A 144,179-nucleotide genomic window follows, 5' to 3' on the forward strand; every position below is an offset into this window, starting at 1 on the left:
GGTCAGACCGGTTAAGGTCATACAATGTTCTTTACCAGAACAGATCCTGTTAGGAATCTCAATCTTTGTTAGGAGATAAGTCCGATTAAAGACTACCTTGCTAGATGATTTTAGATCCATAGATATGAACCACCTTGTTATAGGATTTACAAAAGGCTTTTGGGCCTACCCGGTTAAGGGCTACAGACTTGTTGAAGATGTGAGTAATCAAGAAGTGAGTGATCTAGCAAATAGCACAGATTGCTTGGTTAGATCCTTGATAGCTCGTTCCTAATGCATTCCAGCATTACTTTAGTCTTCTACACATTCATACTCTCTAACTCCTCAACCACCTTAAACCCTAACAACAACATCAACAACAACAACAACAACCTAAAACTCTAGAATGATGTCCTTATAAAGGAATCTGATTTCATGTCAGTCCAATAGGATTACATTACAATTTCCTAGGTTCAATGCATCTAGACATATTTTGTAACATGACACAAAAAGCACCGTTAAAGTGTTGACACCATCAAACAATCGGTAGATGGTAACTCATCACAAATGTCAGTTGGTAACTCATCATAGAGTATTACCAGTTAAAGAAAAATACCGATTGCCAGTTTGACAAAATGAAGACTGGGAAATATGTGTTCTACCGCTTTGATCCTTCATACCGCTTGAGATCCTCGAACCGCTTGGGGTCTACATACCACTTCTGATCAGTAATCACTTTCTGAAAAACACCAATAGTCTAAGGACTATAATGCATCATACCAGTTGGAACAATTGCTGGTTGAGCATAACTCATACATATAAAAGTAATCTCAATGCAAGTGTGTGTTCATTAATGACAATCACAACATATTCATCAAAAATGCCAACACCATGTTCCAGTTACTAGTCTTTGTTTGTAAACCGGTAATCGATAATATTGTGTTTTGTTAACCGGCAATCTTGTAAAGTGTGATGAGTTATCATCCACCGATACCGATGCGGTGATTCTGTGTCGTGTTACAAATTGTGTCTAGATGCACTGTACCTAGGAAATTGTAGTCTAATCTCATTGGATTGACATGAAATCAGATTCCTATATGAGGACATCATGTTTAGGGTTTTATGTGTGTGTAGAAGGGTTGCGTAAAAGAGATTAGGTCTTTGCGGAAAAAGTATCTTGCGACGGATATTGAACAGAAGACTTGAGTAATGCATTAACGGAGAGTGTTCAAGGATCTAACTAAGCATTTTGTGCTACTTCCTAGATCACTTATTGTTTACTAATCTCTTCGACAAGTCTGAAACCTTTAACCGGGTAGGCTTAGTTAAGCATGTTCAAAATCCTCTAACAAGGTGGTTCACAGTTGTGGATCTGAAATGCTTTAACAGGGTAGTCTTTAACAGGACTTATCTCCTAATAGAGATCCGGATTCCTAACAAGATCTGTTCTAGTGAAGAACATTGTAAGGCCTTAACCAGTCTGACCTTAACCAGTCTGGTTGCTATTTTGCAAATAGTAGACTTGTGAGTTTTACTCATCGTATTTTTTCCCATTTGGTTTTCCACATCAAAATATCTTGTGTTATGGTGATTGTGTTATTGTGGGTGAATTATTTGTTTTCTATTTGGCTTTTCTGTGTATTAACTGGTTTACTGTTTAAAAGGCTATACTGGTTTGCAGTAAATTTGCTTAAGTGTTTGGTAAAGTTTTTGTGAGATTTTGTCAAGATCAAGAGGCAATGGAAAGCACAAATAAGAGAGACAAAATATATGATAGAAATAAACTGTATTCTATCAAGATGAAAATACTGATCAACTGGATCATCAATCGTTACATACAATGAATATGAGCCTTCTTATATAGGCAAGGCTATATGGATATGTGAGCACACAAATATGACATGTGGCTCAATAAGAAACAAGGGTAGGTAGGAAATAGGTGTGGGTAGGTAGGAGAAACAATATAATATTCCACATGAGGTGGATCACCCACTGAATGTGGAGTATAACAACAAGATCACACCATAAAAGGTGGAAATTCTCCTACACACACTATTCCAATTTGGCACAAACACCCAAGTGTCTCATACCCAAACTACTATGAAATGCATGTACCTAAATAAACTTAAGTAAGGTGTAATAATATCCAAGATGAATAATTATTTACACCAACACCCCCCCTTAAGTGCAACTTAGGAGAATTCACTAAAGTATACAATGCAACTAAGAAATGCAAAATGGGTCCCACCTACAAGGCCATGTTAGGTACCCATGTACAAATGCAAATGCATGCAAACCAATGCAATGAAATCTCTCACAAAGCAGGGAAAGAGAGAAAAACCCAATGGGAAAAAACCATCCCTCAAAAGAGAGATGAAAACTAGATACAAAGAACTCTCATAGAAGTATGTGAAGTATAAAACCCCATGTGAGGAAAAAGTCCCCCCCATATGAGAGAAGAAGAAGAGAGACTAGGAAGTCCCCCCTCAATGTGGAATCTTCACCAATGATAGAAGCTCGATGATGAATGAAGAAACTTCTCCACGAATGTCGAACCACATTCCTCCCCTTACGAAGAAACAAAACCAAAGGTGTATCCAAAAAGTCTCCCCAACTATGAAGGGAAGATGAAGCAAAAATACTCATGATGAAAGGAATCTTTGAAAACTGCTCAAGTGTCCCCATGTCGATGCTGAAGGTTACCCCCTCCAAAGGTTGTAAATTGTGCCACACTGCTGAAAAAGGCACTCCAAGATCTAGTGGAGATGAATGTAGAACAATGTCCAAAGACTCATATGTCTCCTCAAAAGATAAAGAGACCTCCTCCAAGTGTTGTACAAAAGTATCCACAATCATGTCAACCTCTAAAGATTGATCATGTAGAGAATGCACAAGAGGGTCAGAGTGATCCCTCGCAACAATCAAAGAAGGATCATCCTCATCAAAGAGAAGATGAATGTCATCAATGGTGTCTCCCAAATCTGTAATGTAGGACTCCACAAAAAAGATTGTCCTTATATGATTTCCTCTTAGGTGAGAATAGTGTATCACCTTGTTGTGGAGAGGAAGATTATGATCCATCTTGTTGTGGTTTAGACTTAGGTTGCTTTTGATTCTTGCCTTTTCCTTGATTACTTTGATTCCCTTTGTTAGCCACCAAAGCTTGTGACTTTGAAGATTTGAGAATCCCCATCGTGGTCAACTTAGATTTCTCAAGTATCAACATCTCTGTGATTGAATCAAATGAGGGAGAAGTGTATGAGGAACCTTGAGCTAACCTATGGGTGTGAAAGCTAGATACAAAGGCAACATACTCTGAAGGAAGCTTGTCCAACAAGTTATAAACCAATTGAGCATCTTTTTTGTCAATTCTACAATCCTTTAGCTTTGCTCTTAGCTTAGTTGCTTTTGTGACATAATCTTGGATTGTATCAAAATCCTTGGGATCCAAAGTTGTGAGTTCACTAGCAAGCTTGTAGCCCTTAATCTCATCAACTTGACAATACAAGTTCTTAAAAATATCCCAAGCCTCTTTAATTGTTGTACACTTATCAATGTGAAAAATGAGGTCATTTGATAGATACTTTCTAAGAGTTCCAAGTGTCATAGCATTCTTAGTAATCCATTCAATTTGAGCATTAGGATCAGCCTTAGGATCAAGTGGTGTTGTAATAGTTTCATTTATATAATGAATGAGTCCTTTTTCCATTAGTTTACTCCATGCCTTAATTTTCCATGATGCATAATTATGAAGAGTTAAAAGTGGAAATTTAGGAGAACCCATAGCACCAAAATGAAAAAACACAAGATAGAGAGAGGCACAATCACACAAGACACCCCCCCAAAATACTCAATCAAGAATCCCCCCCCAAAAAAAAAGGTGATTTGGCACTTTATAATTAGTGCGTATACAATGAGCCACTTGCAAAACAAGGCAAAGTGGACTTCTAATTTCAATTTACAACTTCTCACAATGAGATCTAAGAGACTTCAACAAATACTGCTAGTGATCTAAACTGAGATCCAAGCAAAATGCAAGTACCAAATATGTCAAAAATGGCCAAATATTGAAAGTACAATTTCTACTTAAAATCACTACAAATAAATGGAAGATTATGAAAGTAGATGAAAAAATATGCACCTTCAAAAAAAAACAGCACCTGAAAAGGAGTTCATATGAGCCCAAATGAAGCCTCAAAAGTTGTAAAAATCGGGGTTTCACGATTTTAAAAAAATCTGTATCTGAAAATCAGAAACCTCCTACACCACTATACAGATCACGAAATTCTACCCCAAAACAAAAAAAGTTTCTCAAAAAAACGAGTTCGGATGAGTGAGATATCGCTATTTGAAAATTGCCTGCAAAATTATAATTTCTAGAAAATTTCTGCCGCAGCGTCAAACATCAAATGCCTCTAGATTTGGCCTCTGAAGTCTGATTTGGATTAAACAAAAGACAAAACTAACTTTCTTGGACCTCCTTAATCCAATGGCGTCCTCAAATTTTGCCCATCAAGCTTCAATAAAAACTTGCAATATAAAACTCCAAAATACACAACCCCAAATAGCATCAAATTTCTCTCAATTAGCAAACCAATGACACTCTAATGGATCTAATACCATGTGATATTTTGCCAAGATCAAGAGGCAATGGAAAGAACAAATTAGAGAGACAAAATATATGATAGAAATAAACTATATTCTATCAAGATGAAAATACTGATCAATTGGATCATCAATCGTTACATACAATGAATATGAGTTTGCTTATATAGGCAAGGCTATATGGATATGTGAGCACACAAATATGACATGTGGCTCAATAAGAAACAAGGGTAGGTAGAAAATAGGTGTGGGTAGGTAGGAGAAACAATATAATATTCCACATGAGGTGGATCACCTACTAAATGTGGAGTGTAACAACAAGATCACACCATAAAAGGTGGAAATTCTCCTACACACACTATCCCAATGTGGCACAAACACCCAAGTGTCTCATACCCAAACTACTATGAAATGCATGTACCTAAATAAACTTAAGTAAGGTGTAATAATATCCAAGATAAATAATTATTTACACCAACAGTTTTTGGGTATACTAATTCACCCCCCCCACTCTTAGTATTCATCAATTGGTATCAGAGCCAACCTTTCTTTAAGTCAACTACTTGAAAGGAGATATGGGGGAATACAAAATGAGGGAACTCACTCACTATCCAGCTAAATATGAGAAAGCCTATGATGAACTTAAGGTCAAGTATAAAGCCTCTTTATCCAAAAGAAGAGAACTTGCCGAGAAAATGCTGGAAATTACTGAAAATGGCTCTTCTCATGAAGCAGACATGGATGCCCTAGTTGAAGAAGTGGAGAAACTAAATGAATCCAAAATTAACCTGAGGAGGGAGCTGATCAAGAGAATCCTTAACAATTTTAGTTCATCTATTTCATTCATTGTTGATTGCTACTAAGTCCTTCAGTAGCAATTTGTATCTTGTCCTCAAGAAGTGTTCTTCAGCTGTGCAATTCCTCTTTAAATCTTGGCTAAGGTTATGTGCCTTATTTCAGAAATTACTTCAGGTGTTGGTGCTCCTTGGTTGCATTCCTAAAATGTTGTAAACATTGTTATTCATATTATGAGTTATATTCTTACTCTGGTTTTTTTTCCTATTTCAGTTCTCCATGTAAATTTGGTGTTCATGTGTTTGTGTTTATTCTTGATGGTTAATGTGCTATTATTAAATAAGTTGATTAATAATTATTTTTGAAGTTCCAAATTAGTTCACCCCCCTCTTAGTCATGTTGGGTGTTCAACAATTGGTATCAGAGCAAGGTTCCTCTTTACAAAGCTTAACCACTTGAGGTAGATCTAGAGATGGTGCATGACCTTCATGTTAAAGTTTTGATGTTTGATGGAACAAACTTTAATTATTGGAAGAAAATAATGGATTCTTACTTGGAAGCATTATAGAATAGAATCTATGAGATTATTCAGACGAGGTATCAACACCCTCGAAATGGACTACCAACTCTAGATAAGATTAAGGCTCGGGAGACAAATGTAAAGACTAGAAGAATTCTTATCAGATGGCTTAGTGATGAAGTATTTGGAAATATTAAAGAAATGAAAGAAGCTAAGGGAATTTGGAAAAAGTTGCGTTGTGCATATGAAGGTGATCCAAAGACTTAGCAAGCAAGACTTTTAAATAGGAAGCAAAAATTTGAAGGTTTCAAAATGGTTGATGATGAAAGTGTTGAGAGCTACATACATAGAGTGAATGATATAGCAAAAGATATCTGAGATGTTGGTGGACTGCTTGAAGAAAGTGAGGTTATTAGAAAGATCTTATTCACATTGTCAAAACCCTACAAACCAAAGAAGTGTGTTATTGAAGAATGTTGTAATTTGAATAACTACACAATTGATCATCTTATTGGTACATTGTCTGCCTATGAAATTGGAGAGATGGAAGATATAAATTCCTATCGGGGAGAAGTTGCTTTCAACATTTTGAGGATATCAAGAGATGAACAAGAAATGAGTGAGAACCTAGATGGGATTGAAGCAAACTTTTTAAAAAGACTAGAGAGAGGAACATGAAAACACAAGGGCAAGTTACCCTTGAAATGCTTTAATTGTGGAAGGATTGGTCATTACGCTTCTAAATGTATATACAAACAAGATTAGAGAAAGTCTAATAATGATAAAAAGAAAATTAAATATATAAGAAATTATTTTAGGAAAAGAACAGATGATAGAGATAAAGGGAAAATATATTTTTTCTCTATGGAGACACATTCATCGGAAGAAGAAGATGTTGAAGACTTGAATGAAGAATCTTTATTTTTGGCTATAGAAGAGAAGTATCAAGAAAGATTTGGAAGACCAGAGGAGAACACAACATTTCATGCTAAATTTTAACCAAGATCATGGAGTATTGATTCCAAATGCTCAAATCACATGATTGGAGACAAAGATAAATTTATCACTCTGAAAAAGTATGATGGTGGATTTGTGTTAGGAGAAGAAGGTGCATCGATTTGTGGAATAGAAAGAATTTTGATTCGTGGTAATTATTAAACTGATGGTGTTTATTATATAGAAGGTTTGAGACATAGTCTATTCAGTGTTAGTCAGATGTTCAATAGAGGTTTTGAGGTTGTGTTTACAAAAACTTGATGTATGATCAGAAAAAGTAGAACCAAAAATTTGGTAGTAGAAAGAATCTGGACAAGTGGAAATGTTTATTACATAAAGGACATAAGTGGAAACAAATGTTATCTAAGTTAAAGTAATGAATTCTAGTTATGGTATAAGAGGATGAGTCATGTTAACTTTGATAACATGATAAAGATCAATAACTTTAAAGTCATAAGAGATTTACCAAAGATTATCAAGCCTATTGACACTGTGTGCAGGGAATGTCAGTTAGGAAAGCAAAAAAGGAGAAGTTTCAAGAACAAGGATTATTATAGGTCATATCCATTGGAGCTAATTCATACAAATCTATGTGACCCTACAAGGTCAAGTAGACTTGTTGGTGAAAGGAATTTATGTTACTCATTGATGATTATCCTAGAATGACATGGGTTACATTTTTTAGAGAAAAATATGAAGCTTTAGAAAGATTTAAAGTTTTCACATCAATGGTAGAGAATTAAGTTGATGCTAGGATCAAGTATTTGAGATCTGATAGAGGGGGAGAATTTACTTCAAATGAATTTGATAATTTCTATAAAAAATATGGAATTTGGAGACATCTTTCGGCTCCAAGAACTCCTCAACATAATGGTTTGGTAGAAAGAAAGAATAGAACTATTATTGAAATGGATAGAATTATAATGAAAGATGCTAACTTGGATTATTTTTATTGGGAAGAATTTGTGCATACTATTGTAACATTCTTAATAGGGTTCAAATAAGAATAAATTATACAAAGACACTTTATGAGTTATGGTATGGAAGACCACCTACTGTGAATATTTATTTTAGAATATTTGGGAGTAAGTATTATATTAGAAAAGATGAGAATGACCTTGAAAAGTTCAATATCGGATCTGATGAAGGAATATTCTTGGGATGTACTGTGAACAACAAGGCTTACAAGTGTTACAATAAAAGGTCAAACAAGATAGTGGAGGGTAAAAAAGTGAAAGCACGTGCAATGAATGGGATCAAACTACCCGTGAACCTGTTCAAGAGACTAAATTTGAGATCATTCTTCCTATTGTACAAGAAAAGAAAACTCTAAAAGGAAGCAATGAAGAGAAACCAGATGAAGAAAAAGAAGACAAAGAAGAACCAAAGCAAACAATCAAAACCCTGAAGTATGTGCAAAGCAATCATTTAGAAGATCAGATAATCGGAGAAAAGAATGAAGGAGTTCACACAAGAAGAAGTGTTATAGAGGTAAATGAGAAAACTAATTGTTGTATTATTTCACTCATTGAACCTAAATCATATGAATAAGAAAGAAAAGAAGATAGTCGGGTAAAAGCAATGGAAGAAGAACTGAATCAAATAAAAAAGAAATGAAATTGAGAGCTAGTACCTAGACTGGTGGATAAAAAAGTGATAGGAACAAAGTGGGTGTTCCAGAACAAACATAACAAACAAAGACAAGTCACAAGAAACAAGGAAAGATTGGTATGTAAAGGCTACTCTAAGGTAGAATTTATTGATTTTGAAGAAACTTTTGCCCCAGTCGCTAGGATGGAAGCTTTAGAATATTTCTTGCATTTTCTTCCTACAACAACTTTAGAGTATATCAAAATGAATGTTAAGTCAGCATTTTTGAATGGATCATTAGAAGAAGAAATGAACATTGAAAACCGGATGGATTCAGACTGTTAGATGATCCTTACATGGATTGCAGGTTAAAGAAGACATTATATGGACTCAAACAACCACCTAGAGTGTGGTATGCAAGTTTGCATAGATATTTGTTACAACAAAACTTCAGGAAAGGTACTGCAGACAACAATCTCTATTTCAAGGTTGAAGGCATTAAGTTGTTGATTATTGTTGTTTATGAACTGATGATATTATCTTTGGAGGAAGCGATGGCTTGTGTAAAGAATTTGCAGAAGAGATGTAGAAAAAATTTGAGATGTTTATGTTTGGATAAATGTCATTTTTTCTTGATCTTCAAGTTACTCAATTGGATGATGGAATCTTTATCTCTTAAGCTAAGTATGTTAAAGAGATGTTAAATAAGTTTGATATGGAGAATTGTAAACCTATTACTACCCCTTTCGCTATTGAATGCAAGTTAGGAAAATATGATGCATCTTCGAATATTGATCAGAAGAAGTACCAATCTATGATTGAAGGATTATTCTATCTTACTACTTCTAGACTAGATATTATAGAAGATATGTGTATGGTTGCAAGATTTCAAGGTAGTCTAAAGCAAACTCATGATCAAGCAATGAAGAGTATTTTTAGATATTTGAAAGGAACTCAGGATTTTTGGTAATGGCATGTTGAAGGCATATATACGGATGTTGATTGGGCCAAAAGTGTTCATGACAAGAAAAGTATCAGTGGTGGTGCATTATTTTGGGGAGACAGATTGAGTTCATGGATGAGTAAGAAACGATAATTCGTATCATTATCCACTGTAGAAGTTGAATATATTTCCACAATATCTTGTTGTACTCAAGTTTTGTGGATGAAGAAGAATCTTAAGGATATCAGAGTAGTGTGTGATGAAGTGATTCCTATCATGTGTGGCAATACCTGTGCTATAAACATTTTAAGGAATTCAGTTATATGCATTGAAGAACTAAACATATTTCACTCCGCTATCATTTCTTGAGAGAGAAGGTTGAAGAAAAAAAGTCAGACTAGAATACATTTCTATATCAAAGCAGATAGGAGAAATTTTGAATACTAAAGCATTGGAAAAGGATGGGTAAGTGCACCAAGATGGTGAACAAAAAAGTAGACACCATAAAAAAACACCAAAAATAAACCTAACGTGTATGGGTTATTTGAAAAATAAAATAACGTGCAAGGGTTACGGCCAGGAAAATATGGATCATAACCCGTTTTCATTATTAATCTTATTAGTAACCCATACATGTTACTAATAAGATTATTAACACATTCACGGTGTTTTTTAGTTTTATTAAACCCATACATGTTTTTCTTATTATAAATGTTTTCTTAGAAATCCCACTGAGACCATTCTATAGGTGGCCTCCACCAAAAACGGATGGCGACCAAGTTATAGTGCCTGAACCACAATTGTGATTTTATCCTTATAAGAAAAAAAAAATTCCACCGTCGAAGAGGTTAGTTTACGATTTATTTATGCATTTTTATTTTTCTTTATCTTGAATTTCACTATAGTTTTCTAGTTTTTGATTAATTTTATAATTATTTTATAAATTTGATATAGATGCTAAAAAAAATACCCCCCCTCAAGGAAACATTCCTCCTCAGCAAAATATGCTCTATAATCCTCCAATAAACCCTTCCCAAACCACACAAGAGAATTTACTAGGTCGATTAGCACAAAATAGAGTAACCATTTCCAACCTAGTGGCTAGATTGAAAGCATCAAAACATCAACACCATGTAGACCTTGGCTAAGCCCTAAAAACAATGATAGATAATGTTGACAAAGTTTCAAACCAAGTCACTAAATGGGAAGCATATAGAAAGTCATGAGGCAAATTTTATGCACAGGGTCTCTCATATGATGCTATAAAAAATAAAGAAATAAGAAAAGCACAAATATGTGCTCTTGTTATTGATCCTTGAACCTAGGAGATCCTACCTCTTAATATAAAGACGTTTCCTATGCATTGGTGCAATCACGTGGTCATGAAAACATAATTTTGGGATAGGGGGTGGATGGTCTTTGACCAACCACCTTGTAATAACTTTGAGGTGCTTTTATATTTTTTGAGAAAACTATACTGCGAGTTTATCCTAAATGAGATCCCTAATTATTTTTATATGAGGGAGTTCTAGGGTAGAGGTGGAGGCTCTACCAAGATAAACCAAGGGTTTGACTAGTACAGAATGCCTAGAGTCGGGTTCCACTAGTTGTGAAACCCTTGGTGCATGTGACAGTCCCTGTATCCCTAAAGGAGTCTATGGAGATGGATACTCTTCAAGCAGCTGCCACACTGACTGGAACCATAATCCAGCATAGGACATAGTTAGTACATCATCCTGGCCCAGACGATGGTGTAGGAGCACACAATGGTGTAGCAGCATATGATGGTGTTGTAGATATACCATCTACTTCTAGCATGCCTATCGATCACTAGTGCATCACTTGCTATGAGGTATGCTACAGGGTAGATATTATTCCATGTGTAGATGGTTTGAGCTACCATGAGTGTACCTTTTGTGGAGCTAGTTATGAGGTTGGTGTACCTGATGATGTGGCCCTCACATATGACCTAATCTAGCAAGTCTTTGCTACTCAAGTATGTTGACTTGAATTTATAATTTTTTATTTATTAAATACTTTAAATTTCCAAATGTAAATAAATTTTTAATTATAATTCAAATTAAAGTGATGCAAATATTATGCATTTCAAGATGTAGCAAATTTTGGTACATCATCCACCACACTTACAACAACACTTGCACCTGTATCTTCATCAGAGGTAAAAAAATTACAATTCATATCAAAATAGAATAAGACCTTGAACTCAAATTAATTTTTTATGTTGTATATTAACTTTCTAATGTATCTTTGTGTGGGGTTTGACAAGTGTTCACCTTGGACCAAGTTTCAGAGGTTCATGATGCCACCACTACAGTCATTTCATTTGGCCTAGAGAGCTATATGGTATTCTTCTTTGTACACATCTTATTTATAGTTTGTATTGAATATGCATCTCATTCAAATTTTTATTAGTTAACTTTATGCTAACATTATATGTTTTTGTATATTAATTATGTTACTCTTTTAGGTTATGTCACATGTGGATGAGATTTCTCCTTTGCAAAGGTCATTCTTGAGGCTACCTAATCAGGAAAAGGTAATTGAGCATAATTTTAATCAAGATATAATAGTTTTAAGATCTTGCATGAGTTATTGTAGCATGATTTAGATTTTATTTTCAAATTTTTATGATTATACACGTTCATCTAGATTGATCAATTCTAAAATCTTTTTTCTTGTACATGTACAATGACAACTAGGATCATTTACAACAATGATGAATGCACCTAATCATGCATTGGAAGAAGAGATGTGAGAGGTATATGTTTCTTAATTTTTCTCAATTTCATGATTATATGCACATGTACATTCGTTGTATTACAATCTTATCATTGTACACATAGGGAACATCGATGCTTGTTTCATCAATGATGACCCCTCCCAAGACAACCAAAGAACCATCAAAGCTTCTAGTACACATTTATTCTATATTATAAATATTCATTTAAATATAAGTAGATATATTTATAGTTTATATTTCTTTGTTAGTATGTGTGTGTGTGTGTGTTGACTTGTATCAATTATATTTTAACAAGTGTAGCCCCTTCAGGATATGAGCATAACACGGGTCCTCTACCTCACTGATTTGGTAGGACTCATAATCATCAAAGGAGACCATGATTTGCAAAACGAATTTCAACAAAAAACCCACAACATGAGGTAAATAACAATTCAATTGTAGATATTCATGAGCACTTTGCTAACATTTTGGCTCCATCTAATCCCATTTTGGCCCCAACCTCAGAAGGGTACGATACTAAAACTAGTTTGTCTGAGAGCAATGATGAATGGGATTTTGATTGAGAAGAGGAAAATACTCCCCCCTCTAAGAAGTTTCTTAAGAAAACCCCTTTGAGTAAGCCTTCGGGTAAAAAAGATCTCCCTGTGAAAACCCTTTCTAAAGCTAAAAACAAGGTGAAGGTCCCTCCTAAGAAGAAGTTGGTTTCTTACTCTGAGGGCACGTCGGAAGACTCCTTTGATGCCACTAATCTCTCTAAAAGATCCTACTCTTGTCACACTACCACTGACAGAGAGAATAGGCCTAGATTCCCTAAAGAACTCCAACCTGAAGATCATTACTTTAAACCGAACATGGAATTTCCAGATGATATTCTGCCAATTGCTAGAAATGGTGTTGTGGATTTCTTTAGGGTTTTTAAATAGTTTTTCATGAAATAAAAGACATTAACTTAAAGAATGGGGTTGTGTCTAGCAAACTGTATGAAATGATAGAAAAAGGGAAACCTCATAATACTGCAGCGGTAGTGTGGAATGAAGAAGAGAAGTTGTCGATGGCAAAATGTCTCCAAAGAACCATAGAACTAATGGATAAAATGAAAAAGGAAAATGAGAAAAAGATTATGCAGCTTGAAGGGGAAATTGGTAAAATCAGGGAAACAATGAACACCGTTATGAAGCAAAGCCATAAAATTATGAAGAATTTTGTTGCCTCTATGAGTACACTAGTGGAGAAGTTGGATAGAACCTAGCATGGTACCCTAATCATGGACCTGGATGCTAACAAAGAAAAAAACCAGAAAGAGGATTCGTGTCCCTCTAAGAGAACCGGACCCAACCTCAAGAGAAAGGAGAAGTCTTCCACTCAGGAGTTCCAGGACCTAAAGAAGGCGACTCAAAAGATGAACATCCTCAAAGTTGAGATTGCAGAGACTTTAAAGTCCTTAGGTTAGTGTATGTCTGGTTTTAGCTTTTTGTTGTCTTTTGGTTCGGTCTGTTATCCTTTTTGTCTGCATGACAGCTTCTCTGTTTTTGTGGACTTTGGATGTTTATTTTCATACAGCCTGTAACTCTGTGGTTTCGAGTCCCTATAAAACCCACTTTTTCCTTGATCAAAAAAATTTTAATTGTAGATAAATTATAGTACAATATAGTTATTTTGATGTTAATTTGACAATTGTAAATTATTATTAACATAAGTAATCTAACTTGTCTAAATTGTCATTCTGCAGGCATCTACAGAGCCACGTAGTACTTCAAAGAGGCTCGATTTTGATGATCCACAACAACTATAAGATTTGTTAGAGTTATATACTATTAGTTGTGACCATTTTGTATCAATCTTGAGATGGCATGTGTCATAGTTTTGTAAAACTTGTATTGATTTGACAAATGTCATTTTTGTACATTTTATTGAGTTGTCACATGTGCCATTTTTGTACATTTTGTTGAGTTCACACATGTGCCATATTTTTGTAAAACTTGTATTCTACATTTATTCGATCTAATTTGCTTGTTGTGTGCATATCTTCATACTTTGAACAATTTATTAATATCTTAAGAATTGTTAAGTTATAAACAATGTATATTCATTTGAATAAGAATGGTTATGTTTTTAACAACTTATTAACAATGTATATTCAATTATGAATGCTTGAGCTATGAACAATTTAGCATGTTATGGATTAACAATATTGAAATTCAATGGAACTTATGAATGATAATTGGTATTATCTAAATTCCAAGTATTGAATTTAGTTGCCTTGGGAAACATCACCAAATTTAATGATCATTGAGATCAAAAGTTGTCAATAGCTATCAAAAGTTGTCAATAGTTGTCAAAAGTTGTTAAAAGTTGTCAATAGTTGTCAAAAGTTGTCAATAGTTGTCAAAAGTTATCAATAGTTGTCAATAGTTGTCAAAAGTTTTCAATAGTTGCAATGCAAAGTTGCAAGATAGGGTAAATCTCATTTTGTTTGTTGTATCCATGAACCGTCAACATGAGAATGTTCAAGTGGACATTTTTATGCTAGGTATGGTCCTGGTTGGGTCCCCAAGTTTCTTGAACATTCAACGCTCTATCGTCACGGTGCCATCTCTTGATTGCCCTAAGTTCAAAAAATTATCACACTTTGACAGGTTGTTCCTTAGAATCCAAGACACATACAAATGATCCATTTAAACACACAAGGTCACATGAGGCCAATTACAATAAACTATCTCATAATTTGAAGAAACAAAGCCATTTACTTAGGGCAACAATTTTTCTGTTGATGCAAATATCGACAATCGCATGTAATGCAAAGTTGCAAGCCAAGGTAAATCTTGTTTTGTTTGTTGTATCCACAAATTGTCAGTGCAAGCATGTTCAGGTGGACATTTCTATGCTAAGCATGGTCCTGGTTGGGTTGCTAGGTCACATCAACATTCTGCACCCTACCGTCATGACGCCATCTCTTGAGTGCCTTAAGTTCAAAAAATTATCAAACTTTGATGGGTTGTTTCTCAGAATCCGAGGAATGTATGAGTGATCCATTTGAACATTCAGGGTCACATGATGCCCTTGTACAATAACCTATCTTAGATTGTGAAGAAACAAAGTTATATTCTCAGGGCAATGATTTTTGTGTTGATGCAAATATCGTCTGCTGTGTGCAATGCAAAGTTGCAAGATAGGGTAAATCTCGTTCAATTTGTTGTATCCCTAAACCATCAATAGAAGAATATATAGGTGGGAATTTTTATGCTAGACATGGTCCTAGTTGGGTCTGCAGGTCACCTAAATGTTCAGCACCCTACCGTTGCGGCGCCATCTCTTGAGTGCCCTAAGTTCAAAAAGTTGTCAAACTTTGATGGGTTGTTTCTCAGAATTTGGGGAACATACGAATGACTTGTTTAAAAAAATAGGGTCACATGAGCGCCCTCTACAATAACCTGTCTCAAATTGTGAAGGAACAAAGCCATTTTCTTAAGGCGATGATTTTTTTGTTGATGAAAATATCATCAATCATGTGCAATGCAAAGTTGCAAGATAGGATAAATCTTGTTATATTTTTTATATCCACAAACTATTAGGGAAAGAATATCCAGGTGGGCATTTTTATGCTAGACATGGTCCTAGTTGGGTTCCCAGGTTTCCCAAATGTTCAACGCCCTACCATCACGACACCATCTCTTGAGTGCCTTAAGTTCAAAAAATTGTCAAAATTTTACAGGTTATTTCTCATAATCTGGTGTGCATATGAATGATTTGTTTGAACACGCAGGGTCATGTAAGGCCCCTTTACAATGATCTATCTCATATTGTGAAAAAATAAATCCATTTTCTCAAGGAAGCAATTTTTTTGTTGATGCAAATATCGTTAGTCGCGTGCAATGCAAAGTTGCAAGACAGGGTAAATCTTGTTATGTTTGTTGTATCTATGAACCATCAATGTGATTATGTCTAGATAGGCATTTTTATGCTCGAAATGGTCTTGGTTGGGTCCTCAAGTCGCACGAACATTCAACGCCTTACAGTTGTGGCGCCATCTCTTTGCACATTGATAGAAGAATAATACATTAATTACACATTTGTAAAATAACAATGCATTAATTACACATCGAGAAAATAATAATGCCTGAATTACACATTAACAAAAGTATAGTGCATGAATTTAAAGTAGAACCATAGATACAAAATTTATCAGAAAATTTCATTTATGCATTTATAATTATTTGGTCATTTATATATACAAAATTTGGCCCCTAAATAGGTACAAATCAGCTCATGACCATCATATATATACAAAATTTTGCCTCTCAATCCATACAAATCATCTCATGGCCATCATCTATATACAAAAAATTTCATCTCAATACATAAAAATCAACTCATGGTCATCTTTACACAAAATTTGGCCTCTAAAATATATACAAATCAGCTCATGGTCATCTATATACAAAATATGGCCTCTAAATAGGTACAAATCAACTCATGGCTATCTATATACAAAAATTTTCCAAGGGTATATACAATATTTTCAAAATCACTCTACCCTTTTGTAGAATCAAACTAATGAACCTTGTGGATCAGCTCTAACCCATATTGTGTCAAGTATTTACTCGTGGTCAGATTCACAAAATTTCTATAAATTATGAGTGGTCTGCCATGTATTTAATCAACTAAATATTCACTACAACAACAAGGTTAGAGTAATAAAGAATATGCATGTGTGTGTCGAAGTCCTCGAACAACCAAACATCAGATTTATTCATAGGGTACCTTCCAAGCCATGTTGTTCTTACAACAATAGACCCTATTGGGTACTCAATACCCTCTCCATCGATGCAAGATAGTGTCAATTTTCTTTTGCCTCAATACAACGACACAAAAAATAATTTGTGTCTTCTTCATTGTTTTCATCAGCAATAATCGCATACATATGACCTGCATTTTATTGAATGATAAATTAGTACCAAAAATAGTGTAAAATGAAATAAAATGAGTTAAAATTTACCAATAACTAAGTAACAAGTCACAATACCTGGTTGCACTACATCAGATACATGGTCAAAATCCATGAAAACTTCCATCTGGTTCAAATGTAATGGTTTGGGAAGTGGATATGTATCAATGGGAACTAAAGGTCTACATGACCATCAATCAACCCACTCATATGATTCACACTTGTCCCACAAAAAATCCATACACAATGAGAAAAAGCATACAATCTCTCTAGTATAAATAATTCATGAGATTGCATCTGATCTTTTAAATTAGTGCAAGTCACTGGATCCTATAACTATATAACAATCTACATAGCCTGCAACATCAAATTCACATATCAACCAAAAATATCTAGAAATAGAAGAATTACCTTGATTACATATTCCCATTGTTGAGTTACAACATTACACAAAGGTTGTTGCATTAGTTTACTTAGCACCACCTTCATACTTTAGTTCTTCTCTAGCAAGGGCTCTTTTTACACATGCACCCGCACCATCGTGCTCTCCCTCTCCATGTTCAGCCTCACTAAAATTTGAAAAAAATTGTACACCATTCCTCATATGCATCCTACTCAACCAATGGAACATCCTTGCATTATTGAATTATGATGTGTAGTTATCTGACCATATGATGTGCTGGTTGTATCTGATAATTATTCCCCTTAAATTCACATAGTAGAGTTGAAAGCATCCTTGCACAAACTCTATCAAACAACTACAATCATTGCTTATGTAGAAGTGATATTCTCTTACTATATTTCTATCTTTCTCTATGCTATCATGTACATGCATAAATTTTGTGTACAAAAATAGTTACTTGTTGATGTTGGTCATTTGGTGGAATTGATTATGTGTTGCATTGATGTTTTGTCATTGATGTCAACACTAGTTGTTTGGATGCTTACCGGCCCCCTTCTGGTCTCGGTAGGTTGAGTGGTTTCTGGTTGATCTGGATCTAGCATGATCTGGTAGGCTCTGGTATAGTTTGGTGATGGAATTGGCTTGTTCATGATACTTATGCTCATATTTGGTCAATTGATTTTGGTCTAGTGATCGGATGCTATCCTGTTTGCTTGGAAGCTTGGCTTCTGGTTCCATCAAGGGTTTCACCAGCAAAGCTTTTCATGAATATCTTTGATGATTTGCATAAGTGGTATTGGTGTAGCTTCTGGTGGAGTTCCAGGATGTTGTTGGTGATCATGTTTGAGACTTGGAGGATGGAGATCATTGCAGGAAAAGGTGGAAGCAAATGAAGTTAGACTGGTTTATGTGAACACTAAAGAGAAGATTGCAGATATTTTCACTAAACCTTTGGCCAAGGAATCATTTGAGTACCTGAGAGATAGATTGGGAGTTTCTACCCCTCTGGTAGAGACTTGATTGATCTGGGTTGGCATCAGTCCGGCATGCATTATCAGAGATACTATTCATTCTGGCACTGATGTGGGATGATATTGCTCAGGGGGAGTAGTTAGCTTTGTGATTCAGTGGTTTATGTTCTTGCTTTGATATTTTTGTCAGATTTCTGGCATTGATGTCAAAGGGGGAGAGATATTGATGTGAAAAAGATAGAAAGAAAACGAAAAAGTCATAGGGGGAGAGATATGAATAAAAAAAGTAAAGGGAGAGATATTGTCATTCAGAGCTGTATGTGGGAGATTGTTGGTTGTCTTCCATTGGGGGGACTTGTTTGGCATTTCTTGGTGTATATGGTGAAAATGGATAAAAATAATAACGATATTGAAAGGCTAAATGTAATGTGTGGATTGGACCTCTCGATGTATTTTCAGGATGTCTTATATGTTGGATATTATTTGTTTGGTCTAAGGCCGACATGGTTTGTAAATATGTAATTAGTTTATTATCTGGTAGTCGACCTGATTGTTTATGGTCGAGGGTTTGTATATATAGATGTAAGATCTCATTGTAGATCATCATGGTTATGGTTAGAGGTCATGGTCAAGGAATGTAATGTGCAAATAATGTAATATCATTCAGGCAGAGGATTTGGTAGATCATTGGAGATCGAATTGGGTTTATGTAAGAGGATTTAGTCCTCTGGTATTGAACTTAGCCGGAACTGTACTCAGGCATAGGAGATGCTATCTTTTGCAGTTCAACACTTCTCTAAATTGTAGTCTGGATTTATATGTAGTCAATGAGGCTCCTTTTGTGATGAGTAGTGTGCTCTAGGTTGTTGGCCTTCCTGCAAGTGCAGGCCCCTCAATTGTAATTAACATACTTACTGCAAAAGTATTATCTAACTGTGGGTAGGCTTTCCACCATGGTTTTTCCCTTTATCGGGTTTTCCACGTACAAATCTTGGTGTAATGTGGATGGTATTTATTATGTGATTATTGTTTATGCTTAATTGGTTTAACTTCTATTCCAGTATTAATGTTTTGGGTTTTGGTATTAAAGTTTAAATTACTAATAGTTCCTAGAGAAATTTTGTATGGGAGATTTTAAACTGAGTGATCCTAGAGAAAATCATGAGATGGCAGTGAAAAGGATTTTTAGATACTTGAAAGGTACATCAAAATATAGTTTATGGTACCCTAAGGATGATAAATTTACTTTATGTGCATATACAGATGTTGATTGGGCTGGAGATGTTGATGATCGGAGAAGCGCTTCCGGTGGAGCTTTTTTTTTTGGAAAGAAGTTGGTTTCATGGATCAGCAAGAAACAATCGCGTACTTCTTTATCTACAACTGAAGCTAAGTATATTGTTGTTGCTACTAACTGTACACAAGTTTTATGGATGAAGCAAATGTTGAAGGATGTAAAGGTGGATTGTGATGCACCGGTAGTTATTCACTGTGATAACTCTGTTGCTATTGATATATAAAATAATTCGGTATTTCATTCTAAAACAAAGCACATATCTATCAAGTATAACTTTTTGAAGGAAAAGGTGGAAGCAAATGAAGTTAGACTGGTTTATGTGAACACTAAAGAGAAGATTGTAGATATTTTCACTAAACCTTTGGCCAAGGAATCATTTGAGTACCTGAGAGATAGATTGGGAGTTTCTACCCCTCTGGTAGAGACTTGATTGATCTGGGTTGGCATCAATCTGGCATGCATTATTAGAGATACTATTCATTCTGGCACTGATGTGGAATGATATTGCTCAGGGGGAGTAGTTAGCTTTGTGATTCAGTGGTTTATGTTCTTGCTTTGATATTTTTGTCAGATTTCTGGCATTGATGTCAAAGGGGGAGAGATATTGATGTGAAAAAGATAGAAAGAAAAAGAAAAAGTCATAGGGAGAGAGATATGAATAAAAAAAGTAAAGGGAGAGATATTGTCATTCAGAGCTGTATGTGGGAGATTGTTGGTTGTCTTCCATTGGGGGGACTTGTTTGGCATTTCTTGGTGTATATGGTGAAAATGGATAAAAATAATAACGATATTGAAAGGCTAAATGAATTCAACCACAAAAACCCTAGCCTAACAACAACAAAGATCCACCATAACATATGAAGATTACCTAAGACAATGCAAATCAAATGAAATCACAAAGATTATACCATCACATGTCCAATAGGGTTTTGATCTCCATTCTTCTTATCTCCATTGATCTTGCTTGAATATATTTTCTCTCAGATTTTATGTGCACAAGAGCTCAACAAAGAACGGAATGTGGTTGCAAGTAGGATCGTAGTGTAGTCAATCAATCAAGTAGTTAGCTAAATAGGTCATTAGGATTTGATAATGAAGTAAGCATCTCCTTATATAGAAGACACAATATGAAATGGAGGGATAAGATTGAGAGGTGTAAAAAGGAGGTCGGCTAGGATTAGAGGGTAGGTAGAAGGAATAATAAAATAATGAGAGAGGTAGGTAGTGTATGAATTAAGAGATGAATGACATGTGTCATGGGTAGAAAAAAGCTAATGAATTAATTAAATAAATAAAGATTTATTTAATTAATAGAAGAAATGAGATCAATTAAATAAATAAATATTTATTTAATTTAGGAAAAGGATAATTTAAATAAATAAATGTATTTATTCAAATGAGAAATAAGGCTAGAAGAGGATAAATGAATTAATTAAATAAATAAATATTTATTTAATTAATAGAAGAATTAGGCTTAGATAATTAAATAAATAAAATATTTAGTTAATTAGATATGACAATTTTAGGTGTCTACATTTTGCCCCTCTTTGAGACAATGCATCTTGTCGCATTGTTTCAAAGAAGATAAGATGAACTAATACAGAGTTACCCCAAGATGGGAATTATATGCCCCCTCGAGAGATTGGATGAAAATGTCTGAAAAGATGGCAGACAATCTCTTGATAAGAAAGAGAGGCTAGAATGGACTGACCAGATAAAGTGACAAAGTCCCGAGATAATGAAGACTGACTCAGGAAACGAGGGCTAGGGTAGTCTATAAGATAGACCACAGGGGAAAATACATCCTCATTCGCATCCACACATCCACGAGAGCAGAGTGTAGAGTGAGAAAAGAGGAGTAGCAATCAGCAGTGATGGCTTTCATTCACAGATTCAACCGTGTTCACCGATTCCAGAGGCCAGTAGAGGCAGGAGAGCCGGTAAGTACCACCAAACCTCCTCGTACTTCGATGCATTCATTTTTGTCATTAATGCATGGTGGATAGAGCAATAAATGCGCATTAGGTGAGGGGTCAAAAATGTCAAAAATCATTTAGGCGCGTCTGCGTTGGTGCCAGGTGCGTCTGTGTCCACCAGGCGCGTCTGCGTTTGTGCCAGGCACGTCTGCGTTTAGAACCACGTCTACGTTGAATACGGCCGCGTCTGCGTCATGTAGGGGCATCTGTGCCAAAAAGGCACATCTATGTCGCTCAAGTGCGTTTGTGTAAAGCATAGGCACGTCTGTCTTTTAGGCACGTCTGTATTTTTCAAGCGCGTTTGTGTAGTCATTAAGCGCGTTTGTGTCAGAAAAGCGCGTTTATGTCCAAAAATGTGAATTTTCATCTTCTAGGTCAAATCGGCAGTTCTGTGATGAACATACGTTGTCGATTGGATAAGCTGCTGAGAGGATACACTCAAGAAGGTCCTCTAGAGAAGACTAGGATAGATCAAGGCACTTTGTGATGAACAGTGAGTACCAAGATAGAGTAATTTGTGATGAGCAGGGAGTACCCAAAATATGAGCAACACTTTGTGATGAACAGTAAGTGCAAATGTGAGGAGCACTTTGTGATGAACAGGGAGTGCAAAACCCGTAGTACTTTGTGATGAACAGTGAGTACCACTAGGATAAAAGCAACACTTTGTGATGAATAGTGAGTGTCATTTGGATAGATAGCAACACTTTGTGATGAACAGGGAGTGTCACTAGGATAGAATGCCATATGCATTTAGATAAAAAGTAGCATTTTGTGATAAACAGTAAATGCCACTATGACTGACACGATTGATTTGCTTGACTGCAGGAGTATTTGCCTATGTTGGAGTCACGAGAGAGATTCCCATCGACTTAGAGGTTGCAACCTGAGTTGACATTTGAGGACCGAGTAGCTATTAAGGCCATGGGATTGAGACATATTCTGTATGTGCCTGAGTTTCGGGCAAACATGGGACTACTGACTGCACTAGCGGAGAGGTGGCACTCTGAGACATATACTTTTCATTTGCCAATGGGGGAGATGACAGTCACCTTGGAGGATGTATACAGGATTCTATGGATACCAATCAATGGGGAGCTGATTCTGTACGATCGAGACGGAGACAGGGATGCCCTGAGATGAGTGTTCCAGGACCCAGGACTGGAGATGAGGGTGGGACATGTGGCATGGGATACCATGACATGGACAGGATTAGCACTACCAACAGTGTTGGCAGGAGTTATCAGTGGGTTCCTCTATCCGGATAGGGTGACACGAGGGGTGGCTGCAGGGGACACAGGGGCCAGGAGAGATGATCTTGGGGCAGGTCCTTCTAGGCCTCAGACTCTGTCGAGGCCAGCCGGCTCTAAGGGAGGGAATTCATCATAGCCGTAGAGGGCTCCCTATGTATCAGTATTGTACCATTTTGTATGATGATGTAGACACCTTCGGGTGATTGTAGCCATATGATTTTGACATCATTGTATCATGACACTTTTTATATATATATATATATGAGATTATTCATCTTTGCAACAGCTATATGCATGTGTACCTATGTGATGGGATGTTTTTATGTGATGCTTATGATATGGATGCAAGTATGTATATGATGCAATGCAATATATATTTTTGTTCTTTTATGTTTTATATGTGTGTGCATGATGCAAATGTGAATGTATGTAATGCAGATGAATATGATAATGCAAATGTAAATTGTGCTAACAGGTGTTGTGTGCAGGATGTGATGCAATTGTGATATCTATATGTATGTATGAAATGCTTATATGTGGTAATGTAGGTGCAAACTACATGAAATGCAAATGTTTTTGGTGTGTCATTATACTCAGCCATGTGATAGCAGGCTACGCGGACTCAAGAAGGACGATGGAAGTCAATCAAGAAAGGGGGATGAAAGATAGAAGATATGAACGTGAAAGAGCTTCTTGTGCGTTATCATCATTGAGCTTTATTATGGCAAGTAGGTTATGACAATCGAGGCATATGTTCGACCCAGAAAGTCATTGTACCTGTTTGCATGGAGATAAGACAGTCACAAACAAGGAATGCCCCAGTTCACACTAGACTTATAGTGTCCTCATATCCTTGGACAAGTCATAGCATTACTAAAAGACAATCCACAGACAACAAATACAAATAGGTGACGATACCTCATCCTCGCCTTTCTAGTCAAAGACATCTTGGAGATAGAATCTCTAGTCAAAGACATCCCGGAAAAGCTAAAAGACATGTCACCAAAAAAGATGAAATCAAAAGAAAACCAAGACTCAACACCAACATCCACTGTAGTCCTCAAGTTTAGTGTCCCTTGTCACTTGTATAAGTCTTATTTGATTGTGGTCACAATGTTTACTTTCACAGAAAGGATGGATAGCATGGAACCATATGTTGTCTGAGTCTGTTGAAAGATTTGATTTTGTTGAAGCTCATTGTTGTTGTTGTGTCTCATCTGAAACTGACTGAATCCATGAAATTGATACTTTATTGCAGAGAAGATGGAACTTTATTGCGGACTGGCGATGCAGATGTTGCTTTTTTGTGGATTGTGCGCGAATAGACTAAAGGAAGCTGGAAGAAACTGTACTCCTCGAAACATGTGATGTTCTTAGTTTCACACCCATCACTAGACATAGGATTTGTCTTAGCCACAGATAGGATCTGATTTATTATGGATGGAAAGGGAGGTATATTATGAATGGCTAACCAATCTTGGGTAGATCAATAACAAGCCATGATGGGAATGGGTAAGTTTATTATGAACGAATAGGTTGTGTGTGTGCAAAGTGAAAGGATGAAAGTGGATCCTGAAGGAGGGAGGAGCAATGTTTCTATGCATGGTGCTAGTGACCCAGTTTTCACCATGGTACTTGCCCAGGGCGCCACCGAAGTGGTTTTCACCATTGGATGAAATTATTTCTCTTTACTTTTTTCAATTTTTCCATGTTTTTTGTGTCACAAGGCGCCTGTTTGTCAGGTTTTCACCAAGTAACGATTTTTTTTGTTTTTATAATTTTTTTTTGTATTTTTGAAATTTTTTGATTTTTTTGTATTTTTGAATTAGGATATTCCGAAGAGCTATGTGTAGAACCTGCGAAGGTGCATGTTGTTGATAGGATCCTCCAAAGGTTCACCTTTTGTAGTTGAGAGCTGATATGCCCTAGATCCATATACTGCTGTAATGATGTAAGGACCAAGCCACTTTGGTTCGAACTTGCCCTTCTTCTCTCTGTCTTGCTGATTCTTAGGGTTTTCTCTGAGAACCAAGCCACCTACCTCAAATGTGTGAGGCTTGACTTTATAATTGTAACTGTGATGTTCCTTGACTGAATGATGTGTAGCTTGAGTGATTGTCTTCCTTGATGAAGGAACTTAGATAGAATTACTAGTGTGTGGACTACGTTTGCCCATATGCATGTCACCTAAAGAAGTTTGGGCATCCCTGATAGCAAAGTCCTTTGAGGAAGCTCCATTAAAGGTCCATGATGTATCGCCAGAAGGGAATGGATGTGTGGAACAAGTGGATGAGCTATGAAGGCTTATGATTGCGAAAAGAAGTGAAAGTAGGATAGCATGATGGAGACTTAGGATCAACAAGTATGCTTTTTTACTTGAAATTGTATGCTTTTTTACTTGAAATTGTAGAACTTTTGCCCCCAGTTATTTTGGTATTAGGGGAGATCAACTCTTGTTCTTTTTCTTTCATAGGAGTTTTATCCTTGACTTTGATTTTTTCAGAGTCCAATAGCTTTTGATTTTGATTTGGACTAAAGTACTTTTCTTTATTTTTGAGTTTTAGATTTTTCTTTTCAAAGCTTAATTTTTGATCCCCAATGAGTAAGGGCTTTTGTAATTCTTGTTGATCCAAGTTTGGAAGTGGAGTGGAAATGGAATGAGTGGATGAAATGGTAAAGCTATGAGAGTTCTCAAGAGGGCTGGCAATACGCTCAATAGATTCTTTGTTGGAACCATTCTTAGGACTATTAATATCAAGAGTTGCTTGCACCACTAAAAGAGATTTGCATTCAAACTTAGTAGCCATAACACTAGGTGGTTCACACCCAATTCCTTGCAAATTGTTTATAGACTGTTCCTGTCGATTGAATACCTTAGGAGATAATGGGATCTGATCAACATGAAAGATATACTCACCACATCCCATGTCTTTAATCTTGATATTTTCTTTGATCTCTGCTTGTTTGGATGTAGAAGCTTTCAAGGATTCTGGATCCACATACGCTGAAGATGGAACAGCTTCTCGATTGGCTGGAATTGTTATTTATGATCTAGGTTGCAGATTGTTGCAATATATGAATGGATTTGGATCCACTTTGACAGTCACTTCAACTCCATTGTGTGGAAACTTGATACATCGATGATATGTAGATGGTACTACGTTCATCTCATGAATCCATGGACGTCCTAGCAATATGTTGTATGTGAGATCAAGGTCAAGTACTTGACAAACCACATCCTTTGTAACTGGCCCAACTCTGAGAGGTAAGGTGAATGTGCCTTTGGATGAACGTTCTTCATCATCATATGCTTTGATGGTAATTTTGTTTGTAGAATTCACAGCTTTATCAGAATATCCCAATTGTTTAATTGTGCTCAATGTACAAATGTTTAGACCTGCTCCTCCATCTATCAGGACTCGTTTGATTCTATGTTTGTGTATGAAGGCTTCAATGTGTAATGGTGCATTATGTGGCTGACTTACGAAGGCATCATCGGCTTCTGTGAATGTAAGGGAATGTGGAACGGAAAGGTATCCCACCATGGCTTGAAACTGGTCCACGTTCAGATCAGTAGGAACGGCAGTGTCTCTCAAGATTTTGTCAAGAATAGCTTTATGAGCCGGGGATATGCGTAAGAGTTCAAGTATGGAGATGAGTGCGGGTGTCTTCCCTAACTGTTCTACAAGGTCATACTTAGGTTTGGTTGATGAAGAAGCGGTGTTTTTAGCGGAGGCACCTTGCAAAGTGATTTTACCTCGACGGGTTGTAACATGACATTCAGAAGTAGGTTCGGAAGAAGATCCAACACCTTTTAGGACAATCTTGGGTCTCTGAGTAGGATTCTCAAGGTTTTTGTCCTTGATGATAATAGTAGAGACATAATTGTCCATCAAGATGTGATTGATGGTTGAATCATAGTTGTAAGATGCTCTGGTATAGTTGGTTTGATCATCTATGGCTTTAGCTTTTCCCTTGTCATGCTTTGGGAATGGTTCCTTAAACATCTCGTGCTCTTAATTGGATGAGTGTCCCTCAATCTCAATGTCACCTCTATCAATGAGATCTTGTACGATGTTCTTCAGTCGATGACAATTTCCTATCTTATGACCCTTGCTCTTATGAAATTCACAATACTCATCATCATTCCACCAATTTGGTTTAACCTTTGGTTCATATGGAGGAAAATCTGGAACTGTGATTACCTTGTTTGCCACTAGCTTTTTGAAGACTGATTCAAGTGGTTCTCCCAATGGGGTGTACTTCCTTCGTGATCTAGAAGTTGTTTGAGTATTCACTTGATTGTTTGTAGAACTTGATCCTGAAAAGATGAATTTGGGTCGCACTGTATTGACATCAACAACACCATCATTGACTGTGTTCTTGTTTTTATTCCAAAATCTTGGCTTGTCTTTTCCCTTAAAATCATCTTTGTTCTCCTTAAATATCTTAATGACTCCTTGCTCAATTAGGACCTTTTCTGTTGCTAAGCCTTTTTCAATAACGTCCCTGAAGGTGGACAAACAAGCTTTCCTTAGATCATAGCCAATGTCTTTGTTAACGTTTTGTGTGAACATCTCTACCATTTGTTTTTGTGGAATTTCACAAGAGCATCTGCTAGCTAGATTCTGCCATCTTTGTAAAAATGATGCAAAAGACTCTCCCTCTTTTTGCTTGGTGTTGCATAAAGTAGTGACTGATATGTCTGTCTCTATATTGTAGGAGAAATGTTGAATAAATGCCTTTGCTAAGTCACCCCATGACTTAATACCAGGTGGGAGTTGGGAGAACCATTCCATAACTTGATCACCTAAGCTTTGTGGGAATAATCTCATCAAATATGTCTCTTCTGCTGCTACTTCGATGCAAGTTGTGAAAAACTGTCTTATGTGTACCTTAGGATCCCCTTTTCCTCTATACTTATCAAATTTAGGCGTCACAAAGTGTGTAGGAAATGGAGGCATTGGAATGCTCTTATCGAATGGATAAGGACATATGTCTCTCATTGTGTATGTTGGCTTTGGTGTATTTATGTTCTCCATTTTCTTTTGTAAGTCCCTGATTTGTTGCTCCAAATTGTTCTTAGGTGGAGATCGACTTCTTGAAGCATACCCCACGTTTGAGGCACCAATTGGAGGAGGAGCATGTTGCATATATGGATGATATTGATCATACACATGTTCATATGGAGGAGGTCTATAGTGATGTTGCGTATATGGACCACTTGGTATAGATTCATGTTGAGGAACACCATATCTATTTTGTGCATGTATACCATACTCTACGGGCATGTCATGTTCTAATGTGTTGCCCCCAAATTTGACACGGGGTTTCCTTGTGTCCAAATTTTGAGAATGCCTTTGAATATCCAATTGCTTTGGTGGTGGATCCTTAGCATTGGTATGTGATTAAGCATATCTTTCTGCAAAAGACTTCCATAATGGTCTGCAAAGGTGAGTATCATATGCTTGACCATGTGTATGTGGGACCTCTAGTTTTTGAAACAAAGATGGTGGTGATTCAAGCACCATATGTGGTCCTCTATTTCCTCCACTATTAGGCCTCCTTTGATCCATGTTGGAGTGAGGTTGTTGCAAAGGTCTACTTTCCATTATTTGAGACATGTCAAAATCATGAGGTATCTTGGCTCCACTTTGTGCCATCATTTGTAAGAAGTATTGTCTATCTCTCCTCATTATTTCCTCAATCAGTTGATTGAAGCGGGGGTCCATAATGGATTCTTCCACATCTATTGAATGTACTGAAAAGTTGTCCATATTGTCATTGTGTGTATCATTGTTGTTTTTAGTGTTCATATTCTCAACATTTGGAATGTTTCTATAGGCGTCCATGTTAGGTAATGTGTTATGATCAGTATTGAAAAAGACATCATTGTCATACTCATAGACACTCATGTTTGCGGACTCTTGAGCTTCTTTAGTTTCTCTCCTAGATTTTTGAAGATGGGTTTCAACCATGAACTAGGTATTGATTAAGATGTGTGAGACTAGATGAAAAATAAAAAAAGGTATGGAAGACTAAGAGTTGGATGGAATGTAAAGGAATCTGAGGTGTACTTGCAATGTTCAAAGTGTAAGACCAAGTATGTATGTAGTAGAGTAGGTGTGACTTCCAAAGAGAGGATAGTTTCTCTTGATGAGGTAAGTTGACCTTAACTCTAAGTAAGACCAAATGAGACCCAAAGGTAAGAAACCTTGATGAGGGACCACCTAGCAAAGTGTTTTTGTATGTAGTGTGTTGACAAAGTATAATGAGGACAAGCAAGTGACCTTTTGACTCAAGTTTAGACAATTGTGAATGTAAAATGAGATGTGAAGCAATTATGGACTGTGTGAGACCCAAAGACAAGTTGAATGCTAAATGAAACCCTAGAGAAATGACCTAGGAAGCTCAAGAATTCCAAAACTGATTGTGTTTGTTTGTTGGATTGTAAAATTTCTGCAATTCTGAACACAGACGCGCCTGTATACTGCACAAACGCGGTTCCCTGACATAGACATGTCTCTATTCAACACAGATGCGGTTATACAGCACAGATGCAATTATGACAGACACAGATGCGTTTCTATAAAATTTGTACAATTTTTCCAATTTGTGAAGTCGTTTTGTTGTGACCAAATCTGACTGTTTGACTATTTTTTCGTGACAAGAGGACACAATGTTGATGAAGACCCAATGTTTGTAAGTGTCTAGACTCCAAAATGACTCCAATAAAAAGTGTGTTGTTTGATGTAAAATTGTTTTGCATACACTTGAAGACACAAAAGACACAAAAGACACAATGTTTTGTTTGTTTGGTCTTGGTGTTTGAATGTTTAAAATAAGTCAAGCACAATTCTTATGGCTGGCCAAGACAATAGTTGTTGATCTCACATAGGGTTTTACCCCCGAGGCTACGTTATTCAAAGCGGATACTTAGATGCTTGACCTCACTGGCTCCACCCTCGGCACTCACTTCTCGGGTCAGCCAAGCATCAGTCCCCGCGAAAAATCCCTGTGGCGAACTTTGTATCTCTACTAAGAACCGTATGTGTGTGGGCCGCTACCAGAGGTCCGACCTCCTGCCCCAACAACTAGAAGGATTTGGGCTTCTAAAACAAAAAGGTGCTAGTAAGGGTATCTGCTCGTGTGGCCATACATGCGGCACTTTCAGCTCTGTAAATACAGAAGGCTCCCAGCCGGTAGGGGTTACGCCCTACAAATGATCAAATAAATTTGATCAAACAGGTTTATGGGGAGACATAATGTCGGTATGAACTAATCAGCACACATTATCTATAGTTTTCACCATGAATACATTTGTTTATAGTGGTTCGGAAGAGGTGGGTTTTCCTCGCTACCACTTGGGTCGTTCTCTTCTCACTAGTAGTCCTAATGACCACACGGGAAGACAGGCCCTCTAAAGATTAAACAAAAAGAGTCTATTGCTCAAGACACAAAAGACAATGATTCAATTTTAGTGCACCAATGGAAGTGTTTGCTAATCTATGAAAACAAGGCACACAATAAAAATCCAAAAAAAAAAAACCCTTGCCAAGGACCTGCAACAAAAAGTTGTTAGTAGTTTGGGTTGTTTCAAATAATCACCCCTTCCTACAAGCACACAAGTTAGGTAAATTTTAAACCCAAAAGACTTTGTGAAAATAGGGGCTTTCAACCAAATGATTTTGCTTTCAAGACAAGCTGCACCAATTTTGTTAGCTAGATCTGAAAATGTTAGCACAAAATAAACCAGATCTGAAATCCTAAATGCAAAACTCAAAACCGAATCAATAAACTTCAAAATTTTTGAAATTGGTCGACACAGACGCAGTTACCCTTTGCACAGACGCGCTTTGAAAACACAGACATGGATCTATGACACAGACGTGGTTCTGGGATGCACAGACGCGTTTAGAAAACACAGACGCGGATCTGTGACGCAGACACGGTTCTGAGATGCACAGACGTGTTTAGAAAACACAGACGCGGATCTATGACGCAGATGCGGTTCAAAATGTCACAGACGCGGTTAGGAAACCCAGATGCGATCCAAAAGTTCACAGACGCATCAAAAAGCCAAAAACGCGATCCGAAAGTATGCCGACGCGAAAATATCAAAATGCTGTCGAAAATGTCAAATCTGCAACTTCAAACACAAAATCTGCAACAAAATGTTAAATACAAAAGGGACAAGAGTCCCGCCGGGCGTGCCAAAATGTATATGGTGAAAATGGATAAAAATAATAATGATATTGAAAGGCTAAATGAATTCAACCACAAAAACCCTAGCCTAACAACAACAAAGATCCACCATAACATACGAAGATTACCTAAGACAATGCAAATCAAATGAAACCACAAAGATTATACCATCACATGTCCAATAGGGTTTTGATCTCCATTCTTCCTATCTCCATTAATCTTGCTTGAATATATTTGCTCTCAGATTTTATGTGCACAAGAGCTCAACAAAGAACGGAATGTGGTTGCAAGTAGGATCGTAGTGTAGTGAATCGATCAAGTAGTTAGCTAAATAGGTCATTAGGATTTGATAATGAAGGAAGCATCTCCTTATATAGAAGACACAATATGAAATGGAGGGATAAGATTGAGAGGTGTAAAAAGGAGGTTGGCTAGGATTAGAGGGTAGCTAGAAGAAATAATAAAATAATGAGAGAGCTAGGTAGTGTATGAATTAAGAGATGAATGACATGTGTCATGGATAGAAAAAGGCTAATGAATTAATTAAATAAATAAAGATTTATTTAATTAATAGAAGAAATGAGATCAATTAAATAAATAAATATTTATTTAATTTAGGAAAAGGATAATTTAAATAAATAAATGTATTTATTCAAATGAGAAATAAGCTTAGAAGAGGATAAATGAATTAATTAAATAAATAAAGATTTATTTAATTAATAGAAGAACTAGGCTTAGATAATTAAATAAATAAAATATTTAGTTAATTAGACATGACAATTTTAGGTGTCTACACTTGGTACTTAGATGTTTTTCACATCTAGTGTTGCCATCAATGCCAAAGGGGGAGATTGTTGGCGATTTGGTGGAATTGATTATGCATTGCATTGATGTTTTTTCATTGATGTCAACACTAGATATTTGGATGCTTTACCGACACCCTTCTGATCCCGGTAGGTTGAGTGGTTTTTGGTTGATCTAGATCTGACGTGATCCGGTAGGCTCCGGTATAGTTTGGTGATGGAATTGACTTGTTCATGATACTCGTGCTCATATTTGGTTAGTTCATGTTGGTCTGGTGATTGGATGCTATCCTATTTGCTTGGAAGCTTGGCTTCTAGTTTCGGCAAAGGTTTCACCGGTAGAGCTTTTGATGAAGATCTTTGAAGAATTGCATAAGTGGGTTTGGTGCAACTTCTGGTGGAGTTCCAGGATGTTGTTGGTGATCATGTTCGAGACTTGGCAGATGGAGATCATTGTTGAAGCATGTGGACCAATATTGGGTCCCGGATGATCTAGGTTATGGACCAGCTTTAATGTAAGGTGTGGATCGGACCTCTTGATGTATTTCTAGAATGTCTTATGTGTTGGATATTATTTGTTTGGTTTAAGGCCAACATGGTTTGTAATTATGTAATTAGTTTATTATTTGGTGGCTGACCTGATTGTTTATGGTCGAGGATTTGTATATATAGATGTAAGATCTCATTGTAAATCATCATGGTTATGGTTAGAGGTCATGGTCATGGAATGTAATATGTGAATAATGTAATATCATTCAAGCAGAGGATTTGGTATCAAATTGGGTTTATGTAAGAGGATTTAGTCCTCTGGTATTGAGCTTAACCAGAACTGTACTCAGACCTAGGAGATGCTATCTTTTGCAGTTCAATACTTCTCTAGATTGTAGTTTGGATTTATATGTAGTTAGTGAGGCTCCTTTTGTGATGAGCAGTGTTCTCTAGGATATTGGCCTTGCTACAAGTACAAACCCCTCAATTGTAATTCACATACTTACTACAGAAGTATTATATGTCTGTGGGTAGGCTTCCCACCGTGGTTTTTCTCTTTACTAGGTTTTCCACGTACAAATCTGGGTGTCATGTGGATGGTATTTATTATGTGATTATTGTTTATGTTTAATTGGTTTAATTGTTATTCCGGTATTAAATTTTAAATTGCTAATAGTTTCAGTAATCTATGACAACTTATTCACCCCCCCCCCCCCCCTCATAGTTGTCTTTCGGTTATTTGAATTGTCTAACAATTGAGACTAGTAATATTGGGATTAAACTTCATTTTTGAGGTTGTAGCATATAATTCTCTACAATATAGATGATGGTACCAAGAGAAAATGTATCCTTACATATCTTGAATTTCTCATCCAACCACCGCGCTCTATGTGTATGCATTATGTAGTCATAAACTAGTTTCTCCTTAAAAATACTCATAAACTATGCTACAAGTATATCTTGACACATCAACTCACATCTCTTCAACTCTTTTCCATCTTTAATGCCATATGTGATTGACCTATATTTTCCATAAGAGACTAGTGTCTTTCCAATTTCATGTCTACTCTCTAAATGTATACATCTTTGCAACTTTTGCAAACCACCATATGTAGCACATAAACCTTTCAAACACAATCTTATAAAATTTACAACCATCATCTCTTTGACACACTTGAAATAAAATCTTTGGATGACTTTGGAGACGCTTGTATACCAAATTCCTACAAAATGTTGTTAGTGTGCGAAGTACAACATACATGACGATATATATTACAATGTTTGGAGATTTCAATATGCATTCTACAATAACATGTAGTGTGTGCATGATTTATCTTAACATAAAAGGGTTTTGTCATTTCAAAAAATATTTGGTTGATTCTTATTTGAGGATATGTTTAAATGAATTTCTCATAAAATTGTGTTTGAGTCGTATCCAAAAAGTGTTTCGGATGTGGCTCACGATTTCTTGATCCAATTCACCTTCTAACAACATCTATTTGATTTGGTGAAAGTCTTGTGTTGTCATGCCAAAATATTTTAATTAATTGTCTTAATACATCAACAACAACCTTGTCTTGTCATGGAAGTATACCCGAAATTTCCCAAAGAGAATTGGGTATGTGCACAAAGATGGTGGTTAGAAAAGTGGACACCACCCAAAAAAAACATGAAAAAACAAACAGTGCGTATGCGGTTCTAAAATTTGTAATCACCCGTACGCACTTAGGTCCATTGTTCCCGAGCCTAAAAAGAGCGTGTACGTGCTATCTTTAGGAAAGTGAGCGCGTACGAGTTGCATTTAGGAAAGTGAGAGCGTATGCACTGCTTTTAGGAAAGTGAGCGCGTACGCCCTCATAAGCCCTAAAGAACCTTGTACACAATACTTGTCAAAAAAGTTTTGTTTTTTTAAACTAGGTCTTATTTACCTGTGACCATGGCATTTTTTCCTCCACGAAACCACGAACGGTTTGCCTCATTTCTCCTCCAGACGCTATGGATCAAGGTTATTTTTTCTTAATTTTTGTCTTTATTTCTCGTTTATTCAATTTGTTTTACGTTTTGAATTTAATTTCGTTTATTTTGATTAGGTTTTTTTATTTTTTGTTTCAAAAACCAAATTATGATAATCCACAATAAGAACAAGAAAATGCACCTCCTGAAAACCCCAAAGAAAATCCACAAGATACACCTCTAGTTCCTCATTTTGATTGCACACCTGAAACACGAGCAATTGATTAATCAGTTAGGGAAAAACGCGTCTAAAATAAATAGACTAATTAATAAATTGAAAACATCTGAGCTTGAGCATCATAAATCTCTCGCCACTAGCCTAGAAACATTAGCTAGTGGTGCCACAAACGTTTCCACACAAATTACAAAATGGGCAAACTTTAGGGATAAGTGTCGTCAATACTATGCTGATGGGTCATCATATGAGGGAGTGAAAAACAAAAATATTAGTAAACAACAAATATGTGCCCTTTTTGTTGATCCTAAAACTGGTGAGTCATTACCTCTTAATGCAAAGAGGTTTCTCATACATTGGTGTACCAATGTGCAGATGAAAAATCTTTTTTGGTAGAGGTGGTGGATGGTCTTTGATGATCCACCTTGTAATAATTATGAGGTGCCATTGTATTTTTTGAGAGAAGTATACTGTGAGTTTGTCCTCAATGCGCAGCCAAACTATTTTGACATGAGAGAGTTCCATGGTAGAGGTGGCAGCTCTGCCCAATATAGACCTGGAGCTCGTAGGTGAGTAGCCCCAGAGAGTCGTCACCCCCTAGCACCCAAACCCAAGGTGCATCAGGTTGTCCCAGTAGAGCTGAAAGAGTCGATGGAGCTACAGACTCTTTAGGTGGCCACAAAATTGACTAGTGCCATCATCCAGCATGGGACATCGGTAGCACACCCTCTTGTACTAGATGATGAGCTATTAGTTGCTCCAGGTGGCGACAGAGAGCTCATTCAGCATCTGTGTGTCAGTTGCTCGAGGATATGTTCAAGGACGGATGATGAGGCTACTGCAGATGGATCCACATCTCATTTGTGCACAATTTGCGGGAGTAGATGTCAGGCCCGCATGGCTGAGGATGTGGCGCTAACAAAGGAGTTGATGGACATGTTGTTTGCCCATCAACCGCAGACATAGGTGTGTTGATTTGAATTCATAGCATTTTATTTATCATTCACTTTAAATTTGTAATTACATAAATGAATTTTCATTTATACATCGATTTAAATTGAGACAAATAATATGCATTTTAGGTTGCAGTAGTGGTATCTCATACTCCTCTCGTAGTTACTACAGCTACAACTTCGATGCCTGAGGTATAAATTTTGTAACATGTTAAAATAGAATAGTACACTTTGAATTCAAAAAAATTACAATATATACTAACTATCTTTAATGTTTGGTTCAATTTTTGGTTTGTAGGTGTTGATAGGGGACCAAATGTCCCAGATTCATGACATCACGCTCTCAGCAATCGATTTTGGCCTACAAGGCTATACGGTATCATATTTCGTAAAACTTTTTTTTATGTATTGTTTTGATGGAATATGCAAGTCAATTCATTTTACATTTTTAAAATTATGTTTAATATATTATCTGTACTAATATCTCATGTTAATTTTTTTTTTAGGGTACCCCTCCATGTCTAGGCCTCGTCCTGAGCAAAAGAACTACTCGAAAATGCCAAAATGTGGGAAGAAGGTAATTGAACACATTTTTAGTTGTACAATTGTTTGAAAATGTTGAAATCAAGTCTTAGTTGGGGTTTGTAGATTGATTAGTATTTTTGTCTATTTTACATGTACAGTGGCCATTGAGCTATGTGGATTTGTTGAATGCACTTGATTCGCCCGTGGATCGAGAGAGGGCAGAGGTATGTATCTCTACTTTATTTTCTTGATTTCATGATTATATGCACATGTACATGTGAACTTGTGATAAATTATAATCTTATAATTTTTTCATACAAGAAAAATCCATAGTCGCTTCATCAATGGTGAACCCTCCTCCGTGCATTGGAGAAACATCTCAGGATCTGATACACTTTTGTTTGATATATTACATTAATTGTTTTTAACCTACAATACTTATCATTATATTAATTGTATTTAATCTTTGATCATTTTTTTGTATAGGTAATAGCGACAGTTTCTCCATTGACGGTGAGTCATCCTCAGTCCATTGGAGAAGGATCTCAAGCACTGGTATGTCATTGTTCTCTATATTATAGATTTTAAGTGTTTTTGATGTATTTATGTTAATGCATTGTATTAATTGTACATTTAATCTACAATAGCCCCCTTTGTAGTTCGGCCATAACGTGGATCCTTTTAAGTTTGTCTTCAAGAAAACTCCTACGAGTGACAAGGAGAGGAGAGCGAAGACATTAGCTCTAAGATCGGTCGATGAGGTAATCTACATTTCAATTGCAAAGGAATTATAGTTAAATGCATAGTTATGTCGTTAATTGTGAACTATTTTCTACAAAAGAATTGTAACTTGGCTTTTAAATTGTTGTTTTGCAGCCATCTACAGAGTCGCATACTGCATCGAAGAGACTCGATTTTGATGATCCACCACAAGTTTAGGATCATATAGTGTTAGTTGTCACGAACGCATCCGGGTGAGCAGGTTTATACTAGGCCTGCTCCTCTCATGCATCCCAGAGCGTCGAAACGTCGAGAGTCATACCCTACCGACGTGATCTCTCAAGTGTCCTGAGTCCAAAAAATTGTCAAACTTTGACGGACTATTTCTTCCAATCCATGACCATATGATCGATATGTTTGAACCTATAGAGTCGCATGAGGCTCCTCTATAATAGCCTATCTCAGTTTTTGACGACTCGGAGCCATTTTCAATTGATAGCATTTTTTCGCCTACTGCAAAAACTGTCAATTGCATGCAATGCAAAGTTGCAAGATAGGTTAGAATTGATTCGGTTCGTCGTGTCAACAAACCGACGTCATGAGCGCATACGGGTGGGTAGTTTTATGCTAGGTATTTTTCTCTCGTGCATCCCAAAGAATCGGAATGTCAAGAGTCATACCCTACAGGAGTGATCTCTCGAGTGCCTTGAGTCCAAAAAATTTGGAACTATTTTATATGCATGGATATATAAATGTATGGTTTCTTAACACCTCATATTAGTCATTATTAAATTTCACCACTATGTTTAGCCTTCAATTTGATGTAAATTTAAATTCTTAAATGATCATGAATGATAAAATATGTAGCATTTACAAATATGTACGTAAAGTAAATGTTACGACATAAAGTTTTACTATAAGAGTCTACATACATTGATGAAGCTAAAATGTTATCATTTTTATTAATCCTTTGAAGTGTACCTTTTATAAAATAAAGAGATAATATGTCATGAAATATTCTATGACGCACTCTAGAAATACAAAAACTTATTGTCCAATACTAATATCAAGAATCATAAGTGGTAACTTTTTATGAGGATGCTTCAACTAACTACATATCATCTCTCTTACACATCTTTAATACATTTTATTCTTTAAATTGAGATGCACATTTTAATTGATTGTGCCAGCGAATTTGCCTTGGAATTTAAAAACAGTTAGTGATTTCTGCTAATTCTGTGGACGTCAGGAATTTTGGTGTCTTCTAGGCGCCGTTTATGTTGTATATCCGACCTAGGGTTTCTGCCCCTTTTTTTTTTTGCATTTTTTTGGGGAAAAAAATCGTCAATATTTTTCCCGTTTTTTAACAAAAAAATCGGAGGTATTTTTTTATTTTCTGCAAATTATTATTTTTTTATTTTAGGCTCCTAAGGATTAATTTGGATAATGAGTTCAATATGAATTATGCTCTTGATTGATCGTAATACTTATAATAAATCTCTATAAAATAAAGATAAAACAAAGATCTAGATCTATTTTTAGAGAGACAGGTCTAGTATCTATTTGAATAGAAATAGGTATACAAACTCCTCATATGGAAGGAGATCTCTGTTACCATTTTGACAATATGAATATAAACAACAATATGTGTGTGGTGCAAGAGCACCTTCACGCTCGTAATGGTCAAATTTGGGTTCTCGTGTGAACAACCCGATGTCACGAACGCATCCGGGTGAGCAGGTTTATACTAGGCCTGCTCCTCTCATGCATCCCAGAGCGTCGAAACGTCGAGAGTCATACCCTACCAACGTGATCTCTCAAGTGTCCTGAGTCCAAAAAATTGTCAAACTTTGATGAACTATTTCTTCCAATCCATGACCATATGATCGATATGTTTGAACCTGTGGGGTCGCATGAGGCTCCTCTATAATAGCCTATCTCAGTTTTTGACGACTCGGAGCCATTTTCAATTGATAGCATTTTTTCGCCTACTACAAAAACTGTCAATTGCATGCAATGCAAAGTTGCAAGATAGGTTAGAATTGATTCGGTTCGTCGTGTCAACAAACCGACGTCATGAGCACATACGGGTGGGTAGTTTTATGCTAGGTATTTTTCTCTCGTGCATCCCAAAGCATCGGAATGTCAAGAGTCATACCCTACAGGAGTGATCTCTCGAGTGCCTTGAGTCCAAAAAATTTGGAACTATTTTATATGCATGGATATATAAATGTATGGTTTCTTAACACCTCATATTAGTCATTATTAAATTTCACCACTATGTTTAGCCTTCAATTTGATGTAAATTTAAATTCTTAAATGATCATGAATGATAAAATATGTAGCATTTACAAATATGTACGTAAAGTAAATGTTACGACATAAAGTTTTACTATAAGAGTCTACATACATTGATGAAGCTTAAATGTTATCATTTTTATTAATCCTTTGAAGTGTACCTTTTATAAAATAAAGAGATAATATGTCATAAAATATTCTATGACGCACTCTAGAAATACAAAAACTTATTGTCCAATACTAATATCAAGAATCATAAGTGGTAATTTTTTATGAGGATGCTTCAACTAACTACATATCATCTCTCATACACATCTTTAATACATTTTATTCTTTAAATTGAGATGCACATTTTAATTGATTGTGCCAGCGAATTTGCCTTGGAATTTAAAAATAGTTAGTGATTTCTGCTAATTCTGTGGACGTCAAGAATTTTGGTGTCTTCTAGGCGTCGTTTATGTTGTATATCCGACCTAGGGTTTCTGCCCCTATTTTTTTTTGCGTTCTTTTGGGGAAAAAAATCGTAAATATTTTTCCCTTTTTTTAACAAAAAAATCGGAGGTATTTTTTTATTTTTTGCAAATTATTATTTTTTAATTTTAGGCTCCTAAGGATTAATTTGGATAATGAGTTCAATATGAATTATGCTCTTGATTGATCGTAATACTTATAATAAATCTCTATAAAATAAAGATAAAACAGAGATCTAGATCTATTTTTAGAGAGACCATTTTGACAATATGAATATAAACAACAATATGTGTGTGGTGCAAGAGCACCTTCACGCTCGTAATGGTCAAATTTGGGTTCTCGTGTGAACAACCCGATGTCACGAGTGCATCCGGGTGAGCAGGTTTATACTAGGCCTGCTCCTCTCATGCATCCCAGAGCGTCGAAACGTCGAGAGTCATACCCTACCGACATGATCTCTCAAGTGTCCTGAGTCCAAAAAATTGTCAAACTTTGACGGACTATTTCTTCCAATCCATGACCATATGATCGATATGTTTGAACCTGTGGGGTCGCATGAGGCTCCTCTATAATAGCCTATCTCAGTTTTTGACGACTCAGAGCCATTTTCAATTGATAGCATTTTTTCGCCTACTGCAAAAACTGTCAATTGCATGCAATGCAAAGTTGCAAGATAGGCTAGAATTGATTCGGTTCGTCGTGTCAACAAACCGATGTCACGAGCGCATACAGGTGGGTAGTTTTATGCTAGGTATTTTTCTCTCGTGCATCCCAAAGCGTCGGAATGTCAAGAGTCATACCCTACAGGAGTGATCTCTCGAGTGCCTTGAGTCCAAAAAATTTGGAACTATTTTATATGCATGGATATATAAATTTATGGTTTCTTAACACCTCATATTAGTCATTATTAAATTTCACCACTATGTTTAGCCTTCAATTTGATGTAAATTTAAATTCTTAAATGATCATGAATGATAAAATATGTAGCATTTACAAATATGTACGTAAAGTAAATGTTACGACATAAAGTTTTACTATAAGAGTCTACATACATTGATGAAGCTTAAATGTTATCATTTTTATTAATCCTTTGAAGTGTACCTTTTATAAAATAAAGAGATAATATGTCATGAAATATTCTATGACGCACTCTAGAAATACAAAAACTTATTGTCCAATACTAATATCAAGAATCATAAGTGGTAATTTTTTATGAGGATGCTTCAACTAACTACATATCATCTCTTATACACATCTTTAATACATTTTATTCTTTAAATTGAGATGCATGTAGAATAACTAATGTCCAAAATACAAATATGATAAATAGAACTATTAACACCATGAAGCTACATGAAATGAATATTTAAAATAAAACCATTAATTTTACCTTCATGATTTAAGTCTCATTGTGTCCTAACTCTATTGTTCCTAGTTGCAGATGATGTGCTCTTAGACAAGCACTGATGGCTTCCAAGATGACATATGAAGAATGGACTGATAACTGATACTATGATATGCAATGCTAAATGATTATGCTATTTGAGAAATAACCTAGTCAAGAAGAAAAGATTAAACAAGAAAGTTTACCTAAAGAGGTTCAGCAGTTGTTAGAACAGTTTAAGGACATTGTGAGTGATGGAACACCCACAATGCTACCTCCTCCTAGAACAGTAAGTCACCAGATAGACTTTATACCCGGAGCATCACTACCTAATAAGGCTGCATATAAGATGACTCTTGAACAAAACAAGGAAGTGGCGAGACAAGTACAAGAGCTGCTTGACCAAGGTCTAATCAGGAAAAGTATAAGTCCATGTGTTGTACCAGTGGTGTTAGCAACCAAGAAAGGAGGTAAATGGAGATTATGTACAGACTCTAGGGCAATAGGATTAATATTGACTTGTACTTGTACTTGGCACATTCAGGGTCTATTTGATGAAGAAAATGATGATTCCCAGGAAATAATACATCAGGGGATTACATACGCAATGAGGAGTATTTCAAACTTTGACGGACTATTTCTTCCAATCCATTACTTTCTTCATCAAATAGACCCTGAATGTGCCCTAATCCATTACTTTGTTTATTCTAAAAAAAATTGGATCATTCTTCTGAACATATCTTTCATATTCTTTATCTAACAAATATAAAATTTCTTCTGGACCGAGGAATGTTTCCTCTATATTTCTGATTGGAAGAAACAGTCCGTCAAAGTTTGATAATTTTTTGGACTCGAGGCACTTGAGAGATCACTCCTGTAGGGTATGACTCTTGACATTCCGATGCTTTGGGATGCACTGTTTCTTCCAATCAAATTGTACGTACACTAAATTATCAAAATAAATAAAACATTTATTAGCCACTTATCTCCAACCTCCAAAATAAATGAAATATTGTGTACGTACACATATTTCTTAACCTTCTTCTATATTCTCTCCAACATCCCTATATCTTAGGAAGGACTTGAGTCCACTTGTCCTCTCATGCCTAAATCTTCTCCAACCATCCCTAGATTCCCTCAGTCAAAAACTTAATCAATGTGAGATGAGTGACACTTGTCTTCTCCTTCCTTCTTTCTCTCAACCTTCACCTTTTGCTCACAACCATCCAAATCTGCAGATCTGACCATGACCGTTGATCCATGCCACATCATCTTATCCTCTCAAAGTAAATAAAATCAGGAGTTTGAGTTGAGAAAGAGTTAGTCTTCAAGTGAGTTTTCAAGTTAAGCATTTGTGAAAACTTATGTATCCATGAGTTTTAATATTGAAGCAAATAGCATAATTATTTAACATTTCTCAAATAGCATAATCATTTAACATTGCATATCATAGTATCAGTTATCAGTCCATTCTTCATATGTCATCTTGGAAGCCATCAGTGCTTGTCTGAGAGCACATCATCTGCAACTAGGAACAATAGAGTTAGGACACAATGAGACTTAAATCATGAAAGTAAAATTAATGGTTTTATTTTAAATATTCATTTCATGTAGCTTCATTGGTTATTTTAAGGCAAATTCGCTGGCACAATAACGTCTAACAATGTTATTTTGTGACAATCAAAGTTCAACTCAATTGTAAAGGAATATAATCCATCATGCTCCAAAGTATATTCACCGAATTCTATCTCGACCAAAATTTTAAAAACATGTTGTTTCTCACAAATGTACCTCAACATTAAGAAAATGTCAAAATAATGTTATTCGACATAGACCATTTGACAACTATAATCGCTAAGAACAACTCACAATCCATCATCCATAAATTTTTTCAACCAACTAATATGATTATCATTAAACTACCATGTAGAAAACTTTGTGAATGTAGTGAACTACAAATATGAGTCAGTGGAAACATGAAAGCACTGAATTCAAATTTTGATTTAGCCAACTTTAATACATATTATTATATTAACTGAAAAGAAACAACGGATTAGTGACCCAATAAGCTGTCTAGTTCCCAAGATCTGCGGTTGGCACTCCAATTCACTACGTCGCCATGAAAGATGCAATTTTGGTCGTCGAGGTGTCGAATGGCAGATGTGGCATCCTAGGAGGAGACTAAACTGGTAGAGGTTGGTATTGTAGAAGTGAAGAAGCCACAAGTTCACATTTCCCCTATCACTTTTGATTCTGATTCTGAGGATAATGAACCTCTGGCTTTCAGAAGGGTACAAAGGAAGAATGTGGTAAATCCACCGCTAGAGCAAAAGAAGGAAGAGCCTAGGAGGAGACTTGTTAGAAAGGAAATTAATCCTACTGCACCTCCACCACTGGCAAGGAAGCCTATGCAAAAGATGAAACTAGTCACATAATCTCCATTTACCTCCTATTTACCTCCTTTCTTGGTTCCTAACACCACTGGTACAACACATGGACTTATACTTTTCCTGATTAGACCTTGGTCAAGAAGCTCTTGTACTTGTCTCGCCACTTCCTTGTTTTGTTCAGGAGTCATCTTATATGCAGCCTTATTAGGTAGTGATGCTCCGGGTATAAAGTCTATCTGGTGACTTACTATTCTAGGAGGAGGTAGCATTGCGGGTGTTCCATCACTCACAATGTCCTTAAACTGTTCTAACAACTGCTGAACCTCTTTAGGTAAACTTTCTTGTTTAATCTTTTCTTCTTGACTAGGTTATTTCTCAAATAGCATAATCATTTAGCATTGCATATCATAGTATCAGTTATCAGTCCATTCTTCATATGTCATCTTGGAAGCCATCAGTGCTTGTCTGAGAGCACATCATCTACAACTAGGAACAATAGAGTTAGGACACAATGAGACTTAAATCATGAAGGTAAAATTAATGGTTTTATTTTAAATATTCATTTCATGTAATCCTTATTTAAATTTCTATCATACTCTTTTGTTGCTTACTTAAATTACTAAGTGTATATTGATATTCATTTCATGTAATCCTTATTTAAATTTCTATCAATGTATGTAGACTCTCATAGTAAAACTTTATATTTGGGAATATTCACACCGATATTCCCCTTTTGTAGGCATTGTTTGATGCTATTTTGGAGTTCAAACATTGTAGTTATCATTGTAAATGATCCATAAGTCAGTGAGACTTCCATATTATAATTGAACCTTTGGTTCTAAGCAATGTGCCTGAATACATGTGCATTCCCCTTTTGTAATATTTATGAAACAGATATCAGTGGAATACTTCTCCACAATGTTCTTTGATATTTTCTCCCTTTGCCTCATGTTTTCTTGGAATGTCTTGAAATACACCCAAAGTTTCTCATCTCTGTCGGTACCAATACCGGTGATTGCTTCCTTGATCTGCATACCTACCAATATGTCATGAGCCCAATGCTTCTTCCCTAGACCGGGTAGCTCATTCAGAAATTAAATCATTAAACAAACAATCAAATTTCCATATCTAAAAGTACCTTTCTTGATTCCTTTGATCATACCAAGGTTCAACATCAATTCACTCCTCATCCATTCACATAAATCATACTTCACATTGTTCCTTAGCATCTGATATGCAACATGAAAGCATGAACTAGCAACATAATTCAATCGGTTGGATTGAGTTACCTTGTAACCTATTATCATGCTTGCAAATTTTACATCAGTTTCGGTGATTGTGTTGATCCTCATTGATATGCTATTAGGAGTTGCACTAGTGAGTTTCTCGACCTCTGTGTTGGAAATTTTCTTGTCAGGTTCTTGTTCGACTTTGGGTAAGCCAGTGAGTGCTTGAATTACCTCCTTCGTGATCATGTAAGGCCTATCTAGCCAAAATAAATTCAAAGTGAACCTTGCTCAGAATATATCTGATAACCTCATCTTTGAATTCTGGTATGTATAAAATATCGGTTAACCCTAGATCCTATTCATGCATGGGATGATAGGGTCGACATGTAAAAAATATTTTGACATTATTTAGTTGATCCGCATAAGTTTTAGTGATTCGATCTAAGCCGACACTCGGTTACACATTACATTACACATTATGGTTGGCCGACTTGATGAATATTTTATTTTGTGAATGCAGATATATATGCTTGATGTAGGAGAGGTTTTTGGGGTATGGTATGAGTGAGTAGTGATCGAGAAACCTATTTGGCACAGTTTCAAGTGCACATTCTTGATCCGGTAGCTGATTGAGAAGTATAACAGGGTAGAGTTGTAGAGCGGTTACAGCTAGACTTCTTGCACTTAACTGGAACTCATCCAGGCATTGTTTGATGCTATTTTGGAGTTCAAACATTGTAGTTATCATTGTAAATGATCTATAAGTCAGTGAGACTTCCATATTATAATTGAACCTTTGGTTCTAGGCAATGTGCTTGAATACATGTGCATTCCCCTTTTGTAATATTTATGTACTCTTGATCACAGTATATGAATATTGTGGGTTCCAATCCCACAGTGGTTTTTCCCTTTCTAGGTTTCCACATAATAATCCCAGTGTTATGATTTCATGGTTGATTATCTTGTGTTTCTGCATTTTACTTTCTTGCATATGCTTCCAATGGTCTGAGAATAAGTTTGAAAATTTATTTATTGGTAGAACACTGATAGAGATCTAAGATAATATCTAACTCCTCCTCTTCATCGTGGAGTTTCTTCACTTCCTTGTCGATGACTCTTCCTCTCCACCATGGATTTTCTTCACTTCTCTACTAGTGACTCTTCATGTCAATGTGGCTGACGGTCCATATGGCTGTCAGTGAAGATGTAACTGTTGGTGTCTTTTCTTCTTCCTTTGTGGTGTCTCTTCACTTGCAATTCTGCTTCTTCTTCTTCAACATATTGATAGATATATAAAGCTGGCTTCTCTCATTTGTCTAGAGCAAGTTGAGAAAATTGTGTATGTAGTCTATCAGATCAAATATATATATATATATATATATATATATATATATATATATATATATATATATATATATATATATATATATATATATATATATATATATATATATATATATATATATGTTTTGTGTGTTCTGAATTTTTAGACTTATGAAGGTTTATAGAATGTATAAGAGATGTATGATTTGAATTCATTGTCAAGATTGATTTGTGAAGAATCAAACTTATCTTATTGAGATTGATAGTAATCTGAAACTATAAATAGTTGTATTCATTTCCAGAGATATAATGAAGTTCATTTTTGAGTGGGCTGGGTTTTTCACTCTCAAGTGGAGGGTTTTCCTAGGATAAATTCTGTGTATTTTGTTTCAGATTTCTGTGTTGCTAAAACATTAACAAACACCACATTGTAAACACTTCTCATTTAAACAATTATTTTTATTAAAATAATAGCTATCATCTCTAGCACATCAAAAAAAATCTAGCAACTCCCTGGATAACTTAGGCAGTTACATTGCACCACACTCACTACAATATTTCACTAGTATTCAGAGTAGGAAGAACCTGAGCACCATGAGATACCCATATTTCAAAACGAGGAGGCCATTGTTCAATACCTCTGCTATGTTAACCTGAAAACATGATCCACCAGAAAATCACATAATGATATCTACAATTAGGGGAGTGCCAACTCTCTTAGTCAAAAAATTAACAAAATCACAAATCGATCTAATGGTGAAAATCATCTAATGGCAGTATTAGATTGCAAAAAAGTAAAAACAAAGGACGCATCTAATGGTGAAAACCTCTTTGAGGCACCTGAAGATGGGATACTTGACACTCTTCTTGAACAACTGATCTGTTCGAACCTGTGGGGTCGCATAAGGCTCCTCTATAATAGCCTAATCTTGGTTTTTGATGACTCAGAGCCATTTTCAATTGGTAGCATTTTTTTGCTTGCTGCAAAAACTGTCAGTTGCATGCAATGCAAAGTTGCAAGATAGACTAGAATTGATTCGGTTCATCGTGTGAACAAACCGACGTCACGTGCGCATCCAGGTGGAGATGTTTACACTAGGTATGCTCCTCTCGTGCATCCCAAAGAATCGGAACGTCGAGAGTCATACCCTACCAATGCGATCTCTCAAGTGCTCTGAGTCTAAAAAAATATCAAATTTTGACTGATTGTTTCTTCCAATCCAGGACACATATGATCAATCTGTTTGAACCTGTGGGGTCGCATGAGGATCCTCTACAATGGCCTATCTCGATTTTTGATGACTCGGAGCCATTTTGAATTGGTAGCATTTTTTCTCCTGCTGCAAAAACTGTCAATTGAAATTGCAAAATAGGCTAGAATTGATTTTGTTCGTCGTGTGAACAAATCGACGTCACGAGTGCATCCAAGTGGTCAATTTTACGCTAGGCATGCTCCTCTCATTCATCCCAAAGCACTAGAACATCAAGAGTCATACCCTATCGACGTGATCTCTCAAGTGCCTTGAGTCCAAAAATTGTCAAACTTTGACAGACTATTTCTTCCAATCCATGACACATATGATCAATTTGTTTAAACCTACGGGGTCGCATGAGGATCCTCTATTATGGCCTATCTCAGTTTTTGACGACTTGAAGCCATTTTCAATTAGTAGCATTTTTTCGCCTGCTGCGAAAACCATCAATTGCATGCAATGCAAAGTTGCAAGATAGGTTAGAATTGATTTGGTTCGTTATTTGCACAAACCGACATCACGAGCGTGTTTGGGTGGGCAGGTTTAAGCTATGCATGCTCCTCTCGTGCATCCCAAAATGTCGGAACGTCAAGAGTCATACCCTACTGGCGCGATGTACAAGTTGTTTGACAACTTTTTTGACAATAATGACAATTTTTGCTCAAATTGCATTTAGACTCAATCTATGACTCCTATGACCCAATAATGACTCAAATAATTATCCATGATTATACAAGAATCAAGAATGCTCACGATTGACCTTATCAATAATGGTCATAATTGACCTTATTACATTACATAAACTCAAAACATAGTCGCAAAACATAGACACAAAAAATAGTCACAAAACATTATCACATATTGTTCAAAAATTTGCCTTTAAATATGGTCAAATCAACTCTTGGCTATTTGAATATACAAAAAAAATTCTTACAAATCATCTCATTGGCTTTTATACAAAATTTGGCATTACAATATGTGCGATTCAGCTCATCGTCATTTTAATATATAAAATTTGACATCTAAATATGTACAAATCAGCTCATTGCCATTTAAATATACAAAATTATGCCCCTAAACATGTAAAAATCAGCTCATGGGCATTTATATATACAAAAAATGAATATAAAACAATTCATCGACGATATATACAAAATTCTTTAAATCATTCTACTTTGAACCGTAGAATCAATCAAGTGAGCCTTCAAGAACGGCTCTAACCCGTTTTGTGTCAAGTATTTCCTCATGGTCAGATTCACGAACTTTCCATAAAATCTTGTTATGAAGTCTACAACGATACTTCATCAAATGAATATTTGTTGCAACAACAAGGTTAGAGAAATGAAGAATATGTCTGTGTGTTTCAAAGTCCTCGAACAACCAAACATCAGAATTCTTGATAGGGTATCTCCTAAGCCATGTTCTTGTCACGACAACAGACCCTATTGGATACTCAATACCCTCTCTATCAATGATTGTGGTTGTCAATTTTCTCTTACGCTCAACACAATGACACAAATAGTGATTCGTTCCTTCTTCATTGTTCTCTTTTGCAACAACTGCATACACATGACTTGCATTTTATAAAGTGATAATTAATACCAAAAATAAAGTGTGATGTACAACAAAATGAACCAAAAAGGATACTTGCAAAAAAATTAACTCAAAAAATCACCTAAATCCACTAGGTCAGACACATCCAGTCAAAACCCACTGATGTCTCCATCTAGCTCAATTGTAGTGCTTTGGGAATTTGATATGTATCAATGGGAACCAATGATCTACAAGACCATTTGTCAACCCACTCTTGTGATTCACATTCTTCCCACAAACAATATATGCATGAAGAGCAAAAAAATACCATTTGTCTCGTATAAATTACTAGTGAACTTGCATTTGAACTCATAAATGAATGCATATCACTCGATCGTGCAACTGTACAAAAATATAGATACTTTTCAATGTTATATTCAGTGATCAACCAAAAATATCTACGAACCATTGACGTACCTGGATTACCTGGACCCATCATAGACTTACACCATCGCACAATTATTTTTGCATCTATCAACTCAACACCACCTTCATACTTCAATTATTCTTTAGCTAGGGTTTTTTTTACACATGCTCTTGCACCATCGTGTTCTCCCTTACCATGTTCAGCTTCAGTGAAATTCCAAAAATATCGTACACCGCTTGTGATATGCATCCTTGTCAACCAATAAAACATCCTAACATTCTTGAATTGTGCGGTCCAATTATCTGACCATATTAAGTGTCGGTTGTATTGTATGTTTCTTTCCTTTAAATTATCATAGAAAACTTTAAAGCATCCTCGTACAAACTTTGATGAATGAGTGCAATCATCACTTATGAAGAAGTGATACTCTCTTACAACCTTTCTATCCTCCTTTGTGCTATCATCTGCATGCATGAATGTTGTGTACAAAAATAGAAACTTGTGTAAAATGATAATACATATATTGCACTTCATTTTGAGGTTGTAGTGTATAATTTTTAGCAAAATCATTGATAAAGACAATAGTGTCAAGAGGAAATGTGTCCTTACATAACTTGAATTGATCATCTAACCATCGAGCTCTATGTGTATGCATTGTGTACTCATAAACTAGTTTCTCTTGAAACATTTTCTTAAATTCAACTACACATATATCATTTTTCACTAGCTCACATCTCTTCAAATTTATTCCATCTTTAACTTCATATGTGATTGTCTTATATTTTCCAAAAGAAACTAATTTCCTACCAATTTCATGTGTGCTCTCCAAATGTACACATATTGGTAAATGTTGCAAACCCCCGCATATAGAACAAGAACCTTTCAAACAAAGCATCTTATAATAAATGCAACCATCATGTCTATTACATAGCACACTTGAAATAAATTCTCTTACCAACTTAAGAGGTGCTTGTACATTGCATTTTTGCAAAACATCGTTAGTGTGCAAAGTAGAACAAATATGACAAAAAATATCATAATGCATCCTACAACAACACGTGGTGCATACATAATTAATCTTAATATAAAAAAGTTTTGCTATTTCAAAAAATCTTTAAGAAATTCTTATTTGAGGAAATTTTTCAAGGAATCTTTCATAAAATTGTATTTGAGTCATATCCAAATAGTGTTTGCCATGTGGCTCGCGATTTGTAGACCCGATTCGCCTTCTAACATCTCTTTGGTTGGGCAAAACTCTTGTGTTGTCATACCAAAAAAAATCAATTAATGTTCTTAGTGCATCAACAACCTTGTCTTTGCGTGGTAGTCTACTCGAGAATGCCCAAAGAGAATTATTGTTAGGTTCCTCTATTATTTCTCGTCTTTGTAATGCTTTACTTAATGTTGCTCTACTAGTGTTTAATGACTTACTTGTTTTGCTTATCAAATGATCTTTTTTTTATTTTCTTGCTCATTATGGTTGATGTAATGACACGTCAAATAGCATTAGAATCTTTAGTACGTGATTTTGAACCAATAGCTTGATATGCATCAAATAGATTTCTCACAATAGTTCTTTCGTTGTTACTTTCAGATGATCTTAGACCTAGAATTTTCATTGTCTCTCTAAAATTCAAATTTTTAATCATTTGAACAATTAATTGACATTTTGTGGTTTGATTTAAGTTTTCAAAATAGTTTTGTCATATTCTTTTAACCATTTTCCTAATAGTTCGTTCATTCATTTTATCGAGCATTAGCTTCAATATATTCTCATCAATGTCAATTAGATACTTTGGTTTTCTATGAATGATTCTAGGAGGTGTTAAAATCGGTGCATTGTGTACATGCAATTCATCAAATAGAGTAGGTGTATGTTCATCATTTAATTGATTATTCAATGTGGTATCTTCTTCAATTGCATTAGGTTCATACGATAAATCAAATGTCTCTTCTTCAATTGCATTAGATGCATTATGTTCGTTTGGTAAATCGAATTGAGATGTTGAGGATGACGTACCTTCTTCTCCCATTGTTCTTATGTCACATAATTTCTTCATATGTTGTCTTTGTTTTCCCTTTTCAGCCTCTCGTTGTTTCATCGCTCCTCGCTTGTTCTTTCCCATGGTTGATATCGGTTGTCTTAAATAGAATCATATTACATATATATGTAAACAAAAGTTCATAAACAAACAAATAACCATAAATATGCATCTTATCATTATTTTTTTGAATCAAAATTATTAAACAATCACAATAATATTGACAAAATTAGTAAGAACAACGATTCAATCATTTGAAATCATGCAAAAACAAAAAATTCACTTACTTCTATATATAAAACAGTGATAGAAGTGCAAACACGATCGTAGTGGGGCCTTCAATGACCTCAAAAACTTCTTTTGAGGTTGTTGAGGCTCTCGGGCAAATAAAACTATGTCTAAGTACCCCATACGCGGTATATTAATAACCGCGTGCACGCTGTTAGTCCCATACGAGAGAGAGAGAGAGAGAGAGAGAGAGAGAGAGAGAGAGAGAGAGAGGGGGTATGGAGGAAGAGAGAAGGGGAGAGAGAGAGAGAGAGAGAGAGAGAGAGAGAGGGGGAAGGGGAGAGGGGTATGGAGGAAGGGAGAAGGGGAGAGAGGGAGAGGGAGAGAGAGGGAGACAATACACATACATACACACATATGTGTGTATATATATACTTAATATATTATATATAAATTATATATTATATGTATATACACATATTATATATACAATATCATATTATACACACTCCCAAATTTTAAACAAAAATAGTGTGTACGTGTTGTTTATAGTAAAAACAGCGTTTACACGTCGTTTATAGTAAAGATAAAGCGTACATGTTTTTTAAACCATAAGTACCTCTTATGCGTTTTTATACCATAGGTACCCTATACGCGCTTTTGACTTTTTAGGCTTGGAAATAGGCCTAGATGACAAAGCTACGGTTTGGAAGTTTGATTTCCCTCCATTTCCCTCCTTTTTGACGTATTTTATTTTATCAACTTGGTTTCTCGACTTTGTTATCATTAGGTTTACACTTCATCAAGTGGGTATTTCTAAAATTGCCACCATATTTTCACTCATCTTCTGAATTTTCTAGCCATATAATTTTTTTAAAATTTGAACAACAATAACATATTATTATTGAATTTCTTTTACTAGTGTCTTCATAGTTCTCATAGACATGCGTGTACCATTTTTTTGATAACTTTTGATCTACTTATCCAAATTTAAAAAACTTTATATATTATTGTAGTACACTTGATTCTTTACAATTTAAAAAAAAATTGTATTTTCGATTTTTTTAGTGCAACTTATGCTTCGTGCACGAACAGGTACCTAATTTTCAAGATGCGCTCGATTGGAAAAACCATTTTAAAAAAATATTCAACAAAAAATTACAAAAAAATACACATCTTCTAATGCTAACTCTTAACTATATTTTTGCCAAATGATTTGTCAAAATACTAAATCTAACTATGACTTTTTTTATGCACACATCAGACACTATGTTATGTTTTTAAAAAAAAATCAGGGTCTATTTTTCGTGTGAAGGATTTGACCCCCTTAATCTTATCCAATTTTGAAAAAGTTTAATAGTTTGGAAACTAGATTCAGAGTACTACAATATTTGTTCTTTGATTATCTTCATATCTTGAGTGGATGACTTTCAAATTTTGCCTCCAAGTTCAGGTTCACCTGATTTCAGAAAAAAAGTGTCCACTTATACCCCCATTTTTTACCACCATCTTTGTGCACTTACCCAATTATTGTTAGGATCCTCAATTTTGTCACGCCCCCCTAAGGCATGGTGTAGTGTTGTTCTACTTATCTTTAATGACTTACTTGTTTTTCTTATTAAACAAGACTTTTTAGTTTGTTTGCTTATTATGGCTGACATAAAAACACATTGAGCAACATTTACATCTATAAAGCATGATGTTGAACCAATTGCTTGATACGCATCAAATAGATTTCTTACTATAGTTTTTTCATTATTATTTTCAAATAATCTTAAGATAATAATTTTCATTGTTTCTCTAAATTTCATATTTATTATCATTTAAAATTTTTTTAAAAAAATCTTACAATTTGATTGAGTATGTGCAGGATCACGGTGGTGAAGTAACACAATGAGTCACTGAGGCGGGGGGGTAAATTAGTGATAATTAAAAATTTAGTTATTTAAATCAAATTGTGTCAGCACTAATAAGAAAATAGTTTAAAGCACATGCACACAAGAGGCAAACCACATAACACAAAGATATATGAGGAAAACCCACAGTGAAGAAAAACCTTTGTAAGAAATGCTACTAGAGTCTACTGCTCCAATCCAGCCTCACAATGTAAAACTGATTACACAATGTTTTAGAGCACCAACTCAAGGAGCACCATCCCCTGTAGTTTATGGGCACCAACCCAAAGAATCACCTACCCCTTCTCTAAGCACCCACTTAGAGATTTACAAAGATACAATAAAATTGCTTAATACAATGAAAAGCCTCGTTATAAATGATTTTTGTAACACCTTCAACTCTAATGGACATGTACATACAATGTTGCTCTCTTATGTTGATCCTTCAATGCTTTTCTCATGCCTTCTGATCTCTGCAACTCATTACTATCCTCTGCTCAAAGTCTTCTTTTATCTTTATGATGAATTATCTTCTTCTCTTTACATGCATCCCTCTCTTTGACACATACAACTTTGTCCCATATTCTTTCTTATATAGATTCTCACTTTCTCAAGAAGCACACACTCCTCTCACTCTTTTCTACTATCTTTCTTATCTGCGATCGCACCTCTCTTTTCTGCTACACCAAATGTACACTCTCCTCCACCTTTCAGCTCGATCTACTAGCTCTTCTTATCTTTACTTCCTTTCTCAGAATATTTTTATTTCTATTCAGCAGTCCTCTACGTTTCTATGTTCATATCTATATTTCTCTCAACTCTTCACCTTACCAGCAACACTGCCAACTCAGTTATGCCAACCCAACTCACTTGAAATACACACTCACCTTTTCATTCAAAATTCAACTTATCATCTTGGTCATCTCATCATCATTACCTACCTCTATCTCATGTTATAAAAACCTTCTTTTCGGTCATCTCTGTACATGCAAGATTTCCCTCCAAAAGAATTCAAAATTTTATCTTCTCAAGCTTTTAAGAAATCCAATTTGCGGGCTAATTTAATTCTCTGTACATTCTTTTGCATCAGATAGCCACCATTCACAAATGCTCTCTCTTGGTGAGTTTTTGCATTCAAATTACATCTTTGAAGATAGATTACTATATTTAGTGATCCTTGGTCTAATATCTCTGTCATGGATATTCTCTAGCCTCTCAACGAACTACAATAGAGCCTCTATTAAATGTAGCTTCATCTCCTCTCCACTTTCTCTTATTAGATAGAAATCTACCCCATTAATGTACACCTCTTCAAGCAATGTCTTATGTAAATCTAATTTGGATTTCATTCATTTTGGTCAACCTACCCACGTGGATAATACATCTATCGGCATCCATTCATGTGTCTCCATTTCAGACTTACACATGCGGAAGAGCGGGGGCAAAACACAATCAATCATTTTACTTGCCCCACAAGACCGTTTCTCCATCCATATTCTAGTTGCACAATGGCGGGGAGCCACACCCATCCCTTCTCCTCGTTACCCTGAAGAGACATCTTTATCAAGTGTACCTCAATGCAGGATAGTAGGATTTACTACTTCCTTCATACCTATGTCACCTTGCGAGATAATCTCACCTAGATCTTGCTAGTTGGAGGATAGTGGGGGTTGCCATTAGCTCTTCATGCTCAAGTTCAAGTCAACCTTGTTCATCACCCATGTGGACCATTCAATCATCAGGCTACATCTGTGGCATCAAAATCTTCCTGGAGGATTTTATCATTGAGAGACCATGTTGTCACAACAAACTAAAACCCTTTCAAGGTATCACAAACCCCTTGGTGGTTTGTTTTAATCGCTCTACGAAACGGCTACACAAAATGTCTTGTTTGCCATATCGTTGGTAGTTATGTCTTTCATGACAGTCACCTCACAAAATAGAGAAATCCCTTTTCCTTTTCTCCTTGCAGTCAACAAATCCATTTTGCCATTTTGCAAGGTGTCAGGTCAACGAGGAGGTTTGATTGGTGAAATAGTGAAATGCCCCTGCGATTACATTTCTTATTTCGCCACTTTGCAAACGACTTCCCCTTGCTTGGTGGTAAGTTGGCATAACAACAAAAAACTCCACGTGGTCACATTTCTTTCTTTTCGCCATATCACAAAGGGGTGAAGGTCAACTGGAAGTTTGATTGCGAAATGGCAAAAGACCACTTTACACCGAAATGTCAACGGGCCCCACAAAAACACATCACTGCCAAGGTGGACCAAATGGACCAATGAGTGGTCACCATCTGAATACCTGCAGAGCATGAAGGAGTGGGCACTAGTAGAAAAACAGTAATAAATGACTTCAAAAAACTACTAATACTTGTATATAAATGACTAATCTTGGTCACATGACCAATAATAGTTTATTGTCGATCATTTATAACGCGACCAAATCTATAACTAACAAATTATAGTCATTTATTGGTTGTTTTGATTGATCAATTTTGTCATTAATTTGGTCATTGATTTAGTCATTAATTTAGTCATTGATTGTTGTTGGACCAACCATTGATTTAGTCATTGATTTGGTCATTGATTTAGTTGTTAATTTAGTCATTGATAGTTGTTAATTGGTTATTTATTTAGTCATTAATTATTGTCAATTTGTAGTATATTTAGTCATTTTAATCATTATTTTGTCATCAACTAGTCATATATTTAGTCATATTAGGGCACGATGGAATTGAACCACCATCCTCCTGCTTGTAAAGCAAGTGCTCTTTCATTTGAGCTAGCACCCTTTAAAGAATAATTATACCATGTATCTTAAGTTAGTCTATAAATATACATTTTTACAAAATACAAAATCAAGTATTTGACGACAAAGAATCAATGTTTAAGGACATCACATCACTATCTAAAATATCTGCAATAGAGGATTTCAATGACCAATAACCAACTCTACACTTAGCTAAAATATCTACAATGATCAGCTCTACAATCAGCGAAAATATCTACAAGAGAGGATTTCAAAACAAGATTGACTCGCATCTCTTTTTTTGCCCCATATCTCCTCTACTAACTTCTTTACATATTGAGGGTCATCAGATACTAAAATATTACCAAATAAGGTTCTTGATTTGACCTGTTGTACAAGAAAATAGGAGAACATAGATTGTCAAATGGAATCAATTACTCAAAGTCAACCAAGACACTGCAAGTAGGCTGAGTTGGCAGCTTTAAAGATGAAATACATATGTGAACTTGTCATAACTCAATTCTAATATATTTCAAATTAAGGTATACATAGAGCTTGAAGTCATCCTTGAATTCTATTCACAATAAGGTTACAATATAGTGTCAGATATTAGACTATTGGAGACCATATCTTTTAAAGATTTGAAACCTCAATGATACATCATTTTGTTGGATATTGTTGCTGCTAGGATATGTTGTTGTCATTGATGTCAACATAGTGATCTCGTCATTGCAATGAGTTGATCTGATTTGTTCATCTATTTAGGATGTTGAACCAACTAGAGATACCTCATTCTTTATTGATTCCATGATGCTATGTGATGATTTGGTCGAATTGTGGATTCCGGTATGCAGATTGGCTTTCAATGTTCAGTGTTGCAGTATTCTGATGTTTGATTTGTTGTGCTCCAGTATGATTATATCTTGTGTTGTGGATCTGAGAAAGTGTTTGGGATGCTCATGTGTATCTTCATTTCAAAAGATTCGTGATTTGGTGCTCCGAAAGCTATCTTTCTTATCTGAGTTGTTGTTGTTAAGTGTTCTCGAGTGTTAGCGTGTTGATTGATAAAGATTTGCATAAGTGGTGTTGGTGCAACTATTGTGAATGATTCTAATGTGTTTTTTGGTGTTTTATAATCATGTCCTATTTGTTTTGGTGATCTGCATTAATTATTGTGCGAGTTCTTGATGATCTTCTTGGTCCGGTGATATTTTTCGTGTTATGCAGTATTTTGGTGGTGTAACGTGTTGTGACTGATCTTGGCGAGATTTCCGGTGGTGGTCCATGTTTAAGGAGTTGATTTAGGTCCATGTTATGATGTTTATGACATTGTATTGGTCTAGTGGCTGATTTATGTATCATGTGATGTAATTTTGTAATTAGGTGTTCTAGGTTTGGCCGACCTTGTAGTCAAGGTTGATGATTTGTATAAATAGGTGTAGTATTGATATAATTTGGTGTCTATAGTTGTTATTATCAAAGAGTGGCCTATGTGTGATCAAGTGAATTCGTCTTTCAGTGTGGTGTGTTGGGAAGAGATTGGTGAAAGGCAAACATTTGAACTTAACCAAAACTGTTATCGAGCATTAGCAAATGTTATTTTTGCAGTTCATTCTTTTTGGATTGTAATCCAAATCTTTTTGTAAGATAGTGAACCTTCCCTGAGGTTTGGAGTCTTCTAGGTCATTGTAATTTGAGCAGTTAGCTCTAGGCAATGTGTCTAAATGCATGTGCATTCCCCATTGTAATATTTACATATACTACTGCAGAGTATCATCTAATTGTGGGTAGGTTTCCACAATGGTTTTTCCCTTAATTGAGTTTTCCACGTCAAAAATATTGGTGTTATATATGTTGTTTTTATTGTTGTTATATTTCTTTTGGATTCTTGATTTTCTATCAATTGTTTAATGCATAATCATAAGAAACCCATAGATAGAAGCATTGAAAACAAGCAAGAAAGAAGCAGGCTACCAACAATGTTGAAAATATCAACACTATAGTTCTTGGATATGAGTTCTCAAAATCTTAAATAGCGTCTCTAATGCATAAGAAGAATGCAATAGGAAGTAAATTGTTTCATATTCAAGTGCTACAACTATGATAGATTGCCAATGCTACTAGGAAGGTTGTTTAAGCCATGCATGCATATAAAAAATGCATGTGTATTATAGATGTACATGTATACATGTGTATGAAATGTGAGTACCTACATACATACATGCATATACATGTGTATAGATATGATTTTCCCCAGTCACACACACACATGAACATAAACCCTAATCCAATTACAACACCAAATGTTGTAGTGTTGTATCCATATGTATAGGATTTAGCCCAAGTGTAGCCAATGGTACTAGTTTTTCTATTTATAATTTTAGACACTTTCATATTCAAGTGCTATAGTTGTGAACGATTGCCAATGGTACCAAGAGGGTTGTTTAAGCCATGCATCCATATAAAAATGCATATGTATATTAAATATATGTATATGTATACATATATGTATGATATGTGATTATCTATATACATATATCTAGATACATTATTGTATACATATGATATTCATACACGTGTACACATATATGTGGCTTAACTTTCACAGTCATGGCACTTGGATTTGGAGGTACATGATAGCTTAAATAACCTCCCTCGCACCATTGCCAACCTGTCATAGCTGCAACACTTAGACTTGAAGGGCCTGATGGATTAAATAACCCACTTGATATCATTGGCAATCTATCATAGTCGTGGCACTTGGAATCAAAATAGTGTGACAACTTAAATATTCTCCTTGATACTATTGGCAATCTATCACAACTGCAGCACTTGAACATTAGATGGTCTAAAACTTTGATAACCTTCACAACACTAACGATAATTTTTTTAGTTGCAACACTTGAACATGGAAGAGTGTATAAGCTTAAATAATCTTCCTAGTATGTTTGGCAACCTGTACAACTACAACACTTGAATATGAGTACTCAAAATCTTAAATAGCATCTCTAATACAACTAGCCATATTGGATTCATTTAGATATGTTGTGTCGTAAGTGGTTTATGGAAAACAATCAAAACTTTAAAAATAAAAAACGTACACATATATATCATGTATATGTTACCTATTTTTGCCTACAGACTTAAAATAGGCTAAATGGTTCTATAATGTACCCAAGGTCTTTCGAGGAAGTTTTTGAGGGATTTAAAGATTTAAAAGTCAAGAAATTTGTATACCGTGGTGGTGTTTGTAAACTCAACCCCATACCTTTTTTTTCACTATGTCAAGGTGAACAAAAGATCAATACTTCTCTTATTTTATATTTAAGTCTCTAAAAGATTCAATGAATTTCCACGTTGAACAAGTCAAAGAAGTTTATATTTAATGTTGGAAAGAAAAAAATAGAAGTTAAAAAGGCAATGATCTACGTGGCATTAGGTCAAGATTTTTTGTTGTAAGTAAAAGAAATCTTTGTTGCATGGAGAGAATGAATCATGGCGGCTAGAATGATTCAGGGCCACAAAAGAAGGGATGTAACAACAGTTCATTTCAATAGCACACAAGGCAAGGAAGGATAGGGACCACGAATTGAGACAAACAGTCACTTAAGGCATGCAAAGGGTCACACGTGGAGAAGCCTTTTCTTAAACCTGTAACAAGTTCATGTAGAGATTCAAGCATTGGAGGAACAAGCTCAAAGGCTTTATCAAGTAGTTAAGTAGCCCTCAGCAAAAGTTTATCAACAATCAAGATCCACAAATGAAGGTTGGGTTTCAATCTTTAAACCCATACTTTAAAGAGAAATGGTTGTGTTTTGCATAAGATGCATGTCCATATTACCTTTTGTTAAAAGATCTCTTTGCATATCAAAGAATGAAAGTCTATTATAGGTGCAAATGAATGAAGCATAACAGCTCTAAGAATTCATGAGAGCAATACAATGAAAATACCAGAGCATAAGTCTGAGACAAGGGCCTATTGCAGCATCAAAAGGGCATTCTTCACAGATGTCACCCCACAGTCATAAAGACAGAGGTAAAAGGGCACTGAGAAAGAAGTATAAGGTCATAGAGTACAGCCATTATGGCACCCCATAGTCATAAAGACAGAGGAGGTAAAAGGGCACTGAGCAATAATGGCAAGGGTCTGAATTTGAAGGAGTCAGAATAGTCTCAGAAAGTCACATAGCAATTTCATCACAGAGATCATTCAAAGAGCCTAGGTTCTGAAAGAACATGAGCAGTCTCGGATCTGCCATGAGGAGCCTATACAAATTTTTACAAAGTCAGCACAAGAGTCCATAGTTCAGTCAAAAGGCATAGAAAGCTTTAAGGAAAGTATTATAGCGGCCAAAGAGATCAATAAGACAGTGAGCATCATTGGTAGTCAAAGAGCAGGCCTTTAAGATGCATTCACTTTACAGGGAACAAGGTCTTCATCCATCCAAAAGAACTATGAAGTCATACTTCTATAATGAAGCCAAAACACAGCATGGGAGGATATTGTTGGCCTTCATCATGGTCAATCTTTCATGTACAAATGCATGGACATCAATCCTAAAGGCAGTGCAGTAGTGTCTACAATCAATTCACAATAGCATCAAAGATACAGAGTCACAAAATGTATTGAAGCATCATTTGAAAGCCCTAATTACAACATTCAAGGCCCTGCACAGTTAAAGATGAGTCAGTAAAAGCCTTGACAATGAAGATGTTGGAAGATCCCAGAGCTAGCCTTACCAAAGAAGATCACAGTTATGAATGTACAAAGGTGTAGAGACTTCAAGTTTGAAGCCTCATTAAGCATAGGATAGTTATCAAACAATCTTATAGCAGTCAAAGAAATCAGAGGCTCAAGGCACAAGGGTATGAACCTAATCACATATCATAGCACAAAGAGATATCAAGCATCAAAGTGGGCAGTCATATGCACAGCTAAAGAAATACATATTTGCAGTCCCAGCCATAATCAAATGAGTGAACAATGATAAAGATTTGATATATGAGCAGTACTTTCATTAGAAGAGCAGCTCATAAAAGACAGTTGTAGGCATTAACCTTTTAGGCATAAGCAGACCTAGCCCTAGGTCAAAATACAGTTCATAAAGAAGATCCAACAATGAAGGTTGCAGACCTTAAGTGCTTGTGCAGTCATCAAAATCAACAGTCAAGGACCTCAAATCAAGAGATGAAGCTTGCTCACAGAGATTGGTAGCATCTTCAGGACAGCATAGAGGAAAAGAGAAACAATATGACATTGTTTGCAGTCGCATAAGCATACCAGACCTTCAAACAGTGGCCTAAAGAGACAAGTATATGACAAATCAGACTTGTCATTATCAAAGCAAAGGTTGCAGTCACATGCATTTTGCATGAAGGTCTGCTGACAGTCATAAAGATCACGGAGCCAAAGCAACAATCACCTTCAAAATCACAAAGGTGTCTTCAAAGAATGCACACAGTCCCAGGACCAGTGATGTTGCAGTCACTACTGTAGTTTTCCCCAAACATCTACCATGTTAGACCATTGGATTAAGGAAGCCCCAATCATAGGGAGGAGAATAAGGGTGACATAAGAGGGGAATGGCCATAAGATTCCTCACTAGGTACGCCCCCTCATATGGATGGCAAAGGGCCACATGATGGCCAAGGAGGATAGTATATCTGCTCTTGGGCCTAGGGTAGAGGATCGTTTAAGGCACCCAAATATGCCCCCTTATCCTAACTCTCCTATGGTTGAATTACATCAATAAAATAGATATATCTTATGATTCATTTAATGTTCCAAACCCTAGTACGGATTGTGATTTTAGGGAAAAACTAGGGCATTACAAAAGGGGACACTACGGGTATATTACCATTTTTATTCCTACTGTCAAACCTTGACTAACAGTAATAACTAATGCATAATTCTTAATATTTTATTTTCCTTATAGTCTCTAAAAACAACTTCCAATCATCAACATATTTTACTACTAAAATTGATGGTCATAAAAATGAATTCAAAATCCATGGCACTAAAGAGATATACATCTAGAAAATTTCATGGCATAAATAGGAAATTTGTTGCTCAGAATAAAAGTGAACAAAAAAATGGTACAGAAAACAATGGGAAAAAACCTCATCAAGGTAATCCACGTCAAGTTCCCCAAAATTAACATTTCCAAACATAAATCCAAAAATTGGATTTTCTCCATGATCATCCTCATAATCTTCCTCATCTTCTTCTATATGCAGAAAAGAAACAAAAGAAGTTACAACAAATTCATTCATAGACTCATCAATTTTAAGATATACATTAGCTCTTGCACTAGCTAGCTCCAAAGGCAGAACAAGTAAACATTTAAATTTCAATTATTAAGAAAGCAAATGTTGATAGTAGAACAAGTACATCACCTAGTCATCTACTTCAGAATGCTCTCTATAGAATAAAACATATAAACATATCAAAATTGCATAAAATAATTCTGCAATACAATCTTTGTACAGCGGAGATGTCTGAGTAGTAAAGATGGAGTTACCATAACAAAAACCCGGGTTGCGACAAATTTTCATTAATGTGATGCCTACTCATGAAGGTCACACATCTTGAGATGACTAGAAACATACAGGGTAAATCCCGTAAAACTCAAAAAGATCAGATTATTAATTCTAATACGAGACTTCAATTCCAAGAAATAAATAACATGGATAAGCACAGAACAAAGGAATAAAAATGTCTCTCATGAATTGCAAATATTAATTGTGATAAAAGACAATGAATCCCAGTAAGTGCCACGGCAAGAACCAGTGAATATTTTAAAAGCAAAATAAAGTGAGAATGTGGAACAAGGAGAAACCTTAGCTTCAACTTGACTCAACAAAGTAAAGTAAATATGTTTCTCATGAATTAGAAATAGTACTTGTGATAAAAAACAATGAATCCCAGTAAGTGCCATGACAAGAACCAGTGAATATTTTAAAAGCAACATAAAGTGAGCATGTGGAACAAGGAGAAACCATAGCTTCAACTTGACTCCAATGGCTTTGATGGTCAATAAAATTCAAAATCACACAACAAAGAAGACATTTGATGAGGCCAAAAATCACAGCACTTACTTGATCATGATGGAAATTTCAATAGGGTCACATAAATATATAAAAGATTAAGTTAAAGATTTTTTTTAAGGTCAAAGCAGAATGAAATGACAAATTGGTGAAAGAATCCTCTTGTGGAAGCTTGCAATGCAATTTATTTCATTTACCTTATGCATGGTCCAAATCTTGTACCCTTGGGTTTCAACCTCATGACCAAATCTCAAGAGTAACAACAACCATGCCAATTCATCTTCACCATATACATTAGGATTGATAGAAGCAAACAGGCAATGAAGCTTTCAGATAAGAACCATATTAGTGATTCTAGGGGCGTGAATAGGGTGTGAATAAAGCCCAAATACAACCACACCCACTCAGATATGCCTTTCATACAACATCCATATTTCATACACCATAAAACTTCTGGAATATCTATTAGGTAATTATATCATATATGTACCCATGTCGTTTTCAGATACACAGGATACAAATACAACTTGGGCACTCTTGAGTATCTAGTAACATCATTCTGAAAATGCAGTCATCAGGATCGTATATTTTCATTGAAAACAAAGGACAACACATATTATATGGCAACACAATAGTATTTCATGGTAAAAATATGCCTACATTTTTCAAGAAACTTAAAATAGTATTTTTGGTCTAGCAGCAGTATATCATAGATTCCTTATTGGCACAGGCAACCATTTGGCTTAAACCATGAAAAGAAATGTAAAATATACAATTAAGACTACATTCACAATTACAATATTATTATTAAAAAACTAGCAAATATAGAAAGCATATTCAAGTTGTCAAAGGGATACAGTATATTTGGAGTAAAAATCATACACTAATGGTCATGACATTGTTGATTGTAACTAGGTAGAATGCGGATTCCAATTGCCTTAAGGCAACATTGGAATCCGCCAAGGGCTGGGCCCTTCTCTCCCTTCTCACGCGCCACACTAAAGGAAAACGTGTTCCCTCTAATAGGGCCGGCCCTATAACTAAAAGAGACACGCCACACAAAAGGGAAACGTGTTCCCTCTAATAGGGCCGACCCTATAAAGTAATAAAACAAATAACAGGGATCAGCACCAAGCCGACCTCAAATAGGTCCTCCTGCCTCATATAAATAAACAACTACTTGACCTCATTAATACAATGATATCACATGCGATAATCATTCTGCAAGTGCGAAAATCAGAAAGAAAGAATTCTAAATGCGAAGTGAAGGAAGTGTGCATTGAGGCGATTGTTAATACAAGGGTGAACTTCAATAGAAGATGCGAATCGCAAGACATATGTGAAGCCAAAGAGAAGATGCGAATTGCAAGACATATGTGAAGCCAAAGACAATTTCCAGATCTGCTCATCTGAAGGTCATCTTGCTGTTATATGCAAAACAGATTCAAGAGGTGTATTCCTGTGTGAAAGGCTTAGACAAATTGGTGTGCCACATCAAAGCTACCAGCTAAGTTACAATTGGATATAATTCATAGTCAGATCTGAAGATCTGTTGGCTGGGTTTTTCCTCCTAGGAGGTTTTCCTAGGGTATTTGTGTGTTGTGTTCATTTTGTTCAATTTATGTTTATGTCTAAGTCTGAAAGTAATTAAACTAAACAGCAAATATATTGATTTAGTAATTAACTTCAGTTTTCTGAGTATAGGTTAAATCTGAAAGTCTAAAATTCAACAGACATTAATCTCACTGCTAGGAAGGTATTCTACCTAAATGTAAAAGATGAGATGAATTAAAAAAGGTCTTCAATAGTTGAAAGTGTATCTTTAGAAGATGGAGATCCAAAGTCTAATAACAAGTTTTTCTGCTTAATAATTATCACCATAACAGAGACCTTAGGCAAAAACTGTAGCAATACTTGCAACATTTGAAACTTAGGATTATCATTTGAAACTTTAGTCTGTAAGATAAAGGAATTTAGGATTATCATTTGAAACTTTAGGTTGTAGTATTAACTACTTTAGAATTAATAACTAGCACTTGCACCCATGAGAGGTTCAAGGGATACACCGATAGGAAATTAAAGATAAAATTTAACTAAAGATCTACTATGGAAATGCATTTAAAAACGAAAAAAAAATTGTTTCTTGTTAAAAGAAAGTAGTAAGGGTTTGTGATTGTGATGCATATGTCTTAATTTCATATGTATTATACCTTGAATCTCATTGATGGATTGATCAATACACGTTAGAAGCCTGGTGTGTTTATCTACAATCTGAGCAAAGATTAATGACAACAATAGAGAAATCATGGCTGGTGACAGCAACACATGTTTATTAATGAAAGAATCTCATGAAGGGGGAATTCAAATCTAAAGACATTAGTGCATTGAAATACATGATATTTTTTGAGCTATCTCTTCTGGTTGCTACCATAGTAGATTCTGAAAGGTCCTTAGCCGTAAAGAACTATTCCATTTGTGTATCAACCGTATGTACATAGTTTTTATTGAGGCCACTGTGTACAATTCAAGCATAAACATCAGAAACATAAATTCAATAAAAATCCTTGGAAGACAAAACTCAATAAAATTACTTAAGAATCCTTAAGGAGTCCAAACATACCTACAGAGCATATTCTTACATGATGAATGTATACTGTTAGGAACCAGATATTTAGCTGTAGGAACATCATTAGTGTAATTTAATTAAGAATGAAACTTGTAGGCAAGAAGAAGCTGAATAAAGATATATGTTGATGAATCATACTATGGTAAGTCCAACAAATGCATGGATAAGATTCAATGCAACTAAGATCACAAGAAATCAACCTTCAATAAATTATTTGGACACTTTAATACATGTCAAAAAGTTGAAGCTAGAAAACAAAAAAGAAATAATAAAAGAAGAAACATTAGCAAGAATGAAACAAATGGAATGTTTATCATTGTTCCTAGCAAATATGGAAAGTTTACTGCACGAAATAATTGCACCGTTAAAACTAAGGAAGCTCTAATTAAGTTGCCCGCAACTAAACAACTAGAAATTACATATTGTTGACTTCAGCATTTAAGCTATATCAATTTGAGCCATTATAATTTGTTAAACACAATTAGCTTGCCAGCCTTAACCAACTATAGATAATTGCTTTCTCCAACCTAGAGATGTTACCCAAATAACTTATTGAAAGGAGGGCATTTCCTATGTTGAAGGTATTTTCAATAGTTCAATTACACATACATTAAGAGTAGACAAAAAGTGAATCTAAAAATATTAGCAATAAATTACGAGAGACTTTATGAGGTAGCTTGTGTTCTCTAAAAGATAAGATGTGATATCTGATCAAATATACTAGTGTTTCCCATGACAAGCCATGGTGAATAGAATGGCTGCTTGCACTTCATCCATGCTTGAGAGATAGCAAGACATATTGACTTAGGAAGACTTAGGCTAAAGAAATTGATGTTCATGGTGAGTTTAGAGGATTGACAACAGACATCATATCCCATATTGCATTTGGTAGCAATTGCGACCAGAATTACAAAGAACGGTTGTAGAGACTGAACGTTGTGTCTTCATCACAAGAAGCCCCTAATTACAACATCTCTTACCTCTCAAATTATTGAAAAGTTTTTATATGCTCTTGCACATTGTTTGTATAATTTTTACAGTTTTATCTTTAAAGATTATATTACTAGGGAATAACATGACTTTTTTTTCATATTTTGAATCTATTTTTGCCATTTAACTAGGTTCTTTGTCATTATTGGTATACAGAGATAAATATTGTTGATGTCCTCCAATGGTGCTATAGTAGAAAAGGACTCGTATGTATTCTGAAAAATAGTGTAGTATAGTTGATTAAACTTTATTGGTAGCACAGATAAAGTAGTGAATTGTTTGATAGAATGCAGTGAAAAATTTGATTATGCTAAGTTTTCATGTTGTTGTATGCAAATGTAGCTGCATAGGATAATTTGGCAACATTATTGCATCCATTTTTGAGATAGTTTGCATGCCTTGTGTATGCTTGATGTTGCTAGTCGTATCTGGTGTGCATTACCACTGCACTAGCCAAGGGGGGGATGCAGGTAGAGGACAAAATATTGAACATTAGACAAGGTCAAATATCAGATTTGTAGGAAATCTTCCGAATTTTGCAAAAGTAATTTAATTTCTTTTCCCATTCACATAAAATGTAGAATGTAGAAATATTAGTAACTTGTTTTAATTTTATCTGGCTTGCATTACTAGTGCACCAGCCAGGGGGCTACAAGTAGAGGGTAGTTGTAATGGTAACATCTGAGAAAACCCCCCTTCCAAATGGTTTATGTCTGACCATGCTTGGTATGCAAAAGAGATGCAAACTTTTTCACAAAAGCCTCAAAAAAAGATGCAATAATTTTCTCAAACTTTACTTTGCAGCAACTGTTGAGGGAATAACATTATGCGCAAGTGTCGAGGGAATAACATTAGTTTATTATGCAGAAGATGTGAATTAACTCTTAGAGTCCCAAACAAAATGAATAAAGATTAGAATTTTTTTTATTTTTATCCAGTCCAATCTATGATTGGAGGAAGATTTTCCTTTCATATTTCAAATAGAAATCTATAAAATCACCTAGTCGAATTCTGCAAGCTAATAAGGAATTCGAGAAAACAAGAAGCAAATTTAATAAACACAGCCCTACTAGTTTTTGAGGAAATATTGAAAACTCAAACATTAGGGAACAGATTTCAATGAAAATTAATATACGTTTGATGAGCTGAAAATATAAGCGAGTCTCATGGATAAGACTCTGCTTAATGAGGCTTTAAGTCTTTTTAATAAAATGTCTCAAAGGAATGTTATCACAAGAAATGCAATGATTGCAGGATATGCACAAAATGCGTTTGTCAAGAAGGCTCGAAAAACTTCCAAAAAAATGCAATTAACAAGTCTAACGCTGATCCCACAAAGTTTGCCAGCGTTGTTCTAATTTATGGGAAAACCAGAGCTTTGGAAAAGAGCATAGACATTCATCAAAGTATAATCAAAAGTGGATTTTTGTCATTTTTGTTTTAATTTATTATGCAAATCAAAATATTTCATGAAATTACTAACATTTTAGATACAAAGATTTTTATAAAAAGACTATGTAAGCCCAAAAAAATCCCCAAAAAATAAAGGTGTTCTCTAATGTTGTTGAATTTGCCAGATTTTGCTTGATGGTTTTTCTTGAAATGCAGTTGATTAATTTTTTGTGCTCATGTGACGTGGCGTGATTGTCAGGTAACAATCTATCTTCCATTGGAATGTTATGAACTTGTTTTGTTGTTCTCTGAAATGTCATTATTTTTTCTGTTGCGGAGACATACCTTAATGACGGTTGCAGGTTCGCAGAGAAGTAAGATCAATGGGAAATTATGGGAAAAAAGTGGAGTTCTTGGCCTACAGCTGTGAAAAGGGCATCCAGATCTCCTTCCAAAGATCCTGCACACATTGTGCCCATCTATTAACGATGCCGATGAGAAAAAATGGGCAGAGTTTGGAGGAAAAAATTATAAAACCCTACCACAACAGAATATTTTTTAAATGGGACAACCCAAAACCAATCTCAGTACAACTGCTGCTTCAATTGATGCAGAGTAAATGAAAAGCGGCTCTAGAAATATTGGATGTTTAGGGCCAGAAAAGATTTCATGATTAAGATACAATTTGATTTTGATCTCTATTAAATCCAAATCAGAATTTTGTTTTCAGGCACGTAGAAAATTCTAAAAATAAAAGTCATTAAGATCATGACAAGTGACTCACCTCAAGATTCTCTACTATCAACGATGCCGATGAAAAAAATTGGAAAGAGTTTGCAAGAAAAAATTTAAAAACCCTCTCATAGTAGGAGACGAACCAAAACAAAATCCTCTTAACCACTGCTTGAATTGATTCGCAGTAAATGAAAACTTAAAATAAAAATATTAGGATTTTAGGGCTAAGATTTCATGACTGAATCCAATTTGATATGGAGATCTGTAAATGCAAGTCAAAATTTTGTTTTCAGGCGCGAGGCAATGAATGTTTCAAGTGGTCGGAGTCACTGGAAACCATGATCGCGAAATTGTTTACCAACGTGAGACAGGTTTTGGGTGAAAACCCTATGCAATATAGCCTATGGCTATGGCTAATAACTAATTAATAAAAAATAGAGAAAAAACAATTTTCAAAACTTAGTGAAAAATATAGAATAATATTAAAACAAGTTTAGGTATAATTATGTTATAATATAAGTTATTTTTTATGTAAAAATATATTATTTTATGAATAAAAATTGTGTAGAAGTGTTCAATTATTAGTTCTTTTTAGTTGAATATAAAAATCACTTTATTGATCAGTAAAGTAAATTAAGTTGTACTTTAATATTTTGAATTTCCATTTTTAATATTTAAAGAATACAATTTATAGAATGCAATTATAATGTTTTTTGAAATTTATTATGAGAGAAACCTTTTTTTGACTATTTTTTTTAGAAACCACCTCTAAAAAATTTTCATATATTTTTTTTTTAATTTTCAATTATTAATTATAAACTACTTTCTTTTTTTAAAAGAAAGTAGTTTATATTTAATAATTGAAAAAAGGTTTCTATGGTTATAAATTTCAAAAAATATTATAATTGCATTCTATTAATTGTCATATTCTTTAAATATTAGAAAGGGAAATTCAAAATATTAAAGTACATTCAAAAATATAATTGGATACATAATGAAACTATTTTTGTAATTATAGGAAGGATGAAAATAATAAGAATCAAATAATATTTCTATAATAGGAAAAAAAGTATTGGGACTTTAAGAGAAACTTAAAAAAGAAAAAATTTGAACTTAGGACCATTTAAATGCCTACAACATGAACATTACAAAGCTTTCATTGAAATATAATTAAATACTTATATTTAAATAATATGTTATACATTCATGTTATGTATATTTGCTACTATTATTTTCACTAATTAGACTTAAGGAGTATAATTGTTGAGGATCTCCATGCATTTTTATTATGTTCTTTTTTGAAATCTCAAAAAAATGTTTTCAAAGTATTTTATGAGGTAAGTTTTCTATTATATAATTAGACGAGGTAAGTTGTTTTTATTAAATTAGTTAGATATTTTATTTATTAGAACTCTACAAAGCATAGTTTGTACATTTAAATATTGTGAAGTTTTTTTTCCTTTTGGCTTTTTAATTTCAAATATAGATCAAATTGATATTTTTAGGAGAATATGTGAATTTATGAAACTAATGCATCTTTATTGCTCTAAACGGTTTTAGGTGAGACTTTTTATTGTTTTTCTCTTACAACTTTGTATACTTTGAGCTCCCTTTTTCCCCTTTTCAGTTTTGTTTCTTAAATGGCAATGGCATATAATTTATGAAGTTGTTTTTGAAATTTTATGGTGTTTTATTTGTACCTTATTGTGTATACTTTGAGTTATTTTAAAAATGATGAAGTTAAAACTTCATAAAATATTATATAATTTGATGTATTGGAAAAACAATTTTAAAATATATATTGTTTTATAGTGTTTAGAATTCTTATTTTCCAATCTTATATAATCATATGCATTAGTAAGAGAAAGCAGAAAAAACCTACCTAGTATAGAGCACATGAGAGGTAATCATTTTTCTTGGAATCGTTTATCAGAGCATGCAAAAGTGGGTTCTGAAGAGGACATAAAGTATTTTTTGAGTGGAAGCAATACATCCACATTCAAGTGGCCTTCAATTACATATCGGTTGTGCATTAACTCCATGTCCTATGATCCCCAGTTGTTGGCAATAAATGAGTTCTAACTGTTAAATTCTGTGAGAAACAAGAATTGAGCCAAGATCTGATGTCGGTCATAGATCACATGCAACTCCAAGCAACGGATGATCGAAGATCAAAATAGCTGAATGAAGATAAATCTGATATGAGAGAAAAATAGAGATAAAGAAGAGAATTTAGAGAAGACTCTCACCGAGCTATCACTTCCCTTGTGAAGGTGAGAGTATATTGCTTATTATATAGAAAAATAATAGCATATACAACCAAGAGGTGCATTAACTCCCACCTCCATAAAAAGTGGGAGGTTTTACCTACTACCCCATAAAAGGTGGGAGGTTTTTACCTACTTGGTAAATGCCAAAACATGTGGCATAACCTCCTTACATGAAAACAAAAAAGGAGTTATAAGAGGTGGCACATAAAGCCAAAAGAGGGTGAGAAACCCAACTACCCCATAACCTACTTAGGAAATGACAAAATAGTGGTTATGAGAGGTGGCACAACAAGCCAAAAGAGGGTGTGTAACTCAACTACCCATGTGAGGTGGAGAGTTACACATGTAGCTAATGTATTCCGCCACGTGTCCTCATATTAACCACACCTAATAACCTAAGCAAGCTTAATAATATATGTGTAGGAAAAATAAATACCCCCTAACATAAGGAAAATAAAAAAACCTACACTAACACTAACAACATGTTATTTTATGAGTAAAAATTGTGTAGAAGTGTTCAATTATTAGTTCTTCTTAGTTGAACACAAAAATAACATATAACAATAATAAGTGTTCTTAAAAAAAATTAGGATCACTTTATTGATCAATAAGTTAAGCTTTAAAGAAAAATATGGACATTTTTTTATAACAAATGGTATTTTTGATGTTCAAGTATTGAGGATTTTTAGATTAAGTTTTGGTCGGATCTTTAAAAAGTCATTTTCTGGACACTATGCGCTAGACGTGTTATTTTAACGACTTGCATTATGAGTCACGCCTTCAAACCTTAGTTGTAGATAGTTAAATGCCCATTTTACATTTGTAAAAAAAATGGAGGTCTTACAATATTCCATGTGATGGCTACATGTTGACGAAGTTAACCCTCACAACTATTGGTCCCTCTCCTTTAATAGGGTATTTGCATGAAAACCTAAGTCTTGCTATGCCAAACCCGAGTTTGACTCCTTCAAACTCAAGTTAATCATTGGTCACATGTAGAACATGCGTTTGAAGACTTGAATGATCTTCCCTACAAAGTATTTTCTTTTGAATTTTTTTTTTGCTTTCATGAAGTCATGAATGTGCTTCTTTTCTAAAAATTTTATAATATAGTCATAAGAATATGATCCTCTTTTTCATTTATAAGGCAGATTTGAAACCTTTTGGAGCCTTTTAATGAGATTTGCAAAACAACAAGGACCTAGGGCCTTAGAAAATGCTAGAATAAGCTTTAGGATATTAAAATTTAGACTCAGACCACCAAGATCCTAATTATAACAAAACCCCCTATTAAATACAATTGACATAAAAAACAAACTTGGATAACAGAAACAAATAGGGATCTAACACTAAGTATTATAATAATATCATATGTGAAAACAACCACTAGTAAAACCAAGCAAATGATATATATATATATGTGTGTGTGTGTGTGTGTGTGTGTGTGTGTGTGTGCAATGAAAATGGATACAACAATAATATTGAAAGACTAAATGAATTCAACCACAAAACCCTAGCCTAACAACAACAAAGATCCACCATAACATATGAAGATTACCTAAGACAATGCAAATCAAATGAAATCACAAAGATTATACCATCACATGTCCAATAGGATTTGGATCTCCATTCTTCCTATCTCCATTGATCTTGCTTGATATATTTGCTCTCAGATTTTATGTATGCACAAGAGCTCAACAAAGAACGGAAATGTGGTTGCAAGTAGGATCGCATATGAATTGTAAAAGGCATAGTGTAATCGAGTGCATAATTGAGTTAGAATGCATAGTTAGGGTTGATAATGAAGGAAGCATCTCCTTATATAGAAGACACTATATGAAATGGAGAGATAAGATTGAGAGGTGTAAAAGATAAATGGTTGGCTATGATTAGAGGGTAGGTAAAGGAAATAATAAAATAATACCCGAGGGTAGGTAGTGTATGAATTAAGAGATGAATGACATGTGTCATGGGTGGAAAAGGTTAATGAATTAATTAAATAAATATAGATTTATTTAATTAATAGAAGAAGTGGGATTAATTAAATAAATAAAAGTATTTATTTAATTTAGGAAAGGATAATTTAAATAAATAAAGGTATTTATTTAAATGAGAAATAAGGCTAGAAGAGGATAAATGAATTAATTAAATAAATAAGGATTTATTTAATTAATAGAAGAATTAGGCTTAAAATAATTAAATAAATAAAATATTTATTTAATTAGACATGACAATTTTAGGTGTCTACATTTTGCCCCTCTTTGAGACAATGCAGCTTGTCACATTGTTTCAAAGAAGATAAGATGAACTGATACAAAGTTACCCCAAGATGGGAATGATATGCCCCCTCGAGAGATTGGATGAAAATGTCTAAAAAGATCACAGACAATCTCTCGATAAGAAAGGAAGGCTAGAATGGATTGACTGGATAGAGTGGCATAGTCATGGGATGAAGAAGATTGACTCGAGAGACTAGGGCTAGGGCTAGGGCTAGGGCAGTCTATAAAATAGACCATGAGGGGAAAATATCCTCATTGTCATCCACACATCCAAAAGATCGGAGTGCAGAGAGAGAATAGAGTAGCAGCAGTCAGCAGCGATGACATTGGTGCATAGATTCAATCACGTTCGTTGATTTCAGAGGCCAGTAGATGTAGGAGAACCGGTGAGTACCACAAAACCTCTTTGTACTTTGTCGCATTAATTGTTGTCATTAATGCATCTTAGGTAGTGCAATAAATGCGCTTTAGGATAATGTCAAAAAAATGCCAAAAATGCGTAGGTGCGTCTGTAGTGGTGTAAGGCATGTCTATGTTGGGAAAAGCGGTTGTGCCAGATGCGAGCGTGTCTGCGTTGTGCAGGTGCATTTGTGAAATGTGGGCACATTTGTGTAGAGTAGGTGTGTCTGTGCAAAGCAGAGGCACGTCTGTGTATTTCTGACGCGTCTATGCAAAGCAGGTGCGTTTGTGTAGTCTGTAAGCATGTTTATGTCTTCAAGGTCAAATCGACAGTTCTGTGATGAACATATGTTGTCGATTGGATAAGCTGCTAAGAGGATACACTCAAGTAGATCCTTTAGGGAAGACTAGGATAGTAGATAGGGCTAGGATTGACAATTATGTGATAGAACATATGTTGCCAATTAGGAAACTACTCAAGAGGATACACTCAAGTATAGCCCTAGGATAGGATAGATCGAGGCACTTTGTGATGAACAAGGAGTACCAATAGGAGCAGCACTTTGTGATGAACAGGGAGTGCAAATATGAGTATCACTTTGTGATGAACAGGGAGTGCTAAACCGTAGTACTTTGTCATGAACAGTGAGTACCACTAGGATAAATAGCAACACTTTGTGATGAACAGTGAGTGTCACTAGGATAGATAGCAACACTTTGTGATGAACAGTGAGTGTCACTTTGACTGACATGATTGATTTGCTTGACTGCAGGAGTACTTACCTATGTTGGAGTCATGGGAGAGATTCCCATCGACTCAGAGGTTACGACTAGAGCTGACATTTGAGGACAGAGCCGCGATTGAAGTTATGGATTTGAGATTTATTATCTATGTGCCTGAGTTTCGGGCGAACATGAGGTTGCTGACTACACTGGCTGAGAGGTGGCACTCTAAGACATGCGCATTCCATTTGTCGATGGGTGAGATGATAGTCACCTTAGAGGATGCATACAGGATACTGAGGATACCGATCGATGGGGAGTTGATACCCTACGATCGAGATGGAGACAGGGATGCCCTGAGATGAGTGTTTCAGGATCCAGGACTAGAGATGAGGACTGGACACGTGGCGTGGGACACGATGACACAGACTGGATTAGCATTACCAGCAGTGTTGGTAGGAGTGATTAGTGGGTTCCTCTGTTTGGATAGGGCGACACAAGGGTTGGCTGTGGGTTGGGGGAGCACCTTAGAGACACTAGTTACATAGCATACCAGATATGCCTGGGGACTGTGCATGCTGGCACACTTGTACTATGAGCTTCATCAGTTTGTTTATCATGGATCCGTAGGATTGGGCTGCGGAGTTACATTGTTGCAGGTTTGGGCATATGAGCATTTGCCAGTCACACGACTGATACATTTCAGAGGTCGGGGTCATGGACGCAGTTTTGTTCATCTATATGATATGATTACCTCACAACCACAGATTGGTAGGTTGGAGCACTAGCGTCAAGTGATCGATGAGATTGACACTGTGATATGGAGGCTATACCGTGAGTGCAAGCAGTGGGAGGATGATGCAGTGGAGCTGCCATACACATTCAAGTGCAGATATTTGATTGGGTGAACGCCCTATGTACTGGAGAGGCAGTTAGTGGATAGGGTATGCAGGCAGTTTGGCAGGATCCAGCGGATGCCACAGGGTTCTAGTATGTATGTGTGGACAGTGTGAGACCAGGCACACTTTGGGCCACGATTATCATATGATCAAGTCGTGATGCAACTGGTAGAGATGGTGCCCATGCCATGGGATATGTGGCTTGAGATTGAGGATGCAGGGATGGATGTAGAGTATACTGCATATTGGGCAGAGCATCCATTCCCACGCCTGACAGATCTAGGTGAGCAGATAGATGGAGACGACGGAGGGGATGAGGATGATGATGGAAATGGTGGAGGTAGAGGCTGACGGAGGAGGTGGGGTGTAGTTGGAGAGAGGAGAGTGGCTCCACGGAGAGAAAGTGGGGAGAAGAGACAGGCTCAGGTGGTGAGGGGTCACGGAAGGTTGCCATTATAGGTGCTAGCAGCATAGGGTCCTAGACAGGTGCAGGGACAGGGACAGGCATAGGGGCCCGAGGAGGAGGAGGATGAGCTATTTGAGTTGAGGGAGATCTTCCAGGGACAAGCAGATGAGATCTAGGATCTAGAGAGGGAGATAGCTAGGCTCAGGAGACAACTGAGGGATACTGAGCGGGAGCAAGATCAGGCTATCCAGTGCTACACTGAGGCTGAGACAACACTGAGAGCTGGGAGGCAGGCAACAGAGGACGCAGGGGCTGGATACGCCTATGTTCTATGGGCAGGGGAGGAGATAGGTTATTGGTGAGACCTATACTATGGGGTAGTGCCACCAGAGAAACGGGCGAGGAGCTTCCGCAGACCATCACAGACAGTGACGACTACTAGAGGGAATCAGAGGAGACAGGCGTCCACCAGTGGGGTTATGGGTCCTCCACCACCACCAGATAGAGGGGACAAGAGAGATGATCCTGGGGTGGGTCCTTCTAGGGCTCAGATTCCATCGAGGCCAGGCGACTCCGAGGGAGGAAGTTCATCATAGCCATAGAGGGCTCCCTATGTATCAGTTTTGTACCATTTTGTATTATGATGTAGACACCTTCGGGTGATTGTAGCCATATGATTTTGACATCATTGTATCATGACACTTTTAATTATATATATATGAGATGATTCATCTTTGCAGCAGCTATATGCATGTGTACCTATGTGATGAGATGTTTTATGATGTATGTTTCTATGTGATGATTATGATATAGATGCAAATATGTATATGATGCAATGCAATATTTTTGTTCTTTTATGTTTTTAAATGTTTATGCATGATGCAAATGTGAATGTATGAAATGCAGATGAATATGATAATGCAAATGATGAGATGCATGATGAAAATGTAAGATATGCTAACATGTGTTGTGTGCAGGATGTGATACAATTGTGATATCTATATGTATGTATGAAATGCTTAATATGTGATAATGCAGGTGCAACTACATAAAATGCAAATATTTTTTGGCATGTCATTATACTCAATCATATGATAGCGAGCTACACGAACTCGAGAAGGATGATGGAAGTCAATCAAGAAAGGGGGATGGAAGATAGAAGATATGAAAGTGAAAGAGCTTCTTGTGCATTATCATCATTGAGCTTTATTATGGCAAAATAGGTTATGACAATCGAGGCATATGTTTGACCTAGAAAGTCATTGTACCTGTTTGCATGGAGATAAGATAGTCTCAAACAAGGAATGCCCTAGTTCATACTAAACTCACAGTGTCCTCATATCCTTGGACAAGTCATAGCATTACTAAGAGACAATCTACAAATAGTAAAAGAAAAATAGGTGACGATACCCCATCCTCACCTTTCTAGTCAAAGACATCCTGGAGATAGAATCTCTAGTCTGAGACATCCCAGAAAAGCTAAAAGACATGTCACCAAAAAGAGAAAATCAAAAGAAAACCAAGACTCGACACCAACATCCACTATAGTCCTCAAGTTTAGTGTCTCTTGTCACTTGTATAAGTTTATTTGATTGTGGTCACAATGTTTAATTTCACAAAAAGGATAGATAGCACTAAACCATATGTTGTCTGAGTCTGTTGAAAGATTTGATTTGTTGGAGCCCATTGTTACTATTGTCTCATCTGAAACTAACTAAATCCATGCAACTGATAGGGATCTATGATGTAAATGTTGCTTTATTGTGGATTGTGTGTGGATAGACTAAAGAAAAGTGGAAGAAACTGTACTCCTCGAAACATGTGATGCTCTCAGTTCCACACCCATCACTAGATGTAGGATTTGCCTTAGCCACATATAGGAGTTGATTTATTATGGATGGAAAGAGGGGAAAAGGGAGGTTTATTATGAATGGCTTAACCAATCTTGGGTAGATCAATAGCAAGCCATGATGGGAATGGGTAAGTTTATTATGGATGAATAGGTTGTGAATGTGTGCAAAGTGAAGGGATGAAAGTGAATCCTGAAGGAGGGAGGAGCAATGTCTCTACACATGGCGCTGGTGACCCAGTTTTCACCATGGTACTTGCCCAGGGCGCCACCGAAGTGGTTTTCACTATTGGACGAAATGTTTTGTTTTTTTTTGAATTTTTTGATTTTTTTTTGTATTTTTGAATTTTTTGATTTTTTTTTTTGTTTTGTATTTTTTTTTTTTTTGGTATTTTTGAATTAGGATACTCTGAAGAGCTATGTGTAAAACCTGTGAAGGTGCATGTTGTTGATAGGATCCTCCAAAGCTTCACCCTCTGTGGTTGAGAGCTAATATGCACCAGATCCATATGTTGTTGTGATGATGTAAGGACCAAGCCAGTTTGGTTCGAATTTGCCCTTCTTCTCTCTATCTTGCTGATTTTTAGGATTTTCTCTGAGAACTAAGTCACCCACCTCAAATGTGTGAGGCTTGACTTTATGATTGTAGCTGTGACTCATTCATTGTTGATAAGCCTTGAGATGATTAAAAGCAATTTGTCTTCATTCATCCAATAGTTCAAGTTCTTGTAAGCGAGAGACCCTGTAGTCTTCATCACTAATAATGTTTTGCAAAGAGATTCGTAAAGAGGGAAACTCAACCTCAATAGGCAAGATAGCTTCAGTGTTGTAGACAAGTGAATAGGGTGTAGCTCCTGTAGGTGTTCGGTTGCTTGTGCGATAAGCCCACAGTGCTGGATTAAGTTGGATATGCCAATTATGGCCAGCGTCGTCGACTGTCTTTTTCAAGATTTTAAGGATTGTTTTACTAGATGCCTCAGCTTGATCGTTACCTTGGGGGTAATATGGTGTGGAGAAACGATGGGTAATATGGAAGTGGTCACAGAGTTCACGAACATCCTGATTTTTGAAGAGACACCCGTTATCAGTGATGATGGAAACAGGAATACCGTATCGACAAATGATATAGTTGAGAATGAATGTAGCAATTTGTTTTCCAGTGACTTGTGTAAGAGGCACCACTTCGATCCATTTTGTGAAATACTTTGTGGTCATGATGATGAATTTATGACCATTGGAAGATGGAGGGTGAATCTTGCCTATGAGATCGAGTCCCCACTGACAAAAGGGCCAAGGAGTCGCAATTGGTTGAAGTTCTTGCACTGGCGCATGGATGAGGTCTCCATGAAGTTGACACTGCTTACATTTCTTGACAAACTGATATGAATCTTTTTCCATACTGGGCCAGTAATATCCAGTCCTGATGAGTTTCTTGGCTAAGGTAGGACCACTAGAATGTGGACCACATATCCCTTCATGTACTTCACGTAACACAATCTGATCTTCATCGCTGTCTAAACATCTAAGAAGAGTGCCATCTAGACCTCGATGGTATAGGATATTGGCTAAAATGACGTATCGAGAAGATTGGCGAATGAAAGTGCGACATTGGTTATTGGATAGGTTAGGAGGTAGGATATCGTCACGAAGGTATGCGAAAATGGCACCATATAACTGGGACTAAGGACCGACACTACATATTATCTCAGTAGGAGTGATTTCATATGAGGGAACCAAAAGGTTATCCACCAAGAACTCATAGCGGGTCTCATTCGGTGGTAGATCAATTAGTGAAGCAATGGTAGCCATGGCATCCGCGACTCGATTTTACTCTCTTGGTATCTGCTCAAAGTCTATCTTCATGAACTATTGTTTCAATTCATCCACCATTCTTTTATAAGGCATTAATTTCTCGTCCTTTGTTTGGTAGTCATTAGTCGCCTGATGAATTACAAGTTGAGAGTCCCCAAAAACATGAAGTTCCTAGATCTTCCACTGAACTGCAATCCGTAATCCAGTTGTTAATGCCTCATATTCCACTATGTTATTAGTGCAGGGAAATGATAATCAATATGATTTTGGTATAGAATCCCCTTGAGGAGTTATGAAGAGGGTTCCAGCTCCTGCCCCATGTTGTGTGTATGAGTCGTCAAAGTATAGTTGCCAAGGCTTTGCATGTGACACTGTTAAAATGGATTCATCTAGAAATTCTGAAATTAGAGGAACATCATCTATCATGGGAGCATCTGCTAACTGATCTACAATAGCTTGTCCTTTTATTGATTTTCTATCCACATACTCGATGTCGAATTCACTCAGGAGCATCACCCATTTGGCTAGTCGCCCAGTAAGTGTTGCTTTATTAAGAAGGTATTTCAATGGATCGATCCTTGCAACCAACTTAGTCTTATGAGTTAGCATGTAATGTCATAATTTCTGTGAAGCAAAGACCACAATGAGACATGCATGCTCAATTAGTGTGTAGTTTAGCTCATATCCCACCAATGTGTGACTGATATAGTATACTGCCTTTTCTTTGCCCTCAACAACCTATTGTGCTAAGAGTGCCCCCAGTGCTGTTGAAGTAGCTGATATGTATAGTAATAGAGGTTGATTTGGAACTGGTGGCATCAAAACTAGTGGATTCAAAAGATAATCTTTGAGTGCCTGAAAAGCTCGTTGACAATTATCATCCCATTTGAATTTGATGTTTTTATGTAGCAAGTGTTGAAAAGGATTACACTTATCTGCAAGTTGTGCTATGAATCTTCGTATGGACTGGAGTCTCCCTTGTAAAGATTGAAGTTGACTGATATTTCTTGGTGGTTTCATCTCTAGGATGACCTTGACTTTTTCTGGATCGGCTTCGATTCCTCTTTTTGAGACAATGAATCCCAGGAGCTTCCCAGAGGTTACTCCAAAGACACATTTCTTGGGGTTTAATCTTACTTTGTATTTTTCCAACCGATCAAAGACGACTGAAAGTATGTCCAAATGTGTATCTTTGTCTACTGATTTACCCAAGAGGTCATCAACATAATCTTCCACAATAACGTGCATGAGATCATGAAAGATAGTAGTCATGGCTCTTTGATATGTAGCGCCTGCATTTTTTAGCCGAAAGGGCATGACATTCGAGCAGAAGGTTCCCCAAGGACAAGTAAATGTTATTTTGTGCTGATCCTCAGATGCGATTTTTATTTGATTGTAACCAGAGAATCCATCCATCAAAGATAACATCGCATGACCTGTTGTGAGATCGACAATCAAGTCAATATTTGGTAATGGAAAATCGTCCTTAGGACAAGCTTTGTTGATGTCTCTAAAATCTGTACATATTCTAATACTATGATCTGGTTTACTGATAGGAACTAAGTTGGAGATCCATTCAGGATAATCAATTGGGCGTATGAATCCGACATCTAATAATTTCTCAAGCTCTGCTTTGACTAATAATGCCACTTATGGATGCATCTTTCTTAATTTCTGTTTCATTGGTTTTGCCCCCGGTTTAACTATCAAATGATGCATTACCAAATCTGGATCCAATCCAGGCATATCAACGTATGACCATGCAAAGTTGATTTGTCGTTCTGTGAAGAAACTTATGAATTTTGACCTTTCTGACTTTGTCAAAGATTGAGCCAGGAATATGTTGTGTGGAACTTCTTCTGTGCCAATGTTTATTTTGATAGTCTCCTCTACCAACATGGATGACTTTTCTCATATGATGCTGGGAGAATGTCGAGCCTTCCATCTTCGGGTGCCTCAGAGAGGTTTTCGCCATCAGATACGTCCTTTCTTTTTACTTTTTTGGGGTCAGACAACACCACAATGTGGTTTTCGCCATAAGACCCTTGATTTGTTTTTATTTTTATATTTTTGCAACTGGAAGGCCCGACACCCTCACCAAAAATATGCCACGCTATTGAGTTCTATAGTGTATCCCGCTTTATGTTCCCCAGGGGGAAGATCATCTCGTATGCCAAGATAGTCAATAAAAGCTTCATCATTTTGGAATGTGTCAAACTGTGCAGGTCCTTCATGGTCCCAGTCAATAAGTTGGGGGTACAAGGGGAAGGCCTTTGATGTCTTCGAAGTTAGTGGGGCTAAGAGTGAAGATGTAGTTATATTCAGGTATGTCGAGGTAGTTATCAAGGTCATCGTTGGCACTCTCCTTATCAGTCTCGATCATGAACGAATCCAAATTATCATTACTAGTAGCACATTCTGGGATAGGTGTTCTCATTCTATGTGATTTCGACCTGGAACCTAGAGGCAAGGACTGTTTGGGATCCTCTAAGATTGTTTCTTGACCGACTTTGAATTTTCTATAAAATTCCTCTTCTTCTGTGGGTTCACTTGGTTCTCTAAATGTCTCGGCGAGCTCATAGTCACTGGCGGATTTGTCTGAACCCCATTCCCATTCATTAGAGTCTGTGGAATAGTGATTTTCTTGTTGAATTTTGGCAACTTTTATTTGTAATGCTTCTTCTGTCTTTTGAGTGTGGACCTTAGAAGTCATGAAACCAAGTCCCTTCGAGCGTTCCTTTTTGAATGTCAATTCAGGTTGTAAAGGTTCAATGATGCCTTCCTTTCTTAAGCCAAGAGGGATTTTGCCATCATACCCAAATTTTTGTAGGATCTTGAACCCTTTGCCATACTTTTCGCATGGTATGCTGATGTGATCTTGTGTATCATTTTCAGGGTCTTTGTAAAGCATTTTGTATAAGTCTTCCTCTTCCAGTTCACCCCATCTTTGAAAGATAGTAGGGTCCCATTTGAGTATAATGATAGATACCTGCTTATTAGGATGTGGTCTTCCATATTCTTTTGGTGAACTCATAACTTGTTGTAAGCACATGGTTTGATTCAAAGTGTATTCACCCATGCCCTTGTCCTGAAATTTCCCTTTAATCTCACCTTGTTTTGAGGTCGAAGGATTTAATGATTCAAGATCAATGTATGTAGAAGAAGGGACAACTTCCCTATTACTTGGAATAATTGTCTCATTTTTCGGTCTCAAGTTATTGCAGTATATGAATGGATTAGGATCACCATTAACTGTTATCTCAACTCCATTGTGAGGAAACTTAATGCATTGGTGATATGTAGATGGGACTACCCTCATTTCATGAATCTAAGGATGTCCTAATAATATATTATATGTGAGATCTAGGCCTAGGACTTGACAAACCACATCCTTCGTAACTGGTCCAACTTTGAGAGGTAAGGTGACTGTGCCCTTGGATGAACGTTCTTCATCATCATATGCCTTGATGGTAATTTTGTTTGTAGAATTCACAGCTTTATCAGAATATCCTAATTTTTTAATAGTGCTCAATGTACAAATGTTTAGACCTGCTCCTCCATCTATCAGGACTCGTTTTATTCGATGTTTGTGTATGAAGGCTTCAATGTGTAAAGGTGCATTAGGTGGCTAACTTACATAGGCATCATCGGCTTCTGTGAATGTAAGGGAGTGTGGAATAGAAAGGTATCCCACCATGGCTTGAAAGTGGTCCACATTCAGATCAGTAGGGATAGCTGTGTCTCTCAAGATTTTGTCAAGGATAGCTTTATGTGTGGGGAATATGCGTAAGAGTTCAAGGATGGAGATAAGTGCGGGTGTCTTCCCTAACTGTTCTACAAGATCATACTCAGGCCGAGAAAAGGAAGAGGTTTTCCTCTTGACCCCTTACCTCATTCTACTGGGGAATACATTGCTGCCAAGTTGGGTGTGAGCCCAACACCAAGAGCTCCTAAAGATGCATGCTTGCATAGATAAAGAAAGGAACTGGAGAAACTGGGTTAGCCGAACACCTGGAGCTGCATTTGATGTGCACGTAGAGAGAAGCACAGCAGCCAATGAATAAGGGCAGCCAAACAAGAAATAGCTCCTAACACACAAGAAACCAAACACAGTCGCAAAGGAACAAGCAACCAGTACCCAAACAAGATAGAGGGAAAGATATACTTTATATATATATATAGATTTCCAGGAAAATGGATGAGATAGAAGGTACCTTCAAGGACCTTCTCGGGCATTTTATTCTCTCAAATATGGCCTTTACGATGATGAATATGGGTCTTTCGAGAATCTAAGCCAAGCCTAGCAAGTAGCAAGCTACCAGCCACTACCCTCTTTCTCGCAGCATAAACAAAGCAAGCAAAGGCAAAGGTAACAGCATAAGTATCATGAGATGTATTAGCACCAAGAGAAACGGGAGAGGCATAGACAACAACAGAGATAGCAGAGCTAGCACCACCACCACCTACCACCATATACCATATATAAGCAACATATCCAATTCCAGTCCCAGATTAGACAGATCCAGAGCGAGATAGGCCGATTGGTTGAAGCACCATTCTTTGCACCAGAGTTTGGAACATTCCTTTCACGGTGCTTTGGAATTCTTTCACTAGGCTTTGCACTAGGCCATGGTATTTCATTCCTTGCACTGTCTGGCTTTGGTATTTAAGAGATAGAAGACCATTCGGAGTTTCGTGATCCAGACCTTAGTGATCATGATCCATATATCCGTATATAGAGAGATCCATCATAGTTTTTAGTTGGAGCACCTTGCAAAGTGAATTTACCTCGATGAGTTGTAACATTACATTTAGAGGTAGGTTTGGAAGAAGATCCAATGCCTTTTAGGACAATCTTGGGTCTTTGGGTAGAATTCTCAGGCATGTTGTCCTTGATGATAATGGTAGAGACATAATTATCCATCGAAATGTGATTGATAGTTGAATCATAGTTATAAGATTCTCTGGTATAGTTGGTTTGGTCATCTGTGGCTTTAGATTTTCCTTTGTCATGCTTTGGGAATGGTTCCTTAAACATCTCATGTTCTTGATTGGATGAGTGTCCTTCAATCTCAATGTCACCTCTATCAATGAGATCTTGTATGATGTTCTTCAATCAATGGCAATTTCCTGTCTTATGACCCTTGCTCTTGTGAAATTCGCAATACTCATCATCATTTCACCAATTTGGTTTGACCTTTGGTTCATATGGAGGAAAATCTGGAACTGTGATTACCTTGTTTGCCACTAGCTTCTTGAAAACTGACTCAAGTGGTTCTCCCAATGGAGTGTACTTCCTTCGTGACTTTGAAGTTGTTTGAGTATTCACTTGATTGTTTGTAGAGCTTGATCCAGAAAAAATAATTTTAGGTTGCACTGTATTGGCATTCACAACACCATCATTGACTGTGTTCTTGTTTTTATTCCAAAATCTTGGCTTATCTTTTCCTTTAAAGTCATCTTTGTTTTCCTTGAATATCTTAATGACTCCTTGTTCAATTAGGACCTTCTCTATTGCTAAGCCTTTCTCAATGACATCCTTGAAAGTGGACAAACAAGCTTTTCTTAGGTCATAACCAATGTCTTTGTTAACATTTTGGGTGAACATCTCTACCATTTGTTTTTGTGGAATTTCACAAGAGCATCTACTGGCTAGACTCCTCCATCTTTGTAAAAATGATGAAAAAGACTCTCCATCCTTTTGTTTGGTGTTGCACAAAGTATTGACTGATATGTCTGTCTCTATGTTGTATGAGAAATGTTGGATAAATGCCTCTGCTAGATCACCCCAAGACTTAATTCTAGGTGGAAGTTGGGAGAACCATTCCATAGCTTGATCACCTAAACTTTGTGGGAATAATCTCATCAAATATGTCTCTTTTGCTGCTACCTCAATGCAAGCTATGAAAAATTGTCTTATATGTGCCTTAGGATCCCCTTTTCCTCTGTACTTATCAAACTTAGGTGTCACAAAGTGTATAGGAAATGGAGGCATTGGAATACTCTTGTCAAATGGATAGGGACATATGTCTCTCATTGTGTAAGTTGGCTTCAGTGTATTTATGTCCTCCATTTTCTTTTGTAAATCCTTGATTTGTTGTTCCAAATTGTTTTTAGGTGGAGACCGACTTCTTGGACCATACCCCATTCTTGAACCACTGGGTGGAGGAGGAGCATGTTGCATATATGGATGATATTGATCATACACATGTTCATATGGAGGAGGTCTATAATGATGATGTGTATATGGACCACTTGGTATAGAGTCATGATGAGGAATGGAATATCTACTTTGTCCATGTATACCATACTCTACAGGCATGTCATGAGTTTGTTCTAATGCTTTGCCCCCAAATTTGACACGGGGTTTCCTTGTGTCCAAATTTTGAGCATGCCTTTGGATATCCAATTGCTTTGGTGGTTGATCCTTAGCATTGGTATGTGATTGAGTATATTTTTCTGCATAAGACCTCCATAATGGTCTACGAAGGTGAGTATCATATGCTTGACCATGTGTGTATGGGACCTTTGGTTTTTTAAACAAAGATGATGGTGATTCAAACACCATATGTGGTCCTCTATTGCCTCCACTATTAGGCCTCCTTTGATCCATGTTGGAGTGAGTTTGTCACAAAGGTCTATGTTCCATTATTTGAGACATGTCAGAATCATGAGGGATCTTGGCTCCACTATGTGCCATCACTTGTAAGAAATATTGTCTATCTCTCTTCATTATTTCCTCAACCAATCTATTGAAATAGGGATCCATAATGGTGTCTTCCACTTCTGTTGAATGTACGGAAAAGTTGTCTATATTGTCATTGTGTGTATCATTGTTGTTTATAGTGTCCATATGCTCAACATTTGGAATGTTTCTATAGGCATCCATGTCAGGTAATGTAGTATGATCAGAATTGAAAAAGATATCATTGTCATACTCATAGGAACTCATGTTTGCGGACTCTTGAACCTCTTTAGCTTCTCTCCTAGATTTTTGGGAATGGGTTTCAACCATGAACTAGGTGTTGACCAAGATGTTTGAGACTAGATGAAAGTGGAAAGAGTATGGAAGACCAAGAGTTGGATGAAATGTAAATGAATCTGAGGTGTACTTGCAATGTCCAAAGTGTAAGACCAAGTATGTATGTAGTAGAGTAGGTGTGACTTCCAAAGAGAGGATAGTTTCTCTTGATGAGGTAAGTTGACCTTGATAATTCTGATACTTAAAGATAAGTACAGATGCCAAGCTAATAAGATGAGAGGGGGTGGGGGTGAATCATACAAACTTAATCTTCCATAAAAACATCATATTCAACCTCGGTAACATATACTTAGTAATATCACCAAAACTGCTAAACATGCAAACTCAAAAACATATAAACATCATAACACTCATAACACCAGATTTAACGTGGAAACCCAAATAGGGAAAAACCATTGTGGGATTTCGGACCCATTAAGAAATATACTCTTCTAGAGTATTCTCGGTTAAAAGCAAATCTTGTTAAAGATTACAAACACATTGCTAGATGTGACCCGGTTAAGGGATTTCCCTCAGATCTGTTAGGATCTTCACCTTGTTAGAAGTGACCTTGTTAAAAGATTTCAAACACTCAATCAGAATGTCACCTTGCTAGAGGGTTTTACAAATAAGACTGTTAAGTCCACTCGGTTAAGAGATTTTCTGTCACTTTACAAAATAACAGTAATAAAAATCTATCTACAACTTCACATCTAAAATGCTAAAGCGGATTCTTATTTACTCAATACAATATAGACATAGAACTAATCTTGTCCATCTACTGGGCTCTATACTATGTTATTCAAAATAGATCTTCAAGCTTATGTGCTCGATAATCACTATGTAGCATCCCTGTGCATACACTTGCCCACATACATTGTTTATCAATAGTTCCCTATTTATAAACAATTAGCCAACCACTTAATTTCCTTGCTCACATTTCCCATGATCAATCATAGCCATCAGATCTTCAAACTTTGTCCAGGTTCAATGTATCCTTCGATCTGAAAATGTTTTACCCTGCCTCGGAACTTGCATATATTTCTTGGAACTTGTGCTAGGGTATTGCTGTTCAATCTAAGATGTAGATCTTCCTGCCGATTTTCCTTTGCCATAGATTCTTTAACAAACCTCATTCACGACATACCAATCATTTAATCATAGCCAGCTCATCAACTTCCTTCATTAAATAATGCATGTAATCATTTAATGTATTCTGTTATTACTCGGTTGCAACTCAGTAAATACTAAACTTCACTCGGTAGACATTCTGCCTTCATTAACTGATAGCGATAACCTTAGGGTTTACCGACTAGGTTCCTTAGGGTTTACTGACTAGGTTCCTTGCTCGGTAACATAGTATAGTATTAACCTTTCAATCAATAACATATGTAGGATATCAAAACAATCTAAACATCACGATCTCATCATTGTCTAACTCGGTAATAGTTGCCCATTGAATATCTTATTTCTCCCTTTATTCATCATATTCTTTCTGTGTCTTTTACCGACATCTTTATACTCATCAAATCATACTTCTCAAGATATGGCAACATCATACTGAATTAGAAAATCAATTTCTTGACATCAATGCCAAAATAATAATATTAAGACAGTAAACATCCTTAATCAGTTATATCCATAATCATCAACAACCTTCTCAATATCCTTATTGAAATGCCAACAATCTCTCCCTGTCTGTTATAATGCCAAATGCCAACAATCTCCCCCTTTGGCATTGATGGCAAAACCAATTGATTTGACCTAATTGATTCGGATTGCTGTGAGATTCTGAAATGCTGAAATGCTCTCCTTCTGTCATCAGATCATCAGAATTCTCCCCCATACATTAGTCTTCTCCTCTTTTCTTCAGTTTTTTTCAGTCTTCTCTAGTCTTCTTCCCCTTTGACAACAATGCCAAAAAGTGAAGAACTAAAACATAATTTCTTCCTGTATGAAGTGATTTTCTGTTGTTATGTGTCAACTTAGTCTCAGTCAGAGCATTTATGTCTTCAATTCCTGTTCCCTATATTATTTCATTTACACTTTTAGAAAACCTCCTAAAGTGTGTAAATCAACATCAACTCCTAAAAAGATATTTTGTAGAGTCATCGAATTGATGCTTTCATTGAACTCGATCAGTGAGTAGAAGATAGGGGTAGGACCCCTAACTTACTTCTGAGATACTCAAAAGTGTCCCTTGGCAGTGGCTTGGTGAAGATATATGCTATTTGTTCCTTTGTGCTAACATACTCCAACACCACTTTCTTCTCTTGAGCTTCTTCTCTAAGATAATGATATTTGATAGAGATGTGCTTTGTCTTAGAGTGCATAACGAGATTCTTTGAAATGTTAATGGCACTAGTATTGTCACAGAATATAGTTATTGGCTCAGTAACTTTCTCATTTATACCTTCCAAGAGTTGTTTGATCCATGCTATGTTGGTACAATTCAATGTTGTAGCAACGTATTCAGCTTCTATTGTTGACTATGAAACACATCCTTGTTTCTTGCTAAGCCAACTCACTAGTCTTTCTCCTAAAAAGAAAGCTCCTCCACTTGTGCTTTTTCTGTCATCAATTTCGCCTACCCAATCAGCATCAGTGTAAACTTTTAAATCAAAATTATTTCTTTTTTGATATACTAAGCCATAATCCTCAGTGCCTTTCAAGTATCTGAAAATTCTCTTGATTGCTGTCATGTGTGTTTCCTTAGGATCTACAAAGAATCTTGTAACTATTCCTACTGCATGTGCTATGTCTGGCCCACTGTGAACAACATATTGCAACTTTCCAATCATGGATTAGTAAAGTGTCTCATCAACAGATGCAGATTCATCATTCTTTGATAATTTACAGTTGGTAGTCATAGGAGTACTTACTGGTTTTGAATCCTCCATTCCAAATTTCTTCAAGATTTCCTTTATGTACTTGGATTGAGTAATGAAAATCTCATCTTTTAGTTGTAGTATCTATAAACTTATAAAATACTTTATCTCACCAATTAATGACATCTCAAATTCTTTGCTCATTTCATTTCCAAAATTCTTACACAAAGAGTCATTGCCACAAAATATAATATCATCAACAAATATGGCTGAGATCAGTATTCCATTTTCATCATTCTTCATGTAAATATTGTTGTTTTCACTTGTTCTTATAAAACCAATCTTGATTAAATAAGAGTGCAATCTCTCATACCATGCTCTAGGTGCTTGTTTCAGACCATATAAAACTTTGTTCAATTTACATACCTGATCTTTATTATTGTCTTCAGCAAATCCTTCAGGTTGTTCAATAAAAACTTCTTCTTCTAATATTCCATTCAGAAATGCATATTTGACATCCATTTGATATACCTTGAAATTCTTGTAAGCAACATATGCCAACAATGTTCTTACTCCTTCAAGTCTTGCTACAGGTGCAAAAGTCTCACCATAATCAATTCCTTCTTCTTGGGCATAACCTTTGAAAACTAGTCTTGGTTTATTTCGAATGACTTCTCCTTTTTCATTCAACTTGTTTATGAAAATCCACTTTGTACCGATTACATTTTTGTCCTTCGGTCTTGGGACCAGTGTCCATGTGTCATTCTTCTTGATCTGATCAATCTCTTATGTCACAACATTTATCCAATCTTCACTATTAAATGCCTCTTTCACTATTCTCGATTCAAATTTAGATATCAGACATGTTCTATCTCAGTTTGTTCCTTGTCATCACTAGATCATCCTTATCTCCTATAATCTGACTTGGTGCATGATGTCTTCTCACATACTTGGCTAATATAGGGTCGGTAGGCTCTGTATGATCTTCTTCATCAGTCGGTAACTGGATATTCTCTTCATTTCCTTCAACAGTTTTCTCGGTAAAACTTGTTGGTTGAACATAGACAAATTTATCATAATCTTCTGGTTCTTTGGAGTTTCCTTCATCATTTCTTTCTACAAATTCATCAATTTTCACATTTGCAATTTCTACTATTTTGTTAGATGATTTGATCAAACATTTAAATGCTTTACATCTAGAAGAATAACCAAGAAATATTCCTTCTTCACTTTTCTGATCAAACTTACCATTTCTATCATCCTTGTGTACATAGCATCTACTTCCAAAGATTTTAAAATAACTCACATTAGGTATCTTTTCATACCAGATTTCATAAGGTGTCTTCAAAGTACCTTTCTTTAGTTGTACTCGGTTCAGGGTGTAAACTGCAGTGCTTATTGCTTCTCTCCAAAATCTTTGTGGCACTTTCTTTTCAATCATCAGGGTTCTAGCACAATCCACAATAGATCTATTTCTTCTCTCAGCAATTCCATTTTGTTGTGGAGTTCTCGGTGTAGAGACTTGTCTTTTTATACCATGATCATTGCAGAATAAGTTGAATTCATCAGATGTGAACTCTCCTCCTCTATCTGATCTAAGACATTTCAGTTGTCTTCCTGTTTCATTTTCAACTCTTGCCTTGTACCATTTAAACATTTGAAAAGCTTTTGATTTTTCTTTTAAAAACATTACTGACATCATCCTTAAGTAATCATCCACAAATAATATGAAATATTTATCACCATAATAACTTTGAACTTTCATAGGACCATAAAGATCAGTGTGCACAAGATCTAAAATTCCCTTATAAGTGTAAGACTTACTTGTAAAGCTTGATCTTGTCATTTTACCCATCTGGCATCCTCGCACATAGTATTCTCAGGTTTTTCAAGACTCGGTAGACCTCTTACTCGGTGCTTCTTGCTTATTTTGATTAGATTATCAAAATTTACATGACAAAACCTTTTATGCCATAACCAGGTATCATCTATCTTTGCATACAAACATTTATTCTGAGTTGAGTTAAGGTGAAATGTGTTACCTTTTGTTTATGTCCCGGTAGCAGCTAACTTTCCATGCTTGTCATGAACTTTGACAATTCCTTTATGAAATTCTATTCGGTATCCTATATTGTTTAGCTATGCTACACTCAACAAATTGTATTTCAAACCTTCAACCCAATAAACATCATTGCATAGATTGCATTATCAAGAAGTGTTATGGAACCTTTACCTCTTACCGGACATGGTGCATCATTACCAAATCTTACATAGCCTCCATCATAGTCTTCTAACATAACAAACTTGTGTTTATCACCTATCATGTGATGTGAGCATCCACTATCTATGATCCAAGAATCATTAGTATTTATGTGAGATATTAGGGCTTTTTCTTCATACCTTTCTTCATCTGATCCATCTTTGATAGCCACATAAACTACTTCCTCTGTATCAGTTTCATCTGATTTATCATCATTGGATTCCTCATCGGCTATTAAGCATGACTTTCTATCTCTTCTTCTGAAGTCTCAGTGTCCTCTGTAATGATTATCTTTTTGTCTATCATCTTGGTAATCTCTCTTTTCAGTAGAGTCTTTGTTAGGACAGTTAGAAGCCATATATCCTATCTTATCACAATTGAAACATTTCAAAGGTAGTTTTCCTTTATACGTACCTTTGCCTTTCGGTAACCTTCTGGCTAATAGTGCTTCAAACTCTTCTTGCTTTCTGATTTCCTCATACATTTTGTGTACTTCCTCCATGTTCTTGTGAAATCTTTCACTTGCTCCACTGTGATCCCCTTTAGTGTACTTACTCATTCTATCATTGTAATCATCAGATTCACCAGTATGGAAAGAACTAAATGCAGATTCAACTTTATTTACCAATGACCCACTGTTATCAAAGTTACATAACTCAAATGCATGTAGCTTACCAATAGTAGCATCTAAAGAAATTGACATATTAGGTACAGACCTTAATTGATTGATTGCAGAGACTTGGATTGCATAAGTCGGTAGAAGGGTTCTTCCTTTTCTTCAATAGTTCCACCTGCTCCTTTGATTTGATTGACAATCTCCTTTGGTCTTGTACTATACTGGGTTATGTTCTCACCTTCATTCATCCTCATAGATTCAAGTTGTCCTCTTAGACTATCCACTTTTGCTCTTTGAACATGTTCATCTCCACCATACACTGATATGAGCTTATCCCACATAGTCTTTGCATCATTGCAGCCTTCTAGATCATTAAACTGAATCGGTCAATGCAGATGTTATTTCAATCATTGCCTGGATATGTTCTTGCTTTGCTTTTATCTCTTCCATAGTCAATGGACAGGTTCCCAGTGTGACGAAATCATTCTCCAGATAGTAGACAACATATTCTCCAACTCCTGATAGGTGCAACTTCATTCTTTTCTGCCATGTAGAGAAACTTGACTTGTTCAGCTTTGGTGCATCCCTCTTATACATCTTTGGATCTTTTCCTCAAGTACCTTTAAACTTTTTCTTCCGGAGTCCAAAGCTCTGATACCAATTGATAATTCAGATACTTAAAGATAAGTACAAATGCCAAGCTAATAAGATGAGAGGGGGGGGGGGGGGTGAATCATACAAACTTAATCTTCCATAAAAATATCAGATTCAACCTCGGTAACATATACTTAGTAATATAACCAAAACTGCTAAACATGCAAACTCAAAAACATATAAACATCATAACACTCATAACACTAGATTTAAAGTGGAAACCCAAATAGGGAAAAACCACTGTGGGATTTCGGACCCACTAAGAAATATACTCTTCTAGAGTATGCTCGGTTAAAAGCAAATCCTGTTAAAGATTACAAACACATTGCTAGATGTGACCCGGTTAAGGGATTTCCCTCAGATCTATTAGGATTTTCACCTTGTTAGAAGTGACCTTGTTAAAGGATTTCAAACACTCAATCAGAATGTCACCTTGCTAGAGGGTTTTACAAATAAGACTGTTAAGTCCACTTGGTTAAGAGATTTTCTGTCACTTTACAAAATAACAGTAATAAAAATCTATTTGCAACTTCACATCTAAAATGCTAAAGCAGATTCTTATTTGCTCAATACAATATAGACATAGAACTAATCTTGTCCATCTACTGGGCTCTATACTCTATTATTCAAAATAGATCTTGAAGCTTCTGTGCTCGGTAATCACTATGTAGCATCCCTGTGCATACACTTGCCCACATACATTGTTTATCAACAGTTCCCTATTTATAAACAATTAGTCAATCGCTTAATCTCCTTGATCACATTTCCCATGATCAATCATAGCCATCAGATCTTCAAATTTTGTCCAGTTTCAATGTATCCTTCGATCTGAAAATGTTTTACCCTGCCTCAGAACTTGCATACATTTCTTAGAACTTGTGCTAGGGTATTGCGGTTCAATCTAAGCTGTAGATCTTCCTGCTGATTTTCCTTTGCCATAGATTCTTTAACAAACTTCATTCACAGCATACCAATCATTTAATCATAGCCAGCTCATCAGCTTCCTTCATTAAATAATGCATGTAATCATTTAATGTATTCTGTTATTACTCGGTTGCAACTCGGTAAATACTAAACTTCACTCGGTAGACATTCTGCCTTTATTAACCGATAGCGATAACCTTAGAGTTTACCGACTAGGTTCCTTAGGGTTTACCAACTAGGTTCCTTGCTCGGTAACATAGTATAGTATTAACCTTTCAATCAATAACATATGTAGGATATCAAAACAATCTAAACATCATGATCTCATCATTGTCTAACTCGGTAATAGTTGCCCATTGAATATCTTATTTCTCCCCTTATTCATCATATTCTTTATGTGTCTTTTACCGACATCTTTATACTAATCAAATCATACTTCTCAAGATATGGCAACATCATACTGAATTAGAAAATCAATTTCTTGACATCAATGACAAAATAATAATATTAAGACAGTAAACATCCTTAATCAGTTATATCTATAATCATCAATAACCTTCTCAATATCCTTATTGAAATGTCAACAATCTCTCCCTGTTTGTTATAATGCCAAATGCCAATAGACCTTGACTCTAAGTAAGACCAAATGAATCCCAAAGGTGATAGAACTTGATGAGGGACCACTTAGTAAAATGTTGTTGTATGTAATGTGTTGACAAAGTATGATGAGGACAAGCAAGTGACCTTTTGACTCAAGTTTAGACAAATGTGAATGTAATGTAAGGTGTAAAGAAATGATGGACTTTGTGAGATCCAAAGACAAGTTGAATTCTAGATGAAAACCTGAAGAGATACCTAGGAAGCTCAATAAGTCTGAAACTGACTGTTCCTTGTTTGTTGAATTATGAAAGTTTTCAATCCTGAACACAGACGTGCCTATATACTTCATAGACGTGCTTTAAGGACACAGACGCTATTCTGTCAGACACAAATGCATTTAAATGACACATACATGGTTCTGTTAGACACAAATGCATTTCTGAGAGGTTGTAAGTGCAATGTTGCTCAAGAGAACACAGACGTGTTTCTGCCCTTCACAGACACAGTTAGATGACACAGATGCGGGTCTGTCAGACACAGATGCATTTCCTCAAACTTTGTGCAATTTTTCCAATCTATAAAGTTGCTTTGTTGTGACCAAATCTGAATGTTTCACTATTTTTCACGACAAGAGGACACAGTGTTGATGAGGACTCAATGTTTGCAAGTGTTTAGACTCCAAAATGACTCCAAAAAAAAGTGTGTTGTTTGATGTAAAATTGTTTTGCATACACTTGAAGACACAAAAAACACAAAGTTTTGATGTTTGGTCTTGAATGTTTGATTGTTCAAAATAAGTTAAGCACAATTCTTATGGCTGGCCAAGACAATAGTTGTTGATCCCACATGGAGTTTCCCTCGAGGCTACGCTATTTAGAGAAGATACTTAGATGCTTGACCCCACTGGCTCCTCCCTCGGCACTCACTTCTTGGGGCAGCCAAGCATTAGTCCCCATGAAAACTCCTCGTGGTGAACTTTGTATCTCTACTAAGAACCGTATGTGTGTGGGCCACTACCAGAGGTCCAACCTCTTGCCCCAACAACTAGAAGGATTTTGAATTCTAAAACAAAAAGGTATAGTAAGGGCATCCACTCATGTGGTCATACATGCGACACTTTCAGCTCTATAAATACAGAAGGCTCCCAGTCGGTAGGGGTTATGCCCTACAAATGATCAAATAAATTTGATCAAACGGGTTTATGGGGAGACATAGTGTCAGTATGAACTAATCAACACACGTTATGCATAGTTTTCACCATGAATACAGTTATTTATAGTGGTTTGGAAGAAGATGGCTTTTCTTTTGCTACCACTTGGGTCATTCTCTCCTCACAAGTAGTCCTAATGACCACACGGGGAGACAGACCCTCTAAAGATTAAACAAAAAGAGCCTATTGCTCAAGACACAAAAGACAATGGTTCAATTTTAGTGCACCAATTGAAGTGTTTGCTAATCTATGGAAACAAGGCACACAATAAAGATCAAAACCCTTGCCAAGGTCCTACAACAAAGATCTATTAGTAGTTTGGATTGTTTCAAATAATCAACCCTTCTTGCAAGCACACAAGTTAGGTAATTTTTAGATCTAAAAGACTTTGTGAAATAGGGGCCTTCGACAAAACGATTTTGCTTTCAAGACAAGCTGCACCAATTTCGTTAGCTAGATCTAAAGATGTTAGCAAAAAAAAAACCAAATCTGAAATCTGAATGATGCAAAATCGAATCAAAGAAAACCCAAAATGTAACAAATTCACATAGACGTGGTTATCAGAATCACAAATGCTATAGAATTTCGCAGACGTGCCTAAAGCCGACACAAACGTGGCTCCAAAACACAGACGCGGTTCTTGGATGCAGACGCGCCTAAAAACTCCACAGACGTGACTAAGGAACATAGACGCGACTTTCAGAATCTACAGAAAAATAAAATAATATCGAGGATGCATACGCGATTCCAGATGTCGCAGAAGTGACAGAAAATAAAAAACGCGATCCGAAAGTACGCAGACACGAAAATATCAAAATGTTGTCAGAAATGTCAGATCTGCAACTTCAAAACACAAAATCTGCAACAAAAGACGTTAAATGCAAAAAAAAAAAAAGGGACAAGAATCCCACCGGGCGTGCCAAAATGTATATGGTGAAAATGGATACAATAATAATATTGAAAGACTAAATGAATTCAACCACAAAACCCTAGCCTAACAACAACAAAGATCCACCATAACATATGAAGATTACCTAAGACAATGCAAATCAAATGAAATCACAAAGATTATACCATCACATGTCCAATAGGGTTTGGATCTCCATTCTTCCTATCTCCATTGATCTTGCTTGATATATTTGTTCTCAGATTTTATGTATGCACAAGAGCTCAACAAAGAACGAAAATGTGGTTGCAAGCAGGATAGCATATGAAAGTGTAAAAGGCGTAGTGTAGTCGAGTGCGTAATTGAGTTAGAATGCATAGTTAGGGTTGATAATGAAGGAAGCATCACCTTATATAGAAGACACTATATAAAATGGAGGGATAAGATTGAGAGGTGTAAAAGATAAATGGTCAGCTATGATTAGAGGGTAGGTAAAGGAAATAATAAAATAATGGGAGGGCAGGTAGTGTATGAATTAAGAGATGAATGACATGTGTCATGGGTGGAAAAGGTTAATGAATTAATTAAATAAATAAATATTTATTTAATTAATAGAAGAAGTGAGATTGATTAAATAAATAAAAGTATTTATTTAATTTAGGAAAGGATAATTTAAATAAATAAAGGTATTTATTTAAATGAGAAATAAGGCTAGAAGAGGATAAATGAATTAATTAAATAAATAAGGATTTATTTAATTAATAGAAGAATTAGGCTTAAAATAATTAAATAAATAAAATATTTATTTAATTAGGCATGACAATTTTAGGTGTCTACAATATGTGTGTGTGTGTGTGTGTGTGTGTGTGTGTGTGTGTGTGTAACTATTGTCAAATCATAAATCTAATGTTTAGTTGTAATAGAGGAGTAATAGTCATTTATAGCTATGTTGCAAAAAAAGACTAGAATTTGGTCATTTTTACTTGTTGTGACTAAATTTTTTAGTCACCTAGTCAGTTATTTGCCATATTTCAAGTAGTGGGGGGTCCACTTGACACATCATTGTCTGAGCACACCAGATCACTGCTGACACATGGATGCTTGCAGACGTATGAGGGAAGTGGGCCCGATAAACATAATACCATTTCGTGGTTTTGCACAAGAGTTAGGTCAACAGAAAATGTTGACCGCAAAATGGCAAAAAAAGCTCCTAGTGTTAACCGTTGTCGCTAAGACATTTACCCTATCATGCCAAAATATTGTGAACACCTCTGCAACACATGAATTCAATATTTTGGGCACATCTGCAATCTATTTCCTTCTACAACTCATCTCTTCTGCTCTAGTTGACATCAATGACAACAAATGCCAACAATCTCCCCCTTTGGCATTGATGTCAACACACTGATTTTCCTCTCCCCCTTTGACAACAATGGCAAAGGGACTGCCTTCCTATAATTAATTCATCTAAAAAATTACTCATTTGGATGCATATCACTGCTAGAACCATTTCACATAGATATACCCTCTCATAACATTGTAGAAGACACTCAACTTGTATGGTACAATAATATGTCTCCCCCTCAAACTATATTCCTTAGCTGGAGACATTAAACCTGCACATAGTTGATATAATGTAACTGAAGATACTCTTGAAAGACACGTAACCATGTACTGTAGAGACTTCATCCCCTGGAGAGAACCCTATGTATCATACACGGTCTGCAACCCATTTGCAACTCCCCTTGTGAAAATTGTGTCCTACTCGTCTGCAGTCAACCCACTAGATGAACCATTATTACAATATATGCCCTGAGAAGTCACCATATAGATATCTACTGAGAGAACCATTATTACAATATAAAAAGCAATAACAATAATGCCTATAAAATTTTAGATCTCCCCCTGAGAATGAACATGACGTTCAAGAGTGAAAAGTATACAAGAGTATGCTCCCCTTGAACCACAACCATCTGAATGTACATGTATGATCATATACACCTTTGCTACCTACATGATAGATGAACCATTATTGCAATATCATAGTGCAAATTTTGCTTATCTATTTTCTTCAATCTCCATTCTTGTTGGCCTATCCTCTAAGACTATCACTTGAGTTGATACAAATTTTGTTGGGATTTATGACTATTGCAATTTGAATCTACAATGATGATCTTGGAGAATTATGATATTCATGCTATCCTCTTCATGTTGTTTCAGTCATTCTTCTTGAATAGCAAAAGGTATCACTATATTTTCTTCTCATGTTCTAGGTTGTCATGTTGCCCTCATAAGCCAATATGGACCTTGATTTAGGGTCCCAAATATCGAAACATTGGATTGTGACTGGAGAGGTTCATAAGGTCCATACAAAATTTCAATTACAAGGAGAAGCCTTGAAAAGACTTTTAGATTCCCATTTCACTAATTTGATCAGTCACTGTTGGTTAGGAGGCCTAGAAACCCTTCAAAACCCTCTTTTTGGGGTTAGGGCATTGTACAGTAAGTTGGGAAACCAAAACCACCAAAATCACTTGGGGATAGGTGAATGATTGAATAAAATCAAACCTTGTTGCAGGGTCTTTTGGACCATTTTCTTCTAAACCCTAGAAAACCGGATTTTGGAGACCTAATAGGGCTCATTCCTTGTAGCGCTTTTCTAGGCAAAATTGTGAGATCGGTAGGAAGAATAATGGATGCAAACCACAAATGGACCCAAATGGAATTCATTTCATGTTAAAATCCACCTACACACCTCTGCAACAACTCACAACAGTATGGGGGTGAATTGACAAGTTGAAGTCAAGACAACAAGAAAGAGCATATGTGAAACACTTTGAATTGATAGGGTTCCTAGTTAAACACTTGTTGCAAACACCTTGAGATTGGAAAGAAGAAATCCCTAGAAGAGATTAAGAAGGACTTGGAGGTCTTGGAGCATAGCTCGACCTATAGAGGTTGGTGGAATTGAGCAACACCAACTAGGTGAAGTGTGAGCAAGCTAGGTGAACCCCATCAGATATAGGTTTGTCTTTTCACTAGAGATATTTGTTGTTTAACATTTGTTTACTATCACTCATCTACAATCTTTCTATAGTGACAATTTTATGCAATGAGAGAAATTTACAATCTATTGTTCAACAATTGCAACATTATGCATCCCCATACATGATAGTGTGCACCTACAACCAAATGTCCTTTCATAGAGATCTTTATGCCAACAATGCCTAAGATTGACATGCTACCAAAGAATAGACTTCTTCACTAAAATCAACTACAATAGACATGCACAATCTTAACCAATTTAATCTCAACTACAATAAACATAAACAACCTTTATTCTAATCATATTCCCTGACATTACTTAGTATCTCTTTGAACCACTTATTTTTTCAGGAATTTAGGTAGCAAATGATATTATCATAATTAGCTCCCCTAAGGTTTTGCTTCTCTTTAAGCTTTAGGGGCTGCCACTTGTACATGTAATGCATTATGTTGGTCTATTGAATCACCCTTCTTGTTTTTTCTCATTATTTGTGTTTAGTTTCATTCTCCAAACTTGTTTCATCTCCTTTCTTTTCTCCATGGAAACCTCTAGAATGCCACTTATCATCTTCATTTGTTTGTCAATATTTGTTCTACATTATTTTTCAATGTGAGAAATATTGGTGTAGTTGTAGCACACCGTTTTCTCATTATTTCAAGGAGTAGAGAGTTTTTTAATGAATTGATTCTCCTTTTCCAATCTATGTACATTTGTGACTAGCTAATGGAACAAAATAATTTCTTGACCATTTTGGGGTATTTCTATTTTTGTTCCATGTATGTTCCTATCCAACATGGGTTCTACCAACTATTTCATGTTGATCATAGTTTTTATATCTTATATTTTTGTTAAAGGAGAAAGACTAGGGGCTGCAATATGCCTGAAATAATTTTCTTCTACACTCATGACTTTTGTGACTAGTCCCATTACAATGATAACATAAAACATTTACATCTCTAAGAGCAGTAAAATAATTCTTACTTACATCATTATGAGAAGGCCTAAGAATACTTCCACAATGAGAAATCTTATGTCCATAAGTATGCCATTTGTAACAATAACCATAGAATTGAGAAGGCCTAAGAATACTTCTATAATGAGAAATATTATGTCCATAAGTATGCCATTTGTAACAATAACCATAGAATTGAGAAGCATACCCATAGTTGTGGTTTAAGACATTTCTCATTTGTCTCCTAGGAGCAGCATATCTCGGTCTACTAGAATTATTCCTATGTACTTGACCTCTGTAACCCCTTCATCATCCACCTTGGCTTTTCCTTTTGGATCAACATGTTTTATCTTTGTAGCAACAATAGCATGTGTCCTCAAACAATCAGCAGTAGTAGTCAAATCTATCTTCTTTCTTGGAGAATTTTTTACTATAAAAGTTTTTCCATTACCATTCTTGCTAGAAGATAAAAAGTGTATGTTCTTCTTAGAAATATCCTCATTGGTAGAACTTTGACCAGCTTCATATCCAAGACCCGTAGAGTCTTTTCAATGACATCTAATGCATTGGAACTTCCCTCATATTTCATTCTTGTCTTGAGGTCATCCTTGCATATTTCAAGTTTCCTTTTAAGAGTTACAACCTCCTGCTCCAACTTTTGATACTTCTTTTCTTTAGTCTCCACTTCTAACTCTAACTCTTTACATCTTCTCTTCTTGATATCAAAATATGATTTTAATGCCTGACACATCCCTTTGGCTTCTTCTAGCTAAGTTGTCGTTGTTATATTCTTATTGGACTCTTCAAGACATTTGATCAGCTGATCAGGTTCCTTTTTGATTGACTTGTAATTATTATATTCCTTCCTCAACCTTTTAATCTCTTCAAGTGCACAAATAAGTTCTTCTTCAAGATCTACTTCAACTTTGACTCCATCTTCTTCATCACTATCAGGTTAGCTATGATTTTCACATTGAGATTTTCAATCTTTTCTTGATGTATGTCCTTCTCCTAGTTCCTCTTGTGCCATAAAGAGATGAGTTTCTTTTTCATCCTTGTTGTAGCAACTAACGAACTTTCTTTTACCATATGCACATTTTCCTAATCATTTCTTCATCTTTCTTCCACAATCTAATTCAACAATACTTGGCTCTTCCTTGTAGATTTTCTTCAATCTATTCCATATGTCCTTTTCAGATTTGTAGTTCTTGACCTTCAAAGAAACTATATCAGACAACCCACTAAGGATAACCTTCTTTGCTACAACACTGCATTCATATTCTCTTTTAGCATCAAGATTAGTTGGATGACTAGCAGGAACAGAGTATCCATTCTTGACTGACATCCATACATCATAACCTAGGGAGGACAAATAGACTTTCATTCTTGCACTCCAAATGACATAGTTTGTGCCATCAAACCTTGGTACATTAGCAAAGGATGACTCATACATCACCATTGTATTCACACACCAGAATCTACCCAATCTAGAGAAAGCTTATCTAATTGAGAACCTAGGGCTCTGATACCAATTGAATGAACACAATGAGTCATTGAGAGGGGGGGGTGGTGAATCGGTGATAATTAAAAATTTAGAACTTTAAATCAAGTTGTGCCAACACTAATAAGCTAATATATTAAAGAACATGCACACAAGAGGCATACCACATAACACAAAGATATACGAGGAAAACCCATGGTGGGGAAAAACCTCAGTGAGAAATGCTACTAGAGTCTATTGCTCCAATCCAGCCTCACAATGAAAAACTAATTACAAAATGTTTTAGGGAACCAACCCAAGGAGAACCAACTCCTATAGTTTATGGGAACCAACCCAAAAGAGCACCAAAAGAGCACCTACCCATGCTCCAAGCACCCACTTAGATATTTACAAAGATACAATAAGATTACTTAATAGAATGAAAGCCTTGTTACAAATGATTTTTGTAACACCTTAAACTCTAATGGACATACATACAATGTTACTCTCTTATTCTGATCCTTCAATGCTTTTCTCCTGCCTTCTAATCTTTGCAACTCATTCCTATCCTCTGATCAAAGCCTTCTTTTATCTTTCTGATGACTTCTCTTCTTCTCTTTACACGCATCCCTCTCTTTCACACATACAACTCTATCCCATATTTCTTCTTATCTACATTCTCCTTTTCTCAAGAAGCACACACTCCTCTCACTCTTTTATGTTATCTTTCCTCTCTGCAATCATACCTTGCATTTATTCTACACCAAATGTACACTCTCCTCCACTTTTTAGATCGATATACTAACTCTTCTTATCTTTACTTCCTTTCTCAGAATATTTTCCTTTCTATTCAACAATCCTCTATGTTTCTTTGTTCAGATCTATATTTCTCTTAGTTCTTCACCTTACCAACAACACTACCAACTCAACTATGCCAACCCAACTCACTTAAAATACACACTCACCTTTTCATTCAGAATTCACCTTATTATCTTGGTCAGCTCATCATCATTACTTACCTCTATCTCATCTTATCAAAACCTTCTTTTCAGTCATCTCTGTCATGCAATATTTCCCTCCAAAAGAATTCAAAATTTTATCTTCTTGAGCTTCTAAGAAATCATATCTATAGGTTGATTAGATTCTTTGTACATTCTTTTCCATTAGATAGTCCTCATTCATAAATACTCTCTCCTGGTGAATTTCTACATTCAGATTACATCTTTGAGTATATATTACTATATTTAGTGATCCTTGGTCTTATATCTTTGTCATGGATATTCTTGAGCCTCTCAACGAACTAAAATAGGGCCTATGTTAAATGCATCTTCATCTCCTCTTGACTTGCTCTGATTAGATATAAGTATAACCCATTAAAGGACACCTTCTCTACAAGCAATGTCTTTTGTAAATATGATTTGGCTTTCATTCATTTTGTTCAACCTATCTATGTGGATAATACATCTATCAGTATCCATTTGTGTGTCTGCATTTCAGACCTACACCTACAAGATGGCGGGGGAAAAACACAATCATTCATTTTACTTGCCCCGCAAGATCCTTTCTCCATCTATCTTCTGGTTGTAGGATGATGGGGAGCCACATCCATCTCTTCTCCTCATTACCATGCAGAGACATCTTTATCAAGTTTGCCTCAGCATAGGATAGCAGGATTCACTGCTTCCTTCGTACTTGTGTCACCCCAGGAGATCATCTTACCTCCATCTTGCTAGCTGTGGGATAGTGAGGGCTTCCATTAGCTTTGTGTGCTCAAGTTCCTTACATGTGATTAGGTCAACCTTGTTCATCACTTGCGTGGACCATTCAATGATCAGGCTGCATCTATGGCGTAAAAATCTACATGGATGATTTTATCGCTGAGAGACCATGTTGTCACAACGAACTAAAAACCTTTCACGGTATCACAAACCCCTTTGCAGTTTGTTTTAATCACTCTTTGAAACTGTAACACAAAATGTCTTTTTTTTCATATCATTGGTAGTTATATCTTTCATGACAGTCACCCCACAAAATAGCAAAATCCCTTTTCCTTTTCTCTACATGATTGATGTATCCTTTTTGCCATTACACAAGGTGTCGCGTCAATAAGGAGGTTTGACTGGCAAAATAGAAAAATGCCCCTATGGTTACAATTTCTATTTTGCCACTTCACAAACAGCTTCCCCTTGCTTGGTGGTATGTTGGCGAAACAATGAAAACTCCCCATGGTCACATTTCCTTCTGTTCGCCATATGGCAAAGGATTGAAGGTCAACCAAAAGTTTGAATACGAAATGGTGAAAGACCACTTTACATCAAAATATCGATGGGCCTCACAAGAACACATCATTGCCAAGGTGGATCAAGTGGACCAATGTACAATCACCATCTAAATACCTTGTAGAGAATGAAGGAGGAGTGGGGGTCCACTTGACACATCACCGCCTGAGCACACTAGACTGATGCCGACACATGGATACTTGCAGATGCATGAGGGAAGTGGGCCCGATGGACATAATAGCATTTTGTAGTTTCACACAACAATTAGGTCAATAAAAAATGTTGATCGCGAAATGGTGGAAAAAGCTCCCAGTGTTAATCATTGTTGCTAAGACAATTACCCTATCATGCCAAAATATTGTGAACACCTCTGCAACACATGAATACAACATTTTGGGCACATCTGCAATCCATTTCCTTCTACAACTCATCTCTTCTATCCTAGTTGAAATCAATGAAAATAAATCCCAATAGGTGGGCCAAACAAGCCCTTAAGTGGCAATGTAATTTAGAAAAACAAAGTTAGGCAACTTGATGTAAAAATTTGAATAATTTACCAATATTATTTCAAAAATATGCAAGAATAAAATCTATACCAAATTGAATGTATTTTCTAAGCTACTAATTATTTTTTGAAAAAATAAAACAAAACTATTTGACAAAAATTTAAAATTTCAATGCAGTAGTACTAAAATTTCAGGAAAAATATAAGAAGGAGGTGTCTGTCTAACCACCCTAACCACAATCAAATCATAATATTTTTTTATAAGATTTTAGATATAAGTAGAAGACTCATGTCTGGATGTGACACATTTTTTCGTATTTTTTTAAGTAAATAATTAATTATATTTTTTTTACTACATCTTTTAAAAATATAAAAAAGATTGTATGTCTAACCACCTTAACTTGGTCAAAACTTTATGAAATTCATTTAAAAAAAAATCCTATACTATACAAAGCATAGAATGTGATGTATATTTTGGATTAAAAAAATGTGATACCATTTGAAAGCTATAGATATTTTTCAATCAACCTATCAATTAGGACTTTAGTTAGGGTATCACCACTTTTTGGTCCCTCATGATCCTAAAAATACCCATTTAATCTTTCAAAATAATTTTTTCATACTTTATTAGCCATTCTTCGACAAGTGCATTGACAAATTTTATCAGACATTGGCTTCAAAATATTTTCATCAATATCAATTATATACTTTGGTTTTATACAAATAATTCTAGGAGGTGTTAATATCGGTGCATGTTCTTGGCTTTCATTAAGTACATTTATTTGATCATTGATTAGCACTTGTTCTTGGTTTGCATTCAATTGATGTAATTGAGTTGGTGTAGATAGTGTACCTTCTCCTCCCAATTTTATCATTTCATGTAGTCTTTTCATGCACTCCCTCCGCCTTTCCTTTTCTGCCTCTTGTGATTCAATGGTTCCTCGCTTGTTCCTTCCCATCATGAATATGAATTGTTCTAAATAAAATAATATATGTTAGTAAATATTATACAAATTAAGCAAGCAAAATATTTCATGAAACTATGAAAATCATTGAATTTGACAATCAAAAGCATAAAAGAAACAAAAAAATATTTAAAAATCAAACTAGTTATGCATTTCAATAATTTGAAATCATATAAAACAAAAGGGGCCATACATTGTCCAAGAATGTCATGGGTGAGGACACAGATACAATGAGTCCTTCACTAGAAATTTTGTTTTTTTGGTCGTTGTGAAACCACCTATAGTGACAATAACCCGTTCACATTTTTAACATTAAAAACTCATACGAGGTATTGACACTATAGACAAAGAGAGAGGTATTGTTGCAATGTCCATAGTGACAATGACCCAATCACGGTTTTGACACTATAGACGACCAAAACATGTATGGGGTATTGACACTATACATGAAGGAGGGGTGTTGCAACATCTATAGTCACAAATACCCGTACGAGGTATTGGAACTATAGACAAAGGGAGAAAGGGAGAGTAGATATAGTGACCAAAACCCAATCAAGGTTTTCACACTATAGAGAGAGAGAGAGATAGAGATGGGAAAGGGAGAGGAGGGAGACAAAGAGAGAAGGGAGAGAGAAAGGGAGATCTCGAGAGAGAGGGATAGGATGGAGGAGAGAGAGAGAGAGAGAGAGAGAGAGAGAGAGAGAGAGAGAGAGAGAGAGAGAGGTTGAGAAAGAAAGAGAGAAGGGAGAGGATGGAGAGTGAGGTTGAGAGATTGAAAAAGAGAGAGGTTGAGAGAGAGAATGTTAAAGGAGTCAAGACATAGAGGAGTCAAGACATAGAGGGGTTGAGAGATAGAGAGGTTGAGAGAGAGAAAGAGAGAGATAGAGAGGTTGAGAGAGAGAAAGAGAGAGATAGAGAGAGATAGAGAGAGGGGGGTTGAGGAGAGAAATAAGGAGAGAGAAATAGAGAGGTTGAGAAAGGGAGGTTGAGAGAGAGACTAAGGTTGAGAGAGAGAGGGAGGGATAAGGAGGGGGGAGAGAGGGAGAGGAGTTCAAGACAAAAAGAGGGAGAGAGATAGACAAAGAGGGAGAGATATAGAGAAAGAGGGAGAGAGGGAGAGAGATAGACAAAGAGGGAGAGAAGGAGAGAGATTTAGAAAGAGAGAGAGAGGTAGAGAGGAAAAGAGAGAGAGAGAGAGAGAGAGAGAGAGAGAGAGAGAGAGAGAGAGAGAGGGGGGGGGTTCAAGAAAGAAAGAGGGAGAGAGATAGAGAAAGAGGGAGAGGAAGAGAGGGAGAGAGATAGAGATAGGAGGAGAGAGGGAGAGAGGTAGAGAGAGAGGGGTTGAGGAGAGAAAGAGGGATAGAGATAGAGAAAGAGGGAGTAAGGGAGAGTGAGGGAGAGAGGAATGGGGAGAGGGGGAGATAGAATGAGATGGTGTATGTGAGAGATAGAGAGAGGGAGAGTGAGAGTAAGAGGGAGAGAGAGAGCGAGGGAGAGAGAAACAAGGAGAGGGGGATGTAGAGTGGGAGAGTGAGAGAGAGATAAAGAGAGAGAATGAGAGAGAGAAGTAAGGGAGATGAAGGAGGCATAGATAGATTGATATAGATATATAAATATATGTATGTCTACATATATGAATATATATACATCTACATATATGAATATATGTATGTCTATTTATATGAAACTATATATGAATATATCTATGTTAACATATATGAATATTAAAAAACATAACTCGTATGCATTATTTTACAAATAAAACCCCATATGCAGTATTTTACAAATAAAACCCCATACACATTTTGCCTTGTTCTTAGGCTTGGATAGCAAGGTTGAGGCTTGGGAGCCTTATTTCCATCTTTTTTACATGTTTTCTTCTTCCATCAAGTTTCTCAACTTCATTGTCATCAGGTTTATACATTATCAAGTGGGTTGTTAAATTGCCACCATAATTTTACCCATCTTCTAAGATTTCTAACCATATAATCTTTTTTAAATTTAAACAACATAAAACTATTAATCTTGAATTTGTTTTACCAATGTCTCTAGAGTTCTTAGAGACAAGTGTGTACCATGTTTTAAATAACTTTTGAACTACTTGTCCAAAATTTGAAAAAATATATATTATTGTTCTACACTTTATTCTTTAGACTTAAAAAAAAAACAATTTTTTCAAGATTATTTTGGTGCAAGTTATGTGACACGCGAACAGGTACTTGATTTTTGGGATGTGTCCACTTTGAAAAATCATTTAAAAAAAATAAACAACACAAAATTACAAATAAATACAAAACTTCTAGTGCACTTTCTTAGATATCTTTAAACCGAATGGTTTTTCAAAATACTAAATGCAACTATAACTTTTTTGATTCACATGTTAGACACTATGTTATGTTTTGCTGAAAAAAACAAGAACACTTTTGTGTGCGTGAATGATTTGACCTCCTTATTCTTATCCAATTTTGAAAAACTTTAGTAGCTTGGAAACTATATTCAAAGTACTACAATATTTGTTCTTTGGGTATCTTCAAATTTTGAGTGGATGAGTAAAAAATTTATCCTCCAATTTTATATTTAGCTGATTAAAAAAAAAAAAAAGTGTCCACTTATAGCCCCCTTTTTGTTCACCATCTTGGTTGACTTACTTAGATATTTTTGAGTATCTCAAGCAAAAGTTAGGGGTTATTGCCCCTCCTTTTTCTAACTAGATGCATTTTTAGTGGTGCGTCTTTCTAGTGGGAGACTCAATGCTTATCCTTGTCTCCTGGATTGATGTTGATGTTGCTCTCATAGGGAGCAGTGGTATGAGTTGGCTAGTATGGTTTTTTCAATGTCCTTTGTCATTTCTGTCAAAAAAAGGAGAGAGTATTGATTCTAGATTGGGAGAGAATTGGTGTAAGATTTAGAGAGAGAGTTGTTGTGAGATTATTTATAGGGGGAGAGAGTGTTTAATTGATGTTATTTTTGGTGTTGCCATCAATGACAAAGGGGGAGATTGTTGGATATTGTTGATAGCATGATCTTGTATGGTTGTCATTGATGTAAAACCCATATATCTAGATGGGTTTTGGTTCAGACAATCTTTTGGTGTCAGTTGTCTCATCATGTATTCATGAGGGCGGTCTAGAATGCTTTTGGTGTCCTCTGGATATGGTGTTAATTGCATTGTGGTTTAGTGAATTGTATTCTTTTGGTCTGAATATGTGTTGGAAGATGTGTTAAGATGTTTATTTGGGTCTCACCTTGGTGTGTGGAGATTTGCATGAAGTATTTTTTTGTTAGAAATTTATATATGGCTAACTGGTTGATTGGATCTACACATTACACTTTGTAACATCCTCTGGAGTATGTGTTATCATGTGCAGACTGTCTTGCCATTCGTGGAATGATGCATTGTGATATGTTTTGGTTCCCTTTCTCTTGGAGTGGATCAATCTAAGTATTTTAGATCAAGGTGGCTTATTTTGCGTAATATTACTTATTTTGTTATGGCGGACCCTCAATTAGGTTTTCAATGTTGTATCTAATATTTATATGTGTGGATGAATGAATTAAGAGTGAATGAGAAGTGAATTGTGTGAAAATTGCATGCAAGTGATTAGCAACTAGATTTGAGTTTGTGGTGATGCGAAAGTCAATTTGAGAAGAGCTTTGAAGGTGATATATTCTACAAGATAGTCAATTATGTTAGCGAATATTATGATAGATGTTTTCCATGATGTTTATCACTTGATTCTATTGTTCAATGATAATTTCATGATTAGGGTAATCCTTCTCAATTTTAGTTCAACAATTTCATTTGTTGTTGATTGACAGTGAGTCCTTCAATAATAGTTTGTATCTTGTCTTGAAGAAGTGTTCTTCAACTGTATAATTCCTCTTTGTAGCTTGCCTAAGGTTGTGTGCCTTAGTTTTGTAATTACTTCAAGTGTTGGTGCTCCTTGGCTACATGCCTAAAATGTTGTAAACATATTGTGAGTTAGATTCTGATGTAGTGGTTTTTCCCTATTTGGGTTTTCCATGTAAATCCATTGTTCATGTGTTTATATGTGTTTTTGATTGATGGTTAATGTTTTATTGTTAAATAAGTTGATTAATAATTGCTTTAAAAGTTTTGGACTGATTCAACCCCCCTCTTAGTCCTACTAGGTATTCAACAATGACAAGTTGGTCTAGTAAGTAGAGACCAAACAATACCCACATGCCCAAAAGGTTCTTGTGGGACCTTATCCATTAACATACACAACTATGGTGAAGTGTCATGTATCAGTGGAGGGCATAAATGAAATATTGGTAATTGTATTAAAATTATTACATATCATGAATCCATTCTATTGCAAAATAGAAGGATCAACAACTTACATTCAAACTAGGTGAATGACTAGTTTATGAATTCAAAGTTGTGTGTTTTGATGCAAAGTGTGAAAAGGTAGGATGGACCAACATGACTAGGGCAGTTGAATTGGATCATAGGTCGACATATTTTGGTGAGTTTTATTATACTTAGCTGACATGTAAGTGGTGTAGATAAATATATATAAATGATAGATATTATTTCTTAATAGAGTTGTATGTACTGAGAGAAGTGTTGCAAGTAGTACAAATTAGAATTCATCACTTGATGTAGGATCAATGTAGTTGATGAAGAGAAATTTGTAGAGAAGAGAAGGGATGATAAATGACAAAGCAGATCTACAAGCTCCATTTTGACAATATTTAATTTTTTCTTAGACAAAGGTATGTCTGATATCTAGCTGTGAGGTTGTTGCCTTCTAATATGATTGGGTTGGTGCCCATATGATATTGTATTGATCTAGGGTTGGTTTCCTAATTGATTTATTGGTGAAAGGATTGTAGTCCTTCTTATGTTGATGCCTTATTTGTAATATTGGTGAGGAGATTGGAGTCTCCTAAAGGTTGGTTCCTTAATAAATGATTGTAATTATTCATTTTCTTCGTGACACTTGATTTGGGTAGTAGCTCCAAGAATCTTGCTCACCATTGTTTTTTCCTTCTTGGGTTTTCCATGTAAATTTTAGTTTTATGTATTTTGTGTTATTATTCTCATCCTTTTTGTAATGATAATGATAATGCTTCTAATATTTAAGTGATTGGATAAAAATTAAGAAAAGTGGAAATTTGATGATATACTAATCCAACCCCCTCTTAGTATATTGATATGTTCAATGAAACCATTCTATGAATAGTTTCAATTGCATTAAAACATTGTATAATCACATTCAATAATTACTAATAAAAAAAATTTTAATGTTTCCTATGCGAGATCAAGAACAAAGATGAATAATTGCAGCCTATATGATGGTGATTAAAATGTCTACTTTAGGATCATAGGATTTAGTAGAATAATCAAGAATAATTGTATCTAGGATTGCTTGAAACACCTTGCACTTAAAATAAAGAGCACATGGCCATGAAATTTGGCTCGTGCAAAGAGAAATTTGTTTGGCCTTTGATAGAAGAATAAAATGTCTACCTCCAAGGGTGGATCAACCTAGAATAAGGAAAATAATTTCTTGCAATATAATATGATTAGATTGACCTATTACTGAAATATTCCTACATGAGATGTATGTAATAGAAAGACATTTTCTATTGGTAGCACCAAGAAGGAAAACTGAGAGGGTGGGGTGAATCACTTTTCACCGGTTGAAAACAATTAAGCACAGTCTCAGATCTAAATAACAACAACAACAACAACAAAGATAAGAACAATGATACCACTACACATAACACCAAGATTTTGACTTGGAAAAACCGATTAAGGGAAAAACCATGGTGGAAACCTACCCACAATAAAATGATACTCTACAGTAGTATGTGTAAATATTATAATGGGGAATGCACATGCATTCAAGCACACTGCCTAGAGCTCACTGCTCAAAATAAGAAGACCCAAAAGGCTCTAACCCTCAACGAAGGTTCACTACCTTACAATAATGATCAAACTACAGTCCAGATTACATGAGCTAAAAAATAAGCATCTCCTTATGCCTGAGGATAGTTCTGGCTAAGCACATTTGTCTTCCCTGCAATAATGTTAGCTCAATACACCTCACTGAAGGATAAATTTGCTTATGCACCACATACATAAATCTTTGATAATGCAAACACAACACCGATACCCAAATTACATGAATATTACACCCATTTATATAATTCATCAACCTTGACTACAAGGTTGGCCAAACCCATAACACCTAATTACAAAATTACACCACATGATACATAAACCAACCACCAGACCAATATAATGATATGAATAGCATAACATGGACCTAAATCAAATCTCCAAAGTCTCATCACCACCAGAAATCACGCCAAGACCAACTGCAACACATTGCACCAACAAAATATTGCATAACATGAAGAACATCATTAGATCATGAAAAACACCAAAAAATCAAACAATAATGAATTCGAATCACCAAGAAAAATAGGACATGATTAGGAAACACCAAAAAGCATATTAGAATCAACTACAATAGTTTCACCAACACCACTTATGCAAATCTCCATCGATCAACATGTTGACATCTAAGAACACTCAACAACATCAACTCAGATAAGAAACATAATTTACGGAGCACCAAATCACAAACCACTTGACATGAAGATACACACGAACATCAAAAACATTATCTCAAATCCGCAGGACAAGATTTCATCATACTAGAGCTCACCAAACCAAAAACCAAACTCTGTTATCCACTGAGTAGAAAAACTAGAAAACTCAAATGCAATCACTAGATCAAGTGATATAAACAAGAAGACTTCTGGATCACTGAAACTAATTCTCCACAACACCAAAACATAGGAATATTTTGACATCAATGACAAACAACATATCCTAGCAGCAACAATGTTCAACAATCTCCCCCTTTGGCATGGATGGCAACATATGAATGTGAAAAACAATCAATACAAAGGAATGAATCAACATCAGCAAAAATCCAACTGGCCCCCCCTAAGATCATACACACAAAGCTCCAAAGATAAAACAAATTTTCACATGACTCTCTCCCCCTTTGACAACAATGCCAAAGACATAATACAAATTATGCTCTCTCCCAAAAACTCATCCTCAAAGAAGGAAAATCTCTCCCCCTTTGGATAAATTCACAACTCAATCCATTGATCATATGAACCACACACTCACTACTCCAACTGAGTAGTAACATCAACTCATCAACCCAGATAAATAGATAAGGCTTTGAGATCCACCAGATTGATGCATCGCAATGCACCTTGTTCTTATCAAGAGGGGCAAAGACCCCTAGCTTGTCTCTAAAATGCATAAATGTATTTACAGGCAAAGGCTTACTGAAATTATCTACAATCTGATCTTTTGTAGACACATAATTTCTAGTTTTACTTCCTCATCACTAACTTTGTCCCTCAAGAAATGATACTTAATTGATATATGCTTCGTTTTAGAATGTAGTACCGAATTCTTAGAAATATTAATAGAACTTGAATTGTCACAATAGATAATAGTAGGCTCATCATACACAACTCTAATGTCTTTTAGCATCTGTTTCATCCAAACTACCTGAGTACAATTTGTAGCAGCAACAATGTATTCATTTTCAATAGTAGATAGAGATATAACATCTTGTTTCTTGCTACCCCATGATACCAACTTCTTCCCCAAAAATAATACTCCACCTGTAGTGCTCTTTTGGTCATCTACATCACTTGCCCAATCAACATAATTATAGGCACAAAGCATAAAATCATCATTCTTTGGATACCATCGCCCATAGTTAGCAATTCCCTTCAAGTATCTAAAAATTCTTTTAACAATAGTAACATGAGTCTCTTTAGGATTAGCTTTGAATCTGCCACAAAGACACACAACATGCTTAATATCCGGTCTAGTCTGAGTCAGGTACAATAGTCTAGATCTATACAAGGTCTGATTCACTTGCTTAGAATCATCATTCTTAGACAATTTGAATACAGTCACCATAGGAGTTCCAATAGGTTTAGAATCATTGAGGCCAAATTTCTTCAGCAATTCCTTCACATACTTAGATTGAGAAATGAAAATTCATTTACCGGTCTGAGTAATCTGTAATCCTAAAAAGAATTTCATTTCACCTATCATAGACATCTCAAATTCCTTTTGCATATCATCAGCAAATTTTATACTCAAATCATCATCTCATCCAAAAATAATGTCATCCACACATACTTCAACAATCAAAATGTTATCATTCTGAACCTTAAAGTATAAGTTACTGTCAGCAACACCTTTACAAAATCCTAACTTCATCAAATACTTATCGAATCTTGCATACCAGGCTCTAGAGGCTTGCTTCAGTCCATAAAGAGCTTTCTTCAATTAGCATACTGATGCCCTCCTAAATGGCACAAGATTAGTCCAAGATCAATCAACACAAAACACACAAAACATTAGTGTTAGTCAATCGAAAACTAATCTAAAAAAGGCATACCAAAAGAGAGACTATAAGCATGCAAGCATATTTAACTATCAAAGCAAACATGATGAGGCATCTCCAAATACCTCCTAACATACTCTTAGTTCCTTCTCCCTTGTTCCTCTTCTCTCCAAGTTTCAAAATAGTGTAGCTCTCAGCAGCTTTTTGCACTATGGATGCTTATGGAGGATTGAAATTGTAGTATAGCTCCACATATGAAATGAAAAGCTAATTTTTATGCTAAAATGATGTATTTTAACCAAAAGAAAAGATTTAGTTATGCTATGCTAAATGCTCTCTAAAATGGCTATAGTCTAAATGCTTACAAGTTTTCAGGATCTGGAGTATGAAGGAATGGGCTCTATTTATAGGAAAAATGGAGCAATGGATGGCCAGGATTGAAAGGTTTAATCAAGGGTCAAGCTTGAAAGTTGGGGATCCATGTGCACAATTGGCACCAATGAAATGGTGACAAGTGTCAACACAGGATTGGGTTGAAAGAAAGTGGTTGGAGGCATTGAATGCCTGAGAAGACTTCATGGTTATCTAAAGGCTAAGGGTCAAGTCTAAATTAAGATTACCCATTGGATTAGGAGTTAATCCAAGGATAAACCTTTGTGCAAATGATTAAGAGATAATCATGGTCAAAGCATTAATGACCTGATGAGACCCTTGGGTTGGGTAGAGGTTGAGTCAAAACAAATGTTTTAACCATGTGGGAGAGTTGAATTAACCATTAATAGTTATTGGAGACTTTGTGGATTAAGTGGTTGAAAGTTGGAAGCCTTTAATGGTTTTCAAAGACTTTGGGGTTTTTGGTGGTTGAAGGTTGAAAACCTTCAATGGTTATCCAAGACTTTGGGCCATTTGAGAAGTGACTCCATTTTGCTTAGGAATGTGACAATAATTAGGGGATGGATTAGGTTAATTAGGAAGGGGTTAGAAGAATCTAGAAGGGGATTAGATTTTGCAAGTGGATTTGGTGGGTGAGGGAAAATAGGATTTTATTAAAATAAAAATTCATTTATTTCAAAATGTGTGCAAGTTGCATTTGTAGGAAAATGCAAGTGGGGTGGGGATAATGATTTAAATAAATGTTTTATTTAATTTATTTAAAAGAGGAATAGGGGGATTTAATTAAATAAATAGATTTTATTTATTTAATTAATGGGAATTTGATTTTAATGAATTAATTAAAATAAATTGAATAATTTATTTAATTAATAGAAGAATGTTTGGGGATGAATTAATTAAATATTAATTTAATTAACTGATGGCTAGTGGATTTTTAATCAAATAAATACGAAATATTCATTTAATTAAAATGGACAGATTTATGTGACTACATTTGCCCCTCTTTGAGACGGTGCAGTTTATCGCATCGTTTCAAAGAAAGAAAAACTGGTGTGAGGAAATGCCCCATTAAAATTTTAATTTAATGGGTGGTATGCCCCCTCGAGAGATGGGCCGAAAAATTTCGAAAAAATCGGGCGATCTCTCGAAAAAGAATGAAAATTGGCAGGGTGGTGGAATAGAAGAAATTAGGTATACTGGGGAAAAATAGAAGAAATTGGGGGAAACATGGAGAAATGGGGGGCTCGGGAAGTTCACGGGGACCACGGCGATGAGCAGGGCGAAGTTACGGGGACGTCGGGGGGTATAAATGGGGTGGAAGGGGTGAAAATAGGATCATTTGTGACCGCGACCAGTTGAAAACTATAGCTCTGACAGTGACATTTGGAGGAGCAAGGAGGAGCAACGATGCCGTTTTCGATCACCGAGCACCGATTTGAGCGAGTCCGCCGGTACCAGCACCCAGCCGACTATGGACCAGCGGTACGCAAATTCGAAAACTTCCTTTTTATGCATTTTTGGTATGTTTTTAGCTAAGTCCAAGTCAAGTCGGAGCAAGAGCGCTGGAACTAGGTTTTTAGCGCTTTTGCTCCATGAATTAGCGCTATTGTGCCGCAATAGCGCTTTTGTAGGCTAGTGTTAGCGCTGTTGCACGTATTTAGCGCTTTTGTAGGCAAGTTTGAGCGCTTTTGATAAATTAGCGCTACGGTATAGTTAATTGAGCGCTATTGATGTGTAATAGCGCTATTGTATATCGGTTTTAGCGCTTTTGATTAATTAGCGCTATGGTGTAGTTAATTGAGCGCTATTGACCTAAATAGCGCTATTGTGTAGCTTTTTTAGCGCTTTTGTGTTGATAGCGCTATTGTAGGGCTTTTTGAGCGCTATTGATGTTGTTGTAGCGCTATTGTACAGAATGAGCGCTTTTGTAGATTAAATAGCGCTTTTGCTTTAGGATACAAGATGCCCCAGTTTCGGACAAAATAAAATTCCGGATGCCTAACGATTGATGGATGACGAGGTGAAGTGGGAGTTGTTTTGAACCAGAGCAGCCTGATGAGACTTAGGTCATTTGTTAGGAGAAATGCCCGTTGAAGTCTAGGCGGCCATGATTGCTTACCTGTTGAGACCCGAAGATACTTGATCAAAGTATCTGATGATAGTCTAGGTTTAAACTTAAGAAAGTTTGATAACAAAACAACTGATGGTGGTTTGATGAATGTCTATGTACAGGAGGATCTACGCGTGTTGCAGTTATGCAAGCGCCACCCCGCGACACAGGGGTTGCGAGATCGTTTGACTCAGATCGAGATAGATTGTATTGCGGCTACTGGGCTCTATGAGGTGATGCATATGCCCGTGATTCGGATGAATCACGGCCTGATTACAGCTTTAGCAGAGCGATGGCACAGTGAGACATGTACGTTCCATCTGGCTCAGGGCGAGATGACGGTGACTTTGGAGGACGTGTGGCGTATTCTGCGGATTCCGATTCGAGGGCAGCTGGTGACGTATGATCGATCCTAGGGGACAGTGTCTTGCCAGAGGATTTTTGATGAGGACGTATTCATTGATGATGGGTCGATTGCCTGGGAGGATATAGCGGCACTATATGAGCCCCTTCCAGCAGTATTGTCAGGGATCGTGGGAGGGCTTCTGTGTCCAGACAGGCGGTCACATGGATTGGCGGTCGGATGGGGACAGGTTATTGAGATGATGGTGACAGAGGGGACCCGATATGCCTGGGGGCCGTGCGTGCTAGCGCACATGTACCAGGAGCTGCACGAGGTAGTGTACCGGGGGAGAGGTTCGCTTGCAGTAGGCATGACGCTGCTGCATGTGTGGGCATGGGAGCATCTACCAGTGACTCGACCAGTGAGTCTGAAATTCCGAGCCGTAGACCAGCCCTATATGTTCATGTATAGTGGTATGATGAGCCAGCCCCACTTGGGGAAGCTAGAGTGGTGGAGGCGAGCATTAGATGACCTAGATGCAGTGATCTGGCGGCCATACTTGGAGTGTGAGCCATGGGAGGATGATGCGGAGGCACTACCTTATGTCTTCATGACCTGATTCCTCATTGGGAGGACCTCTTATCACGTAGAGAGACAGGTGCCAGGACGGGTTATGAGGCAGTTTGGACGGCAGCAGGGTCTGCCGAGCGGATCGGGAGAGTATGCTCGAGTGATTCGAGAGTGGTATGCATGGGGTCCAGTGCTACCGTATGATCAGACATTGGCAGAGTTCCGGACATTGCAGGCGAGGCCATGGGATCTATGACCGAGGGTCGTGGATGCAGGGGTTACAGCAGAGTATACACAGTATCGGGCGACGCACCCGATCCGACGGATATCAGATCCAGCGGAGCCGATCCCAGCATTTGAGGATGAGAGGGGATGGGGACGGAGAGGAGGGCGAGGAGGAGGGGATGGAGGAGGAGGAGGAGGAGGAGGAGGAGGAGGAGGAGGTGGAGGAGGAGGTTTGGGGATGCCGAGGCAGCGGAGAGGGAGAGGTGGACTACCTCTGCAGATATCACAGGGACCATTGATGCAGGGAGGAGTGCAGCTGAGTGGGAGGGGGATGGAGAGAGAGATCCCGATGGATACAGGTGTAGGAGAGGGTGGTGCAGGGGAGTGTGGTGCAGGGGAGGGACCTAGTGGAGGGGGTGATACAGGTGCAGCAGCCATGGATATAGGGGAGTGTGGTGCAGGGGATCTGCGGGAGCACATGATAGGTTATTTGCAGACCCGGGTAGAGAGATTAGAGGCGGAGGTAGCAGCTAGAGATGTGCAGCTATTTGCACGTGAGTCAGAGCTGACAGTGGTGCTGCGGGAGAGAGATACTGCGGTGGAGAGATTGGCAGAGCTGCAGGAGAGAGTGCGGACTGGTGCACAGGGGCCGTCAGGAGAGGTTATGAGGGAGATACAGCGAGCACAGGCGGAGATAGAGTACTGGCGGGGGTTATATGAGCAGGTGGTACCGATTAGCCAGCGAGCTCTCAGTTACTCACAGATGCGGCAAGCCAGATCCGAGCGATCACAGAGGATGCAGAGCAGTGGGGGAGTGATGGGTCCTTTGCGGCAGGATAGATCAGGAGATGCAGGAGGGAGTGGGGGTTCGATGAGGCCTCCACGGAGAGATGGATCAGGTGGTGCAGGTACCAGCGGTGGAGTAGGTAGGGGTGGGGCAGGTACAGCATCTGGCCAGAGCGGCATCTGAGAGAGCATTTTTGCATACATGTGTTGTATCATTGTCTATTTTTTGGACTGTATCTTGGATGGCTCTTGGTAGCCGATTTTTGTAGAATTCATTGTACTCTGATTATGAGTTGATATATATGAGGAGATCCCATATTTGTGATGATTATGCATGTGATGATGTATGGATGTTTATGCATGTTTGTGATTTATTGCTTAGATGAATATGTGTATATGTATGCATTTGATGAGATGTTTCTTTTATGCATGTTTTTATGATGAGTTTATGACGTGAGATACTGACATATGAATGCAGGATGATATGTTTATTGATGTATGTGAATTTTGATGTAATGCTTTATGTATGGAATGCCATGATGATATATGCTTATGCTTGATGTATGAACAGGTTTTTTTTGGTATTTCCTATTTTGTTAATGATGCGATGATGTATATATGTAATATAATGATGCAATGATTTATGTGATGATGTAAATGCAATGGTTAGATGAAATGATTTTATGTATGGAATGCCATGATGATATATGCGTATACTGGATTTTATGAATAGGATTTTTGATGTATATGATGTATTTTGATTTTTTGATGTAATGCTTTATGTATGGAATGTCTATGATGAGATATGCGTATACTGGATTTTTATGATGTTTCCTTTTGCGATGTAATGATGAGACGATTTATGTGACAATGTTAATGCAATGATTTGATGTATAAATATGCAGCTAGATGTGTGTTTTTAGATGAATGTAATATGGATAAACAAAATGTTTAAGTGCAAATGTGTATATGATAAATGCAGATGAATAAACAAATGTAAAGGACAAGTGTTTATATGATGATATTTAAAATGAATGTAGATGAATAAACAAATGTAAAGTACAAGTGTTTGTATGATGATATGAAAATGAATGATTCTAAATGCGTTTTAAATATGTTGGTAAGTGCAAATGATAATGGGATGATATGATAACTAATGGGGATAATAACTGCACCTTAATGTAATGATAATAAATACAATGTGAATGAATCCTAAAATGAACATTATAAGATACTTAGTAATGAATGAATGCATTTTTTATCTATAAAGAAATGAATGCAAAGGATAAATGATGAAAAGTTTAATAAAATGATAATGGATAATTGATATAAGATGAATGCTTATTAAATGATTTAATACAATCAAAGACAATTTAATCCCATGAATGGATCTAATTATTGATGATTGATGCAATGATGAAAATGATTTTACTGCAACTAATGTCAATAATGAACTTATATGCAATGTTTATGTGTAAAAATGATATGAATGGACGTAATGCGAGATGCACCTAAATGCAAGGATGATATGATTATGAGGAATGCAAGGTTGTTTTAAGACTTTATATAATGCATTGATGATGTATCAGAGTACTCGGTCGTGATTGTATCCAAGACCAGTTTTTATTAGTCATTTTTGCATGTAAAAGCCTACATATGAATGAATGAGTGGATGGGTGATATGCAACGGAATGCAAGATATAAACAGATGAGGTGAAATGATGATCCATAGTGCTCTATTTTCATCATTGAGCTTTAAAATGTTGGAAGAGAATACAAGCATCTTGACACAATGATTCAAGATGACCTGAGTATTTCTTTCATGGATTTTAATATAGCAAGTTAATACAAACGACTTGATATAAGGGTCAAGTCGACCAGAGTATTGCTTGTGGAACAGACAAGGATTATCTCCTTTCGTGCATGACTTGGATCGTCCTCCTTGATCTTAGGCTGATCAGATCCTGAGACAAGTACATACCGTACTAAGAAAATAATACCTTTATCCAATTTGGAGGAAGAGGAATCAAAGGATGAGCATTGTACCTGCAACCAAACAGTATATATACATAAAGAATAAAGAATAAGGATCCTTGGTAATGGTTCATTTCCATATGGTCGAGGTATACGCTGTAGTCAGCAAGCCGTAGTGATCTATGATTGTATTTTTGCATAAGATCACGTAGCTTGGTGAACTTCCCACGTAGACACCATTAGTACATGCCCCAAAACTTCATCGGAAATAATGTGCAAATGATACAAAACAATGCTAAAAAGATCCTGATACAAATAAACAAATGAATTACTCACGAATCAACCAAGCATTTGATAGCTTAACAGAATTTTCTTGTCAAAGAAAACGTCATCTTGTCTTTGTTTTTGATAAGGAAGGATGCATCCTTGTGTTTAAAGACAGTTTCTGATTTGTTGAATGTGGATTGTGTGGTCGAGTGATAGATGGTCATTGTGTGAGTACTGTGTTAATGTTGGTTTTGTATCTGATCGGATGAATATGTACAAGGTGTTGCCATGTTTTTGTTTTGATTTTCGATGGTTTTTCGATGTTTTTGGATTTTGTGTAATCATTTTTGAATGTTTTTGGATTTTCTTATGATTGCCTGAATGAAGAGCGTAATGATATATAAGACAATGTAGAATCCACTTCCATCACGAGGGTAAGGGTATTGCCCCTAGTTTGTAGACCTGACTATGAAAAGGTGGGATGCTAGATGCATGGAATACTTTCTTAATTGTAGATCAAATAACGAGCCATGGTTGGGATGGATGGATGGGTGTGTGCATGAATGTGATCGCAACGAGCCTAAAAGATACTGGAGCCATTGCCTTTACGAGTGGCGCCTGTTTGCCATGTTTTCACCATCGCACTTACCCAAGGTGCCACCGAAGTGGTTGTTCACCGTTTGGATGCATGATTTTTCTTTACTTTTTTGAATGTTTTTGTATTTTCTTCAGGACATTTTCTGAATGTTTTTGGTATTTTTTTGATGTTTTTTTGTGAATGTTTTTGGTATTTTGTGGTATGCAGGGGAGCCTGATGCTCTGTACACCTTAGGTATAAAACCGTTTGAGGTGCATGCTGTTGATTGGATCTGCGAGCGGTTCTCCTTCTGATGTAGCCAACTGATATGCCCTGGACCCGAATACAGCAGTGACAACATATGGGCCCAACCAGTTTGATTCAAATTTGCCTTGATGTTCTCTGTTTGGTTGGTTGCGAGGATTCTCTCGTAGAACAAGATCACCTACCTCAAATGTACGAGGTCTAACTCGGTGATTGTAGCTTCTGCTCATGCGCTGCTGATAGGCTTTGAGGTGATTGTATGCAGCTTGTCGTTTCTCATCAAGTAACTCTAAGTCCTGAAGACGGGATACTCTGTAGGTTTCATCATCGATGAGATTATGCAAGGAAACTCGTAATGATGGTATCTCAACCTCAATAGGTAAGATAGCTTCTGCACCATAGACCAATGAATAAGGAGTTGCACCTGTAGGGGTTCGAATGCTAGTGCGATATGCCCATAATGCTGGATTCAATTGAACATGCCAATCACGATCGGCATCATTGACTGTCTTCTTTAGGATCCTCAATATGTTTTTATTGGATGCTTCGGCCTGACCATTGCCTTGTGGGTAATAGGGAGTGGAAAAGCGGTGTTGGATATGAAATTTCTCACAAAGCTCACGGACATCCTGATTTTTGAAAGGAAGACCGTTATCTGTGACAATGGACATGGGCACACCATACCGGCAGATGATGTAGTTGAGGATGAATGAGGCGATCTGCTTGCTGGTGACTTGGGTAAGTGGAACAACTTCGATCCACTTGGTGAAATATTCAGTGGCGGTAATAATGAATTTATGGCCATTGGATGAAGATGGATGAATCTTACCCACAAGGTCAAGGCCCCATTGACAAAAAGGCCATGGTGTTGTGATTGGTTGCAGTTCCTGTGCTGGTGCATGTATCAGGTCATCGTGAACTTGACATTTCTTGCATTTCCTGACAAAGTAGTAGGAATCCTTTTCCATAGATGGCCAGTAATATCCAGCTCGCAGGAGTTTCTTGGCGAGTGACGGACCACTTGAGTGAGTCCCGCAAATTCCTTCATGTACCTCTTCCAAAGCCTTTGTTATCTCATCTTGTTCCAGACATCGAAGGAGAGTACCATCAAGACTACGTCGGTATAGGGTTTCGGCAATAATGGTATATCGAGCAGTTTGGCGAATGAAGGTTTTTCGTTGGTTATTTGATTGGTCGGGAGGAAGGGTGTGATCGCGGAGATAGGTGTAGAACTCACCGTACCATGGGGATTCAGAACTGACAAGGCGACATATCATTTCGGATTCGGGGATATCATAAGCGGGAATCCAAAGCTGTTCTACCAAGAACTCGTAGCGTGTTGAATTCTGTGGAAGATCTAGGAGAGATGCGATAGTAGCCATAGCGTTAGCAGCTCGATTCTGATCTCTTGGTATCTGCTCAAAAGTGATAGTAGTAAATGATGTCTTTAGAGTGTCCACCATTTGCTTGTATGGCATGAGTTTATCATCTTTGGTCTGATATTCATCAGTTGCTTGTCGAATGACCAGTTGTGAATCGCCATATACTTGAAGTTCTTTTAATTTCCATTGTATGGCTAGCCTGAGTCCTGTGATCAAAGCCTCATATTCTGCTATGTTGTTTGTGCATGGAAATGTGAGCCTGTAAGACTTCGGGATGCTATCACCTTGAGGTGTGATAAACAGAATGCCTGCCCCTGAGCCGTGCCTAGTGTATGAACCATCAAAATATAGTTTCCATGGTTGTACTTCTGTGATCATGAATATCTCTTCATCTGGAAAATTGGAAATGAGGGGATGATCGCCTATGAGAGGTGCATCAGCCAACTGATCTGCAATGACCTGCCCTTTGATAGCTTTACGGTCCACATACTCGATGTCGAATTCACTTAGAATCATTACCCATTTGGCCAAACGACCTGTCAATGCTGCTTTGCTGAGTAAGTACTTGAGTGGATCAATCTTTGCAATGAGTTGCACCTTGTGTGTTAACAAATAGTGCCTCAGTTTAGTGGCTGCCAAGATTACTGCTAGGCAAGCTCGCTCAATAGGCGTGTAATTGAGTTCATAGCCCACCAGTGTGCGAGAGATATAGTAAATAGCACACTCTTTACCTTCTGCATTATGTTGTGCCAGTAGCACACCTAGTGCTGTACTTGTTGCTGAGATATAAAGTAACAACGGTCTACTTGGATCTGGTGGCATCAACAATGGTGGATTCATGAGATAGTCTTTGAGTGACTGAAATGCTTGCTGACATTTGTCATCCCACTGAAAGCGGATGTTCTTGTGTAGCAGGTGTGTGAACGGGTGACACTTATCAGCCAATTGTGCAATGAATCTGCGGATGGATTGAAGTCGCCCTTGTAATGTCCTTAGCTGGCTGATATTCTTTGGAGGTGGCATGTCCATGATTGCTTTAACCTTTGCTGGATCGACCTCAATGCCTTTGCTTGAGACAATGTATCCTAGAAGTTTCCCGGAGGTCACTCCGAAGACACATTTCTTTGGGTTGAGTCGAACATGGTATTGTTCCAGTCTATCAAAGATTTGATCTAAGATATGGAGATGTCCTCCTCTTGTGAGTGATTTCACTAGTAAATCATCCACATAATCTTCCATCATAGTATGCATCATGTCATGGAAGATGGTGGTCATTGCTCTTTGATAGGTCGCTCCTGCATTCTTTAGACCAAAAGGCATTACATTCCAGCAGTATGTGCCCCATGGACATGTGAAGGCTGTCTTATGTTGGTCCTCTGGTGCGATCTTTATTTGATTGTATCCTGAAAAGCCATCCATGAGTGAAAGCATGGCATGTCCTGCTGTCAAATCTACTATGATGTCGATATTTGGTAGAGGGAAATCATCCTTAGGACATGCCTTATTTAGATCTCTGAAGTCTGTACAAATGCGGATGCCCCCTTTTGGTTTGCCAACTGGTACAATGTTGGAGATCCATTCTGCATAATCAATTGGTCTAATGAAACCAACATCTAGGAGTTTCTTGAGTTCAGTTTTGACTAACACTGCAATCTGGGGATGCATCTTACGAAGCTTCTGCTTGACAGGTTTGGCTCCTTTTTCTACTGTGAGATGATGCATGACTAAATCAGGATCAAGCCCAGGCATGTCTGCATATGACCATGCAAAGTTGATCTGACGCTTCTGGAAGAACTCTATAAACTTAGGCTGTTCCTCTGGAGTGAGAAGAGATGCCAGATGTATGATATGAGGGTTTTCAGGAGTCCCTACATTGTATTCTTTAGTCTCCTCAATGAGAATCGTTGATCGTTCCTGTTGTGTACTAGCAGGAAGAATGTCAAACCCTTCATCCTCAGGCACCTCAGAGAGGTTTTCACCATTGGATACGCTCTTTCTTTTTACTTTTGTTGGATCAAACAGTGCCATAGTGTGGTTTTCACTGGAAGATCCATGTTTTAATGTTATATTTTTGCAGCTGAAGGGTTTGGCATCCGCCCCAAAGTATGCTGCGCTATTAAGTTCAATGGCGAATCCAGCTTTGTGATCCCCGCTTGGTAGATTATCCCTTAATTCCAAAAAGTCAATGATAGCTTCATCGTTTTGGAAGAGGTCAAGACATGGGGGATTTGGTTGGTTCCATTCGATGAGTTCAGGGTGGACAATGGGCATTACGTCATCGATTAGGTTAAGTGCGGGAGATGTATCAGTGAGGGTTAAGACAGTGTGGTGAAGGTCGTTGATGGTACTCTCCTTGTCAGAATCAGGCGTAGGATGAGACGTAGGGTCTGTGGAAGATGTTTCCAGCTCAGGTACCCAAGTGGTCTTTATCTGTGCTTCTCCGTAAACAGGGATGTCTTTGCGTGGCGGAGGTGGTGATGTGTCTTCCTCATCTGAAGTGTTAAGCTGTACAGAATCAAATTCCCACTCATGTGAGTCGGTCTCTGAATCACTTTCCAGCATCCGATTGCTATACCATACTGGGATGTCTTTGGAGTTGAACACGGCAGGTGTGATTGGTTTATGTATCTTTGTGGTGATCGGTGCTGCAGGAACCGTGATGAGGTTTAAAGGATTTGTTACTGGAAGTATCGGTAATGGTGACTCAGTGGCTGCTGATGGAACAGCTGGTGCCATAGATGCTGCTGCGGGTTCTGATACAGTTGTTGCTACAGATGGTGTTGTTGACGGGATTACTGGTTCGTTTGGTGGGATGTTTGGCACTGGTGATGGTTGCGGTGGAGTTGTGAGCCTTGATGGGGCAGTGGGGATAGTGCTTGATGGTGCTTTGATTATGAAAGGCGTCTTCTTTGCAGTAGGTGGGCAAAATGGTTTGCTGGGTTTTCCTTTGAATCTGAGTTTAGGAAGGACTTCTTTTTCAAAGCCTAGGCCTGTATTACCTTTGGGCTTGAACTCTGGCAGCAGTGGTTCTTGTCGTCCTTGTTTGCAGGATCCCAAAGCACTCTGACCATCATACCCCATTCTTTGCATAATGAGGAGGCCTTTGCCATATTGTTCTGTAGGAAGTGTAACTTGCGGTTTGTCAGTGGTGATGGGATCTTTATAGATCCAGTCAGCTAGGTCCTCATCTTGTGTCTCTTCCTCTTGACTCTTTCCAAGGATGAAAGGCATCAAGGCACATGCTGGTGTGATTAGTGGTTGCTGGAGTAACTGTTGTGGCTTACCATGTGTTCTAGGAGAAGTGGGCATTTGTCCCACACAAAAGAGCTGACTCAAGTTGTATTCTCCAGGACCTTCCTCTGCGACTTTCATCTTAAGCTTTTCTTGCTTGGGTATAGGGGTGTTCGAACTGGCAAGAGAGGCGGGATTTACATATGATGTGGAGGAAATGGCTTCCCTATTATTAGGAACAGTAATCTCTGGTTGATGGCTGATATTATGGCAAAATGCAAAGGGATTTGCATCGCCCAGGATTGTGATCTCTACACCGTTATGTGGGAACTTGATACATTGATGGTAGGTAGATGGAACGGCTTGCATGCCATGTATCCAAGGTCTCCCTAATAATAGATTATATGGCAGAGGAAGGTCCAGAACCTGACAGATGATGTGCTTTACCACAGGGCCCACTCGGATTGGTAGTACCACAGCTCCTTTGGATGAACGCTCTGCATCATCATAGGCCTTGATGGTGATCTTCTTGCGAGGATCCACTGATTCTACTGCATAGCCCAATGCTGTGACCAACTGTAGCGTGCAAATGTTTAGGCCTGCTCCATTATCAATCAAGACTCGCTTGATCCTGTGTTGGTTGACAAAGCCTTCAATGTGGAGTGAGGCGTTATGAGGTTGCTGGAAGGAAGAGTTATCACTTTCGGAAAAAGTGAGACAAGGTGATGACTTTAGACTTCCAACCATGGCTTGAAATTGGTCCGTGTTCAGGTTTGCAGGGACTGACGCCTCTTGGAGTGCTTGATCCAAGATTGTTTTATGAGAGGGTGACAGACGCAAAAGCTCCAAGATGGATATAAGCGCAGGGGTTTTGTCTAATTGTTCCACAAGATTGTACTGCTTTGGGATGGAGGTGGTGCCTTGTGGAGCTGCCTTGATGGTGACCTTGCCACGACGTGTAACAACATTGCAATTTGAGGTGGGATTTTTGAAGGTGATAGTTGCAATTTGTTCGCTGGCATCATACAGGTGATTGACAGTGTAATTATACGCAGCCTGCGTATAATCAGTGGTATCAGGACCTCGTCTGGAAGTGGAAGGACCCCTTTGATCTTGCGATGGAAGTGGATTCTTGAACATCTGATGATCATTATTGGTTGTTTTTGGGTCATGTCCTTCAATTTCAATTTCTCCTCGGTCAATAAGATCCTGAATGAGATCTTTCAATCGATGACAATTACTTGTCTTATGTCCTCTTCCTTGATGGAACTCACAATGTTCAGTATCTCTCCACCATGCCGGTTTGACTTGAGGCTCATAATTTGATAACTTAGGTAGCGTGATCAAATTCTGAGAAATGAGTTGTCGCATCACTGTTTCAATGGGTTCCCCTAAGGGAGTGTATGTGCGTTTTTGTTTTTGTGGACGAGATCTTGGTTCATCCTGAGATGTGATGCGACCTTGATTAGGAAGAACATTTGTGTTATTTTGAGGTGGAGGATTTTGTCCTGCAAATCGAACCACAGGTTGTGCATTTTGGACAGTCTGAGCATCCACAACTCCATCGTTAACGATATTCTTATTCTTGTTCCAGAAGTTCGGTTTATCGCTATTGAAGCGCGGGTGAGGACCATCTTTGGGTTCATTAAAGATTTTGATGAGCCCTTTTTTGATGAGTGCCCTTTCACATTTTATACCTTTGGTGATCATATCGTTAAAAGAATCTGTGTCTTTGACATCCAGGTGGAATTCCATTTCTTCGTTTAAGTTGGAAATGAAAATTTCCACTAGTTCTCGTTCAGGTAACTGAAGAGAACGTCTGCTAGACATTTGGCGCCATCGTTGCAGGAATACTGAGAATAATTCACCTGGTTTTTGTTTGGTGTTGCATAGATCAGCCATGGTGATGTCGCGTTCAATATTATAAGAGTAATGAGATAGGAACTTCTGGATGAGTTCCTCAAATGTTCTTATGCCACCTGGTAGTCGGGAAAACCATGATGTGGTTGTTCCTCCCAAGCTTTGGGGAAAAAGGCGCATTAGGTATGTGTCTTCATATGCAACTTCGAGACAAGCGGAATGAAATTCTCGGACATGATCACGGGGATCTCCCTTTCCTCTATATTTTTCAAATTTTGGTGTTTCGAACCCGCGTGGAAAAGGTGGCATATAAAGATTCCTATCAAACGGATAGGGACAGATGTCGTTGAGTGAGAATTGATTGGTCTTAACACCACTATGAAGTTGTTGGGCGAGATTCTCAACTTGTTGCCGCAACATCTCTATTTCATTTGGAAGAGGAGGTGGTGGGTTACCTCGAGGGATGTTATATCTGATGGGATCTCTACGCCTTTCCTCCTCATGGCGACTTTGTCTTTCTGATGCTTGTCTTAATTGGGCGAGATCAAAGTCAGAGGGGAGTTTGGCTCCTTCTTGAGCAAGTCTTAAAAAGTGAGCATCCGCATTGCTCCTTAGTATTTCATCGAATAATCTGTTAAAATGAGGGTTATGCTGAACCCTTTCGATTGTTGAAGGAGTGGGAGTACTTGGGTTTTCATCATTCCCATTTCCTCCTAGTGCTTCTTGAAATTCATCGAGGTTGTCCTCTTCTTCCTCAATTTCCATTTCTCGTTGCCTTGATCGTGATCGGGTTTGAGCCATTTTGTTTACAAGTTTTGTTTGAAGTTGATTGAAGATGATGATGAGTGGTGATGAAATGCAAGATTGATTGGTTGGTGATTTGTGTTTGTATGTAGATCTCTAGCACTTTAAGATAGATGTAACCGAAATTCCTTTCTTTGAATTGCTTGTTTGTTTGATAAGTTTGGATGTGATAAGGTGTAGAGAAATCTGAGATGTGTTATAGATTTTGACTACCTAGCAATGAGAGGATTCACTCATGAACTAGTTTTAACCTGCGTAGATGTGTCTCTTAGGATGAGCTTATCCTAGATGTAGAAACAATCTAAAAGTGATGTGTTTTGATTTCAAGCAATATCTAAAAAGGGATCTTGGGACAAGAACCTCTGAATGTTTTGAGAGTTTTGGGATGAATTGATGATGAAGTGATGATGTATGAGTGGGATGATGGATGAAAATGTTGTCAACTTTCAATAAAAACTTTGTGTCACAAATGGGACAAACTCTGTTTCTTCCCTTTCAGGCGTTGGTGGCACTTCTCGAGCTGTGTTGTAGGTGATACAGATGTTTGGGAAGAAGTTGGGATCAATCTTTCCTCGTTGATTTTTGTGATAACTCAGAGCTCTATATTGCATAAAAGCTCTGCGTTTTAATGATTCAGAATCAAATTCGTTTGTTTTACCTTGAAGGTATAGACGCATGCGATGTAGAAAGACTCTATGTGAGACAAAGATTTGTCTATTGAGATAGAAGAATTTCCTCCTTTTGATCAAAGCCTTTGAGCTTAATGGTCTTCTTTTCAAGGTAATATTCTGATGACACTTCTTCTTTCGCAAGATGTGAAGAATGGTCATAAAAGTTGTGACTCTGTGTTGTTTGCACTTTGTTTTTGGTATTTTTTGGTTGTGTTGACAGATGTTGGATGAGTACTTTGTTTTTGAAAGTGATTTTCTAATTTTTCCTTTGACAAGAAAACAAAGCAAGCACACAAACACAAAATTGTAGCCTCAAAGGCACAAATGAGTATGGGTCTAGATCAACCCAATCCTTGGACTTGTTTCTGACCCTTCCTTTAGATTTATTTTAAGGGGTAATTCCAAAGCCTGAAGTCGGCTCAATTTGCTCTAGGTCTGTAAAACGAACACACTTCAAACACTCTTTATCCCTATGGTCAAATGGCCAGTTGTGATAAATTTAGCCCACATCTTGATATTTCTTCGACTTTGGTACTACATACCTTATGAATCCCGTCGTGGCAGGTAAGGATGTGATATACTAAGTCTTGCGCGAGCATAACAAATAGATGATCCCTATGATGGGGGAGTCACCACTTTTATCAAGTCACAAGTGACCTTTCAAAAAGCTATGTTTCTACTCAAGGAAATATGTATGGTGAGTATCTTGGGAGCAAAACCATCTATGCTCTTGCACTAAATTATACCTCAAATATCCTCAATCAATAGAACAGGTGGGCTACTACTTAAAGGTGTTTAGTCATGTTCGATGGCTTTGGACATAAGTTCATTCTGCAGTGACTCACTTAAGAGCCTTGTAACTGGTGGTGGGGCCCATTTGTCCTTTCGGCTAGTTACACTGTAGGAACAGCTATACCCAAGGCTACAGCTTTCGCTCTCACCTGATTTCTATAGCGGCTCGAAGGATTTACCGCTCGAGGTCGTTCCCAAGAGTATCGATCCCTTGGCAGGCCTCTCTTAAAAAAATAAAATTTTGAGTGTTACTAACACTTTTCTCTTGCACCTAGGACCACGAGAGCCAAGGGAGAGGATAGTGTGTGTTAGAAGTAGGTCCACTCGACTGACTGTTTTGCACAAGCGTGCCAAATATGAAAAACACTTGTTCTTTTTAGTCCAGCATTTGCAATGTGATTTAACTATTTGGAGATGTTGCTCCAACAGCCATGGTGTTCATTTTTAGCTTCAAAGCAATATGTTTTGTAATCTAGAATTGAGAAATCCTGGTCAACTTAATGAAAAACACGTTTTGCTTTGAAGGAAAATTTTTGTTTTTGCCAAAAATAAAGACAAGTGGATTGTTCTTTTTACTGCACCAAAAATTGAAGTGTGGATTGTGATTTTTAAGTCCCAATTGATGCAAGAAAGAAAGTTTGTTTTGTTGATTTTAAGCACCAAAACCAAAATGTATCCCTAACTAGAAAACAATGAAACTATTTTTTTGTGTTTTTAAGTTCTTTTTAAGCACTAAATAAATTTTTTTTTGTGATTTTTTGTTGTGTTGTTAACCTGCACAAAGAAAAGAAACAAGTTAAGAAAATTAATGCTCACAGGGGAGGGCTTCCACAAGCCTAATTTTTGATTTTTCGGTTACAAGTCCATTTGGGCGACACTCTGTCGCAATAGCGCTATTCTGTGTTTTTACAGAAGCACTGATTAATACAAAAGCGCTAGTCTGCGTGAGCAGAAGCGCTAATTTAAACAGTAGCGCTTAAAGAAAAGAAAATCCCGCGAAGACAAAAGCGCTAGAATTGTGTCAATAGCGCTGAAACGGATACAATAGCGTTGGAATGTTGTCAATAGCGCTGAAACGGAGACAATAGCGCTACTTTATGGTCAATAGCGCTAAAAGAAATTTTTCAATAGCGCTAAAACGCGTTCAATAGTGCCGAAGCGCGACCTGTGTGGCAATTTCAACAAGAAAAAATGTTAATTTCCAAAATGAAGATCAGAAGGTTGCGTGTTCGATTCACGTCGGGTTCACCAAATGATGCCCTCCTAAATGGCACAAGATTAGTCCAAGATCAATCAACACAAAACACACAAAACATTAGTGTTAGTCAATCGAAAACTAATCTAAAAAAGGCATACCAAAAGAGAGACTATAAGCATGCAAGCATATTTAACTATCAAAGCAAACATGATGAGGCATCTCCAAATACCTCCTAACATACTCTTAGTTCCTTCTCCCTTGTTCCTCTCCTCTCCAAGTTCCAAAATAGTGTAGCTCTCAGCAGCTTTTTGCACTATGGATGCTTATGGAGGATTGAGATTGTAGTATAGCTCCACATATGAAATGAAAAGCTAATTTTTATGCTAAAATGATGTATTTTAACCAAAAGAAAAGATTTAGTTATGCTATGCTAAATGCTCTCTAAAATGGCTATAGTCTAAATGCTTACAAGTTTTCAGGATCTGGAGTATGAAGGAATGGGCTCTATTTATAGGAAAAATGGAGCAATGGATGGCCAGGATTGAAAGGTTTAATCAAGGGTCAAGCTTGAAAGTTGGGGATCCATGTGCACAATTGGCACCAATGAAATGGTGACAAGTGTCAACACAGGATTGGGTTGAAAGAAAGTGGTTGGAGGCATTGAATGCCTGAGAAGACTTCATGGTTATCTAAAGGCTAAGGGTCAAGTCTAAATTAAGATTACCCATTGGATTAGGAGTTAATCCAAGGATAAACCTTTGTGCAAATGATTAAGAGATAATCATGGTCAAAGCATTAATGACTTGATGAGACCCTTGGGTTGGGTAGAGGTTGAGTCAAAACAAATGTTTTAACCATGTGGGAGAGTTGAATTAACCATTAATGGTTATTGGAGACTTTGTGGATTAAGTGGTTGAAAGTTGGAAGCCTTTAATGGTTTTCAAAGACTTTGGGGTTTTTGGTGGTTGAAGGTTGAAAACCTTCAATGGTTATCCAAGACTTTGGGCCATTTGAGAAGTGACTCCATTTTGCTTAGGAATGTGACAATAATTAGGGGATGGATTAGGTTAATTAGGAAGGGGTTAGAAGAATCTAGAAGGGGATTAGATTTTGCAAGTGGATTTGGTGGGTGAGGGAAAATAGGATTTTATTAAAATAAAAATTCATTTATTTCAAAATGTGTGCAAGTTGCATTTGTAGGAAAATGCAAGTGGGGTGGGGATAATGATTTAAATAAATGTTTTATTTAATTTATTTAAAAGAGGAATAGGGGGATTTAATTAAATAAATAGATTTTATTTATTTAATTAATGGGAATTTGATTTTAATGAATTAATTAAAATAAATTGAATAATTTATTTAATTAATAGAAGAATGTTTGGGGATGAATTAATTAAATATTAATTTAATTAACTGATGGCTAGTGGATTTTTAATCAAATAAATACGAAATATTCATTTAATTAAAATGGACAGATTTATGTGACTACACATACCATATCACATTCATCTGATAAAGAAAATCCATCTGGTTGCTCAATGTAGACTTCCTCCTCAAGATCGCCATTCAAAAAGGCTGACTTGACTTTCATCTGATAAACTTTGAAATTCTTATAAGTAGCATATGCAAGAAGAAATCTAACAACTTCAATTCTAGGTACAAGAGAAAAAGTTTATTCATAATCAACACCTTCCATTTGAGAGCATCCCTTACACACTAATCTTTCTTTATTTCTTACCACTTCATCAGATTCATTCAATTTATTTTAGAACACCCATTTAGTGCCAATCACATTTTTTGTCTTTAGGTTCGAAACAAGCTACCAAGTGTTATTCTTTTCAATCTGATTCAACTCCTCCTCCATATCTTTTATCCAATTTTCATCCTTACATTATTCATCAACATCCTTAGGCTCAATCTTAGAAATCAAAGACATCTCTTCAACAACAAGTCTTCTTCTAGTCATTACACCCTTATTCTTATCACCAATAATCTAATTTTCAAAATGATTCAACTTCACATACCTCGGAGTCTTCAAAATGTTCTGGTTCTCAGGCTCTTGAAGTCCTTCACTAGTAACAACAATAATTGGATCAACTATCTCTACCAGATTAATTTGCTATAGAATCTCAGTTTGTGCAGGCTTAGAAGAAATGTCTTGTTCATTAATCTCATATCTGCAAGCTCTAATATGCTTACCAAGACATTCATACACTTTTACATTTGCACTTTCCACTATCTTTCTCAACCTCTTATTGTAACATCGGTAGGCCTTAAGTAAGGCCTACCAGTATTACAATAAGAGGTTGAGAAAGATATCCCAAGAAGATATCCCAATAAGACCTACCAGTGTACTATTAGTTGAATATCCCAAGAAGATTCCTTCATCACATCTTACATCAAACTCTCTTATATCCTTGTCTCTTTTGATATAACATTTATTTTCAAAAACTTTAAATTATCTAACTTTAGGAACATGACCAAACCATAACTCATAAGGAGTCTTACTAGAATCACCTTTTATATGCACCCAGTTGAATGTATAAACAATAGTGCTAACAACTTCCTTTCAAAATATTTGTGCAATATTTCCTTCAATCAACATTGTTCTTGCAGCATCCAAGATTGTTCTATTCTTCCTTTCAACAACTCCATTCTATTGAGGGGTTCTAGGGGCAGATAACTGTATCCTAATTCCATTCCTCTCAAAGAATGTATCAAACTCATTGGATGTGAATTATCCTCCTCTATCAGATCTCAAACATTCCAGCTTCAATCCAGTGTCAGTCTCTACCTTTGCTTTGAATATCTTAAATTTTTTCAATGCTTCTAATTTCCCTGTTAGAAAAGTTACCCACATTATTCTTGAATAGTCATCAATCAACAACATGAAATACCTATCACACTGCATGCTTCTTACTCTAGTAGGTCCACACAAGGCAGTGTGCACAAGATCTAACAATCCATTAGATGTATACAATTTTCTTTTAAATGACATTCTAGTTTGCTTCCCCAACTAACATTCTTTACATACCAGATTAGTAGGCTTCACAATCTTAGGTAGATCTCTAACAACTTGAGTAGAACTTATTCTTACCATATAATCAAAGTTAACATGACACATCCTCCTATGCCACAACCAAATTTCATCTATCTAAGGAATTACACAACTTTTCTCACCGGCATTCAAGTGAAAGATATTACCTCTAGTTTTAGTCCCTGTTGCAATCTCTACACCCGAGCCATTTAAGATCTTGCATTTACCATTCTTGAATTCAAAATCATATCCCTTGTCAAGTATTCGACCAACACTCAAAAGATTATGCTTTAATCCTTCAACATATAAGACATCATCAATGTTATTCTTACCGTCAAAAGATATAGAACCTCTACCTTGGATCACATAAGCTTTATCATCTCCAAATCTCACTATACCACCATCATACCTTTTCATACTTACAAATTTTCTTTTATCACCCATCATATGATGTGAACAACCACTATCTATTATCCATTCATCTCTTTCTTCAATCTTAGCAGCCAAGGCTTTCTCCTCAGCAATGCATCTTATACGATTCACTGGTACCAGATCATCTCCTTTGATAGCAATAAACACAAACTCATCTCCTGAATTCCCATTGTCAAATTCTTCATTAGTCACACCTTCATCAACAACATAGTAACGTCTCTTCTAATTTTTGTACTTCCGGTAGGGCTTATAGGGCTTATCATACTTATCACGCTTCTCATATCTGTCATTCTTATCAGATCTATCATTCTTATTAGATCTATCATGCCTATCAGATTTTTCATGCCTATCATATCTGGATATTCTCTCAGGACATCTAGAAGCAAAGTGTCCTATCTTATTACAAGAAAAAAATTTCAAAGGTAACTTCCCATCATACTTACCTATTCCTTTAGGTAATCTCTGAGCAATAAGTGCTTCAAGCTCATGCAACTCTCTCTTGCTCTTCCATCTCTCTCTTTTCTCTTTCAAATCTGGATACCCAATATGAACTTTCTCTTGGATCATACTTCTACTTCTCGCATACAAAGTCTCTTAATGCAATCTCAAATTTCCCATGTGATTATCCAAATTCTCTTAACTCAAATGTAGTAAGCTTTCCAACTAGCATGTCTCTAGTCATAGTAGTCACACTCTTGATCTCATCAATAGTAGCTACCTTATGTTTGTAAGTAGGAGGAAAAGATCTCAACACCTTATCAACAATCTCATCTTCTTCAAAGGTTCCACTGACACATCTGATATTCATGACAAGATCATTCACCTTAGCCATAAATTTTGATATATTTTCATCTTCTCCCATTTTCAATGCTTCATACTTTCCTATCAAACTTTGCAACTTTGCAACTTTAACTTGTGCATCTCCTTCATACAACATCTCCAGCTTCTTCCAGATCTCATATGCAGTCTGAAGTCCCATCATATTAGCCATCTCTAAATCAGTCAATGCACTCAATAACGCTTCCTTAGCCCTTATATTATATTTAGCTTCCTTGATCTTATCAGCAGTATCCGGTCCATTCTGAGGAACATTGTAAACATCTTTGTAATCTTCCAATAATCTTTACCAAGACACTTCAGAATCTCAGATGAACTTCTATCTGGTCCTTCCATAAAGTATAATTATTTCCATCAAATCTATGACTCTCCTTCTTGAACACATAAGCCGCCATCTCGGATCTACTCAAGTGATTAAGCTTCTTCTGGAGGATCTAACTTTGATACCACTTGATGGTAGCACCAAGAAGGAAGAATCAGTTTTCACTAATTAAAAATAATTAAGCACAGTATCAGATCTAAACAATAACAAAAACAATAAAGATAAGAACAATGATACCACAACACATAACACCAAGATTTTGACGTGGAAAACTTGGTTAAGAGAAAAACCACGGTGGGAACCTACCCACAATAAAATGATATTTTGCAGTAGTATATGTAAATATTATAATGGGGAATGCACATGCATTCAAGCACACTACCTAGAGCTCACTGCTCAAAATAACAAGGACTGGAAGGCTCCAACCCTCAAGGAACCTGTTCACTACCTTACAATAATAATTAAACTACAATCTGGATTACATGAATTACAAAATTAGCATCTCGTTATGCTTGATGACAGTTCCGATTAAGCACATTTGTCTACCCTGCAATAATCTCTGCTATATACACCACACTGAAGGATAAATTCCCTTATGCACCACATACACCACTCTATGATAATACAGACACAACACCGATACCCAAACTACATGAATGTTAAACCCATTTATATAATTCATCAACCTTGACTACGAGGTCGGCCAAACCCATAACACCTAACTAAAAAATTACACCACTCAATACATAAACCAACAATCAGACCAATGTAATGATATGAATAGCATAACATGGATCTAAATAAAACTTCCAAACTCTCATCATCACCAAAAAATCATGCCAAGACCAACTGCAACATGTTACACCACCAAAATACCTCATAACATGAACAACATCACTGGATCATGAAAATCACCAAAAACTCATACAATAATCAATTTGGATTGCCAAGAAAAATAGGACATGATTAGGAAATACCCAAAAGCACATTAGAACCATTCGCAATAGCTACACCAACACCACTTATCCAAATCTTCATCGATCAACAATCTGACATCACAGAACACTCAACATCATTAACTCATATAAGAAAGATAGCTTCCAAAGCACCAAATCATGAACCACTTGACATGAATATACACACGAACATCAAAAACATTGTCCAAAATCCACATGATAATATGTCATCATACCAAAGCTCACCGGATAAAAAACCAGACTCTGCTATCCACCACATCAAGTGATATAAACAAGAAGACTTTCAAATCACTGAAACCAATTCTCTACAACACCAAAACAAAGGAATATATTGACATCAATGAAAAGCAACAGATCCTAGTAGCAACAATGTTCAATAATCTCCCCCTTTGGCATTGATGGAAACATATGAATGTGAAAAATAGTCAATGCAAAGGAATGAATCAACATCAACAAAAATCCAACAGTCTCCGCTTAAGATCATACACACAAAGCCCCAAATATAAAATAGTTTTTCACGTGACTCTCTCCCCCTTTGACAGAAATGCCAAATATAAATTATGCTTTCTCCTAAGAACTCATCCTCAAAGAAGGAAAATCTCTCCCCCTTTGGATAAACTCACAACTCAATCCACTAATCATCTGAACCACACTGACTACTCTAGCTGAGTAGCACCATCAACTCATCAACCTAGATAAAAAGATAAGGCTTTGAAATCCATCGAATTGATGCATCTCAATGCACCTAGTTCTCATCAGGAGGGGCAGAGACCCCTAACTTGTCTCTCAAATGCATAAATGTATTTGCAGGCAAAGGCAGTTAAATTATCTGCAATATGATCTTTTGCAAACACATACTCTAGTTTTACCTCCTCATCACTAACTTTCTCCCTCAAGAAATGATACTTAATTTATATATGCTTCATTTTAGAATGCAGTACATAATTCTTGGAAATATTAATAGCACTGGAATTGTCACAATAGATAAAAATAGGCTAATCATACACAATTCTAATGTCTTCCAGCATCTGTTTCATTCAAACTACTTGAGTACAATTTGTAGCAACAACAATGGATTCAACTTCAACAATAGACAAAGATATAGTATCATGTTTCTTACTAGCCCATGATACCAACATCTTCCCCAAAAATAATGCTCCACCATTAGTGCAAGATTCCAGTCATCTACATCACTTGCCTAATAAGCATCAATATAGGCACAAAGCATAAAACCATCATTCTTTGGATACCACAACCCATAGTCAGTAGTTCCCTTCAAGTATCTGAAAATTCTTTTAACATCAATAACATGAGTCTCTTTAGGATCACCTTGGAATCTAGCACAAAGACACACAACATGCATAATATCCAGTCTAGTCCGAGTTAGGTAAAACATTCCACCACCCATAGATCTATACAATATATGATTCACTTTCTTAGATTCATCATCCTTAGACAATTTGCATCCAGCCACCATAGGAGTTCCAACAGGTTTAGAATCATTTAGCTCAAATTTCTTCAACAATTCTTTCACATACTTAGATTGAGAAATGAAAACTCCTTTATTAGTCTGAGTAATCTACAATCCTAAGAAGAATTTCATTTCACCAATCATAGACATCTAAAATTCCTTTTGCATATCTTTAGCAAATTTCATACTCAAATCATCATCTCCTCTAAAAATAATGTCATCTGGACAAATACTTCAACAATCAAAATGTTATCATTCTCAACCTTGAAGTACAAGTTACTGCTAGCGGTACCTTTACAAAATCCTAACTTCATCAAATACTTATCTAATTTTGCATACTAGGCTATAGGGGCTTTCTTCAGTCCATACAGAGCTTTCTTCAATTTGCATACCATATCACCTTCATCTGATAAAGAAAATCCATCCAATTTCTCAATGTAGACTTCCTCTTAAAGATCACCATTCAAAAAGGCTAGCTTGACATCCATTTGATAAACTTTGAAATTCTTATAAGCAACATATGCAAGCAGCAATCTAACAACTTCAATTATAGCTATAGGAGCAAAAGTTTCTTCATAATCAATACCTTCCATCTAAGAGCATCCCTTACACAGTAATCTTGCTTTATTTCTTACCACTTCACCGACTTCATTCACTTTATTCAGGAACACCCATTTAGTGCCAATCACATTATTTTCTTTAGGTCTCATAACAAGCTCCCAAGTGTTATTCTTTTCAATCTGATTCAACTCCTCCTTGATAGATTTTATCCAATTTTCATCCTTACATGCTTCAACAACATCCTTAGGCTCAATCTTAGAAATCAAACATATCTCTTTAGCAACAAGTTTTCTTCTAGTCATTACACCATTATTCTTATCACCAATAATCTGATTTTCAAAAGGATTCAACTTCACATACCTTAGAGTCTTCAGAATGTTCTGGTTCTTAGGTTCTTGAAGTCCTTCACCGACAGCAACAATAATCAGATCAATTATCTCTACCAGATTAATCTGTTGTAGAATCTTAGTCTTTGCAGGCTTATAAGCAATGCCTTGTTCATGTATCTCATATCTGCAAGCTCTGCTCTACTTACCAAAATATTCATCAACTTTTACATTTGCACTTTCCACTATTTTTCTTAACCTCTTATCAAGTAACATCAGTAGGCCTTACTATTAGTTGAATATTCCAAGAAGATTCCTTCATCACATCTTGCATCAAACTTTACAATATCCTCATCTCTTTTGATATAACATTTACTTTCAAAAACTTTGAAATATCTAACTGTAGGAACATGACCAAACCATAACTCATAAGGAGTCTTACCAGAATCACTTTTTATATGCACCTAGTTGAATATATAAATAATAGTGCTAACAACTTCCTTCCAAAATATTTGAGCAACATTTCCTTCAATTAGCATCGTTCTTGCAACATCCAAGATTGTTCTGTTCTTCCTTTCAACAACTCCATTCTACTGAGGGGTTCTAGGGGTAGATAACTGTCTTCTAATTCTATTCCTCTCACATAATGTATCAAACTCACTAGATGTGAATTCTCCTCCTCTATAAGATCTCAGACATTTCAGCTTCAATCTAGTCTTAGTCTCCACCTTTGCTTTGAATATCTTGAATTTTTCCAATGCTTATGATTTCTCCCTTAGAAACGTTACCCACATTATTCTTGAATAGTCATCAATTAGCAATATAAAATACCTATCACCTTGCATGCTTCTTACTCTAGTAGGTCCACACAAGTTAGTATGCACAAGATCTAATAGTCCATTAGATGTATACAATTTTCTTTTAAATGATGTTCTAGTTTGCTTCCCCAATTGGCATTCTATACATACCAGATTAGTAGGCTTCACAATCTTAGGTAGATCTCTAACAACTTGAGTATAACATATTCTTACCATATAATCAAAGTTAACATGACATATCCTCCTCTGCCACAACCAACTTTCATCTATCTAAGGGATTAAACAACTTTTCTCACCAGCATTCAAGTGAAAGATATTACCTCTAGTTTTAGTCCCTGTTGCAATCTCTACACCAGAGCCATTTAAGATCTTGCATTTACCATTCTTGAATTCAAAATCATATCCCTTGTCAACCATATGACGAACACTCAGAAGATTATGCTTTAATCCTTCAACATATAAGACATCATCAATTTTATTCTTACCATCAAAAGATATAGAACCTCTACCTTGGATCACACAAGCTTTATTATCTCCAGATCTCACTATACCACCATCATACCTTTCCATACTTACAAATTTTCTTTTATCACCTATCATTTGATGTGAACAACCACTGTCTATTACCCATTTATCTCTTTCTTCAATCTTAGCAGCCAAGGCTTTCTCCTCAACAATGCAGCTTGTAGGATTCACTGGTACTAGATCATTTTCTTTGATAGCAATAAACACAAACCCATCTCCTGAATTCCCATTGTTAGATTCTTCGTTAGTCACACCTTCATCAACAACATAGTAGCATCTCTTCCAATTTCTGTACTTCCAGTAGGGCTTGTAGGGCTTATCATACTTATCATGCTTCTCATATCTATCATTCTTATCAAATCTATCATGCCTATCATATCTGGACATTCTCTCAAGACATCGAGAAGCAAAGTGTCCTATCTTATTAGAAGAAAAACATTTTAAAGGTAACTTCCCATCATACTTACCGACTTCTTTAGGCAATCTTTTAGCAATAAGTGCTTCAAGCTCATCTAACTCTCTCTCTTGTTCTTCCATCTCTCTTTTCTCTTTCAAATCTGGATACCCAACATGAAATTTCTCCCGGATCAGACTTCTACTTCTCTGATACAGAGGCTCTGAATGCAATCTCAAATTTCCCATGTGATTCTCCAAATTCACTTAACTCAAATACAATAAGCTTTTCAACCATGTCTCTAGTCACAATAGTCACACTTCGGATCTCATCAATAGAAACTACCTTACTTTTGTAAGCAGGAGGCAATGATCTCAACACCTTAGCAACAATCTCATCTTCTTCAAGAGTTCCATAGACATTTTGGATATTCATGACAAGATCATTCACCTTAGCCATAAAGGTTGATATATTCTCATCTTCTCCCATTTTCAATGCTTCATACTTTCCTTTCAAACTCTACAACTTAGCAATTTTAACTTGCACATCTCCTTCATACAAGGTCTCCAGCTTCTTCCAGATCTCATGTGCAATCTGAAGACCCATCACATTAGTCATCTCTGAATCGGTCAAAGCACTCAACAACACTTCCTTAGCCCTTATGTTATATTGAGCTTCCTTGATCTCATCAGTAGTAACTGGTCCATTTTGAGGAACATTGTAAACATTCTTTGTAATCTTCCAATAATCTTTACCAAGACACTTAAGATGAACTTCCATCCGGTCCTTCCAGACAATATAATTATTTCCATCAAATCTAGGACTCTCCTTCTTAAACATATAAGATGGCATCCTAGATCTCCTCAAGCGGTTAAGCTTCTTCTAGAGGATCTAGCTCTGATACCACTTATTGGCAGCACCAAGAAGGAAAACTAAGAGGGGGGGTGTGAATCAGTTTTCACCAGTTGAAAACAATTAAGAACAGTCTTAGATCTAAACAATAACAACAATAAAGGTAAGAACAATGATACCACAACACATAACACCAAGATTTTGATGTGGAAAACTTGGTTAAGGGAAAAAGCACGGTAGGAACCTACCCACAATAAAAGGATACTTTGCAATAGTATGTGAATATTACAATGGGGAATGCACATGCATTTAGGCACACTGCCTAGAGCTCACTGCTCAAAATAAGAAGTCCCAGAAGGCCCCAACCCTCAGGGAAGGTTCACTACCTTACAATAATGATTGGACTAAAATCCGGATTATATGAACTGCAAAATTAGCATCTCCCTATCCCTGATGACAATTTCAATTAAGCACATTTGTCTGCCCTGCAACAATCTATGCTCAATACACCACACCGAAGGATAAATTTTCTTATACACCAAACACACCACTCTTTGATAATGAAGACACAACACCGATACCCAAATTACATGAATATTACACCCATTTATACAATTCATCAACCTTGACTACAAGGTTGGCCAAACCCATAACACCTAATTACAAAACTACACCACATGATACATAAACCAACCACTAGACCAATATAATTATATGAATAGAATAACATGAACCTAAATCAAACCTTTAAACTCTCATCACCATCATAAATCATGCAAAGACCAACCACAACACATTACACCACCAAAATACCACATAGCATGAAGAACATCACCAGATCATAAAAATCACCAAAAAATTGCACAATAATCAATTCGGATCATCAAGAAAAATAGGACATGATTAGGAAACACCAAAAAGTGCATTAGAACCATTCGCAATAGCTGCACCAACACCACTTATGCAAATCTTCATCGGTCAACATGCTGACATCCAAGAATACTCAACAACATCAACTCGGATAAGACAAATAGCTTTCGAAGCACCAAATCACAAACCACTTGACATGAAGATACACACAAACATCAAAAACATTATCCCAAATTTGTAGGACAAGATGTCATCATACTAGAGCTCACTAGATCAAAAACCAAACTCTACTATCCACTGAGCAGAAATACCAGAAACCTCAAATGCAATCATCGAATCAAGTGATATAAACAAGAAGACTTCCGGATCACTGAAACCAATTCTCTGTAACACCAAAACACAATAATATGTTGACATCAATGACAAACAACATATCCTAGCAACAATAATGTTCAACACGTGCAAAAAAGATATCTTTCACTCAATACAAGCACCAATATTGGTGCCCATATTTTCCATGGTAACTAATGCTTATCAAATAAAAGATATTATATTCCTTTGGTTTTGATTCATTTTAGTGATTGTTTTGGTTTAGTCCCATGACACCACAAAATGGGAGGACCGTCCTTTGATCTACACATGGAATGTGACTTTGGCCTATGTGATATTACATTGTAGTTTGGTTCACATGCATGATTAAATAAGAAATTTATCATCTACATAGAGACACCAACCTAACCTTCAATAATTTCTCTCATGTGTATACAATACCAAATTGCTCAACAAAATGCTTCTCAACCTTAACAACTTGAACATGCATAGCAACTTCACACTAATCCTTACTTCCAAATGCTAATGGGAGTGAAATTCATGGGCATAGAAGGATAAACTAAACACATGAATTCCTCTCACATAAGGATTGAAATGTTATGTCAACAACATATTTTAGTGCAAAAATAAATTTCCATGATTGGTACATATATCTACCACGTGAGCTTTTTAACTTGCAACATAGACACACAGGTGTTGATTAGGGGTATACAATATATTAACATAGATCCATTGAGGCATATTGCCTCTTAATCACTAG

At 36.5% G+C, this 144,179-nt stretch overlaps 1 long non-coding RNA gene across 1 annotated transcript; it reads right to left on the reverse strand.

The window, feature by feature from the left end:
- Nucleotides 1-16,442: 16,442 nt before the first annotated feature.
- On the reverse strand, nt 16,443-69,303 carry LOC131074388 (uncharacterized). Its single transcript, XR_009113056.2, has 4 exons — nt 68,981-69,303; nt 68,542-68,656; nt 62,262-62,368; nt 16,443-17,115 (listed from the first exon to the last, which is right to left on the reverse strand). It is a non-coding gene; the product is annotated as an uncharacterized LOC131074388 (long non-coding RNA).
- Nucleotides 69,304-144,179: the final 74,876 nt, after the last annotated feature.

Source organism: Cryptomeria japonica, chromosome 3, assembly GCF_030272615.1.
Source record: "Cryptomeria japonica chromosome 3, Sugi_1.0, whole genome shotgun sequence".
NCBI classification, from domain to species: domain Eukaryota; kingdom Viridiplantae; phylum Streptophyta; class Pinopsida; order Cupressales; family Cupressaceae; genus Cryptomeria; species Cryptomeria japonica.